This window comes from Mus caroli, unplaced genomic scaffold, assembly GCF_978045245.1.
Source record: "Mus caroli unplaced genomic scaffold, Mus_caroli_1 scaffold_10, whole genome shotgun sequence".
Lineage (NCBI taxonomy): Eukaryota > Metazoa > Chordata > Mammalia > Rodentia > Muridae > Mus > Mus caroli.
Genome location: NW_028227265.1, coordinates 124,991,810 through 125,135,988, shown reverse-complemented (window position 1 = coordinate 125,135,988; position 144,179 = coordinate 124,991,810). Strand labels below are relative to the sequence as shown.

General features: G+C 42.1%; 2 protein-coding genes and 1 pseudogene across 6 annotated transcripts; 2 read left to right on the top strand and 1 right to left on the bottom strand.

Annotated features, from left to right (window-relative positions):
* The first annotated feature begins 24,824 nt into the window (after nucleotides 1-24,824).
* Cers4 (ceramide synthase 4) lies at nucleotides 24,825-60,829 on the top strand. Its single transcript, XM_021169920.2, has 11 exons — nucleotides 24,825-25,020; nucleotides 49,646-49,819; nucleotides 50,931-51,048; nucleotides 52,287-52,405; nucleotides 52,684-52,741; nucleotides 53,564-53,614; nucleotides 54,323-54,415; nucleotides 54,661-54,789; nucleotides 55,283-55,389; nucleotides 57,489-57,645; nucleotides 57,739-60,829. The coding sequence occupies exons 2-11, from the start codon at nucleotides 49,647-49,649 to the stop codon at nucleotides 57,913-57,915; spliced, it is 1,182 nt and encodes a 393-aa protein (XP_021025579.1). The 5' UTR covers nucleotides 24,825-25,020; nucleotide 49,646; the 3' UTR covers nucleotides 57,916-60,829.
* On the bottom strand, nucleotides 58,285-137,107 carry LOC110300074 (vomeronasal type-2 receptor 116-like). 5 transcript variants are annotated; one of them, XM_085844228.1, is made up of 6 exons: nucleotides 136,822-137,107; nucleotides 104,413-104,704; nucleotides 103,003-103,809; nucleotides 91,205-91,432; nucleotides 70,305-70,428; nucleotides 58,285-58,409 (listed from the first exon to the last, which is right to left on the bottom strand). In XM_085844228.1, the coding sequence occupies exons 1-6, from the start codon at nucleotides 137,019-137,021 to the stop codon at nucleotides 58,336-58,338; spliced, it is 1,725 nt and encodes a 574-aa protein (XP_085700354.1). In that variant the 5' UTR covers nucleotides 137,022-137,107; the 3' UTR covers nucleotides 58,285-58,335. The 5 variants fall into 5 exon arrangements, with proteins under 5 accessions (XP_085700354.1, XP_085700353.1, XP_085700352.1 ...); XM_085844226.1 differs by lacking the exon at nucleotides 58,285-58,409 and adding an exon at nucleotides 63,489-64,732 and having other exon boundaries at nucleotides 103,003-103,521; XM_085844225.1 differs by lacking the exon at nucleotides 58,285-58,409 and adding an exon at nucleotides 63,492-64,732 and having other exon boundaries at nucleotides 91,298-91,432.
* Nucleotides 137,108-142,932: 5,825 nt separating this feature from the next.
* On the top strand, nucleotides 142,933-143,869 carry LOC110288902 (ribose-phosphate pyrophosphokinase 2 pseudogene; annotated as a pseudogene).
* Nucleotides 143,870-144,179: the final 310 nt, after the last annotated feature.

Below are 144,179 nucleotides of genomic sequence, written 5' to 3'. Positions count from 1 at the left end.
TGTGTGTGTGTGTGTGTGTGCTTGCATGTGGAGATCTACCATGAATGCCAGGAATCACTCTTCTACTGTCAAGGCTAGGTCTGTCAATAAAACCCAGAACTCTACAAGATGAATAGGCCAGACTCCCTTGCCAGATTGCTCTGGGGTTCACGTGGGTTTTAGGGATTTGAACTGAGATCTTTATGCTTGTTTGGAAAGTACTTTTAATCCTTGAGATATCCTGGGACTCAGAGTCCTGCCTTTAAAGAAAAACTTGACAAGAAAGGGGCTGAGATAGAGAACAGGTACAGAAGTGCAGGATGATGGATGGTCAGACATACAAGGGAGAAGAGGTCTGTATATCATGCTGTGTGTTTGTGTGCGCGTGCATGCTTACCACTTTTGGTGTCTTCCTCAATTATTCTCTACCTTATTTTTTGAGATAAGTTCTCTCCTGAGCCTTGAGCTCACTAATTCAGCTAAGACTGACTGGTTGGTGATCCCAAGGATCTCTCTGTTCACACCTTTCTGGAATGGGGATTCCAGGCCAGATACCAAGGAGCCCAGATTTTTATTTACGTAGGTTTGGGGAGATTGAACTCACTCCTCATTCTTGCACAGTAAACATTTTATTGTCTTCTCAACTTCAGCTGTTTGTTTGTTTGAGACAGGTCTCACTATGTAGCCCAGGCCAGGCTTGAACTCAGTATTCGGTCAAAGATGACCTTGAACTTTTGAACCTGCTTCTGCTTCCTGAGTGCTAGAAAGATAGGTGTGCACTACTCACCAAGCTTATGTGGTGCTGGGGATCAAACCCAGAGTCTCACGGAGGACAGGTCACACTGCACCATCAGCCCCGTTGATTCTTCTGATGCTTTTCCTCTGCAGCCCTGGGCATTTCACCTCAACTGTACTTGAGCTCTGCCCACAGTTGCCTAACCTTGCCATCTGGAGCATCAGTCAGGATTACCCAATCTTAAGAGCCCATAACTAACAGGTTTACCCAGTAGTAAGTCTTTCAACCAGTCTGGAGCTCACACTCTATAGCTAGCTCCTTGATAATGACTTTATATCTTCTTATATCTTCTGCCCTGCCAGGGTCAGATGCCAGGCAATTAAGGACAAGTCTGAAGACCTGGAAGCCACCGAAAAGATCTGTTGGTTTTGCCTTTTCTCTGAAAATTGCTATTAAAATCTCTTGGACTTCTTTTTGCCATTGTTCTCTCTGTCTCTAGATTTTCCCCAGTTCCCTCTGTGGCCTCATAATAAGTTACATGCCTCCTGTTTTGGTAAATTGTTGTTATAGAGAAAATTGCAGCAGCATCTTGGTGGCTATCCCATAAAGGGCAGAATGATCTTTTATGACTTAAACACCGCTCAAACTGCTGTTAAATTGCTTCTACTACATCAGAAACTTTTGAAGGCACCAGGATATTTTCCCATACATGTGCACTAACAAAGGGTTGCTATTCTTCAAAGCCATAAAATTACTTTCATTAGGGTTTTGGCCATCCTTCCCTTTTGTGGACTTTTCAAGAGGATTGTAGGTCGAATACCACAGGAAGGAGTTGTAGTCCACTATGATTTGGGCAGTCTTTATGACTCAGAAAAGCCTGATCTCTCAAATATTGTTTGTGATGACTAGCTTTAATTGTCAACCCAACCCACTTTGAATCACCTAGTAAAATATCTTGTTGGAGGGATTGTCTACATTGGGCTGGCTTGTGGGCAGACTGTTTTGATTGCTAATTGATTTGGGGAGGCACTGCTCACTGTAGGTGGCATTATTCCCTAGGCAGAGATCCTGAACTGTGTAATAATGGAGAAACTGAAACTGAGCTGAGCATAAGGAGCAAGTAAGTGAGCATACACACTCATTTTTTCTTGGGGGGCACTGTTAGTTGTGGGTGTAATGTGACTAGCTGAAGTTCCTATCTTGATGTCCCCACACCAAAATGTAACCTGGAATTAATAAGCTGAAATAAACCCTCCTTTCATCTATGTTGCTTTTAGTGAAAGTATTTCATCACAGTAATAGAAATGAAACAGGAAACCATTGATGTGTAATTTTAATGATTAAGTTTCCAACACATGATATCTGGAGATACTTATTCAAACAATAACCTATTAGCTAATTCAGACAAAATCCTTGCACATTTTAAAATAAGCTTTCTAACAGCATGGGTGGTTACCAGACATAATGATTATACTCTTAGCACTTGAGAGGCAGGGAGATTGCTAGTTTGAGGTAAGCTTGTGATAAATACCTAGACTTTGTTTATAAAAAAAGGTAGCTTAGTCAGTAAAGGGTTTGCCTTGTCTTACAGGGTTCCATTTCCACAAACCATGTATGGGGTGGGGCATATGACTGACATTCCAGCACTGGGAAGATGGAGGCAGGAGAATCATTAGTTCAAGGCCATTTTCAGTTACATAGTGAGTTCAAGACTAGCATGTTACACATGAGACTCTATCTTAAAACAAAACAAAATAAAACAACAGCAACAACAAGAATAACTCAACACTGGACACCTAGTCAAATACCCAGGCCTAATAGTTTGTGAATCTTGGAGGAGAAAGTACAACCACCAATATACTAAGCCTGTATCATTCTTAACTATAGTCTAAAAATTTATCCTTATACACACAGATAAATGTAGGCTTCACAACCTCATCAAGTAAACTTCTCTTTGCAGCATACGGAGATCACTAAAGAAAACCACAACTAATCAAAAATGCAGAGTTGTGGAGCCCAGTCCCAATCTGTGAGACAACTCCCACACTTCTGGCTCAGGGATACATTGTGGAAGAGGTGGTAGGAAGATAGTAAGAACAAGAAGATGTTATATTTGGATGTGTGTGTGTGTACATATATGTTTACATATGTGCATATAATAACAATTAATGAAAAAGGAGGCCATGAATTTGAAGGAGTGGGAAGATGAAGATTTGGAGGGAAGAAAGGGAAAGGAGAAATCTAATTATAATCTCAAAAATAAAAGAAAGAAAAAAGGAATGGTGATACAGAGGAATGGCAGAGAAACTTTGCTAAGTGGTGGCTGTCATGACGATGATGGTAGCACCATTTACTGTTTTAGGTTTGTTCCTTCAATATTTTCTTGTAATTTTTTTTAAAGCACTCTACACTATCTTGTTGGAAAAAAAGACAACAAAAGTAAAAAAGTTAAAAATTAGGTGTAGATGATTAGCAGAGCCACATGATTCAAGAAGTCAAGGTGACTGGAATTGGTTGCTAACTGCAGAGACTCCCCCTCCACCCCCACTTTGGGTTGTGTCTAAGAGTGAGAATAGGCTCAGGAGGCTCTCTACTCCAGGCACACAGCCATGGTGACAAATTCAGTAAGCAAGGAATGTTCTCTTCCAATGTTTCTTCTGTATACATCACACACCACCCCTTGGTGACCCTGATATCTCCCTCTCTTCAGGACCTCTGTGGTAGGGTTCTATGTGTCGTGCCGTTCCTTTCATGTTGGCCTCTGAGGTTGGTTTTAAGTCTGCATTCTATTGAGATTTGTGGCTCCCTTTTATGGTTAGGTTTTACGTTGTGTTTTGTACTTGCATTCTGTGGCTTTGTTCTATGGATTTGCTTTGTGTTAGATGCTCTTACTGGGGTTTATGTCTGTGTTCGGTTTGTAGCTTTGCTCTGAGGCTGGGGTTCACAGTGGAGTTTTGTATCTTGATTCTGCAGCTGGTTTTTGTGTTGGATTCTGTCTAGGGCTCGTTTCTGAGTTTGTGGTTTGACTCTGTGACACTGGTTATACTTCTTTGTGATCAAACGTTGCTGCTAGAAACTGCAGCTTACTGTACCTGCCCAGCACAGGAAGATCATATCTCACACTGGTAGCCCATAAAAAGATAAAAGTTCAGAGTACACTTTCTCCTTGGGTGCATATTGTTCTCACACCATCATAAAGTTGAAACGCACTCTGAAACCATTGTAAGGCTGTAGTTAATCATTTAAGAGAAAAAAATGGATCCTTGCTTTACAAAATAGCAGAAAAACTTTGGGATTACATTTGATTGGGTATGGCCAAAATTGTAAAAAGGAAAAGCAAAGAAACAACCAGTAAAACACAACTAACAAAATGGGAAGGAAGCAGGGCTAGAAGGGCACATTTTGTTCTCCTCACCTAACAGATGAGTACACCTGTGATCCATGAAGCCAGCTGTGACCCCCTTCCATCCCATTGCACCAGCCTCCTAAGTATCTCGGGTTTGTCCTTAAGGTCTCAGGACAGCTGCTGCACTTCCAGACATCACAACCATGTTCCACCCAGCAAGAAAGTAGAATGGGCAGTTTGGATGGATCAGTGGCTGAGTGTGTGCACTCTATTGGGGGAGGACCTAGGTTCAATAGTTGCCTCTTGATCAAATACTTACTCTTGTGAGCACACACCTATACAGAAAGACATATAATTTTTAGAATCTTAAAGGAAAGATCAGAGATTACTAAATAAATGTAAGTATAGTGCCAGTTTCTCATTGTTGTGATTAAATATTGAGAAAATGGCTCTGGGATGGAGACTTTTTTTTTTTTTTTTGAGACAGGGTTTCCCTGTGTAGTCCTGGCTGTCCTAGAACTCACTCTGTAGATGAGCCTGGCCTCGAACTCAGAAATCTGCCTGCCTCTGCCTCCCAAGTGCTGGGATTAAAGGTGTGCACCATCATTGCCCAGCAGAATGGAGACTTTTATGGCTCATGGTTGTTTGTTTGTTTGTTTGTTTGTTTGTTTATTTATTATTATATCTAAGTACACTGTAGCTGTCTTCAGATGCACCAGAAGAGGATGTCAGATCTCATTATGGATGGTTGTGAGCCACCATGTGGTTTCTGGGATTCGAATTCAGGACCTTTGGAAGTGCAGTCGATGCCCCCAACCCCTGAGCCATCTCTCCAGCCCGGCTCATGGTTTTAAATGGTTCAGTCTTTGATTGAGTGGCTCCATTACTCTCAATTTGGGATGAGGCTACACATCATGGTGGTGGCTGTGTGTAAAGGTGGACATTGATCACCTGACACGGAATAGGAAGCAGAGCAGGGAAGGAACCAGCAACCATGTGTAACTGTCTATTTATGTTTTCAGGGATGTACTTTCTCTAACTTCACCTCAAGGGCTCTAGTCAGACCTGGTCTTCTGGACTGTTTGATATGTAAAACATGTCTACCATGTAAGTATGCTCCAGCAGTCCTGTAGCAAGGCCTCCTACTGTTATTAACTGGGCAAGCCAGGAAACGGGCAATCTTCAAAGTGAATTCTCCAGTCTTGGTCAAGGATTCTGAGATAGCATCCCTGGGTGGTATCCAACTCTACTGATGTTAAGTGGGCTAAAGCCTCCCCACCAAACTGGCTGTGAAAATTTTTAAATATTTTTTTTTACTTTTGATTATGTATATGCTGGTGGGACTATAGCACAGTGGTGGTGGGTTTTCCTACCATATGTAAGGGCCATCATCAAAAAATTAAGTGTCTCTGTAGGTACCCATAGAACCTAGAGTTGTGAGATTCTCTTACACTTGAAGTGGTTGTGAGCTGTCTGGTATGGGTGCTGATACCTGAGCTGAGGTCCTCTACAAAAGCAGTATAAACTAACTTGGAGTGAATCTATATTGACCTAGGATGTAGCTTATTGGAATAGTTTGTTTGTTTTTGTTTGTTGAAAGCTCTGGTTTAATTCTTGACTCAAGTGGCAGGCAGATCTCTATGAGTTCAAGGCCAGTCTGATCTACTTAGTGTTCCAGATAGTGAGACACTGTCTCAGAAAATAAACAAACAGCTAAACATAGGACAACCAGATAAAATGATCAACTCAACTGACTCAATATAATGGAGAAAGGAATTCAACCTTACACTCACTCAAAAATGTTAATAATAATAATAATAATAATAATAATAATACAGCATTTACATGTTTTAACCGCATCTGCTTATTGTAGAATCCTATTTCCGCTTGTTTTTCCCAGTGTACATTGCTGTCTTTGGGAGAGTACTTGGTTCAGTGTGGCAGGAATATTAGCAGGCTTGCTTTTTCAAGCCAGTCTTTCCACTTCTTAGAATCCATACAAGCCCTATTTAAAAGTAGAATACAAGAAGAATTCATTTTTTCTCAAGACAGGGGTTTCTTATGTATCAGGCTGGCCTCCAATTCATAAGGCTGACTTTGAACTCTTGATCCCCATATGTCCACTTCCTGAGTGCTGGGAATGACAGGCGTGGGTCACCATCCCTAGTTTATGCAGTGTTAGGGATGGAACTTAAGGCTTCATGCGTGCTAGGCAAGTACTCTACCAACAGCTACACACTCGGCATCCCTTTTCTCTTTTGAGACAGGGTTTCACTAGAGGTTATGTTGCTCTTGAGCCTATTTTCTGTCTCCAGATGCTGCGATTACAAACACTTGTCAAACAATTCCCAGCAGGATTACAGTTTTCTTTCTAGGCCTTTCTGTGATTGAAAATCCTGCTAGGGCGCTTGATCAGTAAAGTGCTTGCCATGAGAACAGGAAGACCTGAGTTCTGATCCCTAGAATCCTTGTAAAAGTCAGATGTTGCTGTGTGTGTATGTGTGTGTGTGTGTGTGTGTGTGTGATCCCAGCACTTTTAGAAAGGCAGAGACAGAAGATTCTGAGGACCAAGTGTTTCTTATGCTTTGTTGTTTTTGTGTGTATGTGTGATGTATATATTTATGTATGTTTGAATATGTGTGTATGTATGTGTGTGTGTGTATGTATGTTTATGTATGTGTGTCTGTATGTGTGTGTATATGCATGTATGTATGTTTGTGTATGTGAGTATGTATGTATGTGTGTGTATGGATATATGTATGTATGCATGTTTATATGTGTGAATGGGGGGGGGTCCCACTTGAGTGAACCATTGGCAAGGCAAGAAAAACCTCACATAGGTGTTTCCTGATTGCTTCTCAACAAATCTTGTGCCCACAGGATTTTCCTTCCTAGGAGTTGCCTTTGTTACCTCACCTGATAAGTTATTTGTCCTTATAACAAAGTACCTTACAAAAGCAACTTAAGGACAGAGGGTTTATTTTGGCCCACAGATTTGCTTCTGTTGGAATACAGCTCTTCTCACAGTCAGAAGCCATGTCTCTTGGCCTTCCCTATCGACTCTCTACACAGTCTGCATTCTGAACACCTCACCCTGTATCTTGCCCTTGTTCACAACACTCAACAAACACCTGCCTGTTTCCTCTCATGAATCTCTCTGTCTCTCTGTGTCTGTCTCTCTGTCTCTCTCTTTCTCTCCCTTAACTTCTTTCTTTCTCTTTTCTATTCTTCCCCTCTTCTTCCACCCCCATCTCCACCATTTCTCATTTTCTCTCTCTCTCCCCGCCCTTGTTTCTATTCAAGTGCAAATGTGTGCACATTGGTGTGACGAAGGCCAGAGGACAACCTCAGATGTTACTAAGGTGATATCTACCATATTATCTTTTAAAGATTGATTTATTTTTATTTTATATGTATGGGGGTTTTGCCTGCATGTAAGTCTGTGCATCATGTATGTGCAGTGCTTTCAGGGGCCAGAAGAGGAGGTCAGATCCCCTTAGAACTGAGCATGTAGAAGGTACATAGCCATCAGTGAGAGTTCTGGGAATCAAACCCGGGTTCTCTGGAAAAGAGACAATGCTCTTCTTCACTGCTGAGCTACCTCTTCTACCTTGCTTTTTGAGACAAGGTCTCTTGCTGCTCTGGAGCTTACTCATTAGGTAGGCTGGCTAGCCAGAAAGGTGATTTCCCTCTCTACTTTCCTAGTGCTAGTATTATAAGCATATGCCACCAAGACTGGTTTTGTGTGTGTGTGTGTGTGTGGTTAGCCCATGAAGTTAATTTTTAAGACAAGATCACTTCAAGTAGATTAGGCTGGCCTGTTCACAGAGAATCTCCTGAATCTCCCTCCCCAGTGGGCCACCATGCCTAGTTTATACGATGTTACTTGTATGTATATGTTTGCAGTGCTGACCATTTGATATTGGATAACCAGTTGGTGTGCTCTTCCCTAAGGAAGATGGTTTTTCCTGCTCTCAGCCTTCCTTAGTTGTCTGTGGTTATTTGTGCAGGGTTGAGGACTCATGGGCTTGTCTTTGTTCATTTTGCAATGGTTGGTGTTCAGCTTACTCAGCTCATGTTTAGGCAGTCATGTCAGTGATATTTTACGATTCTTACAATCTTTCTGACTCCTCTTCTGCAATGTTCCCTGAGACGTAGATGTGGGAGCTGTATTGTAGATGTATCCATTGGAACAGGGCTCCACACTCTGCATTTTGATTGGTTGTGGTTTTCTGTAATGCTCTCTATCTGTTGCAAAGAAATGTTTCCTTGATGAGGGATGAAGGCTACACTTACCTTTGCATATAAGGAGACATTTTAGAATGTAGTTAAGGGTTATGCTGATTTAGTAAAGGTATGGCTGTATGTACTCCTCCAGGATACATGACGTCATTAGAGCTATATTATTTATTTTGGCTTCCAGTACCATGAATTCCCTTTTTTTTTTGTTTTGTTTTTCGAGACAGGGTTTCTCTGTATAGCCATGGCTGTCCTGGAACTTACTTTGTAGACCAGGCTGTCCTCGAATTCAGAAATCCGCCTGCCTCTGCCTCCTGAGTGATGGGATTAAAGGCGTGTGCCACCACACCCCTCTTTTGAGTGGGTCTTAAGTTCAATTAGAGAGCTATTTGTTGCTGCCAAGGCAATTTTGCTACTATGGCCTCCTTAGGTTTTTAAAATTAAATTTGTTCTCTGGCAATTTTATAGCTAGGTACAATGTATTCTTAGCACACTCACTCTTACCCTCTTATCCGTTGTGGGGTACAACCCGTTGTTCCCACTCTTCAGGAAGCTTGAGGTAAGAGGATCCAGAGTGCTCCTGAGCAGCTCAGCCTGAGCAGACCCCATCCAAAAGGGAAAAAGAAAAGAAAGCCAAAAATGGAGATGGGTGTAGAAGAAGAGGGGAGGAAAGCGAAAGCAAAGGAAGAGATGAGAAGTGAAGGCAAGAGAAGAAAAAAAAAATTCTCTGCTCTGCCCATTATCTTCTCTGGAGGACTCTGGGGTGCTGCTAGGAGCTAGCATATCTCTCTATCATAAAAGCATTTTGTTGCTGTTGCTGTTTTTTGTTATGTTTTTGTTTTTAAATTAAATATTAAGTACAAATTCAGCAGATCTCTGAAGAGTTGGAGGACCATCTATCTATTAAGTATAACTTTGTTTCTAGCTACTTGTTTTAGTCTTAACTTTGAAAATGTATACAGGAAGCTAAATAAAGCTTATCCCTGTAATAGATTACATTTGTATTTAGCATGACTACAAGTGTAGTTCTGAACACATTAAAGAATTTGATCATTTGTGAGGTGACTATTAACTTGAATGTCTTACTTATCTTTGACTGTTTACAATAAGTTGGTAGCTTTTATAAGATTAGAATTTTATAGCTCTATTTCTATTACGTTTGAGCCCTTAAAAATAACAATTTTTGAGTTGAAGTTCTTTTAGTATCAAAACAAAAGTTTGAGTTATAAATACAGTCCATAAGGAGACTGGCAATTTTACTGATCTTTTTATAATGCACCATTATAGAATATTGCAGATTTTTGGTATGGCTTAGTATATCCAAATACCTAAAGCTTAAAGTGAGTGAAGGTAAAAAATAAAAAACTAAACAAATATTACTGTGAAACTGAGAGAATCTTAGAGATTTATAAATCTTGATTATCAAATATACCTTATTTATCCAATATATGTTGTTACTTATCTAAATTTTCTAGCAGCTTAGTGTTGAATAGTTAGCAAAGACATACAATTTAAATTAGTTTTTGTTAATCTGAATAAACCTTAATAACCTTAAAGTTTTATCATTACATACAGTATATCCTAAAGCAGAGTTGAGTTACATATATAGTATGTTGTAGAAAATATAAACTTAAATTTTCATTATCATACAAAAATCAATACCAATCCAAAATATTTTGGAGACTTGTTTCCTTAGTCTACAAAGAGATATAATGAGAAACAGAGAGCTCATTAGGACTAAGAAGTTTTACGATTGTTGTTCTATGTTACGTGGTCATCTGAAGACTGTGTTTAAGTCACCTGGCATATACTATTTAACCTTAGTAAAGATGGCTGCCAGCCATGTGGCTACTTGTATCTTGATGAGGTCAGCAGCCAAGACAGGGGAGAGCCACGTGATTGCTATTTTAAAACATCAGTTTTCCTAGTAGACCTATTTTTTAATCAAGAATTGAATCCAAGTTACATACATATGTACACATACAAAGTTGAATCTGTTACTCGTACAGTATATTCTAGACAAGAGTTGGGTCACATATACACCCACATAAAGGTGTTTAATTGTAAGTCTTTAGTGCGTGGTGGCGCACGCCTTTAATCCCAGCACTCGGGAGGCAGAGGCAGGCGGATTTCTGAGTTCGAGGCCAGCCTGGTCTACAAAGTGAGTTCCAGGACAGCCAGGGCTACACAGAGAAACCCTGTCTTGAAAAACCACAAAAAAAAAATAAATAAATAGTTATAAGTTTAAAGCCAATTTTTGTTACAGATTTTATAGATGTTAAACCATAACTAGAGAACTTACAAATCTTGAGATAGAGTTTACTGCATAGTCTTAAGAGACGTTTTGAGGGGAGAGTGCAGAGAAATCATAGAGGTAAAAACATTTTTAAGAATGGGAAATAGAACCTTAGGGATAAGTGACTCTGGAGTCATTTGTGTGGTATCAAAAGTCCTTACAATGTAAGAGAATTTAGAAATCAAGTGCACCAATATTTTGGCCGTTGATCTGCATTGAGGCCAAGCTGTAGTAAGAAAATCTACATCTGTGGGGGGAAAGAGAGAGGGTTGCAAAGAGGAACACAATACTGGGGGTGGGGGTGGGAGTAGGGTGTTCTTATAAGGGAGCTAAGAGCTGATGTTGTAGGACTACATGATGGGATAAGAGATAGCCAGGAGAGTGCAGGGGAATAGGGAGCCAATGTTTTTAGTAGAGAATTCCAGACAGGGATAGAAAATTGTCCACACAGTGGGCAGTTCAAAAGGGCAAAGTAGCAGGCTCCAGGAGTCAGAAAGATTCTGATGGAGAGAAAGCAAGGAAAGAGTGCCAGGCTGTTGCAGGCAGGACTGCAGATCCTTGGGAAGGTTAGAGCACTGGGGAGAGAGAAGGAGAAAAGAGAGATGTCCATGTGGACACATTAGCACAATCTGATAGGTTATTTCTCACCTGTGAAATAAGTCAATTCAAGCCAGACTAGATTACATTAAAGGCAGGTTTGTTGGGAAGCTGCCCTGGGGTGAATTTCCTTTAGGGGAGCTGCCATGGGCAGTCGGAGGAAGAGAAAGAGAGAAAGGGCACAAAGAGAGAAGAGAAGGAGGAGGAGGAGAAGAAGAAAGAAGAGGAGGAAGAAGAGGGAGACCTAAAAGTCTGGATTATGTAGAGAAGAGCCTCTGCGGGGAGGGCAGCTCAGACCCGTGGCTGGAAAGTTCAGGGTTGGGGATAGGGACTGAGGGATGCTGGGAGAATCTGAAGGTCAGGTCTGCTTTGGTATGTAAAATAAGTATTGTCCTTGTCTTGTCCGGGGAAATCAAACACCTAGGACTCAGGAAGATTGAGGACTCAGGAAAGCATTTACACTAACTGATAGGGGGCCCTCAGCATGGTTGTAGGTGATGTGTTAAGCCCTAAAGTACTGCACAGAGACCACCACTCACATATGCAATTGGCAAGAGTGCTTTTATTTAGAGAAAGCACCAATGTTAGGGTTTTACACAGACAAAGAATGCCACAGAGATTACACTATGCAACACATCTCATTCAAAAGATTAATCTGGGGGAGTGCAAAAAGCCACCTCTGAGTTGGGATGAGAGATAGACAGACAGACAGACAGACAGACAGACAGACAGAGGGCTGCTGGTGCTGAGTCATAGAAGCTGGGCTGAGCACTTGGTTCTGGAATATGAACAGTTTCTAAAACAGAGGATCTCCATTCACAATCTCCTGTAACTCCCTTTCCAGGGCGTCTGATGGCCTCCGATAACTTCTAAGGGCACCAGGTACACACATGGTACAAAGACATCCATGTAGGCAAAAAGAAACAAAAACAAACAAAAAGCATTTGGCCACATAAAGTAAAAAATTTAAAGTAAAAATTATTAAATTTCTAATTTTAATTTAAAAATTAAAAAGAATCCCAATCCTTAATATTAAAAAGTACTTTTGAACACATCCCTTAAATCCCAGCATGTGGGAGGCAGAGGCAGGCAGATTTCTGAGTTCGAGGCCAGCCTGGTCTACAAAGTGAGTTCGAGGCCAGCCAGGGCTAATGACAAATGACAGGGTAGCTCTGCTTGTAACTCCAGAGTAGGGAGAAGCAGAAAGAGACAGATTTCAGGTTTGTGGGGTCATTCAGTTTAACTCAGTTGTTGAGTCCCAGGTCAGTGAGAAATTCAGTCTCAAAAGAGCAAGGCCAGGGCTAGGGGACAGTGAGATGGCTCAGCAGTTACAGGCATTTGTTACTAAGCCTGACAACCTGTGCTTGATCCCCAGAATCCATATGGTGGGAGGAGAGTACTGATGCCATAGAGATGCCTCTTACCTCTACACATGCCCCATGGCATGGGAACACACAGACGAATCAAATAAATAAATAGTAAGTAAATAAATAATAAAATAACAGTTTAAAACAAACAAACAAACAAACAAACAAACAAACCCACCAAGACTGGTAGGTCCTAAGGAATGACACTCTCTGGCCTTTACCCAACATGTGTACACATGAACAACACACACACACACACACACACACACACACACACACACACACCTTATGCTGAGGATGTATTTCTGAGGTGAGGCAACTGACTTGCATAGTAAAGGCCCTGGGCTCTGAGCCCAGCATGGCACTGGAAAGGTCCACTATGTGTATATGTATTTTGGGGCTTGGGGAAGGTGCTCCTTGCATAAATATAGAAAGGGTCGACAACCAAAAACTGCAAAAAGCCTTCCAGGAGAACACAGATTGGCTTTTTAAGTGGAAGTGATAAGATATAAAAGAGAACAAGTTAATAAAGCTACTGATGCTAAGAGTTTGAGAACAATGGCAACATTTGTGTGACACCTTTGGCAATACTTGTCAGAGTCACACCTCCTCAAGCCTTCCTGAGTAACAACTTCACTTACGACCATTTTATTCAGGAGATATATTCATTGGTTTTTTTTTTTTTTTAACAACTTCTATCATAAATAATCCATCTGCTGCCACTTTAGTTAGAAGCTTACGTAAAACTCATTAAACGAAGTTCCTCTTGGGTGTGATATTATGCAGTCATAAAAACAAGGAAGGAGGTTAGGGAGATGGCTTAGTAAAATGCTTGCTTTGCAAAAGTGAAGATCTGTGTTTTAAAAGCCAACCATGGGATGCATGTTTGCAATCCTAGCATTGTAATCCTGGGGCTGTGGAGACAGGTAGAGCCCTGGGGCTTGTTGGCCAGTCAGTTGATATCTTAAAACAACTAACCAAACCAAAACCATACCAAACAAAATCCAAGGTAATAGCGCATGAGGAATGACAACTGGAGTTGACTTCTACTCTCCACAAGCATGCATACACCCACACACTTCTGATCCACCCTATACACATACAAACACACAGACACACAGACACAGACACACACACAGTGGCCAGCTACAGCAGTATCTGCCTTCAATCCCAATGCTAGGGAGTCTGAAGAAGGGAGCTAGTCCAAGGCCATCCTGGGTTACACAGCAAGACAGTCTTGGACAAACCAAAGGAAGGTGTAAGAAGTGCTAGCCTGTGACTAGTGTAAAAACTCTGGGACTTGGACATTTTAAGTAGGTTCATTATTGGTTTATTATTAGCTGAGAGAAAGAAAGAAAGAAGGAAAGAAATGAAGAAAGGAAGAAAGAAAGAAAGAAAGAAGGAAGGAAGGAAAGAAGGAAGGGAAAGAAAGGAAGAAAGAAAAAATAAAACAATAAGAAATATTTATTTCCAAGACTCCAAGTGTCACTGGAAATTTGTGGAGTCCTGGTAGAGTCACCACACATAACTGGGGAAACTGACATTCCTTCTTGGGATTCTAGTCTTGTTAATAAAAGTTTTTTTTTTTTTTTAAAAAAGACTCAGAAGAAAACTCAATGACAATTTTATTAGAGCTTAAAAGAAAATGCAGATCTTGTTAGGCCTCATTTGGTTGATGTCCCTGGGAGGCCTGCTCTTTTCTGAAGGGAAACAGAAAAGCAATGGATTGAGGGAAAAGCCCAAGCTCCCTAGCTTGGGCTGTGATTTCTCCTGACTGTTGAAACAGGCATGGGTTCTGGGCTGGCAGGAAGCCTTGCCATTATGAACAGGGACTGGGAGGAGTGGAGGGAGGGGGAGGCTGCAGTCTGGGTGTATTGTATGAAAGAAGAATAAATAAAAATAAAAAGAAGAGAAAATGCAGACAACCTGTAAATTGTGGCAGCCGCCTGAGGAAGAAGACAGAAAGGGAGAGAGAAAACCAGTGCTGGCATGGAGGCCATCCATACTGCAGACAAGTACCATGTGTCATGGAGCAGGTACTAGAGAAAGAGCAAAGCCAAGATGTTAGGGAAAGCCTGCTTAGAAAAGAGACAGGAAGGAAAAGATTAAGATTTTCTTAGTAATTCAGGAAAGCAGGCCGATTTAGAAGACTGTAGGATCAGAGATATGTAAGAGACAGCTTAAGGTAGAACTACCTTTCTGAGTGGTGTTCCTTAGCTGGAAGATTGACTCACTCACCTGCGATGCTGGGTCTCCACCCAGTCAGAGATTCCATTCTCTGGACCAGAAGGGAGTGGTTTAGCTCTAATGGGCCTTTAATACTACTTTAACACTGAGAAGGACTATGTAGATAGTTCATTCATTAAAGTACTCGTGAAAGCATGAATACTTGAGTTTGAATCCCACAGTAGTGCTTATCTCTAGTTCCAGCACTGGAAGGGGGTCAATCAGCCTAGCTGAAACATTGGGCTCCAGGTTTAATGAGAGACTGTAAAAATTAAAGTTGAAAGCAATAGAGGAAGACACCAAGTGCTAACCTCTAGCATGCATATGCACACATACACACATATACATACACATACACACACATACATTCATACAAACATATACATATGCACATACAAACACACATGTACATACATGTACACACATATATGTACACATACAAACTTAAACATATACAGCCACACATATGTATATACAATGCAAACACACACACACACACACACACACACACACACACACACACACACACGGCTCAGTGGTTAAAAGCACTGACTGCTCTTCCAGAGGTCCTGAATTCAATTCCCAGCAATAACATGGTGGCTCACGACCATCTGTAATGGGATTCTAAGTCTTCTTTTGTGTGTCTGAAGACAGCTACAGAATACTCATATACACAGATAAATAAATAAATAAACAAACAAACAAATAAATAAATATTTTAAAAATTTACTTTTATTTTTTACTTATTCACTTTACAGCCTGCACACTGATCCCCTCCTGCCCACTCCCTCCCACAGTCCTCCCATCCCCTCTCCCCTTTTCCTTTGAGTGGGTGGGGACTCCCCAGGGTATCTCCCCACCCTGGCAGTTTAAATCTCTGTGAGGCTAGGCGCTTTCTCTCCCACTGAAGCCAAACAAAGTAGCCCAGCCAGAAGAACAAATCCCATGTGCACATGAAAGCTTTTGGGATAGCTCCCCTTCCCTCCCCCTGCTCCAGTTGTTCAGGACCCACATGAAATCCAAGCTGCACATCTGTTATATATGTGCGGGGAGGCCTAGGTCCAGCCCGTGTATATTCTTTGGTTGGTGGTTCAGACTCTGAAAGTCCCAAGGATCCAGGTTAGTTGACTCTGTTGGTCTTCCTGTGGAGTCCCTATCTCCTTCTGGGATATTTACTCATATACATAAAAAGTTAAAAGTGGAATTATCATGTGTTAATAATTTTGATCTTAAATGTTCCTCAAACGCTCACATTTCATGCGGTAAAGGCAAGTGAAGCAGATGATGAGGGCTCTGACCTCACCAATGGCTTTGTCTGTCCTTCAATGGGTTAATCACTTAATGCATTTCTGACTAGGTAAAAACCTTCAATGCATCAGAGCCTCCTCCCTTCCTCCTTCCTTCCCTTGCTATAAAATGGGGATTTTTACGGACTCCTGTTGTACTACATGACTTGGCCATGGTCCTCCCTAGCTTGGGCTGTGATTTCTCCTGACTGTTGAAACAGGCATGGGTTCTGGGCTGGCAGGAAGCCTTGCCATTATGAACAGGTTACTCCGCCTTGTGGTGCCATGTGCCAGCTGCTTCAGGGAAAACTGGATAGGATCCAAACAGGAGGCCAAGGTAAATCTTGACACCCAATGTCTGCTCCAGGGGATGCAGCACCTGGTCTGAGGTGCAGTAGGAAAAGGTGGGGAGGAGGCAAGAAGCAAGAAGACTGACAGAGCTCTAAGGTGAGTGGGAGGGCAGAATCCCATACCACTTGCCACAGATGGGGAGGCCCAAGCCAAATTTGTCTCTTGTTAGAGGTCCTTAGATGGACAGATCAGGCACACAGACAGGCAGACAGACAAATCAAAATACATACACATACAGATACAGAGATACAACCTATGGAAACACACATACACATATACACAGGTACATGCCAACACATACACACACAAACACACAGGTATACAGAAACAGAGACAGAAAGACATGTAAACAGATGCAGAAAAATATACAGAAACACAGCTGACAGAGAAACAAGAGATACAGAGAAATACACATACCAACTCAAACACACTCGCAGAAGTACACAGACAGACATACACATAAAGACAGACACATATATGGCAATAGCCACATATACAGATATACATTTTGAATAAAAAAGGAAATTTAAAAAAGAAGGACATGATTGCTTCTAAGTATGGTGGAGGAGAAGGTATCGTAGATAAAAGAGAATGTAGCCAGAAGAAGTGACATCTAGGAGGGACCAGAATGAGCATGGCCAAGTTGGGCTATGTGAGGAGATGAGGGAAGGGAGATGAGAGAGAGGAGCCACTGACCAGGAGGGGCAGTCTGGGCTAAGAGAGGACCTGTGGGGAAGGGAAGACCAGCCCAATGCCTGGGCTGGAGCATTCAGGGTAGAAGGTGGGATATGCCAGCCAGGAGGGCCCTGTAACAGGTAAAGACTGAAGGATGCTGAGAGAACCTGCATGGCAGCCCTCATTTTGATATTTTAAGGAGTACCTCAGCTAGCCATTTGTTCTGGGATTGAGATCTAACACACATATACATGTGGTCAGAGGTACAGAGAAACACAAGCACCAATGCAATATATTGAAAGAAACACATGACATACACATACACAAACACAAATAGACATACATATACCCACTGACAGACAAATGTACACAGACACACATAGAGACACAAAAAATAGACAAACATATAAACACACAGACAGACATACATACAGAGGAAAGATACACACAAGTAAGACACACAGATGTATACACACCGAAGCACTCCAATAGAAGAATCACACAGGCACACACAGGAATGCACAGATGTACACACTCCGAGCAGAGAAACACACAGAGTAAACCAACATATAGTCACCTACCCAGGCTTGCAGACAGATGTCTCCAGGGATAGACACACCCTCCAGAAGCACCAGACAGTCACACAAGGAAGCGCATAGGTTCAGGTGAGTGGGCACACACTCAGGAGTGCCCGCACCTCCAGTGGTTTCCCACTGCTGTTTCACCCTGCATCAGCTTTCTGTGCATAAGCCCTTGCTCCAGGCTGTTTGGGCACTGGGATGGAGTGGGACCTCTCCAGGGAGGCCAAGGATGTAGGAAAAGAGAGCCTGGAAAGAGAGGACTGCTGGGAGATGGGCCAGGCCAGCTGAGTCTTTGGTGAGAAGCTGGAGAAAGGGAGGCAGAGGAACCTTCTAGGCATAGTAAATAGTCTGTGCAAACAGTATCGCTTTCCATCCCCACTCCTCAGGCTGTCCTCATGCTTACCAAGACCAAATGTGGATAGTGGCCACTCCCCTCTAGGTATCTGCTGCCCCTCCTTCAAGATCAGCTTGGTTGTTTTCCTTTCCAAAATGGAAATATTGGGTCTAGAGAGGTTGTGTCAGCACTCAAAGGCTCATAGATTAAGAATCAGTTTATTTTCAACAGAAATCCCTTTTGGGACAGGGAATCCCCTGATTCCAGTGGAGAGCAGGAATCTTGCTTGGTAGAGGTCATACCAGGGAAGGCAGGATGGGAAAATCTGAGAGATCAGCCTGCAAGCCTACTGGCAGCTACTCTGGACTTTTAGCCACACCTTTGTGTGCCTATCCTTCCAGAGCAGGGCTATAGAGACAGGCAGAAAGTGTGGGTAATGAACATGGCGGGGGCCTATGGATCTGGCCTTGGAAGGGCCCCATGGGAAGGGTTCATCTTGCAGAGAGAACTTTTGCTGGGAGTTTCTAGTCTATAGGATTTTCATAGTTGTAATCAGAATAGATACTCACAAATCTGCCAGTGTGGTGGTTCGTGTTTGTAATTTCAGCCGTTCTAGACGTGTGTGCATGTGGAAGCCCCAAATCAATGTCAGAGAATCGTCTTTGCAGGTGGATGGGGTAGTAGAACCACAAGTTGAAAATCAATTTACTCTTTTATTGTATTTATTTACTTATTACGTGTACCATACCATGTGTACGGGGATCAGAGAATACTTGTGCACATAATTTTCTCTTTCTACCATGTGGGACCCAGGCCTGAACTCAGGTTGATATCTTGGCAGTAATCACCTTTATCCAGTGAGACATTTCACTGGCCCCACTTTTTTTTTTTTTCTGTTCTTTTAAGATAGGGTCTCATGTAGTTTAGGATGGTCTTGAACTCACTATGCAGCCTGGAAGATGATTTTTGAACTGATCATCCTGCTTCCACCTCCTGCTTCCTGCACATCCAGTGTCAGGATGACTAATGTATGCCACTACAACTGGCCTGAAAAGGAAATGTGATAAAGGTCCAGGAATAATGCATGGATAGTGCCTGCCATTCCAGCACTTGGGAGGTGGAGGCAGGAGAATCATAAGTTTGAGACCAGTCTGGGCCATACAGAGAGACCCTGCTTGGAAAGCAAGCAAGCAAGGAAGGAAGGAAGGAAGGAAGGAAGGAAGGAAGGAAGGAAGGAAGGAAAAAAATAAAACTCAGATCCTTATAGAGCAAGTGCTTTAACCACTGAACCATCTCCCAAACCTGTATGTTGCTTTACTTATTAAATTTGTGCTCACTTTTTTCCTTCTTTTGTGATGGAGGGGAGCTATGTAGTCTAGGCTGTCCTGACATTACAGGTATGCACCACTATGCCTGGTTGTGTGTGTGTGTGTGTGTGTGTGTGTGTGTGTTGCTGGGACTAGAAGCAAGATGTAGAGTCTCTTACCTGCTAGCCAGGTTCTCTACCATTCAGCTCCGTCCTAGTCATTTTCTTTTCTTTTTCTTTCCTTTTTCTTCAAGACAGGGTCTTTCTACATAGCCCAGGCTAGGCTCAACTCATGATTCTCCTGCCTCCACCTTCTAAGTGCTAGAACGGCAGACACTACCATTATGCCTGATCCCTGGATCTTTTTCTTTTTTAGTATTTATTTATTTATTTATTTATTTACATCCCAAATACTTCTCCCCGCATGATCCTCCCTTCACAGAGTCCCTCACTCCATCACCCTCTCCTCACTTAAGATGATGGGGCCCCCTGGATACCCACCCACTCTGGTGTATCAGTCTCTGAAGGATTAGGCACATCTTCTCCCACTGAAGCCAGATAAGGCAATCCTGCTGGGAATGGAGTCCACATTCAGACTACAGTTTTAGGGACAGCTCCGGCTCTAGTTGTTGGGGAACCCATATGAAGACTGAGTTGCCCATCTGCTACATAGGTGCTGGGGACCTAGGTCCAACTTGTGTGTATCCTTTGGTTGGCTCAGTTTCTGAGAGCCCCCAGGGGTTTCTGGACCTTTTTTACATTTCCTTTTCAGGCCAGTTGTAGTGGCATACATACTTGTCATCCTGGCACTGGATGTGGAGGAAGCAGCGGATAATGTCTGCCTGTAATGCCAGCTTTGGAAAGTGGAGACAGAGAATCCCCAGGACAAGCTAGCTAGCAAGACTAGCCACACTGGCCAACTCTGGATTTGGTTAAGAGACCCCATATCAGTGAATAAGGTGAAAGAATGATCAACGATAATAGTTGATATCAACTTAGGGCGTGCTCATGTGCCCCCCCCCCCAGGTATTCCCATACAGTGAATTCCCACCCATAACAACAACAACAAAACCAAACCATGTGTATACACATATACAGACAAAATAGAAAAAGAAAAGCAACACAGATTCTTAACCTTGTTGGAGGGCAGCAATCTCAAACTGAGCTAACTCACTGCATTGAAGTCCAAAGATATACAAGAAGACAACATAAATGTGAGCTCTAGGGAGAACTTAGGATCACAGGGTAGAGTTGATGTGACTTCCTATAGGTTTCAGATGTACAGGAAGAGTTTATACTATTGTCTTCCACAGTATGAACTTGTGGTCAAGCTGTTTTAATTTCCTGGACATTGAGAGTGAGGAGAGGAACTATCTATTTGATGTATATCTGTCATTTGGGTTGTGTCACAGATATGTTCTGATAGTGTGAAGTTTATTAGCCTGAGGCTTGGATACAGAATCAGCTATGAGGGAGGAGAGAGACTAGTTGCTATTGGGCATGACCATAGCAGTCTGGTTTGGCCTGGGTTCCAATATTGAGCAGGTGTCATTGGGACTCAGGCTCATAACTGCAAGCAAAGCAGTGAGGACCCTGTGGTAACACCAGGCCCAGATGGTCCTCAGTCATCTTCCTTCTTAACGTCTTTCATGTTATCCCATGTGTAATCTTGTTAACCATGAGAAGTAACAGGGGCCAATGAGATGGATCAGGTAGTAAAAGCATTTACTGTTAAGCCTGATGACCTGAGTTCAATCCCCAGAACCCACATGGTAGAAAGAAGGTGAGAACTGACTTTTGCAAACTGCCTTCTGACCCCCAACATATAGGCTGGGGCACATAAGTGTCTTCCTCAAGTAAATACAAAATCAAATTGAAGTAACAAAGTCACAGACTTCAGAGGTCAGGAAAAATCTCAGATTGTCTTGACTGGTTTTATGTCAACTTAACACAAGCAAGAGTCTTCAGAGAAGGGAGCATCAATTGAGAAAATGCCTCCATGGGATCTGACTGAAGGCAAGCCTGTGGGGCATTTCCTTAGTTAGTGATTGACAGGGGAAAGCCGGACCCAATGTGGGTGGTGCCCTTCCTGGGCTAAAGGTCCTGGATTCTATAAGAAGGCAGGCTGAGCAAGCCATGATAAGCAAGCCAGTAAGCAGTACTTGCCTATAGGTTCCTGCCCTGATTGAATTCTTGTCCCGATTTCCTTCAGTGGAGAACTACAACCCCGACTTACTTTAGTCATGGTGTTTCATGCAGCAATAGAAACACTAAGATAAGTTGCCACCAGAATTGTGTGGTATTGCTGAGACAGACCTGTGCATGTTATTAGCAGGATTGTGGGTGTACTTTGGAGTTTTGAGTAAGAAAAGTCATTGAGTGTTTTGCTCTGTAGGAACTTGGAAAATGTTGAGGGCAATGTAGAAGATGGAGAGCTGGCTAATGAAGTTTTAGAGGGAAACAAAGACTCTAATTGGGCTATTTTTGTGAAGAATCTGCAGTGTCTGATCAGCTGGAGGTGAAGAATCAGCTGTGATTAACAAGAAACCAGAACAACTAAAGTATAGTCTTTGTTTTACTGGGACAATTGATGTTGGTTAGCTAGAGCTGAGAAATTAGAGGTGATTAAAAAGAGACTAGCATCATTAAAGAGAACTCTTCTGGGAGGTGTTTCCTGAGAGCACACAGAACCTGTGTTCCAGAGGTGACCAAGGTTGGACCTCATGCCGGTAGCAGAACTTGGTAGCATAAGAGCCACCCAAGTGGTACTGGTTTCATTGCAGCAATATAAACCCTAAGACAGTGATCACTTTTGAATAACTCTTATTGTGCTTAGCCTAGGTGTTGTGGGTCCCAGGGTCCAGTCTTCAGGCCTGGTCACAATCAGCCCAGGTTCTAGAGAAGATCAATATAAGTATCTACTTCAGATTCCCTAGTTGGAGACTGTGATGGTCAATCTCAATTATCAACTTGATGAAATCTAGAATCACCTGGGAGAGGAACCTGTGGATATACCTAACAGTGGTTGTGTTCATCAGATTGAAATGGGAAGACTTGTCCACTGTGGTGATACTGCTGTCTGGATCCTAGAGTATAGAAAGGGGAAGATGAGCTAAGCAAATAGCATGCATCACTCTGTGTTTCTTGGCTGCAGATGGAATGCCACCATATGCCCCAGGCCCCTGACACCCTGACTTCCCGTTAGTGATGTATATCTGGAACCCTGAGCTAAAATAAATGCTTTCTTCCTAAATTGGTTTTGTCAGAATGTTTTATTGTAGCAACAAAAAAGTAATTAAGACAGAGGGGAGCAGCACAGAGTTCCTTCCTGGGTCCTAGCACTTAGTAGCTTCCTTAATCATTTGAGCCTCACATGGATGGGAAGATTATACAGGGGGTCAAAGTCTGTGTGTGGGTGGGGGCTAGTGATAGGGTATAGCTCAGTGAGAGAGTGCTTTTCAAGCATGTAAGAAGACCTGGGAAACACACACACACACACACACACACACACACACACTGACAACACCTCAAATGGTGGCTCACATTTATAATCTAAGATTAGAAATTAGTGGAGACAGTTGGATTAGAAGGTCAAAACCATCCTCAGGTACATAGGGATTTTGAGACCAGCTTGAAATATAAGAGATTCTGTCTCAAAAAATAAAAATAACAATGAAAAATAACTGAAAAGCAACAAAAGAAAATCTGCAAGAGAATGGGAGCCTCAATTTCTCAGGCTTGAGATCCAGCCTTAGTTAGGGTTCCCCTTCCCAGACAATACATACTGTATCCACCAGCTTAGAAACCTATTATCTCATGCCAGCCAGGCAGAGCTTCCTCTGTCTCTCTAAATCCTGTCTTTAAATCTTTTGTCTGCTTTTTAAATCTGTTGGGTATACCATCTTCCTTCTCTTGACCACCCCTGGGTCATGCTTTCCAGAACGACAAACTCCTCTATCTTCCATAATGCTCCTCTCATGCCACCCAAGTCCAAAATGAGTCATACCTCTACCTAGAAGTCAAAAGGCTTTTGAAGTGGGAGTTGCTTCTCTTCTACTACCATGTCCTGGATATTGAACTCAGGTTGTCAGGCTTGGTGGCAGACAGTTTTACTTGCTGACTTTTCTTGTCCGCTGAGGTGTCTTGTAATCTGTTAATCTACTCGGCTTCAGAGAGCCAGAAGTAGCTTCTTGCAAGAACACCTAACTACTTCCAGACTGGGGGTCAGGCCTAGGCATGCAAATAAAAAGCTGACACCCCATTCTTCTTCAGCCACTGAACATTTCTCCATGACCCTTGTACACTCAAATCCTCCACTTCTCTGTGGACCTCTGGCTTGGATTTCCATGTCACTATCAAGATAAGTGGCTCCCATGGTCTAAGTGCTTGGGAATACCCTGTGTGACTTTCCTCTTTCACATTGGCATCTGGTCTATTTTTCACCCTTGGTTTATCAAACTCAGGGACATCTGTACACTAGACAAGCAGTCTACCTTCTGAGCTAGACTTGATGTCCTTATATTACATTCTCTTTTACAAAGATGACAAGTTATTAGAAGCCTCTTCCCTTCTATTGGTAACTGCTTGCCCTAGAATTGTCTTTCCTCTGGTTGTACTAGGCAAGGAGAGGCCAACATCCTCCTGCATTATCCTGGGTCAAACAGTGGAAACAGCTATCACCCACTCTGACTTGTATCTCAGCTTAATCTCTCAGATCTTGCCTGACCTTTGCACCTCACAAAACCATAGCTGACATATTAATGTAATCTCCCTTCTCCTCTTCAATCCTGCGGACAGCTTCTTGGTGGGCCCAGGCCCAGCAATCCTCCAGGTTGGTCTGATCAACTCCAAGTACTCATGCCCTGGGGTGCTAAGGCCTGCAGAATGATCCAAGCTTTCTTTGCAGAGCCTAGCAGTGCATCTGAGAAACGGAGTGCAGGCAGAAAGACAAGCCAGAGCATCACAAAGAAGAGACCTAGAACTGGAAAACAAGATCCAGAGAGAGTGCTTAGTAGACGCTGCTGGGTTCAAACGTCAGAGATATGCTCTGCAGAAACCTACAGCATGGCTGGAGAAAGGCCAGGTGCCCACAACAGCCTCGGGTCGGGGCGGGGCCTGATAAAGCTGGACTGGGCTGGGGACCAGGCCTTGCCAGTTAGAGGAAGAGGCTGAAAGCAGGGATTGGGGTAAGGAGTAGCAGACCAAGGGTAGAGTGGAGTTGGGGGCGGGTCCTGGCGGCGGGTAGGGGCTGTGGGCGGGGCCCGGAAACTGAAGGAGCTGGTAATAGTCTAGGGCGAGGCTGGAGGGAGGGTCCCAAGGTTCAGGATTAGGGGCTCAGGGGGCGGTCTGGAGGCGACAAACGACTATAAGGTGGGGTCTTGGGAGGGGCCTGGTGGCGTGGGGGCGAGGCCAGGCAGCCGGTTGGGCAGTTTAGGGCTCAGGGTTTTGGACCAAGCGGTTCTTTGCGCGCACTGGGCCCGACTGCACTGAAGCCACGCCCTTTTCCCCTGCTCAGACCACGCCCAAGGCCCCATCAAACTCCTCCCAGAGGCCCCCTCCGGTCCTATTTCCTCCCTCGCGGGTGGAGACTCTGTAGAGAGGAGTTTCTCGGCCCAGAGCGGTCTGCGGCGTGTCTAAGGCATCTTCGGGTTAGCTGATCTCCGCACCGCCTCGGCCTGCATCTTGCTTTCTGCACCTCCAGGTAAGCAATCACCCCTCTCTGGGGGCGCCGCCCCAGTAGATACCCTCGAAACATTCCTCTCCTCCAGGGCTAAGAGCAGTCCGGCTCGGAGCCAAAACAGTCATTTAGTTTCCCCTCATTCCTCCGACAAGGTATTTCTCAAGGTTTCCCATCTGGTCCGGGATCAGGTTGCGTTCTCCGGAGAGCTGTGGTGCCCTCATGGCGCAGGTGCAGGTGGTGGACATGAATAGAAAACGCGCGGGAGAGAATGGGGGTTGTCGTGACGTGGGGAATCCGGACTTGTGAACAGGCACTGCGCCACAGGAGTGTCTGTCACTGGAGAATTGGTACGGAGCACCTGCTGGGTGCTACCGACCCGACCGGAGAAGGCGAAGGCCGCAGACACAGCGATTCGGGAACCACGTAGACCCAGCCTCTGGGAAACAAGGGAGTGTGTAGAGCACTATACAAATACTGGAGGAAGGGGGTTGAAGTGTTGTGAGGAAGCCTATGATGTCTGAGGGAAAGGGGCAGCCTGTCATGAGGGCACCTGCTATGGAGAGCTTTCTGGGCCCAGGCCACAAAATCCTAGGGAAATGGCCAGGCTGGTGCGTTTGCAGACCAGAAAAGAGGCTGGAGTGTATACAGGGAAGAAAGAAGGTAGGGAGTGGTTGACCAGGGCTTGGAAGACAATGAGGAGCCCACAGCTCCATCCTCCGGGCTGTGTGTACAAGGGATGTTTAAGGCAGCAAGCAACAGCCATCTGATTGTGTCTTGAGAGGAAGACCCTGCCCTATGCTAGGAAAGCTGAAAAGACACCAGGGCAGCCTGGGCGTCTGGCTGGGCCCCTGATAGAAGGTGCGTGAAGTGATAAGAGGTAAGTTAGAAATTCTGTGTTTTCCCCCAAGAAGAATTGTGTTTCATGCGAGTTTGGAAGTGAGATGTGAGGAAGGTCTGTGTGGAGCTTTCCGAGGTGGTCTTCTAAGAATTTGGAAGGGGCCTTATTTTATTTGGGGGGAGGGCTAGGTTGAATCTAGGGCCTCATGCTAGACAAGCACTCGGCCGCTGCAGCACTTTGCTTGCTTCCTTCCTTTGTGTGTGTGTACTCACTTGTGGTGTCAATGTGTGTATGAATGTGTGTGTGCATCTATGTGTGTGTGAGCTCAAGTGTGTGGAGGCCAGAGATTGACTTCTTATGCCTTCCTCTCTCACTCTCCATATTAGTTCCTGAGACAGGTCTCTTAACTGAACCTGGAGGTTGTCATACTTGCATAGCAAGCGCTGTACTCACTGAGCTAGCACCAGCTTAGTCCTTAGGTTTTATTTTGAGACCACCTCACTAACTTTGGTTTTTTCGAGACAGGGTTTCTCTGTGTAGCCCTGGCTGTCCTGGAACTCACTTTGTAGACCAGGCTGTCCTCGAACTCAGAAATCCACCTGTCTCTGCCTCCAGAGTGCTGGGATTAAAGGCATTGCGCCATCATGCCCGGCTCACTAACTTGTTTAAGCCGTCTTTGAATTCATTCTGTAAGCCAGTTATGCCTTGAGCTTGCAAAATCTATGAGCTGATATGGGGATGTGGGAGACAGGGCTTCCTAAGAGAGCAGTTTGGGCTCAGCCAAGGTCCTAGGCACCAGTGCAGTCTCCAGTGGGGTGACCTGGACCTGTTGGTTGGACGGAGATCCGCAAGAAAGGAATCTCAGACTATGAACTTGCCTTGGAAGCCCCACATCCTTTAGAGCGTGCCTTTTCCCAGCCGTAGAGTCAGTTTGAGTGGAGTTCCAATAGCATCACTCGGCCTGCCTTGAGCCTTCTCTGAAGGCCAGCCAGGTTGCGGGAGTATTGGGGAATCTTCTTTACCTTCTCACTTTACTCACTCCTAAAGGGGGTTGTTTCCAGGAGTCAAGGAGAGAAGAGGCAATAGATAGAAGCTGGGAACTCCTGGCTGCAGGAAAGGGTTCTGAGCTTTTGTTTGCCCATCTGGAAAATGGGTCTGAAGTATCTTTCTCCTTACTGGGTCCACAGCTGTTGATAGTACTTGAAAATCTGTGCCCTTTACATTCCTGAGAACCTGTGGTTGGCTTCCATGCCTACTCTGAGGAGAACACTATCCTCTTCCAAATCCAAGGCTGTTGGCCAGTAGAGGGGTGGGGGTGGGGGCATTTAGTTGGTATAGTGCCTGGGAGGGAGTGAACATTTAGCAAAAGGAGCCTCTGGGCTTACTAAAGAGGACAAAGAGAGTGGGTAAAGGCCCCTACTCCACCCTGAGATGACACAAGAAAGCATTGCAGTGGGGAGTGCTCCCCTCTGATCTGGGGAGTGCAGTGGGGAGTGCTCCCCTCTGATCTGGGGAGTGCAGTGGGGAGTGCTCCCCTCTGATCTGGGTGCCGCAGGTTGCTTTCCTCTCCAGTCTGGGCTTGCAGAATGGTGCAGCCCTCCGGCTAGTGGGTTTACCTCATTTTCCCCAGTTGTAAAATGGGACCAATAGCATTTAAACTCCCCGTATAGTTAAAAGAACTGAGGACAATGCCTGGCTAGTAATCAGTGCCTGATGAAACTAGTCTGTTAACACAGGGCTATTGCAGAGTTCATGCCTCAGGGTAGAACTGAGTGCAGTAACACGGCTTGGCCCAGAGAGTGTCAGGGAAGGCTGCATCCTGGCTGGGTGACAGCTGTCTGTGTTCTGGGTTACATGGGATGACTGGACGGAAGAAAGAGAAACACTGTGGGATGAATTCATGCTTTCTCAAGCAGCAGGGGGATCAGCCTCTCGAGGACTGAATGCTGGCAGCTTCCTAGAAGCGCTTTAAAAAAATTACTTACTTTACATCTAGACTGCAGTTTCCCCTCCCTCCTTTCCTGTCAGTCCTCCCCCCTATCCATCCATCCTCCCTTTCTTTTTAGAAATGGGGAGACCTCCCATGGATATCAGCTAGTCTTGGCTTAGCAAGTTGCAGTAAGACTAGGTGCATCTTCTCTTGAGGCTAGATGAGGCAGCCCAGTTAGGGGAAAAGGATCTAAAGGCAGGCAACAGACTCTGAGACAGCCCTACCCCTGTTGTTGGGAGTCCCACATGAAGACCCAGGCGCACAACTGTTACTTATGTGCAGACGGCTTAGGCCATCCCTATGCATGTTTTTCTAGAAGTGCTTTTTATTGTGACACAAAAGGCGCTTTTAGCAGGTTAATTTTAGCAAGTTAATTTTTTGTTTATCAAAACCTTGTATCTGATCTAGGGTTCATCTTGAAAGAACCATCGCCTAAGCAATTCTAAGCCCTAGTATGTCTTGGGACTAAGTTATGCAAACGCTCTGAGAACAACCTCAGAAGATCTTAGCTAACAACTGCTGAGAAAAGCTTAGGTGCCAGCCCTCTGGAATTCATGCCAGATAGAATGGCTCTGTTAAAATTCTGCTATGGTGATTCAACTAAGGGTGGATTGGGCAGAGGAACAGTATTCCAAACCAAAAAGGATAAGCAGATACAAGGCTCCACGCACATTGCTGGGCACTTGGAGGAGTAATTAGTAGAGATTTGAAAGAACATTGAGATCTATGGGGGCTGGAGAGATTGCTCATTGGTAAGAGCATTGCTCATTGGTTCTTGCTTGCAGAGGACCTGAGTTGAGATCCCAGCACCCCCTATTAGGTGGCTTACAGCAACTTGGTGAAACTCTAGCTCCAGGGAATTTAATGCCCTCTTTTGGCCTCTTTACGCAACATAGTCATGTTCTTGTGTTTTCTGCCAGCCTCAATCCAACACCTATCAACCAACTAACCACCCCTCACCCCACAAAAAAACAAAACAAAACAAAACAAAAAAACCTTGAAGTCTAGAGGAGAGCAGGATGGCTAGGCCTCAACAGGGAATTTATATGTTATTTTAATCCTAGAAAACAAAACAGTGGGTGTGCATGGTGCTTGTGGTGGCAGGAGCCAGGAGACCAGAATAGAGGTGACTGTTCTAGAGAGGTTTGGATGGGTGAGAATTCAATGAATCTTGGATAGACTGGGTGGGATGGAGCTGTGGTTGGAGAAGACACTAATGTTTGTGGCTGACATGAGATGAACATTGTTACATTGAAGTCAGCAATCTGTTTCTGGTATCTGCCCTTTGTCATGTCTTTGGACCCCAAGCTGGTAGAGGAGTGACACAGGGCAGGCTTTGGAGGAACAAAATGGGAGCTAACTGGGAGACAGGGCAGGACATAGGTGGGAGGCAAGGACCAAAGGTGCTATGGGTTTAGTAAAGAGGAAGTCTGGTCAGCAATATGGCTCACTGGATAAAGACCCTTGCTGCCAAGTCTAATAACCCGAGGTTGATCTTCAGAATCCATATGGTGGAAGGAGAGACCTAACTCCTTTAAGTTGTTCTCTGAGTGTCACATACACTGTGGCACTCATGTACCCACATCCACATGCATGAGTAAGTAAAATGTTGAAAGAAATAAAAGAAAGGTCATGTCTAGAGACCTAGATCAAGGTAGAAATCTTGCTTAGCATGTGCAAAACCCTGATTAACATCCCAGGAGTACAAAATAAATACTTAAATTAAAATATAAATAAGAAACTGTCTCTGAATGCCCTTACTGGCAAGAATCTTCCTCCCATCTCTACCTATTCTTCCACTCCTCAGCCCTTTATGCAGCACTTTTAAATTATTCAGAGTGGTGTGTACGGTGTGTGTGCGTGTGCGAGTATGTGTGTGTGTGTGTTTGTGTGTGTGTGTAACTTGTAGGACTAAGTTCTTCTACCATGTGGGTCTCAGAGATGGAATTGGGTCAAATTTGGTGGCAAGTGCCTTTACCTGTGGGGCAATCCTGCCTCCTCCTTCAGACCTTCTCTAGGACTTCTTTAGTCTCTTTCTAATGGGACCTCTCAAACGCAGCATGACCTTTCTCCTGTTCTGGACTGAGATGCAAAGGCCCTAGGACCCTCACAAACTTGGTGTGTGTTGGGTATGGCAAGGAGGCTGGCGTGGCTGGAATAGAGTGAATGCGAGGAAGAGTTCTAAGAGGAGCAGAGGCAACGACCTGCAGACCAACCACAGCTGACCCTTGGAAGGCCCTTACTCAAGAGCAGAGGAGGAGTTGGAACTTTTTGCTTTCTAATTTTGTTCCATATGTGTGTCGATGAACCCTAAAAAGAGGAAGACAAGGCCATATTCTTTTTTCCACCAAGGCAAGACATCTTCTCTTTACACATGGTAGGGTGGCCCAGGGAAACTTCCTAGAGGGGTCCAGATTTCCTTCTTGCCCAGGGGCAGGGAAAAGGAATTAGTCAGGGAGAGAATTCTGATTGCCAGTGTGGAGGTAGGAGCTGATAAAGGTCACACAATACATAGAGCAGGGCAGCAGGTAACAGGGGCCTGAAGGATGCAGAGATGGTGAGCCTGGAGGAGAAACCACAGAAGCCAAGCAGGTGTGTTCTGAGGATGGGGCAGCTACTGACCAGTGGCTACTCTCTCCTCAGATGATGGAGATTAAACTTGTTCCTTTTTCTTGTATCTCACATGGGCAAGAGCTGGTCATTTGGTTCTCGTCACCTAACCCACTCCTACTACTGACTGAGTCATTCATCTGCTCTGGCTTCATGAGCAGATTTTGACCCCAGTTTGCTGGAATTGAGATCCAAAATTAATTAATTTTAAGGTAGAATCTCACTATGTAGTCCTGGCCAGCCTGGAACTACCTCTGTAGACCAGGCTGGTCTTTAATTCACAGAGATCTGGCTGCCTTTGCCTCCCTAGTAGTGGCTTTCAGGGTGTGCTACCATGGCTAACCTTTCTTGCTACTGGATACTGTGCTGGGTGGCTGCCCTCTGTCCCTGTCCAAATTTGTGGTAGGTACTCTTTGAACCTTCTTCTGCTTATAGTTGGGGCATGTGTAATGGGGTCACTTTTGGGGCTGAGGCAGAGGGATTGTGTGGATCTCCCTGCCTTGTAGATCATTGGCCAATCCAGTCCCTTCAAAGGGAGCAGACATCAAGGGCGGTGGTAGTGGTGGTTTGAAAGCCCTGTGAGTACATACGGTGAATGACCACATCGGGACCAGCCATCAGGAGGCAGGTCAACTTTACTTGGGATGAGTCAAGGCTTATAAAGATTTGTGGGACAGAGAGTAGGAAGGAACATCCAGGATGGGCAAAGGTCATTGGCTGGGGACTTAGGGTACCTGAAATGCCTCATTAGCATGGTGCAACATTTCAGGAATCTCAGGTTCTAGCTGAACAGGTTTTATCAAGAGAAAGGAAATTGATCCTATAATCTAATTGGAGCTATGTGACATTCCTCAGGTCGACGCATATGTGGGGGCTTAAAATTCCTCAGACAAGGTCAGAGAAGAAGGCACCCCACTCATGTATGGAGTGTCCCATACTGTGCCAAGCCCAGAGGGTATCCGGTCATGGTGACTTTGACCTTAATTATCAGAGTTTTCCCAGAGGCCTGAACTTCTGGGAGATGACAGGGAATACAGAGAGTGATGGAGGGAAGAGAAACAGGCCTCTGGCTGAGAGGTTGGTGAGGATTGTTCTATATAAATGGCTGAGCCTTTCCTATTGTCACTTCTAACCAGTATTCCTTCTGCTGTGGCCATGTCACTTTCTGTGTGTCTTCAGTTCAGTGTATAGCCCTGCCTCAGGCCTTTGGACTGGCTGTTAAGACTGGCAAGAATGACCTGTTTCTCTGCTTTGGCTCCTGCACTTAAAATGTTATCATAGCAAGGAGGCTTTTCTGACCAAGGTCTGGTTATCTTTTCTTTTTTCTTTCTGTCTTTCCCCTTTTCTTTTACTCTTTTCTTTCTTTCACTCCCTTCTTTGTGTGTGTATGTCACTGTAAGCACTTGTGGAGGGCAGAGGACAAGTTTAAGTGTCCCTTCATAGGAGCCATTCACCTTTGTTGAGATAGGCCTCTCACTGGGACCTGACACTTTCCAGTTAGGCTAGGCTGGCTGGCCAGCAAGACCCAGGGATGGGGCCTTTGTCTTTGCCTCCTAAGTTCTGGGATTACAAGTGTGTACCCCCAGACCTGACTTCCTTTTTAAAATGTGGGTTCTGGAGATCAAACTCAGGCCCCCATACTTGTGGAATATACTTTACTGACTGAACCATCTCCTCTGACCTCTGTCTTTCAAATGTAGTCTCTGGGTTCCTCTGTATCCCTCTTCACATTCTCCTCCCTGCCTCATTCTTTTTTCTCTCCACAAGACTGGTTGCTGCCTGATATAATGAAACAAATAATTAACAAAATATACTATGTATCTCTCCTCCACTCTTTTAAAAACATGAATTCCTGAGTTAGCAATAGAATTTGCTCAGCCCCCTGTGTAGACTCTAGTGTGTAGGCCAGTACTTGATGCGTGGTAGGTACCAAGTAAGTGTTGTTGATCAAATGATGCTAGGCATCCAGGTACTCTGGATACAGCCTAAGTAAAGATCAGGCAGGATGTTAAGATGAGGCTCAGTTTGGGTACAGGTTCATAAAATAGGTAAGTTCACCTTCTGGTTCTCAGCTTTCTACTTCATTATGATCTTTGGTGATTCTGTATCCTAGCAAGCTACAAGATGATAGAAGCAACCAGTCTTCAACAGAAATCTCAGCTATGGCTTCTTGGAGACATAGGTAGAGGCCAAAAGGACTTGGGGATGAGTCTCGTTTCTTGGACCTCAAACACTGAAGCAGAGCATTTAGATTTTCCTGTGTTTTCTTTTTCCCAGAATCTATCTGAGCATGAAGGGGCTTCCTCTATTTTGTTTGGTGTGGGCCTCTCTTGAAAGGTGCTATTTAGGCTGAGGCTGGATTTGGAGCCAGCAATAGATACTGTGTTAGGAATCAATAGAACAGTGGTTCTCAACCTTCCTAATGCTGTGACCCTTCAATACAGTTCCTCATGTTGTGGTGACTCTCAACCATAAAATTATTTTGTTACTACTTCTTAACTGTAATTTTGCTACCATTACTAATTATAATATGAATATCTGATATACAGGATATCTGATATGTGATCCCTGTTGGGGTCATTACCCACGTGTTGCAAATTGCTACTCTAGAGGAACAGAACTGGTAGGCTCAATATATATTACAAAGGGAATTTGTTAGCTAGGCTCACATGACATACACTGGGCAGTCCAAGAGTGGCTACCTGCATGTTGGAGAGGGTAAGAATCCAGTAGCTGATCAGTCCTAAAGGTTAGGTAGCTCAGCTGTCCAGTTTGGTACTAAAGTCCTGAACAATTCTTGGAGAGTCTTCAGTCTCCAATGGAAAGTCAAAGTAGCTGAGTTCTACTGTTAGCATAGGATGGTCGGTGCAGTGGCAGCAGCAAAATAGATGCATTTACCAGTAGTCAATGAAAACCAACAGTCAAAAGTAGCCCTGTACCCTTTACCTTGAAGACTTCTTCATATCTAGGCTGCCACCAGAAGATGCTGCTCACACCTGGGTTGGGGGGAGTCCTCTCTCTTCAGTTAATTCTCTCAGGGGATACCTTCAACTGAGTCTAAGAGGCATGTATCTTAGCTGACCCCATAATCTGGTCAAGTTGACAACCAAAGTTAACCATTGTGATAGGAATTGGATGCATTTACTACCTTCTTAGCCTGGTCCTATGGGGAAGAAGTTGTAAGCCAAAGTAATCTAGTCCCAGCAGAGGCATGTCCCTGGAGACATGATGAATTCCCTGAGCTAGCCTGGAAATCCTGGAGGCTTCTTGGAAGCAGTTGCTGAAAAAGTCTCACTTGCAAGGTCAGCAGGGCCTGGGATCAGATAATGGAAATGGTGACTGAAGGACTCATGGCGGGAACAGCTAAGGCAAAGGTCTGGCATCATAGAGCTGCCCAAGGTGCTGTTTCTGAAGTTTGACTGGATCTTGGGAATCTGAGGACACAGACTGAGAACTATAGAGTCAAGGTGATGATCAGTGGGGTTGGGTGGAGTGGTAGGAGGAGCCAGGTAACCATGGAGAACTCAAACTGGCAGGCCAGGAGCCATGAGAAGCCCTCAGACTCGTCATCAGAAGGGATGGATAGGTTCAAGCTATGAGCTGCTATTGGATTGTTATAGGAGGGAAGGATAGGTCCAGAGTGGTCTTCCTTTACCTTCCTGCTACTACCAGTGAGTATTACATCTCTGGTCCATTAAGAGGATTAAAAGCCCCCCAATTAATATTAATTTTAGCTACAGCACTATCTACGGTATTCTCACATTCTCTCCCTCGTTTTTCCCCACCCCTAAGGTGTGTGTGTGTGTTCTATAGCTTTTTTAGTCCTGTGTCCATTACTACTCCTGTCTCCATAGGATGTTCTCACAAAGTCTATAATATCTGGAGGGCAACCCATATGCTGTATGGGTATTTCTCACTGCAGCGCTCCTTTCTGCTTCCCCTTGATAGAGGGTCACAAGCAACATAGATGCTGGTGTCTCTTTAAGACATGACAAGCCTAGGGCTGGAGAGATGGCTCACCTGTTAAAAGCTGATACTCCTCTCACAGAGGATTGGCTTCCCAGCAACACTTCGGTGGCTCACAACCTCCCAGATCTCCAGCTCCAGAGAACCTAATGCCTCTTCTGACTTTTTCAGGCATGTGCATGTATGTGCACATACATGTCTATGAATGTGTATGTATATATAATTAAAAACAAAATAAATATGTACTAAAAGCAAAATGAAAAGAAAAGACAGCTACAGGCATGGTAGCACAGGCCTGCTATCCTAGGTACTTTGGAGCCAGAGGCATGAGGATCATAAGCCTAAGGCTAGCCTAGGAAATTTAGTAAGACATGTCTCAAAATAAGCAATAAAAGAGACTGGGGATATAGCTCAGTGGTAGAGCACCTGCCTAGCATCTTCCAGTGAGGGTTAGGGATGTGGCTCACTGGTAGGATGCTTGTTTAGAACATATGAGATTATGGGTTCTAGTACCACAAACAAAACAAAAACGAAAATGGAAAACCCAAACAATATCAACAACAACAAAACTAAAACTAAATCAAACCTAAATGATTATAGCTGTGGCCACTTGCCACCACCTCATGTACCAGCAGCATCAGGATAGAAGCTGATGTATTTTGTGTTTGTTTTTATGAGCACGTTGCTTTCCTGCAGATGCTGGTTTGCTGAGGGAGCAAAGGGAAGTCTCTTTTGAAAATAAACATGCAGTGATAAGTCACTTAATGACCTAGAGGCACCCTAGGACATTGGTGGTAGGTGAGTCTGTTTGTAATATGAATAGTTAGTTATTCCATGCAGCTTCTTGTTTTAATAAAGAGACTTAAAACAAGAGCTGTTGGGCTGAGGGTGAATTCAGTTGGTAGAATGCTTGCTTAACATATAAAAAACCCGGGTTCAACTCTGGGCAGGGTGTTGTATGCCTCTATCTCAGCACTTAGAATATGAGGGAAGGATGACAAGTCCAAGAGGCTAGTCTGGGATACACAAAACAAAACAAAGTATGTTGGTGCATGCCTTGGGAGCATGAGGCAAGAAGATGGCAAGTTTGAAAACACACACACATACACATACATACACACACACACACACACACACACTCAGGGGTTGGGGGGGAAAGAGGGAGGGAATGTGCGAATGCAGTATGTAGTGTTGAGGTTAAAATTAATATTAATTGTTTTTTTTAACCCTGCCTTTGACCATTCATTTCCCAGATAAAAGACAAAACCTTTACAATTATTATAAGCACATTAACACATTAGAGCTGGGTAGATATAACCCTCTATTGTTATTTTGCCTACTTCCCTGTCAATAACCCTGAGTTACAATTTGTCATGGTCCACTTGGGCCACTCTTATTCCAATTGGCCAGTCCTCATGGCCATGCTTTTGTGATTCACCTGCCCCATGAGATGGCATTGAGATGGTTCAGTGGGTAACAGTGATTGCTGCCCATCCTGAAGATCTGAGTTTGATCCCTGGGGCTCACATTGTAGAAAGAGAGAACTGACTCCTGGAGGTCGTCCTCTGATCTCTACATAACAACAATCCATGCATAAGTGTGCAATAAACAAGCAAACAATAAAAAACTGAGAATACATAATTTCTTATCCAGATATGTCACCCCAAGTCATCCCACCACTACACTTGCTTTCTTTTTTATTCAGGACTGGTGGTCCAAGAATCTACCATCTACTCAGCCTACCATCTACCCAAGAATGGCTGTAGCTCAGCTGATAGGGCATGTACCTAGCATGCATAAAGCCCTGAGTGCCACCCTCAACCTGTACAAGCCAGACATGGTCATGCCTAGCATCCTAGCAGTAAGAGGAAGAAGGAGAATTAGGAGTTCAAGGTCATCCTCAACTACAATACATGAAGAGTTTAACATTAGCTTGGGTTGTAGGATATCCTGTCTCAAAACAGAAGTGGGGTGGGGGGAAGAAACAGGTATCTGCAACACTCCAGATAAGACGCTATACCTGCCCTGTCCACACATGGCCCTAGGACTGATAACTAGTCCTTTCCACCCTAAGTCCTGTCTCTGTGCTTTCTTAACTGATTCATTTTGTGCCTACTGACTTTCTCCCTCACTAGTGCCCTAAAAGAAATATAACCACCCACTCATAAACTGGAACATCCAAAAGTATCAAGGCAAAGAAAAACTAGCAGAAAGCAGACGAACACAACAATAATGGGAACTTGTGTTGCCAGTTTATGTGCCTTCCATGATAGAGGCAGGCTGTCCATGTCGTTTGACGAGTATGTCAAGCTGAGTGACCCGTGAGCTTCCAGGGACCTTCCCATCTTAATGCAGGAGTCCTGGGATTATAGACATCTACTCACAATTCTGGCTTTATATTGGTGTTGGGGATCCAAACCCAAATCCTATCATATTGCATTACCCATTAAGCCACCTCCCAGCCTGTCTTCTTTCTTTCTTTCTTTCTTTCTTTCTTTCTTTCTTTCTTTCTTTCGTTCGTTCGTTCGTTCGTTCGTTCGTTCGTTCTTTCTTTCTTTCTTTCTTTTTAATTTTTAATATTTTTATTACATATTTTCCTCAATTACATTTCCAATGCTATCCCAAAAGTCCCCCATAGCGCCCCCCAATTCCCTACCCACCCATTCCCATTCTTTTGGCCCTGGCATTCCCCTATATTGGGGCATATAAAGTTTGCAAGTCCAATGGGCCTCTCTTTCCAGTGATGGCCGACTAGGCCATCTTTCGATACATATGCAGCTAGAGACAAGAGCTCCGGGGTACTGGTTAGTTCATCATGTTGTTCCAACTATAGGGTTGCAGATCCCTTTAGCTCCTTGGGTACTTTCTCTAGCTTCTCCATTGGGAGCCCTGTGATACATCCAATAGCTGACTGTGAGGATCCACTCCTGTGTTTGCTAGGCCCCGGCATCGTCTCACAAGAGACAGCTATATTTGGGTCCTTTCAGCAAAATCTTGCTAGTGTATGCAATGGTGTCAGCGTTTAGAAGCTGCTTATGGGATGGATCCCTGGATACGGCAGTCTCTAGATGGTCCATCCTTTCATCACAGCTCCAAACTTTGTCTCTGTAACTCCTTCCATGGGTGTTTTGTTCCCAATTCTAAGAAGGGGCACAGTGTCCACACTTTGGTCTTCATTCTTCTTGAGTTTCATGTGTTTAGCAAATTGTATCTTATATCTTGGGTATCCTAAGTTTTGGGCTAATATCCACTTATCAGTGAATACATATTGTGTGAGTTCCTTTGTGATTGTGTTACCTCACTCAAGATGATGCCCTCCAGGTCCATCCATTTGGCTAGGAATTTCATAAATTCATTCTTTTTAATAGCTGAGTAGTACTCCATTGTGTAAATGTACCATAATTTCTGTATCCATTCCTCTGTTGAGGGACATCTGGGTTCTTTCCAGCTTCTGGCTATTATAAATAGGGCTGCTATGAACATAGTGGAGCATGTATCCTTCTTACCGGTTGGGACATCTTCTGGATATATGCCCAGGAGAGGTATTGCTGGATCCTCCGGTAGTACTATGTCCAATTTTCTGAGGAACCGCCAGACTGATTTCCAGAGTGGTTGTACAAGCTTGCAATCCCACCAACAATGGAGGAGTGTTCCTCTTTCTCCACATCTTCGCCAGCATCTGCTGTCACCTGAATTTTTGATCTTAGCCATTCTGACTGGTGTGAGGTGGAATCTCAGGGTTGTTTTGATTTGCATTTCCCTGATGATTAAGGATGTTGAACATTTTTTCAGGTGCTTCTCTGCCATTCGGTATTCCTCAGGTGAGAATTCTTTGTTCAGTTCTGAGCCCCATTTTTTCATGGGGTTATTTGATTTTCTGGAGTCCACCTTTTTGAGTTCTTTATATATATTGGATATTAGTCCCTTATCTGATTTAGGATAGGTAAAGATCCTTTCCCAATCTGTTGGTGTTTTTTTGTCTTATTGATGGTGTCTTTTGCCTTGCAGAAGCTTTGCAGTTTCATGAGGTCCCACTTGTCAATTCTCGATCTTACAGCACAAGCCATTGCTGTTCTATTCGAGAATTTTTCCCCTGTGCCCATATCTTCAAGGCTTTTCCCCACTTTCTCCTCTATAAGTTTCAGTGTCTCTGGTTTTATGTGAAGTTCCTTGATCCACTTAGACTTGACCTTAGTACAAGGAGATAGGAATGGATCGATTCGCATTCTTCTACATGTTAACAACCAGTTGTGCCAGCACCATTTGTTGAAAATGCTGTCTTTCTTCCACTGGATGTTTTTAGCTCCCTTGTCGAAGATCAAGTGACCGTAGGTGTGTGGGTTCATTTCTGGGTCTTCAATTCTATTCCATTGGTCTATTTGTCTGTCACTATACCAGTACCACGCAGTTTTTATCACAATTGCTCTGTAGTAAAGCTTTAGATCAGCATGGTGATTCCACCAGAGGTTCTTTTATCCTTGAGAAGAGTTTTTGCTATCCTAGGTTTTTTGTTATTCCAGATGAATTTGCAGATTGCACTTTCTAATTCGTTGAAGAATTGAGTTGGAATTTTGATGGGGATTGCATTGAATCTGTAGATTGCTTTTGGCAAGATAGCCATTTTTACAATGTTGATCCTGCCAATCCATGAGCATGGGAGATCTTTCCATCTTCTGAGATCTTCTATAATTTCTTTCTTCAGAGACTTGAAGTTTTTTTTTTTTTTTTTTTTTTTTTTTTTTGGTTTTTCGAGACAGGGTTTCTCTGTGTAGCCCTGGCTGTCCTGGCACTCACTTTGTAGACCAGGTTGGCCTCGAACTCAGAAATCCGCCTGCCTCTGAAGTTTTTATTATACAGATCTTTCACTTCCTTAGTTAGAGTCACGCCAAGATATTTTATATTATTTGTGACTATTGAGAAGGGTGTTGTTTCCCTAATTTCTTTCTCAGCCTGTTTATTCTTTGTGTAGAGAAAGGCCATTGATTTGTTTGAGTTAATTTTATATCCAGCTACTTCACCGAAGCTGTTTATCAGGCTTAGGAGTTCTCTGGTGGAATTTTTAGGGTCACTTATATATACTATCATATCATCTGCAAAAAGTGATATTTTTGACTTCATCTTTTCCAATTTGTATCCCTTTGATCTCCTTTTGTTGTCGAATTGCTCTGGCTAGGATTTCAAGTACAATGTTGAATAGGTATGGAGAAAGTGGACAGCCTTGTCTAGTCCCTGATTTTAGAGGGATTGCTTCAAGCTTCTGACCATTTACTTTGATGTTGGCTACTGGTTTGCTGTAGATTGCTTTTATCATGTTTAGGTATGGGCCTTGAATTCCTGATCTTTCCAAGACTTTTATCATGAATGGGTGTTGGATCTTGTCAAATGCTTTTTCCGAATCTAACGAGATGACCATGTGGTTTTTGTCTTTGAGTTTGTTTATATACTGGATTACGTTGATGGATTTCCGTATATTGAACCATCCCTGCATCCCTGGGATGAAACCTACTTGATCAGGATGGATGATTTTTTTGATGTGTTCTTGGATTCAGTTAGCGAGAACTTTATTGAAGATTTTTGCATCAATATTCATAAGGGATATTGGTCTGAAGTTTCTTTCTTTCTTTCTTTCTCTCTCTCTTTCTCTCTTCTTTCTCTCTTCTTTCTGTCTCTCTCTCTCTCTCTATCTTCTTCCTTCCTTCCTTCCTTCCTGACACATTTCTGATTCTCCTGCCTCTACCTCCCACATTCTGGATAACAAGGTTTTCAGTTCTTCAGCTGGCTGTATTTAGCACTGGGGATGGAACCTAGCATTTTATGTGTGCTGGGCCAGTGTTGTACCAACTAAGCCACATCCCCTTGATTTTTTTCCTTCATCCTCTAGTATTCTAAACCTATGTGCATGTGTGAGAGACCTTTTTGACATTATCCTAAGTTATTCAGACTCTGTACATGTTTGGCTCTTTGAAAATTTTTGTTGTGTTATGTATGGGTGCAAGAAGTATGTTACAGTCCTTTCTCTCGTAGAACTTTTCAGAGTCAGCCTTTCTCTTTCCATCATGTGAGTTCTAGGGGTTGAACTCAGGGCATCAGGCTTGGCAGCAATCACCGTTACCTGAAGAGCTATCTCGATGGCCCCCTATATATCCTTACATACTGGTAAAAGAATGTAAAACGTAACATGGATCTTCCTTTCCTGTCCCCTGCCCCTTCCCCTCTTTCTCTTCCTCTTTTTCTTCCTATTTTTCCCTTTTTAGAAGACAGGGTTTTGTTGTGTATCCTGTAACTCATCATGAGTTTCCTGCTTCTGCCTCCTGAGTGCTGGAGTACAGGCATTTGCAACTTCATTTAGCTCATTTCTGGATCTAGTCACTGTCTAGAACAGTTCTGTTTAGTACCATGTTGTGTGATGATGGAAACCTTTTATATCAGCATTGGCAAGCATAGTGAATGCTACCTATATGCGGCAGTGGAGTATGTATATATACATATATAACTGGTAAGACTGAGGGACTATGCATGTAGGGTCTGTGAGTGTGTGTTCATGCACATACATGCATGTGGAGGTCAGGGGTCAGCTTCAAGTGGATTCCTTTATTGCTCTGCACCTTACTGTTAAGGTCAGATAAGGTCTTTCACTGACCCTGAAGCTTACCAATTTGACTAGACTGGCCAGCTGGCTAGTCCTGAGAGTCGCTTGTTTCTGTTCCCCAGTGCTAGAATTACAGATGGATGTTGTCATGCCCAGATTTTTTGTGAATTCTGGGAAGTGCGTGTGTGTGTGTGTGTGTGTGTTTACATGTTTTATTGGGGATGAAAGTTACAGCTTGGTGTATGCCTCCAGGATAAACTGGTTTAACTTTAAATAGCCACTTGCTTTTGGGAGGCTGAGATAGAAAGATTGAGAACTTGAGGCCATTGGTAGCCTCCATAATAAGTTTCAGACTAAGCAGGGCACATTGCAAGACTCTATCTTAAATTAAGATTTAGTAAATTTTTATAATTAAAAAATAAAACTTAAATAGCTTTATGAGGTCTAGAATTTCTAGGTACTGTTTTTTCCCAAAACATATGATAATAATAATAATAATAATAATAGTTATTATTATTTAGTGATGCTGGGGATATCTCCCAGGCTTTTCTGTATATTGTAAATGCTCACATTTAGCCATGCATGTAGATTACGCAAGTGTTCATAGTCCCTTACTAGTGCATTCCAGATAGGTGCTCTACTAGTGAACTCATTCTGTAATCCAGGCTGTCATGGAACTTGCTATTTTCTGTGTCAGCTTCCCTTGTGGCTCTATTTCTTGGCTCCTGCAGCCTCACCTGACTCAGTAGTCCTTTTATATTTTGCCTACAATTTACCATTACCATCTGAAAGTCTGATGCGGCTTCCTCTACCATTATCCCAGCTGAACTGTGTTGGTGGTTTTCCATTACATAGATTAGAAAGGTGGCTATTAGTGACTTCCTCCGTTTTGCTTTTGTTTTTTTAAACTTTTTGATCTGCCCACACCAGACAGCATAACCCATTTATCTCCCCTATCATCTCTACCTAGCTTTGGGTTATTTTTGTTAATTAAAACAAATAATTGTGATGACTACATGCAGAAGTTAGTCACCTTAACTATTTTAAGTGTGCAATTTGGCATTCCTAATTTATTCACATAGCTGTGCCCCCAGTTTACAGAATGTTTTTATCTTGCACAATTCAAACTATAATCATTAAACATTAACTTCCCAGTTCTCCCTCTTCCCTGTCAAGCTCTGGGAAGCTCTATTTTACGCGCGCGCGCGCGCGCGCGCGCGCACACACACACACACACACACACACACATATACATACACACACACACACACACACAGACAAACATTCATGTCTGCTCTTCACACATGCACACACATGCACATGTGCGTGTGCATGCTGAGTTCAGAAGTTGATGTCAGGCATCAGGTGTCTTTCTCAGTTGCTCTTCATCTAGTTTTTAAAGACTCATACTGAACCCAGAGCTCCCTGATAAAGCTTGACTGGCTGGCCAGCCAGCTCTAGGAATCCTGTCTGTCTCTCTGCTTCTCCATGCCTGATTTTCTTATTTGGGTTCTGGGATTCTTCCACAGTAAACACTTTACCCATTGAGCATGTCCCCAGCCCTTCTGTTCTTGAACTTGTCTGCCTAGAGACCTCTTATCATTGGAATCGTGGCAGGATTTGTCTTGTCTTCTTTCACTGTTATGTCTTCCAGGTTTATCCAAACTATATCTTTCTCCTCCTTTTACATTTTCTGTGATATCCTATAGTATGGAATCGTAGAGATTTCTTACCCCAAGTGTTGCACATCAAGACTGCTTCTGGTAAGGAGGGAGGAGGGACTCCAAAGGACATAAGAACATTTTGGGGAAGGGATAGATATGTTCATTATCATGATTGAGGCAATGACTTCATGGGCTTTGATATATGTCAAAATGAATTAGATTGTGCTAGAAGCGGTGTTGCGTGCCTGTGCTATTCCAACACTTGGAAGATAGAGGCAGAAGAATCAGGAGTCTAAGGGTAGTCTGAGTTATATAGTGAATTTGAGGTCACCTGGGCTCATTGAAGTCACAGTGAGACTTTGTCTCATTCCCTCCTCAAACAAAACAAAACAAAAAGTGTAAAGGTGTGCATGTGTATACAACCACAAACTTTAAGCACATAGTTTTCTTGTTTGTCTTTTTTTATTTTAAATTTCTTTCCCTTCCCATCCTCCCTTCCTTTTCCTTTTCCCCCTCCCTTATTCTTCCCTCTTTTGTTCTTCCTCTCTGTGACCTCTCCAGGCTCTCACTATGTAGCCTAGACTATCCTGGAACTTACCATCCTCTTGCCTTATAGCTCGAAAGTACTGGGATGACAGATTCCCCCCCGCCCCCCGCCCCCACCATATCCAGCTGTTCCCATGTGATTTGCCGGTATCCCTGCAGAAATGCTATTTGTGTGGGGACCCAGACCCAGCCATGTCCATTCCAAGCCCCATGGAAGTGTTGGTGGTGAGAGTGAAGTGGTGGGTGGTGGTTTCAGAGGTCACCATCCCTAGCTTGTGATGAGGCAGAACATCCAGACCTGTGGGGCAGAGCAGACTGCTCCCCTCATGGGGTCCAGGGCACAGGGGCAAGGTGGAGGAAGGGGAGAGCAGAGGGCAGAGAGGGGGAGAGAGAACTATGGAGGAGAGAGGAAGAAAGAGTGATGAGGAGAGCCAGAGGGAGAAAAGAGGAGAGTGGTGGAGGAGAGAGACAGTGAGAAGGGAGAGAGAGGAGAGAGGAAGGAGGAGGGATAGAAAAAGACAGGAGGAAGAGGAAGGAGAGATGAAGGAGGGAGAGTGAGGAGGAAAGGGGGAGATAGATAAGGAAATACAGAGAAAGAAATAGAAAGATAGAGATAAGGGAGATCATCTCTTCACCAGTGACCTGCTTTTTTGTTGCCACATCTGCTAAGTTTCCAGTGCTCTTAGTAGCCCATTAAGCTAAGAGTCCGTCAGTGTGTCAGGTTTTTGTGAGTCCAGAGCCATTATGATCCAGTTATATTCAGCAGCCTCCCTTACGCAATACTGATGTACCAGGGATCAAGCCCTCAACATATATGCTTTTGGGGGACATTTCTAATCCAAGTCGCCATGGGAGAAAGTTTCAAGTGATCCAGCAGTCAAAAGTCACACCACACTCATCACTTAAGGGGTGAAGGAAAGGAGCAGAGCCAACACCTGGCTGCACAGTGGCTATGTTGGATTTGGTCTGAGACTTGTGGGGGTGGTGAGAAGTGAGTTGAGTAGAGAAGGTGAAAACAAAGTCGACTTGCAGGTGCTCGAGGAATGTGTTTTGCTAAAACACTTAAAAGTTTTTGTATTTGTTTTTGTTTTTTTAATCTTCACATCTATATGTATGGGTGCTCTGCTTGCATTTATGTCTGTGCACCATGTATGTGCAGTGCCCCAGTGGCCAGGGGAGGGCACCAGATCCACTAAAACTAGACTGACAGAACAGGAGGTGCCATGTGAGTGCTGGGAATTGAACTTGGGTCCTCTGCAACAGCAGTCACTGATCTTAATGAGTGAACCTTCTAAAGCACGTCACTAAAAAACTTGAAACTCAATATATTGTGGTACTAAACAACCTTTTCCATTTCATTTTATGTTTTACATTCTGTTACTTTGTGTGTACTTGTGTGTCTGTGTGGGCAAACATGTGTCACAGAGCACATGCTGAGGTCACAGTACAACTTGAGGGGGCTAGTGCTCCTTTTCCATCATACGAGTCTCAGCAATTGCACTCAAGGCATCACATCTAGCAGCACACCCTTTACTTGTTGAGCCATCTTGCCCTCCTGTTTTAATTTTTGTTTTGAAGCAAAGTTTGATATAGCATGGACTGTCGTCAAACTCCAAAGCAATGGCGCTCTTGAACTTCTGACCCATCTGCCTCCACCTCCCAAATGTAGGGATTGCAGTTATGCACTACAACTCCTATGAAGTGCTGGGTCTGGGAACCAGAGCCTCATGCATGCTGGGTAATCACTCTACCAATTGAGCCATAGCCTGGTCCTTTATAGGCCAAGCTGCTGAGCTAGAACTTGCATTTTTCTTGCCTATGCTTTCCAAGGGCTATGACCCAGCTCCTAGCATTGACATTTAAAACAATTTTTAAAAACGTATGTGTGCATGTGTACACACATGCGGCACTCAGATGACAACTTCAGTAAGTAGTTGGCTCTCTCCTCCACCTTGAGGAAGGATGGGGACAAGTGTTCCTCCCACTCACCGAGGTCCTGGGTAAAGTACTCAGCAAGCTGCCTTACTGAGAATTGAATTGGGAGGCGGGTGATCAGGGTTCAAGTGTGGAGGGCAGAAACATGGCAACCTCTGAGGGGCTAGAGCAAGGCAGAGTCTTAGACTTAGGGCCTTCCTTGAGATCTTTGTGGGATGTATTCTGGACCTTCAGTATGTCTGGTCATCAGCACTCGCTGGTTGCCCTGGGGGAGCCAGGGCTACTTGGAAAGGACAGCTAGGAGTCCAGTGCAGGACTGGCTTTAGCAATCTGAAAACACTCCCCTCATCTTGTAGAGCCCCTGATGTGTTTAGTTCTGGGCCTCTGCCTGCAGGAATCAGGTGAGCCCAGGCAGGAATGGGCCTCCCGAGGAAATGTGTCAGTGAGGTCTTGATTGATTTACTTTCCCATAATCTTGTTTTCAGGAAGACAGAAAACAAAACAAAGCAGTCCCTGCTCCCTGCTCTGGTGGTTGATGAGGGGTACTGGTGTGATAGGATTTGGGGTGACAGCCTGTGCTCCAACAAGCCAGATTTGGCCACTTATTCCTCATATGTCAATTAGAACAGCTAAATTAACAGTGAAAAGCAGATTTACTCAGTGTGGCTACATTGTGAAGTGGGACAAAGAAATGTAGAGATTCTCCCAAATCTGTGTTTGGGGTCCTAAAGGGAGGTGAAGAGTTAAGTAGAGGCCAGAGTTACGGATGTCTAAGCCATCTCAGTCAGGGTGTGGTCCCGTCCAGTGCTGTCTGGGTTTCCTATCTTCAGTGAGGTGGTCTGACAAGTTGTTGGCACAGTGTAAACCTCATTCCTGGAGAAAGTTCCCCTCTGTTGGCCCAGGCTTTAGACTTTCTTCTCTCCCAGCTGGAGATTCCTGGGGGTTGGGGTTGAGGGTGGGGAAAATTCCAGTTTCTTGGGGCTCATTGTTTCAATACTCTGATAGCCAAAATGAGGAGCCCAAAGTGTTTGTTTAGAGTGGGTTTATCCCTGTTAGGCTGGTTACAATGGGACTTTCCGAATACCTAGGATCAAACTTAAACACACAGCAGTCCCCAACCCCCACCATAGGCAGGGCAGGGTAGGATATTTAGCTCTTTCTCCACTCCCCTCGCCTTTCTTCTCTCCCTTCCTCCCTGCCTCTCTCTTCTCTTCAGCTTAGCTGGTCCCTGTGCTGGGCCCCTCAGCACAAAGCCCTGGTCTCTCTCTCCTCGAATATGGGGATATTTTTAGTCAGTAAGAGGGATTATCAGCCGAGTTCCAGGTGGAGGGGCCTGGCTGGGAGAGGAGCCAGCTGGGCTTCAAAGAGTTGGCAAGCTGAGGGAGAAGGGAGAAACACAGGGTAGGAGGGCCTTGAGGATAATAAAGGTCGAGACCGGACATGTTGGCACAGCAACCTACACTGACTCTTTGCTTGACCTCGCTCACATTCATTGCCCTGTAGGCTGCTCTGGCCTGACCCAGCTTGAGCACAAGGCATAGAATTTAAGGGAAGGACAATGGAGGTCAGGAGGGTTTCCAGGCAGCATGAACCTGCTGAGAACTGCCTAGGAATCACCTAGAAAACTGGTGGTGATGCACCAGAAAACTGGGGAGGCAGAGGCAGGAGGATTTTGAATGCCAGGATATTCTGGGAGACCCTGACTTTGAAAACCAGGTGCTGGGGGATGTGGTGGGGGTGGCTCCCTGGTGAGTGCTTTACTAGCATCTGAGGGACCATAGGACCTATCCTGTCACTGCAGATACAATATATTCCTAGCATCTTCCAGTAAGGAGCTGGGATTGTATGGCACATCTGTAGAGTCCTTACCTAGAATCCACCAGGAGGGCTGGACCTCCCTAGGCTCCTCTTAATAAGAGGCTGGAAGGGGGGATGGTTCGGCAGTAGAGCACAGGCTTAGAATCTACCATTGTAGATCTGGGAGTGTGACTCAGTGGTAAAGACCCTTTCTAGAATCCGCCAGTGAGGGGCAAGGGTCATGTCTTAGTGGTAGAGTGCCATCATAGGACTGGGGTTGTGGCTCAAAGTAGATTGTCTGCCTAGAATCTACCAGTGAGGGGCTGGGTGTATGTCTTATTGGAGAGCATTTGCCTAGCCTGGTTCTGGGTTCCACTCTTAGAACTGGGAGTGTGGGGAGCTGAGGAGTGGAGCATGAAGAAGAAAAGCACCCACTGCCTCGTAGCACCTTTGCTATGCAAGCAAGAAGAAATGCTTCTGATTCCAGTACTGGGGATTAGAGACAGGAGGATCCTGGGTACTCACTGGGCAGTCCAGCCAGCTTGTAAACTATAGGTACAGCGAGAGACCCTGGCTCAAAAAAATAAAGTGGAAAACAATTTAGGAAGATACCTAGTGTCTACCTCTGGGCTCCACATGTACATGCAGAGCTCATGGACTTGCCCATATATGCATAAACCACTCACAACACAAAGAATCATCCAGAAGCTGCCACATACCAGTGACCCCTCAGTCTTTCTCAAACCACTTCCCTCCCCCAAATCATTACTGACACTGTTACTCACACCGCTGTAGGCATCATTTTCAACCACTTATAAGGAATGAACTATTGTGGATCTCAGTTACAGATGGGAAAACTGAGTCACAGAGAGAGCAAGGCAACTACTCCCAAGGTTACATAATTGGTAAATGACTGAGCCAGGAATTAAACCAACCAGGATGGAACCTCCTGTTCTCACCTCCACTTCATTCCCCAGTAAAGTAGGTATCTGTTGTACTCGTTTTTTCAGACTGGATATATGAGATGTGAGGAGATGGAGCTGAGTTTCAAAGGAAAAAATGGAAACTGAGGAACCCTGAAGCCCTTCATCTTACTTCCTCAAGAGTGACTGCTTAGAATCCCTGAGTCAGGAGCTGGGGGCATAGCCCAGATGTAGAATTTTGAGTTTTGTTGCTGGAAAAGGCAATATTCATATTCTCCCAGGAGCCTCAGAGGAGGCCAGCTTAGCAACGTGATTTGAGCCCAGTGAGATCCATTTAGAAGTATTGACCTATATATAGAACTGCCAGACAACTAGTTTGCAAGAGTAGCCACGGGAAGCCAACCAACCTCAGCAGCATACATTTATTTGGCCTAATTTTGAATTTTATGTTGATAGCATTTTGCGTAGACAACAGTATGTGCTAGTGTGCATGTGAAATGCTTTTGTGTTTTGAAGATGGAGGAGGGGAGAGGGTGCTGAGGATTAATTAAACTTGACCCTCCTGTGTTCTAGGCAAGTGACTACTGAGTGACACTTACAGTTCTCATTATTGAATTGTTATTTCTTTCCTGCCATGTGAATTTGATTTGTCTTTTTGATTTAGGGTCTTGTATAGCTCAGGATGGCCTCAAACTCACTATGTAGCCAAGGGTGGTGACCTTGATCCCCACAAAAAACCAAAACCAAGATCATACAAGCGTATTTCAAACCTTGGTTAAGCAATCTCATCACTGTGACAAAGCATGTATCATAAACAATTTAAGGGGGAAAAAAAGATTTATTCTGGGTTACTACTTGAGTGTCATTATATCATGGTGGGGTGGGTGTAGTGGGGTAGAACAGTTTGAGACATGGTGTCCAGGAAGCAGAAGAAAGCAATAGAAGAAGGCCTCAGGCAAGACACAGCCACAAGGACATGCCTTACCAGCTCCAAGGCTTGTCCTACTTTTTTGCTATATCCTAATACTGTGAACCCTTCAAGGATTAACCATGAAATAGGTCAGAACCTGCAGGATCTAACTGTGGAAATGGTTTCTTAGATAAACCAGAAATACCACTTACCTGGCTTTAAAAACATTATCCATTTTTATCTGTGCCTTAGTTACTGTTCTATTGCTGGGATGAAACACTATGGCCAAAACAACCTATAAAAGAGGGTATTGAATTGGAGCTCGATTACAGTTTCAGAGAGGTTAGTTCATTATCACTAAGGTGGGGAGCATGGCAGCAAGCAGGCAGAAATGGCACTGGAGCAGTAGCTGAGAGCTTACATCCTCACCTGCTGGTAATAGACAGAGAGACACTGGGCCTGGAGTGGGCTTTGCCAACTCTCAGTGACATACCTCCTCCAACAAGGTCACAGCTCCTAATTCTTAAACAGTCCACCAACTAGGGACCAGACATTCAAATATTTGAGCCTATGGAGGCATTCTCATTCAAACCACCATATTGTATATGGGTGCTCTGCCTGCTTATATGTCTGTGCACCACATTGGGTGCATTGCCTATGGGAGTCAGAGGAGGGCATTGGCTTTCTCAGGTTGGAGTTGCAGATGGTTATTAGCTGCGGTGTGGGTCCGCAAGTGCTCTAAACCACTGAACCATCTCTCCAGTATTCCCCTTGTTCTGACATTTCTTCAAGTAGTATGCTCTGAAGGTTCAGCCCTTCCTACTGTATACACCCTTTGAGTTGAGTTGAGTTATGCTTACCTGATTGTGTATCCACAGCATGTCGTTCAGCTTGAGTGAGTGGCTGTGGCAGGATACATACTGGTTACCACCCAATGTCACATGGGCAGAGCTGGAGGACCGTGATGGCCTGGTGTTCGCCCACCCTCACCACGTGCTTGCTGCCTTGCCAGTGGCTCTGGTCCTGGTGGCTGTGCGAATCGTCTTTGAGAGGTGAGTGCCATGATGTGGCCCTGCAGGGTGAATGCATGTGTGTGTATACGTGTGTGTGTGTTTGTGGTTTAGAGGTCAGAGGACATCAAGATGTCCTTTATCATTCTCTTAGTACCTCCAGATAGGTTCCCTGAGTGACCCAGAGCTAGGTTGGTGGGTTGCAAGCCCTAAATGATCCTTCCTCTCCCAACCTGCCAGAGAGATGAAGTTACCAGCAGACATGTGGCCACACCCAGGTTTTTGCATGTGTGCTGGGAATTTGAACTCACTTATTCAGTGCTTGTGTGGTAAAGACTCTTCCTGAACCGTCTGCCCAGAGCCCTCATATACTTCTTTTTTGAAGGCTTCTTCTCTGTCATCTACGATGTATGTGTGTCTTAACTCAATGCTTGATGACAATATATGGCACTGTATTATTATTACTCCCATTTTACAGAAGGAAAAATGGAGACACACAAAAATTTAGTAACATGACTAAGAATATACAGTGTGAAAGATCAGTTGGGCCTGTAGGAATTCTGGGAAGCTCAGTTCAGATAGGCCTTAAGGAAGGGGTTGACTTCCTTAAAAAGCTGATGTTCAGTCTCCATCTGTGGTCTTGGGGCACCCTCCTGTGGGCAATGTGGGTAACTGATTAACCAGGTATCTGCTGCAGGAAGGCGGGGAATCAGATTTAACAGGTAGCATGCCTAGGCCCGCCCTTGAGTAACCTGATGCAGAGCGGCGAAGACCCAGGTCACCAGGACACAGGTAGTGAGAAGACTTGATTTTGGTTGAGGATGGGTGAAGGATCCTGTGTTCCTAATGAATTGGTCTGAACATCTCTCTTCTGAAGACAAAGCTATTGTGTCTTTTCCTAGGTTTGGTCTGATGCACTATACAGGTAATCCCTTTGCCCTTGAGGGATTAAGGTTGGGAGTAGTGGCAGAAAATTCTGTCCTGCCCATGTGGGCATTTTGGCTCTGGGCTTCCAAAGCCTCTTTTCAGATAGATTTGAACTATACATACTGATGATAAGGCTTCCCCAAGCCTCAGGTCCTCTCACTTTCCTCCTGTTATAGTCACATCTGTTCATTTGCATTCTTCTGAGTTCTGTCTCTCTTACACTCAGATTTGTGGCCTTGCCCCTGAGCCGGTGGATGGGTGTGCAGGATCCAATCAGAAGAAAGATAAAGCCCAACCCGGTGCTGGAGAAACACTTCCTCAGGATGAAGCAGTATCCAGAGGAGGTGAGCCCCATATTCTCTAGACAGTTGCATGGTGATTGCCCTGGGACCCAGGCATAGAAGTGGTGTGTGTCCCTTATTAGAGGTTGGACAGGGACCTCTGACACACCCTACATTCAACTTGAACCCACAGATTCCCTGATATGTGAAGCTCTGCTCCTTTGTTCCCTGGTTTGTGAGACCCCACCTCTTCCTGCTGTGCAGAGACTAGTGGACCAGTCACATCCTTCCCGGGTTCTGTGGGGCTTGAAACCACTTCTCTCTCAGTACGAGGCTACTCTTCCTAGCCTCAAGGCTTTAAAGCCCCATCCCTCATCTATCTCTTGAAAACAAACCATGCCCCTCATCTCCCTGAGCCAAGAGTATCTGCCCGTTTAGGCTTCCTGGGTATGAAGCCCTGCCCTGCCTGTTCTCCTTGGGACTTGGGGAAACCTTACTTTCAAGGTCTCGAGGCATAAAATTGTCCTTGCGTAGCCTTTCTAGGACACAAGGCCATGTCTCTCTCTCCTGGTCTCCCTGAGACTTGAAGGTCCCATCCTTCTCAGGATTCCCAGAGTTTGAAACTGGCATTCCAGCCTTCCTGGGTCCTGAGTCCCTGTACCTCTAGGCTTCTTGGGGTTTAAGGCCCTGCTCCTTCCTCCCAGGTTTCTTGGGACATGAGGTCCTACCCCTGTGAGGCTTCCTGGCATATGAAGCCCTTAGTCTGGAACATCAACCTTATGATCACTCAACAAACAGATTACATTATGAAGAGTAGGTTTATTCCCAGTTCTGGGAAGGGACAAGATGCTTTTGATCCAGTGGAGTGTCTGGAGTGTCATAAGCAGCCCTGTGGTTTGCCTTCATTCCCATTCTTGGTGTGGCAGCCCAGTTGGCCTGGTCTGGGTCAGGTGGACGTGATGGCAGTGTGCCCTGTCTGGGTATAGAATAGCTTCTATAGAGCTGAGAGCTGAGTGCCTGCCTAGGGTAGTGTCCTACTCTGCTGCTTGTTGCAGTGCAAACACAACTGCAAGCTGGAGAAGAAAGGGTTCATTTCAACTTAAACTTTCAGGTAACAGTCCATTGCTGAGAAAGTGAAGGCAGGAAGTCAAGGCAAGAACTGAAGTAGATGTCACCTTACCCTCCTCTCTTTTCTCTGTGGGATAGATCTTAAGCTTCAGTGGGGAATCAAAGTAGGGACAAAGGGTAGGAAACCAGCATTGGGCCTGTATAATCCTTCCCCCTCATTACTCCCTTCTCAGACACAGATGGTCCTCCTGGCTTCCCAGTGTGGCCTCACGCTTCGGCAGACTCAACGCTGGTTCAGGAGACGTCGGAACCAGGATCGGCCTTCCTTATCCAAGAAATTCTGTGAAGCCTGGTAATTGTGGGGCTCAGGGGGAGGTAAGGTCTGTCTTAATGATGAGGCCCCATTCCTCCTAGCCTGTCTGGATGGTTAAACCCTGCCTCTCTTAGCCTGTCTGGGTGAGGGGGCTCCTCCATCCTAGCTTCCTCGGTACTTGAGGTCCTTCCCTTCCCAGATTCCCTGAGATGTGAGCCACACTCCCTTTCAGTCTCCCTGTCAGATGAGGCTCCACCCCTGGGTCCTGGACACTGCTCTTTTGATAGCTGCCTTACTAGCTTCCTCCCCTTCTGCAGCTGGAGGTTTGTCTTCTATCTGTGTTCCTTCGTGGGTGGCACCTCCATCCTCTACCATGTGAGTAAACCTGACAGTAGAAGTGAAGGCCTCTACCCCACAAGCATCCATAGGTGCTTAATGAAGACCTACTGTGAACCAGGAGCTGGCCATCTGCAGTGAATGAATCTGCGGGGGAGGAGTGGGAGGGCAGAGATGGAACAAGGGAGGAGAGAGGAGGGCTGAGCTGTGGTGGAGGAGAGAGCATGCTCTCCTAGTTTTTGTTTTTGTTTTCTGTTGCTGTAATAACATATTCTGACAAGAGCATCTCAAGGGAGAAAGGATTTTATATTTTATATTTTAGCTCATGGTTCCAGGTCCGGTCTGTCATAGCAGGGGAGGTAGCTTGAGGGAGTTGGTTACATCCACAATCAGAATAGACAGCAAGGAATGCATGCATGTCAGCGTCCATCTCACTCTCTTTATCATCTAGTCTAAGGCCCATCTCGTGAAATAGTGCTACCCGCATTCAGGATGGTCCTTTCCATCTCAACCCCATTAAGGAAGTCTCTCATACAGGCACACCCATAGACCAACATAATACAGACAAACCTTCACTGAGAGTATCTTTCCAAGTGATTCTTAATTGTGTCAAGTTGACAATTAAAACCAACCATCAGACTTAGCACTCAGGAGTTGAAGGCAGAGGATCATGAACTTGAGGGCAATGTGAGCTACATAGTGAAAAATGTAAAGTATAAATATAAAAATAAAGTATAAAAGCAGGGAAGAGTGGAAGTGGTACCTAGAAGGCTGTGGAAGCTTTGGTGATGGGGATTCATATCCAGAGTAGGAGGCTGACTTTTGCCTTTGTAGAGCTTGAGATTCATTGTTCCTTCATAGGAATCATGGTTGTGGACGCCATCATTGTGCTGGGAGAATTACCCACGTCAGGTGAGTGGCAGGGACTGTGGAGAAGCTCAGTTCCTGTGGTCAAGGCAAAAGAGCCAGGCTGTCTAGCTGATGAGGCCCAGCCCCAATAATTGCCTGTATGATGAGGCCCTGCCCTTCTTGCCTGCTTGGATTATGAATCTCCTCCCCTCCTACCAGCCTGTGTGATGAAGCTTGGCCTTTCATAGCCTGCCTCGGTGCTGAGGGCCCAGTGTTTCTAGTATTCTTGGTACCTGAGAATCTGACTCTCACAGCCTTTCTGAGATGTAAGGCCTCATTCCTCTTTAGTGTCCCAGGCAGGTAAGTCGAGTCCTTGTAACTTCCCATAACTTTTGGCTAGGATGCCTAGTCTCTCCTGGTCTCCTTGCACTTGAAGGTTTACCTCAACTCCCTGGTCCATGAAGCCCCCCACCTTTTGGGGCCTCCCTGGGCCATGAGATCCCATTCTTCTCTGACTCTTGGATGTGAGGACACTGAACTCCCAACTCTATTTTTGATTCTTCTTTGGAAGAAAGAGGGGTCAAAAGGGAGGAAAATAAGACCAGGAGCTGCCCTAGACCTCTGTTCTTGATTACCTCCAGGATTGGGGAGTTCATGCTTTGCTCACTTATTCAAGTGTCCAGGTTTTGGGCAACCTGGAGTCTCCATTCAAGTCCCTTTCAGGTAGAACCCTCCACATTTCACAGCTAATCTTCCCTTACCCTGCTGTAGACCCTGAATTTGTCCCTGTACTGGTGGTACCTCCTGGAGCTGGGCTTCTACCTTTCACTGCTGATCACTTTGCCCTTTGACGTCAAACGCAAGGTAAGTTATGAGCCAAGAGTCCAGCTGGAGATGTGGATACCATGATGGGGATACTTTCCAATTTCTGGGCCGGGCCTGAAGTGGGAAGAATTGGCCTCAGCACTGTACCCTGGGGTGCCCTTGATTCCCCCACAGAAGGTCTGGGATCCAGAGGCCTTATGGATCTTCTGAAAAGGCTTGCTTCCAGGCATGTGGCCATCCAGCCACAGAGGCTTGTCCTGGTGGTGACCCTCTATCTTCTGCAGGACTTCAAGGAGCAGGTGGTGCACCACTTTGTGACCGTGGGACTGATAGGCTTCTCCTACAGCGTCAACTTGCTCCGCATTGGCACTGTGGTACTGTTGTTGCATGACTGCTCCGACTACCTGCTGGAGGTGGGTTCACCTCTATACTTGCCCTGCCAGCCATGCTATTTTCTTGGGCATGGAGAGGAGGCCCTGCCACAACTGGGGTATTTGATGAGAGCTTGCCCCTCTTAATCTGCTAGGGTGATAAGGTGCTACCCACCCAACCTCTATGGAAGGTCAACCCTCCCTATTTAGTTTCCTTGTGACATAAGGCCTATTCCCTCCTGGTCTCTCTGGGACAGAAGTCCCCATCTCTATCTGACTCCTTTATATGAGGCCCTGCCCCTCCAAGCCTTTTGGGGACTAGAGGTACCACTCCCCATCTCCCTGGAGATAAAATTGTATGTCTGTCTTGTCTCTGCCACTCTTTCATTCTTTATCCTTTCTAGGTAGTTCTAGACATATGGCCTTACCTCAGTTCACTTGGCTTCACCCCATAGTTTATTGTCTCCCTCATCTGATCCACCACTTTCCATGGATTGTTCGTCCTGAGCCTGTTTCTCTTTGTTTTCCTCCCCAGGGTTGTAAGATTCTCAACTATGCCCACTTTAGGCGAGGGTGCGATGCTCTCTTCATCATGTTCGCCTTAGTCTTCTTCTACACGCGCCTCATATTCTTCCCCACCCAGTAAGTCCTGAGGGTTTAGGGAGAGGGTAGGGCTGTGTCCAGGATTCGGGCAGTCCTAACCCTTGGTGCCCTACCTCAGTGAACTGGAGGTGTTGGCTGGGATTTTTGCAGAGCACAACATATGCAAAGGCACAGAGGTAAGAGAAACAGAAAACTGAGTGCAGCACTAATGTAATGCAGTGCACTCCCAGAACAGGAAGAGAGAGGAGGAAGCTTTCTGAGTGCCTGGTTGCTAAGATTGTCCAGTAAATACATTTTTATATTTGTTGAGCCTGGAATGTGTCCGAGTGTGAAGAAATATTAAAGAGAGCAATGCAGATGACTGCCCTCCTGGAGCTAACTGATATGGGTGAGAAAAGGGGGAGCGAGACAAACAAGCAGAAACAAGTCACAAAGCAGTGATCGCACTGAAGAGGAAGTAAAACTGGAAGTGTGCAGGAAGCAGGTGTGTAGGCAGTTGGCCTCAGATGAATAACTCTTAAGGGACATTTCACTGATAGCCATAGTACATAGAGAATGAGTGGAGCTCACGAATCATACTGATCATAGAGGAAGATGGTTCAGGTGGCAGGAACAGCATATGCTAAGGCTCTGAGGTGAGACTGTGTTCCAGTATTGGAAGAACAGAAATGAGTTCACGTGGTTGCAACAGAGAAAAGGATAAGATGAATGCAGGTAGGTGACCAGGGCAAGTCATGAAGGATCTTCTGGGATGTCATCTGAAGGGAGGTAGGAGTCATGGGGAATTGAAGGCAGATGCTGGGAAGCTGGGGCAGATGAACCAGAGCAGGTTAGAGGAGACCTGATTAAGGAAACACCATCAGGGCTAGGAGAAACTTCAGGGGGCATCACGTGTCCAGCTGCTTTGTGCTGGTTTTGAGCAGCCTATGCTCCTTTGTAGACACAGGAGAAGCAAATGGTATGTCAGGCTAAGCTTTCTAGAAGGGTGGTGCATAAATGCAGGAGTTGCCAGTGTGTAGGCATTTGCAGCAGGAGGTGGACAGGGTCACCTGGAGGTAAGGTATGGATACAAGCCAAATCCTGGAGCTCCCTGATGTGTGTTGGAGACTGATGGAAGAGTTATGAAATGTGTAGCAGAACTAAGTAGTAAAGTTTTTGCCCAGTGCCTGTTAGGTACAGGATTGGTGAGGGGAGAGAGAAGAGAACAGGGAGTGAGAAGGAAGAGAGAGAGAAGGAAGGGGAAAAGAATGTAGAGGGAGAAGACAGAGGAAAAGATGGAAGAAGGTAAGAAGGAAAGAGGAAAGGAAGAAGAAAAATAGAGAAGATAGAAGGAAAGAAAAAAAAGAAGGATGTGGAAGATGGAGAAGGAGGAGGAGTGTGGAGGAAAAAGAAAGGGAGATGAGTGGGAGAAGGAAGAAAGGAGGAGCAGGAGGAGGGAGAAGGGAGATGAGTGTGGAAGAGGGATGAAGGAGAGGAGGAGGAGGAGGAAAAGGAGGGAGATTAATGTAGAGGAGGGAGGAGGGAGAGGTGTGGGCTCCTCCTAGAAGGCACAAGGGATTCAAGGGGAAAAGAAAGAAATTAGCAGGGTGCAAAGATTGATGAAGGGTGTGTGGCTGGATTTTTTTCCTTTTGCATATGAAATAGCAGGATTGGTTTTGATGGTAATAGGTATGTGTAGGAAACAAGAGCTGTGACCTTACAAAAGAGATGGTATAATCAGAGCTGGGGTCAAAGACTGTGCTGGGGACAGCTGGCAAGAGGGTGGTTCCTGTACCTCCGTACAGGAGCAGCAGGTTCAGGAACATTGTTTCTGAATGGCTTCTGGTGGCTCTGTGAGATGAGTAGGTAGGTCTCAGGTTGATGCAAAGAGTCAATGTGTATCTAAGGAGAGATGAGTAACCATAAAGGGTCACTGAGAAGGGCCAGTGGGACACTAGGTACTGCATTGGAGTTTGTAGTTCAGAAAGGCCAGTTGGCAAACTTGTATGTTCCACTGTCCTAGTATAAGCAGAGGAAGAGAGGTACCATGTAAGGATGAGGGAACCAGGGAGGTTTGGGAGCACAGAGTCCATTTATGCTACTTAATGGAATGAGGAGCTGTACCAATTGGTGAAATTCCTTTCTGCTTCCTGCCTTAGGGTCATCTACACGTCTGTGTATGACTCCATCAAGAACTCGGGCCCCTTCTTTGGCTACTACTTCTTTATTGTGCTCTTGGTGATGCTACAGATTCTTCATGTGTACTGGTTCTTCCTCATCCTGCGCATGCTCTACAGTTTCCTGCATAAGGGTCAGGTATGGAGGACTGACGGGGTCAGCTCCCAGGACCCCTCCTTGGCCCAGAGCTCCTTCCTCTGTTCTGAGCTCTGGCCCCATCTGTTTTCATAGATGAGAGAGGACATTCGTAGTGATGTGGAAGAACCAGACTCCAGTGATGACGAGCCAGTTTCTGAAGGTCCACAGCTGAAGAATGGGATGGCTCGAGGGTCTAGATCTGCTGTTACCAATGGGCCGCGGAGCCGGGCAGCAGCATGCCTGACCAATGGGCACACCCGGGCCACATAGACAACCTTGGACTGATGTTGAGGGGTTGCTGCCAGCATTGTGAATATTCGGATGCTGGGCTGGTGATTCTGGGAGACAGGGAGGCCCTACCTCAAGGTAGGAAGAAGACTGATGATCTGTTTCCCTTCTGTTCCTCTCCCTTTATCCTTTTGAGCAGCTTGACAGAACCTGGGCGAGCAGTGGAATCTGCATCTGGCCCAAGCCAACCCCAGGCTGTACCTTGGGGCCTGGTGGGGAGCTTTGGCTCCAAGGACCAATAAAACGTCAACAGCGATGAATTCTCTGCTCCAGAGCTTAAGTTCCCTTCACAGCAGTTCCTCTCCATAACTTACTCTGTTGACAGGATTCCTCACTGCCACATCAAGATTTATGTCAACTCTTGCCCGTATAGCACCACAGCATGAAGATACTCCCTGCTCCTCAGTCAGTGCCTTCACTTTGTTCTACTTTATAGTAGCTCTCCAGGACGTTGGTGGTAGCAGATACAGGCTGACCTGTATGAAAGAAATTATTAAGCTTAGATGAAGCCTCTCTGCTGCTGTCCAAGCCAGAGGGTAGAGCAGAAACCTGCGGATGTCCTTGTAGTCCCTTGCTTAAAGCAACCTGCAGCCCACCCTGGGGTCTTTATATTCCCTTGAGATAGTGGAGACCTAAGATTTCGTGTGCGGTCACTTCCTTTAGGAGCGGTATAGGAAAACATCCTCCTCCAAGATGGAGGCTGAGTGACCAGATTACTTAACGCAGAAACCAAAGCCAGAGGATCCATGTATGGTTAGACTTTGCCATCTTTGGGAGTATGCAAGAGGAACCGAGTGTCGTGGAAGAATGAGAATCAGAGAGTGGGGAGAAGAGGTCATCTCAGGCAACATCCAAAAATAAAGACTCTTGGTACAAAGAGCAGAGCCTGGCATGGTGACTCATGACTGTCATTTAACACTAGGGAGGAAGAAGCCAATAGACTGGAAGAACATATAAGCCTGGGATACAAAGCAGGGCCCAGTTTCAAAACAAACAATGGGGGCGTGTGCGTGTGTATCAAGGAACAGGTACTGCAGAAGAGAAAACTAGACAAAAATCTGAGATAGAAACAGCTGAGAAAAGGATGGAAAAATGCTGGGGCAAGAATGAGGGCCAACTCTGCGTGCAGAACAAGGTAGTGAGATGAGATAGATTTTTGTCTTCTGGAGAAATAGGGAAAAAGGAAGAGAACTGTGGCTTCTGGTGAGAGAACAACAGTTTAGGAGAAACAGAAGGTACACTGGTAGAGAATGCATAGAGACTTGTGAAAGAGACAAGAAGACAAAGCAACCGATAGGAAAGGTGGGGGTTGGGAGGGATGAAGAAAAAAGAAGAAAAAAAAAAAGAGAAAAAATCGCTGTAGATAGTGCATGGATGAGAAAACTGGGAAAGAATAGGAAAGGGTATTCGAGACGGAAGGCAGAGGGTCACTGAGAAGAGAAACAGCTTCTAGAGAACTTGAGAGATGGAAACAAGGTGTGATCACAAGTCTGCAATCACAGTACTCTGCATGCTGAGGCAGGAAGATTGTAGGTTTGAGGCCAGCCTGGGAAGGAGCACCAACCTAGAAAAGCAACAACTACAACAAAAAATGCACAGAGGTGTGTGGTCACAATGGATTGATTTCTTTTTTTTTTTTTTAGTTGTAAAGAATAAATCATGATAGCTGCAGAAAAAATGGATGCAACTGGAAGTCGTGTTTGGTAGAATAATACGCAGACAAGTACTGAATGTTTTCTTTTACGCAAAACTTAGACTCAAATGATAAATATTTGTGTATGTGTGTGTATGTGTGTGTGTGCATTTATGTATTTATAAGTTATGAAAATATAGGGGTCATGGGCCAGGTATGGTGGTGCACACCTTTAATCCCAGCACTTGGGAGGCAAAGGCAGGCAGATCTGAGTTCAAGGCCAGCCTGGTCTTCCAAGCAAGTCCAGGACAGGGCTGTTACACAGAGAAATCCTGTCTTGAAACAAAAATAAAAGAAAGAAAGATAATCGAGTTGAAGAATGTAATCCGTGTGACACAGAAATGGAAGAGTAAAGAACCAACCAGAAAGGGACAGTGTGGGAGGAGCACAGGAAGAGTAATGAGTGAATGAGCGAGTCATTCGTGTTTATGCGGATGTCAGGACGAAACACATTACCTTTTATGTAATCATAAAATTTAGGACCAATAAACTTAAAATGCACACTGACCTTACTAATAACCTCAGTACAGAGTAATACTGGGTTCTTAACATGGTAGTTGTGATGGTTAACCTCTGTTATCAGCTTGATGAAATCTAGAGTCATCTGGGAGATGGGCCTCTAGGGAGTATTTGGATTAAGTTAATTGACATGAGGAGACTTGCTCACTTGATTGGCACCTTTTCCTGCTAGCAGACTGTGTATAGCTAAATATGGTTGTTAATATTAATTGAACGGAATATTCTGTATATGCTAAATCCATTTCCTCTACGGTATATCTTTGTTAACTTTTAGTTTGGATGACCTCTCTAAATGAAAGTTTAGTATTGAATTCACCTACTACTATCATATAAGGATCAATTTTCCATTTGGTGTTTGTTTTATGAAGTTGGAGTCACAACATTTGGTGTGTTTGGTTTAATGCTCTTGACAGAATGTTAACACAGAAGTGGATGCTCACAGTCAGCTATTGGATGGAACACAGGGCCCCCAATGGAGGAGCTAGAGAAAGTAGCCAAGGAGCTAAAGGGATCTGCAACCCTATAGGTGGAACAACAATATGAACTAACCAGTACCCCCCCGGAGCTCGTGTCTCTAGCTGCATATGTATCAGAAGATGGCCTAGTCGGCCATCAGTGGAACGAGAGGCCCATTGGTCTTGCAAACTTTATATGCCTCAGTACAGGGGAACACCAGGGCCAAGAAGTGGGAGTGGGGGGGAGGAGGAGAGTGGTGGTGGTGGTGGGGGAGAGAGTGGGGGTGGGGTGGGGGAGACTTTTGGCGTAGCATTGAAAATGTAAATGAAGAAAATACCTAATTAAAAAAAATAAAAAATAAAAATAAAAAAAGAAATTAAGCATCTTTGAAGCAGAAAAAACAAAGAATGTTTTCCATCTTTTGATTTTTATCAGTGAGGGTGTGTTTCTTGGAGAGAGCATAGAGTTGGATCTAGGTTTCCCCCCCTTAAATATATGAATAGATTGTATTTTCATTTTATAAGAATTATTTAGTTGCTGGGTGGGTGACATGTCTTTACTCCCAGCACTTGGGAGGCAGATACAGATGGATCTCTGTGAGTTTGAGGCCAGTGTGGTCTATAGAGCTAGGTCCAGGGCAGGCAGCGATACACAAAGAAACCCTGATTCAAAACTATTTAGAGCTTGAAATTTATAAGAATGTTGAGAGGTTTCATTGCTCCCTTTGCCCATCACATGTAAGCCTCTCCCACCATCAACATTTTTCCATTACAGTGCTGTGTGTGGTACAGTCCACAGTGACACATTCTCACCCAAAGTCTACACTTCACATTAGTGTTCATTATTTCTTCCTTGTTCTTCTTTATTAAATCAGGCTACCTTTCAACTTGCCCTCCCAACAGTCTTCCAAATGCTGCAGGTGTATGTGTGCCCACTTTACCAAACTTCCAAATGCTGCAGGTGTATGTGTGCCCACTGTGTACCAAACTGGGCTTCATATTTTGTGCCTTACATTAGGTAAGAATTGACAAATATGTAATGACCTCACTGAAATACCATACAGAGTAATTTCACAGCCCCTAGTCCTCCACACTCTTCCTAGTCACCTCTGTCAAGTGGTGGCCTTCCACCATTCTCCATGGAAGTTTCTTTTCAGGTTTTAATCCAGTCAATCAGTTTGCATCTCTCTCTCTCTCTCTCTCTCTCTCTTTTTTTTTTTTGTCAAGTTGAGGCCATTACTTGTAGATTATCATTGAGAAATATCGACAATTTTTTGTCATTTTTGTTGGTTAGATTATTGTTTGTTCTTTATATTGTCCCACATTAGTATCTGGTTTACTTTGTTAGATATAACGGGCTCCTTCCAGCTAGCCTGTTCATTAAATCCATTCTTTCCTGTGTGGCAATGTGATTGAAATTTCTTCTTTTGCTTACAGTATTCCTTTAGTGTCTTCTGCAGTGCTGGCTTGGTGGTCAGGGACTCCTTCAGTTGTGGTTATGTTGAAATGTCCTTATTTCTTTTCAAATTCAGAAGACCACTTGGCTTGCATAGTAGTCTTGACTAGCACTTACCTGCTTTTGAGACTTGAATTACATCATTTCATGATTTCTTGGTTCACGGTTGCTGATAGTACTCTGGTGCTTTGCTTTTGTAGGTGAGTTGGTGTTTTCCTTATATAGCATCTAACTCTGGTGCTTTGCTTTTGTAGGTGAGTTGGTGTTTTCCTTATAGCATCTAATACTGTTTCTTTGCTTTGTATCTTTGACATCTTGACTATAAGATGCCATTAAGAGGTTCTTCCCTGATTGCGTTAGTTTGGGGTTCTGAATGTCACTTATGTTTGAATGTTTGTTTCTTCTGGGCTTGGGAAAGCTTCTGCCTTAATGTTGTTGAATGGAAATGCTGTACCTTTGGTGTTTACTTCACTAGTCCTATGGGTTCTTGGGTTTGGTCTTCCTTGGACATTGCGGTTATGATAATTTACTTTTTGATTATTAGTGTCTATATGTATTATTTCTCCTCTCTTCTCTATCCTGATATTCTTTCTTCTGTTTTTTTGAGTCCATTGTCCATGCTTCTCATTATGCTTTTTTGGTTTTGTTGTTTTCATTTTTAACCCCTTTGGCCCTCCTCTTCTCAGCTTCATTGCTTAAGTTTTCTTTCATCTTGCTGAGTTTTTTCATCTATTTTGCTGCCTTTTTCTTTTGTATTGATGACTTTCTCTGTAGGTCCTGTATTGGATTAATTTTCCCATTGAATATTCACTTTCAGGTCATTGATCATTTTTTTAATAAGAAAACTTTGAAACACTCATCTGATATTTTACCTATCTCAGAACGTTGCCTTCCTTTTTAATGTTTTTTGTGTTTTGTGTTGTAAGCTACACATCTTCTGGTTTATGTGTCTCTTCTGGATTTTGGAGATGTAGTGGTGGTAGATGGTGGTGAATTTCATCAATAGCTTAGACCATAGGGAAAATAAGTGCCACAAATTCATTGATCTCTTTGCCAGTCTCCATAAATTCTGAAACCTCAGAAAGCTGACTGGACACATAATCTTCTTTCCTTTGTGATTTCTATTACATGTAGTAGGCTTTTTTTTTCTACTATGGTATAAGACAGTATAGAAGTTACTTAAAAAATTAAAAATAGAACATTATTGAATCTAACTATACCACTCTTGGGCACAGAGACCCAGAAGACATCTGTAAAGATATTTGCACATCCACGGTTGTTGTTGTACTTGCACAGTAGGTTCAAAAGGAAGAATGCTAGATATCTATCAACAGGTGGATTGATAAAGTAAGTATGGAACATATTTACAGTAGCATTTATTCAACCTTAAAAATGAATAAAGTCATGACATTTAAAAGGAAAATTATGGATTTGGAAATTGTTAAATTGTGTGACTAAAGCCATGGTCATAAGTATAAATATCGTATGTAGCTGGCATTCATTCTTTCTTCTCCCCAATCACATGAAAGTAGAAAGTAGCCAAGAGAGGGAAGAAAGTGAGGGAGCTGGGAAAGAGGGGGGTAATGAAACATACATATGAATATAGAAATAAAGATTGTTTTAAGATAAGGAACAAGAGGAGACAGATAGAGGGGATGGGGGTATTATCAGCTTGTTAGGGGGATGAATAGGAACAAAATATATGTATGAAAATGTAATAATGTTCTAACTTGAACAATAAATAAAAAGTTTATTAAGTCTTATAACTATAACTATAATGTATTTTGTCCCTGTGACCCTGAATAGAGTTCCTTTGTGGTCTTAACAAAATGATGTAGCACTTGGGGGCAAAGATACAGCCTAGAAGTCCTGCACTGGAGACCAAGATGGAGAAGACCTCCACAGCCACCATGACCTTTCCCTTGGTACTGTGGTAGACAGGGAGAAAGGTGACCCAGACGCTGCAGAACACCAGCATGCTGAATGTCAGGAACTTGGCTTCATTGAAAGTGTCGGGTAGATTCCTGGCCAGGAAAGCCATGGTGAAGCTTCCCAGGGCCAGCGCCCCCAGATATCCCAGCATACAGTAGAAGGCAGTGACTGAGCCCTTGTTACACATGATGACAATATGTTCACGTTCAGAATGTGTATCTGTGTCAATGAAGGGAGGAGAGTTTGCCAGCCAGATTCCACACAGGATAATCTGGATCAAGGTGCAGATGGGAACTATGAAGTTAGGTGCCCGTGTTACTAACAACCACCTGATTCTTCTTCCTGGAGCAGTGACCTTGAAGGCCAGAACCACAGTAATAGTTTTGGCCAAGACAGTGGAAACAGCCACTGTGAACACCATTCCAAATGTGGTCTGCTGTAGGATGCAAGTGGCTGTGTTGGGATGGCCAATGAAGAGAAAAGAACAGAGAAAACAGAGGTTAAGGGCGACCAGCAGGATGTAGCTGAGAGTGCGGTTATTTGCCTTCACAATAGGACTGTTTTTCTGCTTCAGGAAGATGCCAAGAACTAGAGCTGACGATGCAGAGAAGCACAAGGCTGTGCAGGACAGACCTATCCCCATGGGATCTTCATAACCCAGGAAGGTCATAGATTTTTGGAGGCAGTGGTCCCGTGCTGTGTTGGCATATTGATGGTCTAAGCACTGCATACATTGATCCACATCTGGTGAAATGTACATTTTTTGTTATTTCATGTTCTTTATTCTTTTGTTCACAGTCCCTCTTCTTCTCCCACTTATTTGAGTAGGTTAGCCTGATAGCCTTCCTTTGTTCCTTCAGGCATCAAATGAAAGAACATTATGCAGGGAATAATGCAACTACTGCATCATGACACGGACAAGTTATGATCTCTCCTCCTCGTTCAATTATATGTTGGTTTGAAGATTCTGATACCATCATTTTTCCCATTTCCAGAAACTTAGGAACATACACTGCATAGCTTCAGTTTTGTTCCAGTATTGACTCCCTATGAAGCATTTCCTGGACTGGGGACAGATGGCTCACCAGGTAAATGCACTTGCTACACAAGCCTGATGATGTGAGTTTGGATTCCCAGGACCCAGATAAAGGCTGGATGTAGCAGCACAAATGTCTGTAATCCCAGTTCACCCCTACAGTAAGATGGGAGACAGAGACAGAATTTGTCTCAGTAGCTCGTGGGACATCTAGCCTAGCTAATGCATCTGTGAAGAGACATGGTCTCAAGCAAAATAGAAGGGTGATGACTGACTCCCCAATTTTGTATGTGCACTATGGTATATGTACTCCCTCTCACATTGACTCTCTCTCTCTCAAAGTAAATGTAATGAGGTTTGAGCAGTAGTATTTTCTTTCAATCCTGGAGTCTTTATACTGTGTGTGTTTAAGTGAATATTTGTAGTTGTGCTAGTGCATATGTGTGCATGAATATGTATGCATGCTTGTATTTGTACACATGGCACCCAGAGGTCAACTTAAGGTACATTCCTCATGAGCCATCTAATTTGTTTTATAATATGTGGTCTCTCTGGGGATTGCTGATTAGGCTAGTCTGACGGGTCAGGGAGTGTCATGGATTTGCATTTGTGCCCCCCTCCCCCCATGCTGAAATTACAGGCACAGGCCACCACCACACCTGGTTTTTATGTGATTGTTTGTTGGAAGATCCTGTTATTAAGGTTGCAGTCCATGTCTGGAAAGCTCTCCTATTAGTCCTTACTGTCTGTACTTCCCACATAGTCTATGGCCAGATTATAGGTTCAACTTCCTCTTTCCTTACAAGAACCTGCCTAGCAAATAAAGTTCACCCTAAATAAAGTTGAGCTGTCTCACTGAAGCTTATCCTAGAAGTCAGTCTGACCATCTGTACTCACATCCTCTGGATCCAGCTTCCCCCACCCCCACTCTCTTTGTCCTTGACTGTCAATGGCCAGCAGCCCTGGGTGAGAAGGGAGGTTCACAATTGTTAAAAATTTACCAAAGCTCCCATGTTTATGGGTAAGAGCTTTACTTACTGAGCCATCTCCCCATTGCAATTCTCTCTTCTTTAGCCTATGCCTTGTTAAAAGATAGTAAATGTTAGATTTACAAATGATTCAGCTGACCTCAACAAAGACCACCAAACAAAATGTTAAGGAAGTGGGATATCACTTCCTCTCCACTCTAGGGTAAAAAGCCAAAGAGAAAGGAGACTCTCCAGAAACAACCCCAGTAAACCAAAGTTTTGGATGGGACATGTATATCTCATTCCTCTTCCCAAAGCCTAGGGGCCATCACTGAAGAGGAGGTAGAAAGGGTATAAGAGCAAAAACACTGAGGAGGAATGCTGCAGGACTATTTTCTGGACATGATATGGCAGCTACACCCATTAACTCATAGCAGATGTGTTTGCCTGAACAAGACTTGCGTAAGATTAAGACAGCTAACATTTTCATATGGATCAGGGAGGGGCTTATGAGCTCCCACTCTAGCCGAGGCTTGTGAGGAGTTTATGACTGGAGGAAGGAAAGTCAGTTTCCTTCTGGGATATTCCTGGTAAGTCAACCATTTTCTGGTACGTGTGTGTTTTAGCAGCACTAATTGGATTTAGTGGGTTATAAAATCAAAAGCGATCAAACAAGCAAAAAAATAAAGATGACATGAAATTGAGAAGGGGATATGGGAGGATCCATGTATAAAACTACTAGAGAACACATTTTAAAAATATTTTTGAGTGGCAGGTCCTAGAAGCAAACTGAGAAGGGATTCTGATGTTCTGTATGAAATAGATGCTGAGAAGGAACATGGTGACAGCTGTGTCAAGTTACTTATTAAAGTGGAAAAAGGGAGTAGATCATAGACAAAATCCACGGAGGGGGCTGGGAAATGTCTTAGTAAAATATATGCCATGTAAGTATGAGGACTTGCGTTCAATTCCCAGCACCCATATAAAAGCACAAGTACAGCTCCAGGCACCTATCATCTCAGAACTGGTTTGGCAGAGACAGGAAGGTCTCTCAAGCTCGCTAGCTAGCTAGTGTAAGCCAAATTAGGCTGCAGTTTCAGTGAAAGATCCTGTCTCAAAAAAAGAAGGTGGAGAGTGATACATCCATGCGTGTGCACGCGAGCAACACCTCACCCCTCCTCACCACTCTACTACTATCATCAGTATCACCACTGTGCTTGAGAAAGTAGAAAACTTGGTTTTCCTGTTTCTAAAGTCTATCCCATATACTAAGAATGCAAGGGTTCACAGAACACTCTAAACATCCACAGAAGCTGCCCTGAACTCTAATTCAGTGTATATCAACATACTCTGGTAGAAGCTAAAGGGTGCCTGTGGCGAGGGAGTTGTATTTTTAACCAAAATTATCCAGTTGGAGCCACAGGCAAGATTGTTTAGTTGGGGAAAGCACTTGCTTTGCAAGCCTAACAACTTGAGTTTTATTCCTGGACCTGCAAAAAGGTGAAAGGAGAGAACTGATCTCCCACAGTTGTCTTCTCATTTCCACTTGCATACCATGTGTGTTGTGGTGGTTTGAATAATAATGGTACCCATGGCTCATATATTTGGATACATAGTACCATCAGTGAATGGCAGTACTTGAGGATTGGAAGGTGTGATCTTGTCAGAGGGGCCACTGGGGGTAGGCTTTGAGGCTTTCAAAAGCCAAAGTCTGGCCCAGTGGCTCTCTTCCTGTTGCCTGCAGATCCAGATGTAGAACTCTGAGCTATTTCTTCAGCACCATATCTGTCAGTGTGCCATCAGGCTTCCTACATTGATGATAATGGACTAAACCTCTGAAACTAAGCAAGCCACAACAAATGCCTTATTTTATAGGTGTTATCATGGTCATTGTGGATCTTCACAGCAGTAGAACAGTATCCAAATCAGCAGTTGATAACAGGACTGAGATGTTGCTGTGACTGGCCTGACCATGTTTCTTGTAGGAATGTGAGGCCAAAACAGTGGTTGGATGATTTAAGCGGGGCTTAATGTGCCATCTTAGTTGGAGCATGGAAGATAGTGGTGCAGAGAGCAATGTAGCTTATGATGGCCTGACCCAAGAGGCTTCCCAGGAGAAGAACATTACTAACTAGCCTAGAGATTGCTCTTGTGATATTTTGGAGAAGAATGTGGCAGCTTTCTGGGTTTGTGTAAAACATAATCAGTCGGTGGATAAATTGAAGAAATTTAGATTAATGGTACTGGTAGAGGAGATTTCAAGACAGTCTAGTGTTTACTAGTATGAAGCCATATTGTATTTCAAAATGCAGTTAGTCCAATTTCCAAAGTTCCCATAGTCTATAACAGTCTAAATACTGTTTAAATGAAGTGAATACTGTCTAGTATTCACTGCTACATGGTTGTTAGTGGTCACCCTTATGCAGATCTATAATGAAAAGAAGTAATCTGAGCAAGGAAAAAACCAGAATGTATGGTTTGAGGAGATTATGAGCACCAGAAAATATAATGGTGCAAAGACCAGTGTTCAGGAGATAAAACATGTAAAGAAATGCCTGATGCTAAATAAATTAAGTGAGTGGTGACCTCAGGGAAAGATCTCACCCAGCTAAGCTTCCAAACTGTGGAAAGAAATTAAGGAAAAGCTAAAGCAGTAAAAGAAACCATTGACAAAAGAAAGCAAATAAAGATGTAGTTGAATGAGGGGGCCATGTTCCAGCCCCAGCAAATAACAGAGTGGTGGCAGTTTCACCCACATGGTTTTGGATTTAGAGTCAAGAATCCTTTCAAGGAGCTGTGGAATCTTCTCCCATAACTAAGAAAGTTACCAGGCTTGTTATAGGGGTGTCCCTTAATTGGGGCCCAAAGAGGCCACTGAGTGAAGCTGTGAAGATGAAGTCTAGATTATGTTGGAGACCCTCAGATAGTGGAAATGCCACAGTTGTGGGATATCTGCTGAGGGACACTGCTGACCAGATGTGGAATGAATCCAAGAGAGAAGTGTGTTGCAGACAACAAAGCTGAAAGGAGTTGGAGTACTGAAAAATACTTAGGTATCAGAAATGGGGATGCAGAATTTGGTTTGCTCTGCTGGTTTTTGGTCTTGCACTGAACCAGTATTTCTTCACTTTGGTCCTTTTCTTCCCTTTTGAAATGGTTATGTCATGTTATGTTGGAAGTATATGATCAGTATTTTGACATATTTTACTGGGGGTGACAGCTAAGAGATTGCCTTGAGTTTCAGAAGAGACTTTAACTTTGGACTTTTAAACAATATTGAGACTGTTATAGACTATGGGAACTTTGGAAATTAGACTAACTGCATTTTGAAATACAATATGGCCTCATCCTTGTGAGTGGTGAGTGGGGAGAGAATGGAATCTTTGTTCTGGGAGGAATTTCTTACCTAAACTTGTGGAGTTCAGTACTGTGGGGGAATTAAGACTCACAGAATGAGGTAAAAAGTGGTTCCCTTGAAGATGGATGAAAAATATTTTTAGATACCTCCTTGATTCTGAAGGAATAGAGAGCTGCCTATGTTTTAAGCCTGAAGGCAAATGTGAGAATTTTAAGAATGAGGGTGGCATATCATGTTTGTCCATCTTTCCTCTTTGGTCACAGATATTTGAAGGATTTGATCACACTTGACCATATTCAGAGATATATGGAGAAACACCCACTAAGGAAACATTTGCTCTGACTTCAGGGTAGTGAAAAATCTTAAAATAATCTTTTGTCTGTCTCATTCCAACCCCCCTCCCCCAGGAGCTCCTCCCAGTATGTAAAGGAGAGAGGAGTTTTAACTATTCTCACATTCAAATCACTCCTGTCAGTCACCTTTTGTGTACTGGAACCCGAATGAGGTAGCATGTGAATGTGAGTGTGAATGCACTGAGTCATTCTTTGTGTGTTGTCCATAACCTCAGTAGACAAGGAGAGGAGCACTGATGAAAGTCCTTTAAGCCCTGGGATAGCAATCAAAGACATCTGTGGCAAGGCAAGTTATTTGCTATAAAATTATTTTAAAAACAAGTTCTTATTATATAGCCCTGGCTGTCCTGGAACTTGTTATGTAAACCATGCTGGTTGGAAACTCAGAGATCTGCTTATCTCTGCCTCCTGAATGCAGAAGGTGTGCACCACTGCACTTAATATTCATTTTATTACTAATAAAACAACTTGGACTAGGGAGATAGATCATTGTAAAATGTTTTCAGTAAGTGTGAGAATCTGAGTTCAGAGGCCCTCAATCCTCATAAGAATGGGGCTCTACATTAGAAGTAGAGAATTTTTCCATACAGCACACACTTACCTGTCTCATTGGAAATTTCATTCTCTGGGCATGGAATGCAGTCAAAACAACAGATCACATTTCCTTCTTGGAGGGATTTTCTGAATCCAGGACCACAACTTTCACTGCATACGGACTGGGGAGTCTGAAGAAAATCAGACATGTGTAAGTTATAATTCTGATTTTTGCCTACCACTCTAGCAAGCATAGAACTGGATCATTAATGAACAGTTTTTCTATCCATAAATAACTGGATGTTGCTATTGCTTGTACATGACACATTCAATTAATGGTGATGACCTTTAACCTGTGGTGTGACTTGGACATGGTGAAGCCTTTAATTGGAGAGAGCTTAGGAAAATAGCTCAGCATGTAACACTCTTGCAAAGGTGCTGAATTTGGTTCCCAGAACCCATTTTACATGACTCAAAACGTCCTGTAACTCCAGATTCAGGAGATCAAATAGAATCTTTTGGCCTCCATGGGCACCTGCACTCAATTGGTAGATATTTGTGTATTCATACAAATAATGAAAATAAAACATTTTTTTAAAAGGAAAGGAAGTTATTGATTGGAGGTTTGTTATTGGGAGTAATATTGCAACAATGGCTTAATCCTACCTCTATTTTTGCTACCTGGATGCCATGAGGTAAGTGGCTTCTACTTCTACTAACCACACCATTGTACATCATTACAAATTCAAAAGTAACAGCTAATGGGTCTCTGATAGACACCTCCAAACTCATCCTAAAGATATGTTGTCAATAATGAAAACCCACAGCATTTACATACACATTGATAGTGAACATGCTTTAGTTACATACAGTAGATAAAATTCTCTTCCTTAAATTGGAAATATAAAATTTAAAAACTATATTCATGGTTCAGGGGATTCCTGGGTGTGATGATGGATTAAAAGACTCAGTGAAAGACTAGAGTCCCAGTAAGGAATAGTAGACTCTACTATTATTTAGCATAGAAAGGAAAAAAGAAATAAGCTTATTGGAATTTTTCTTTCCAAAAGAATAGCCAAGCTAGCACCAAGTTTCACCATCTTGTCTGCATCAGGTCAAGGACAAAGGTAGCAGCCAATGAGGTTCTTTCCCTTCTAGACATGGACACTAGAAAAACAGCAGGTGGAAATATTTTAACCCAGTGTACAGAGAGGCAAGCAGTGGGTGGCTTGATGACTGGAGCATAACCAGGTGAGTTTATGGAAGCTGAAAAGAGGCACAGGAGCTTGGAGTGGAGAATTTCCCTGGGCATCCTGGAGACAATTGCCTGCACAGAATATACCCCTGTCAATGCCTTGGTGAACTGCTGTAAGATATTTTATCTACTATTATTCATGCCCATAAAACATGTACTAATCTTCTCATTCATACTTTACTCTCTCTATTCTCATTTTCCCAATTCCCTCCTCATTTTACTACTTAATTATGGATGCTATTAGCTCTAAAAATCTGTGATGCATATTTTCTCTAATCAGTATTCTAATGATGCTATCTCTGAGCCATTGTAGGGAAACAAGAAAAATGTACAAGTGTCATCTAATGCAAGTTTACCTCAATATTTCTGTGAAATCACTGAATTTGTTATTGTCATTAACTCTTCTCCACCATAAACAGTAATTGATGGAAAGACATTACATGTTCAAAGATGGGCAGATTTAATACCATGAAAATAACTATTCCATCAATCTACGTATAGATTCAATGAAATCTCAATTAAAATCCCCATCGTATTCTTCACAGAAATAGGACTATCCTAAGTGTTATATGAAGTCACAAAAGGTCCTGGGTAGAAAAAATAACCTGAACAGGAAGAAAAAGTGCTGAAGGGAAAACAATTCCAAATCTTAAGATACATTACAGAGCCAAAGTCACAAGTCAATACAGTATTGACACAAAAACAGACACATCCACCACTGAAAGTTGAAGAGCCAAAAATGAGTACATGTAACTTCAGCTACTTAATATTTGACAAAAATTGAAAAACTAAAGCTGGAGAAAAGAAAGCACTTTAAAAAAATGGTGCCGGGGAAACTAGCTGTCCATGTTTAAAAGAAGAAAATTAGATCTGTGTCTATCATGCTGTACATTCTAATTCCAAATGGATCAAAATCTTGAACACTAAACCTGAAATATTCTAGAAGAAACCTGAAACTGCTAGAAGAAAATCTAGACAGCATCATATATGACATGAGTGTAGGAAAGGACTTTTGGAATATGACTTTATTTACCCCAAAATTAAGGTCAACAATTGACAACTCAAACCTCATAAAACTCAAACAGGTATGGGATGTGGAACAGTTGGAGGGTAGATTGGGGAAGGAAGAATAAAATATGGAGTGAAAATACAAGTTAATTAATTATAACAAAAAACTCAGACACTTGCAAACAGCTAAATGAAGAGGAAACTCTCAGAATGCTAAAAGTATTGGAGAGAATAGGAATTCAGGGCCCATACCCAAATATAATGCAAGCAATATGCAGCAAGTCAATAGCCAACATCAAACTAAATGGAAAGAAACTTGAAGCAATCCCACTAAAGTCAGGAACTAGACAAGGCTGCCCATTCTCTCCCTATCTATTCAATACAGTACTTTAAGCTCTAGTCAGAGCAATTAGGCAACAAAACAAATCAATGGGATATGCTGGGCGGTGGTGGTGCGCGACTTTAATCCCAGCACTGGGGAGGCAGAGGCAAGTGGATTTCTGAGTTCGAGGCCAGTGTGGTCTACAGAGTGAGTTCCGGGACAGCCAGGGCTACACAGAGAAACCCTGTCTCCAAAAAAACCAAAAAAACCAAAAAACCAAAAAAATCAAAAACAAAACAAAACCAAAATACAAAAAACAAAACAGAACAAAACAAAAAGATCAATGGGATACAAATTGGAAAGGAGGAAGTCAAGATATGACTATTTTCAGATGATATAGTATACAGCAAAGTGGCTGAATACAAAATTAACTCAAACAAATCAGTAGCTTTCCTCTACTCGAAGGATAAAGGGGCTGAGAAAGAAATTAGGGAAATGGCACCCTTTTCAATAGTCACAAATAATATGAAATATCTTGGTGTGATGCTAACCAAGCAGTGGGAGATCTGTATGACAAGAACTTCAAGTCTCTGAAGAAAGAAACTGAAGAAGACCTTAGAAGATGGAAAGATCTCCCATGCTCATGGATTGGCAGGATTAATATAGTAAAAAATGGCCATCATACCTAAAGTAATCTACAGATTCAATGCAATCCCTGTCAAAATTCCAAATCAATTCTTCACAGAGATAGAGCATTTCTCAAAATTTATCTGGAATAACAAAAAAAAAAAAAATCCAAAAACCATTCTCAACAATGAAAGAACTGGGGGAATCACCATCCCTGGCCTTAAGCTATACTACAGAGCAATAGTGATAAAAACCAACATGGTATTGGTACAGAGACAGATGGGTAGATAAATGGAATAGAATTGAAGACCCAGAAACGTGCCACACACCTATGGTCACTTGATCTTTGACAAAGGAGCCAAAACCATTCAGTGAAAAAAAGACAGCTTTTTTTTTCTTTCTTTGAGACAGGGTTTTTCTGTGTAGCCCTGGCTGTCCTGGAACTCACTTTGTGACCAGCCTGGCTTCAAACTCAGAAATCCACCTACCTCTGCCTCCCAGGTACTGAGATTAAAGGCATGTGCCACCACTGCCCCGCAAGACAGCATTTTCAACAAGTGGTGCTGGTTCAACTGGTGGTTAGCTAGTAGAAGAATGCAAATTGACCCATTCTTATCTCCTTGTACAAAGATCAAGTCTAAGTGGATCAAGGATACATAAAACCAGGTACGATGAATCTAATAGAAGAGAAATTGGGAATGAACCTCAAATACATTGGCACAGGGAAAAATTTCCTGAATAGAACACCAATGGCTTATGCTTTAGGATCAAGAATTGACAAATGGGACCTCATAAAATTGAAAAGCTTCTGTAAGATAAAGGACACTGTCAATAGGACAAAATGGTAATTCACAGATTGGGAAAAGATCTTTACCAACCCTACATCAGATAGAGGGGCTAATATCCAATATATACAAAGAATTTAAGAAGTTAGACTCCAGAGAACCAAATAACCCTATTTAAAAATTGGGTACAGAGCTAAACAGAGAATTCTCAACTGAGGAATCTCAAATGGCAGAGAAGCACTTAAAGAAATGCTCAACATCCTTAATCATCAGGGAAATGCAAATCAAAACAACCCTGAGATTCCACCTCACACCAGTCAGAATGGCTAAGATCAAAAAGTCAGGTGACAGCAGATGGTGGTGAGGATGTGGAGAAAGAGGGACATTCCTCCATTACTGTTGGGATTGCAGGTTGGTACAGCTACTCTGGAAATCAGTCTGGCAGTTCCTCAGAAAATTGGACATAGTACTACCTGAGGACCCAGCTATACCACTCCGGGGCATATACCCAGAAGATGTTCCAATTTGTAATAAGAACACATGCTCCACTATGTTCATAGCAGCCTTACTTATAATAGCCAAAAGCTGGAAAGACCCAGATGTCCCTCAACAGAGGAATGGATACAGAAAATATGGTATATTCTATCCTCAGCTGACAGCATATGCTGGCGAAGATGTGGCAAAAGAGGAACACTCCTCCATTGCTGGTGGGATTGCAAACTGGTACAACCACTCTGGAAATCAGTCTGACACTATTGCTGATGCCAAATGCTTGGTGACTGGAGCCTGACACAGCTGTCTTCTGACAGGCTCTGCCAGAGCTGAGCCAATACAGATGTAGATGTACACAGCCAAACACTGGACTGAGCTCAGGGACCCCAATGGGGAAGTTTGGGCAAAGACTGTAGGAGCTGAAGGAGTTTGCATCCTCACAGGAGGAACAACAATATCAACCAACTAGACCACTCAAAGCTCCCAGGTACTAAACTACCAACCAAAAAGTATACAGGGGATACCCATGGCTCCCCCTGGATAAGTAGCAGAGAATTGCCTTATCTGGCACCACTGGAAGGCTTGATGACCCAAGATAGGGGAATGCTAGGCTGCTGAGGCAGGAGTGAGTGGGTGGGAGGGGCAGCACCCTCATAGAGGCAGATGGGAGGGAGGAGGTGATAGGGGGCTTATGGAGGAAAAACTGGGAAGGGTGATAACATTTGAAATGTAAATAAATAAAATAACTAATAAAAAGTGAAAAAAAATTAGCCAGTTTGAAAAATAGTAGACTTTCAACCAAAATTAATCAAAACTGATGAGAAGAACAGTTCACACTCACCAAAGGAAAAATTCACCTAGCTGAGACATCAGTTATGAATACTTACTCTCCCAAGTGCAATGACACCCGCATTCATAAAAGAAACATTATTAAAGTTTATTCACACATTGAATTCCATGCATTAATAGTGGGAGACTTCAACACCCACCCTTACCAATGAGCGGGGCATCTAGACAGAAACCAACATTATGCCTGAAATGAACCAAATAACCTTGTCAGCAGTTCATGGAATATAATTGGTCACAAAGCAAGCCTCAACAGATACAAGAAAATTGAGATAAATCCTTTTACCTTATTAGACCTTCATGGATTTAAGCTGAACTTCAACAATGACAGAAACAACAGAAAGCCTGCCAACTGGTCTGCAGGTGCTGAGTCCCATTTTGGTGTTGCTATGGGACTGAACTGCTGAGAAAGAAGATGAAGCTCACCCCTAAAGAACTTTTGCTAAACATGTCTACTTCTCCCATATCCTAATGACTTTTCTCTTCCACTACTTCTGCTGGGTGGTGGGCTGGAGGAGAGGTTGAACCCTTATTAAAAGTAGTTTGCAAAAAAGTATGCTTATAAACTCCCCTTCATGTTAAAAGTCTTGGAGAGCTTAGAGATACAAAGTGTTTACCAAAACATATTAAAGGCAATATATAGTAAGCTAATAGCCAATATAAAATTAAGTGGAAAGAAACTTTAAGTGATTAACTAAAATCAGGGACATGACAAGGCTGTACACTCTTTCTGTATATATTTAATGTAGCACTTGAAGTTTTAGCTAGAGAATAACACAACTAAAGGATATCAAAAGGATAAAAATTGGAAAGGAAGTGGTCAAAATATTGCTATTCGCATATAATATGATAGTATACATAAATGACTCAAAAAATTTACCGGGAAACTCCTACAGTTAATAAACACCTTTAGCCAAGTGGCTAAAAACAAACAAACAAAAAATGTAAAAAAATCAATACCCTCATTTATACAAACAATAAATGAGCTGAGAAAGAAATTAGGGAAACAATACCCTTCACAATAGTCACAAATAATACAAAATACCTTCGTGTAATTATAACCAAGCAAGTAAAAGATCTGTATCACAAGAACTTCAAGTCTTAAAGAAAATGAGGAAGATATCAAAAGATGTAAAGATCTTCCATGCTCATGCATTGGTAGGATTAACATAGTAAAAATGGCCATATAACCAAAAGTAATCTACAAATTAATGAAATTTGCATCAAAATTACAAAACAATTCTTTAAAGACAGTAAAATACCAATACTCAACTTCATATGGAAAAACAAAAACCCAAGATAGCTAAAACAATCCTGTTGTTGGACTAATTGAATATCTGCATGTAGAAGAATTCAGCTAGATCTGTATTGATCACCTTGCACAGAATTTAAGCCCAAATGAGTTAAGGACCACAACATAAATCCAGTTATACCAAATCTAGTACAAGAGAAGTGGCACAAGATACAACTTCCTGAACAGAACACCAATAGCTCAGGCACTAAGATCAAGAATTCTTCTGTAAGGCAAAGGATGCTGTCAGTAGGACAAAATGTCAGCCTATGGAATGGGAAAAGACCTTAATCAATCCTACATCTGACAGAGAGCTGATATCCAAAAATATATGAAGAACTCAAGAAATTTGACAACAAACCAAATCACCCAATTTAAAATGGGGTACAGAGCTAAGCAGAATATTCTCAATAGAGTAATCTCTAATGTCCAAGAAGCACTCTGTGAAGTGGTCAGCATCCTTAGTCATCAGGGAAATGCAAATCAAAGCAACTCATATTCAATCATACCTATGTCAGAATGGCTGATTTTAAAAACTCAAGTGATAGCTCCTGATGGTGAGGACACGGAGCAAAGGGAATACTAGTACATTGCTGGTGGAAATGTAAACTTGTAAAGCCACTTGGGAAATCAACTTGTCAGTTTCTCAGACAATTGGAAATATTTCTACCTTAAGACCCAGCTATACTATTACAGGGAATATATGCAAAATATCCCCCATCATACCACAAGGATACTTTCTCAACTATGTTCATAGCAGCTTCATTTGTAATAGCCAGAAACTGGAAACAATCTAGATGTCCCTCAACTGAAGAATGAATAAAGAAAATGTAATACCTTTACACAATGGAATGCAATTCTGCTATTAAAAACATGGACCCCATAAAATTTGCAGACAAATAGATGGAACTAGAAAAGATCATCCTTACTGAGGTAACTTAGAACTAGAAAGCCGCACATGGTAAGCAGTCACTTATAAGTGGATAATAGCCATCAAACACAAGATAACCACACTATAATCCATAGACACAAAGAAGCTAAGTAACAAGGAAACCTAAGGGAGGTGTGTGTGTTGAATCTCACTGAGAATGGGAAATACCATAGATATTGGGGGTGAATGGATGGAGGGAACTTGGTAGGAGCCAGGGTGTGGAGGGTAACAGGAGGGATCAGTTGCAGGGAGGAGAGAGGTAGAGAAGACTAGAAGAGGGAGCTGGGATTTGCAGTGGGTGTGGGGCATCTCTGGTAGGAGCAAAAATCTTAGGAGAAAGGAAACCCCAGCAGTCTATGAGCATGACCCTAGCTAAGGCTCCTAGCAATAGTGGATATGGAACATGAAATAGCTACTGTCTGTAACCAGCAAAGACTTCCAATGGAGGACTGGGGACACAGCCACAAAACCTTCGATCTACAATTTGTCCTGCCTTCATGGTGTGCAGAGATAAACATGGAGCAAAATATGAAGGAATGGCAAACCAATGATTGCCCCATCTTGGGTCCCATGCCTTGAGAGAGCCCACCTATGACAATATTAAGGGTATTCTGGTATACTTGCATACAGGGGCCTAGCATAACTGTCATCTAAGAGGATTCACCCAGCAGCTGATGGAAACAGAAGCAGAGGCCATTAGCCTAGCATTAGCTAGAGCTCAGGGAATCTTGTGGAAGAGAGGGAGGAAGGACTAAAGGAGCCAGAGAGGTCAAGGAAACCACAAGGAAACCAACAGAATTAACTAACCTTGTAGGACCATTGAAAGGCAGCCTGGTTCTTGGTTGAACACAGGCTAGAAACCATGGTGATCCTCAACTGTCGGAAGGCATTTTGCCTTGCTCCTGGGCACATGGCTCCTGTCATGAAGCTACAGTCTTCCACCCCCATACCCCTCCATAGATTTGTGGCCATCAGTCACAGGCAATACCCCAAGCCCCTCCACAGGTACAGGATGTGACCTGTAGTCACATAGCCTCAAGACAGATCTCCATTTTAATGAGGTTCCTAAAGGCCTAGAGGATTTCGCCAACCAAATCTCCTTTCCAGACACACCTCTCTGCAAAATATATTTAACCTCAGGCCTACCCCGAGAAGTGGGGTATGGTTTTACTCATCCACTTTTTGCCATGACAATAAATGCCTTAAAACCATGGGCTGTCTCTTTTCATTGGGATTCGCCATGGGGAACTATGGAGAAAGTCTTCACTTAAAGAGTTTAACCTCCCATAGAAGGCCTCTCTACACTCCCAAGCCAAGCCTGACACCAGTGACAAGCAAAGGACTCATCCCCGTGGGTTCCAACTGGAGCTCCCCTTTTTTCCCTCTCAGCCCCAGGCTAAATACAGCCCTCAGGGCCTGACTGCATTTTCTGCTCTTCCATGCCTTCCAGAGGCACCTGAGTGCCCAAGAGCCTGAGAACCAGATGGCCGCAGCCTTCTTGCAGGCCTGGGGACGCCCAAGCCAGCTCTGGCTGTCCCCAGCACCTTAGACTATGCTCTCTGGAGCTGTGTCCTGTGGCTTCATCCTAGCCCGACACCCTCCTGGTGAGTTCATGGGGTAAGCAAGGTCAAAACTCCCACATCCTGTTTTCATGATCAGCCAAGCCCTGTGTCCATCTTGTTTTTAGATGTAGAGTCAAGGCTTTTATACAAATCTTTGGCTGCCCTGAAACTCACTATATAGACTAGGATGGCCTCAAATTCACAGAAATCCACAGGCCTCTGCTTCCTGAGTGCTGGGATGCCTACTTCTCTCACTCTTTTGAAAATAAGCAGGCATATGAATTCCAAGAGACTGTAACATGTACAGGTCTGACATGGGTTTGTATCACACAGAATACTTGAGCGGAGAGAAGAAGACATGCACCACCATCCATAACTCAAAAACTATCTCCAGTTAAGAGCCACTTGCAAGTCTAAACAGTTTTCTCCAAGTGAGTCTCATGGTGGGAAACAAAGTACTCTTAAGTGTAGGTAGGCTCTATTGCGTCCAAAGTTAGTACCACCATCCCCACAAAGTGCAAGGCCCAATGACTTGGTCAAAGATGACACTCTGGCTTCAGCTAGGCATGGCAGAATAAACAAAAGGATTTCTGGAGGATATATCAAAGCTTGCTCTCAGTACTCTTCAGACCTGTGAAATTGTTTTCTGTATTCCAAAGGGAGTCACTCCTCTTATCTTTCTTTGGCTCTGTCAAAAAGGACATGTGTAAGCTTAGATTTTTCCAAGCCTATATTATTCAGAGTTCTAGAACAATTCAACCTTTTCTCTAGCCCACAGAACAGAGATAGGGGAAAAAGAATGTTTATAGGAAAAGGGGGTTGTGGGTCTGTTTATAAGTAGTTCTTTGGGGGTGATTCCATTCTTTGATGTTAAGATATCAGCAGTCCAATAGCAACACCAAACATGAATCAGTAGGAGGGATTCAATTCAGCAGAAACTGCAAGGCTCCACCAAATCAGCAGATAAGGCAAGAATCAGCTGGGATAACACATGAAGTTCTTGGGTGCATTTCTCTCTATGAAATGAACACCAGTGAAGACCAGCAAAGACCAGTGATGACCAGTGAAGACCAGCAAAGAACACTGAAGACAAGTGAAGCATTGACTCATATATACTACTTTGGAACATATACTCCAAAGAGTCTAAAATGAAAGGGGATCCAAATTCCTTTTCTTGGGCTGGTAAGATGGCTCAATGGGTAAGAAGCAGATCCAGAGTTCAAATCCCAGCAACCACATGGTGGCTCACAACCATCCATAATGAGATCTGACTTCCTCTTCTGGAGTGTCTGAAGACAGCTACAGTCTTATATTATACTTACATATAATAAATAAATCTTAAAAAAAACCATCATCCTCCAAATTCCTTTTCTTTATCGATGCTAAAGAATTGAAATAGGAAATCAGGGGATTCTAGGCAAGAGGTCTCAAAAGTGTAAACTGTACCACCAAGCTCATTTTTATTGTTACATTTCCCTTCATAGTAAATTACAAGTTTACATTTAATAAAGGAAGTCTGATTATTCATAGGCTAGCATATTTAAGGTTACATGAAGCACAACAATGTTATTTTTCTTCTGAAAAATGTCTGAGGTACAGGAACACCATTTAACCTAACAATTCTTCAGAAATTGGTGAAGGTGAAAGGTATTTCTTTCTGTGTTTCTTTTCACATTTGTTGGCATTCCACATTTCCTTCTTGAGAAACAGCAGCATTAGCTGTTCCCATGCCTGTGCCCACAAATTCATTAAGTCTTCACATAAGCTTAATTCAACCCCCAACAGTCTAAGTCAATATACCATTGAGATCCATGTTTACTGCTGCACTATTCATAATAGTTAACTGATGGAATCAGGCTAAATACCAATCTAGAGCTAAAGAAAGCATGGTTCTTATACACAATAGGATTTCATGTATCTATAACAAAAAGTAGAATAATGGCTATTGTAGGAATAAATAGGATTGGGAGTTAATGTTTTAAGTAACTTAAGTGAGACTTTGAATGACATGTATTGCATGTTTTCTCTTATATGTGAACCCAGGATTTAACTTTAATTGTTTATGATTACTTTTCTGTTTGTTGTATGTATGTGGTGCATGTATGTGTTGCATATGTTCACAGGTACATGTATGTGCATGAAGGCTAGAGGAATATATTCAGTGTCTGGCCTATCAATCTTTTTCCTCTGAGACTTTCCCTGAAACTGGGGTTTACCATTAAACTAGACTGGTTGACCAACAAGCCTCAGTGACCCTTCTTTCTTTGGGAAGTTCTACACTACAAGGTTTTAGATGTGCATGGCCATCTCCAGCTTCTTTACCTGTGCTTTTTTTTTTTTTTTAAATAGTCCTTATGATAGCATGGCCATCACACATACACTGATCCATCTCCCTAGGCATACATGTTAATTTTTGTGTACGTGTATATGTGTATGTTTATGGGGAGGTATGGATCATGGAACTAGAAAACGCACCATTGGAAAGGAAGAAGACAGCCTAATCAAAAGTGTCTGATAGGTTAAAGAATATGTATCGCCTGCAAGCAGAAGCAGATGTTTGTAGAGAAGAAGAGTGCTATCAGGAGGTGGACAGGGGATGAGGGAGAGGAGTGGGGGAAGAGGACAAGTAGAACACAGTATGGATGAAGATGCCTCAAGGAACTCTTTATTTTGAGTGATAATTACAAAAACAGTGGAAAGACTCTGCCTCTTCATGTGGCCCCAGCTTAACTTTTCCCAATAATCCATCAGGCTTCCAATCGAACCTATCTCTACTGCTTCTGCTGATACCAGGAAAGCATTTTCTAACAGGAAGGCCCAGTGGTCTGAAAAAAATGCTGGAATTAAGCAACATCACAAGTGAACCAAGCAGATATCTTAAAAACATTTCACTCAGACACAAAAGAATATACAATTTTTCATAGCAGTTGATGGAATGTGCACCAAAATTATCCATATATTTGGACAGAAGGCAAGTCTCAATAGATATAAGAAAATTGACATAACAATCTCTATTCTATCTGACCACCAAGGTCTAAAGCTTGATATCAAGAACATAAAGTATACAAATTTAGGGAAACTGAACAACTCTCCACTGATTGAAAAATGGAATCAGGAAGGAATTTAAAAAGATTTTATAATTGAATGAAAATAAAATGACAACATAACCAAACATATCCAACACAAAGAATGCAGTCTTGAGAGCTCTAAGTGGCTACATCAAAAAATTGAAGAGCTCTCACATTAGAAATTTAATAGCAAACCTGAAAGCATAGAATTAAAAGAAGAAATAACATCTAAAAGAAATATATGCCAGGTGCCAGTACTGGGCCACCTTGGGCCCGACCACGGGCAGTCCCACAGTCTCAAGAGGACTCTCCACCCCACAGGCGTCTTAGCACGCCCAGGATCTTAGGATTACTGGTGAGTGATACACAACATCTGTTCCAACAGAACCAGGGGTGCCTGGGGCCAGCTGGAGCATGGACACAGGACCCTGTCCGACCAGTGGCTCAGGTTCCTTCTGGTCAGCGCTGGTCTACCTTGGTTTAGAACTCAGTGGTCAGCCCCATGATCCCCACAGGAGATACCACTTCCAAGCGCTCTAACACATCCAGGATCTTAGGATCCCAGGAACCCAAGATTGCAGGAACTTGGTCACACCAGGATCTCAGGGTCTCAGAGGAAGTTTGACTCCCAAGAACTCTGACACACCCAGAATCTCAGCATCACAGGATCACAAAATCACAGGATCACAAAGAAACCTGGACTCTGAGAAGTCCTGACTCAACTGGGATTGCAGGAAGGACAGGCTCCAATCAGATATATTGAGGGCAGGGATAACCACTTGAGATAATCAGATGGCAGGAGGCAAGCATAAGAACAGAAGCAACAGAAATTGAGGTTACTTGGCATCATCAGAATCCAACTCTCCCACCATAGCAAGTCTTGTATACTCCATTACAACAGAAAAGGAAGATATGGATCTAAAATCACTTCTCAGGATGATGATGGAGGACTATAAGAAGGACATAAATAACTTAAAGAAATACAGGAGAACACATACTATCAGGTGAAAGAATTGAACAAAACCATCCAGGATCTAAAAATGGAAGTAGAAACAATAAAGAAATCACAAAGGGAGACAACTCTGGAAATAGAAAACCCAGGAAAGAAGTCCAGAGCCATAGATGCAAGCATCACCAACAGAATACAAGAGATAGAAGAGAGAATCTCAAGTGCAGAAGATACCATAGAAAACATTGACACAACAATCAAAGAACATGTGAAATGGAAAAAGATACTAACCCAAAACATCCAGGAAATCCAGGACACAATGAGAAGACCAAATCTAACGATAATAGGTATAGACAAGAAGGACGATTTCCAACTTGAAAGGTCAGTAAATATCTTTAACAAAATTATAGAAGAAAACTTCCTCAACCTAAAGAAAGAGATGCCCATGAACATACAAGAACCCAGCAGAACTCCAAGTAGTTTGGACCAGAAAAGAAATTCCTCCTGTCACATAATAATCACAGCACCAAATCCACAAAACAAAGAAAGAATATCAAAAGCAGTAAGGGAAGAAGGTCAAGTAACACATAAAGCCAGACTTATCAGAATTACACCTGACTTCTGCCCAGAGAGTATGAAAGCCAGAAGATCCTGGGCAGATCTCATACAGACCCTAAGAGAGCACAAATGCCAGCCCAGGCTACTATACCCAGCAAAATTCTTAATCACCATAAATGGAGAAACCAAGGTATCCCATGACAAAACCAAATTCATACAATATCTTTCCACAAATCCAGCCCTTCAAAGGGTAATAAAGGGAAAACTCCAACACAAGAAGGGAATCTATGATCTAGAGAAAGCAAGAAAGTAATCTTTCAACAAACCTAAAACAAGAACCTAAAACATGAACAAAATTCCAATTCTAACAACAAAAATAACAGGAAGCAACAATTATTTTTCCTTAGAATCTCTTAATATCAATGGACTCAATTACCCAATAAAAAGACATAGACTAACAGACTGGTTACATAGACAGAACCCAACATTTTGCTGCATACGGGAAACCCGCCTCAGTGACAAAGGCAGACACTACCTCAGAGATAAAGGCTGGAAAACAATTTCCCAAGCAAATGGTCCCAAGTTAAAAGCTGGAGTAGCTATTCTAATATTGAATAAAATCGACTTTTAACCTAAAGTTACCAAAAAAGATAAGGAGGGACACTTCATACTTGTCAAAGGTAAAATTTACCAAGATGAACCCTCAATTCTGAACATCTATGCTCCAAATGCAAGGGCATCCACATTCATTAAAGAAACTTTAGTAATGCTCAAAACACACATTGTATTGCACACAATAATAGTGGGAAACTTCAACATCCCACTCTCATCATTAGACGGATCCTGGAAACAGAAACTAAACAGACACACAGTGAAACTAACAGAAATTATGTAACAAATGGATTTAACTGATATGTATAGAACATTTTTATCCTAAAACAAAAGGATATACCTTTTTCTCAGCACCACATGGTACTTTCTCTAAAACTGACCATATAATTGGTTACAAAACAGGCCTCAACAGATACAAAAATATTGAAATTATCCCATGCATCCTATCAGATCACCACGGACTAAGGCTTATCTTCAATAACAACATAAATAATAGAAAGCCAACATACACATGGAAGCTGAACAACACTCTACGCAATAATAACTTGGTCAAGGAAGGAAGAAAAAAAGAAAGAAATTAAAGATGTTTAGGAGTTTTGTGAAAATGAAGCCACAACATATCCAAACTTATGGAACACAATGGAAGAAGTCATAAGAGGAAAATTCATATCTCTAAGTGCCTCCAAAAAGAATCTGGAGAGAGCACACACTAGCAGCTTGACAGCACACCTAAAAGCTCTAGAACAAAGGGAAGCAAATTCACCCAAGAGGAGTAGACAACAGGAAATAATCAAACCCAGGGCTGAAATCAGCCAAGTGGAAACAAAAAGAACTCTATACAAAGAATCAACCAAACCAGGAGCTGGTTGAGAAAATCAACAAGATAGACCAACTCTTAGCCAGACTCACTAGAGGGCACAGGAATAGTATCCTAATTAACAAAATCAGAAATGAAAAGGGAAACATAACAATAGCATCTGAGGAAATCCAAAAAATTTATCAGATCCTTCTACAAAAGCCTATACTCAAAAGAACTGGAAAACCTGGATGAAATGGACAATTTTCTAGACAGATACCAGGTACCAAAGTTAAATCACCATCAGATTAACAATCTAAACAGTCCCATATCCTCCAAAGAAATAGAAACAGTCATTAATAGTCTCCCAAACAAAAAAAGCCCAGGACCAGATGGGTTTAGTGCAGAGTTCTATCAGACCTTCGAAGAGCACATAATTCCTATACTTCTCAAGCCATTGCACAAAATACAAACAGAAGGTACTCTGCCAAAATTCGTCCTATGAAGCCACAATTACTCTGATACCTAAACCATACAGACCCAACAAAGGAAGAGAACTTCAGACCAATTTCCCTTATGAATATCGATGCAAAAAATACTCAATAAAATTCTCGAAAACTGAATCCAAGAACACATCAAAACAATCTTCCAGCATGATCAAGTAGGCTTCATCCCAGGGATGCAGGGATGGTTCAATATAGGGAGATCCATCAACATAGTCCACTATATAAACAAACTCAAAGACAAAAACCACATGATCATCTCATTAGATGCTGAGAAAGCATTTGACAAAATCCAACACCCATTCATGATAAAAGTACTTGAAGTTCTAGCTAGAGCAATAAGACAACAGACAAAGATCAAGAGGATACAAATTGACATAGAAGAAGTAAAGGTATCACTATTTGCAGATGATAAGATAGTATATATAAGCAACCCCAAAACTTCTACCAGAGAACTTCTTCAGCTGATAAATAACTTCAGCAAAGTGGCTGGATATAAAATTAACTTAAATAAATCAGTAGCCTTCCTTTATACAGACAATAAACAGCCTGAGAGAGAAATTAGGAAAACAACTCTCTTCACAATAGCCACAAATAATATAAAATATCTTGGGGTAACTCTAACCATGCAAGTGAAAGATCTATATGACAATAACTTCAAGTCTTTCAAGAAAGAAATTGAAGAAGAGTGCAGTAAATGGAGTGATCTAAGATTGCAGAACTAACATAGTAAAAATGACTATTCTGTAATCTACAGATTCAATGTAATCCTCATCAAAATATCAACACAATTCTTCATAGAATTAGAAAGAGTAATTCGCAAATTTTCTGGAAAGGCAAGAAACCCAGAATTGTGAAAACAATTCTTAACAATAAAAGAACTACTGGGGAGATCACCATCCTGACCTCAAGCTATGCTACAGAGCAATAGTGATAAAAACGGCATGGTATTGGTACAGAGACAGACATTTTGATCAATGGAATAGAATTGAAGACCCAGAAATAAAACTACACACTTATGTACACTTGATCTTTGAGAAAGAGGCCAAAAGTATGCAATGGAAAGAAGAAAGCATCTTCAATAAATGGTGCTGGTCTAACTGGTGGTCTGGATGTAGAAAATGAAACTAGATCCATATTTGTCACCTTGTACAAATTTCAAGTCCACGTGGATCAAGGACCTCAACATAAAACTAGATACACTGAATCTAATTTTGTAGCCTCCGAATTACTGATGTTAACTCTCTGTGGTCAATTGCCCTTCTTCTTGGAAGCTTCACCAAAGAGACTCCAGTGTTGTTTACAGACGGTTTGCCTCTGCATATTTTCCTGCAGAACCTCCCCCCCCCCATCCCTCTCTGTGGCAATCGCAGTATGCAGGCAGCTGGTTTCTGCACTGAGTCTCCTTGCAGCAAGCCCAGGGTTCCCTTCCCCACTTTGGACGCTCCGAGAAAACACAGTCCGGTGTTAGAATGGCACTGCCCATAACCCCCCCTTAATTAAAACACCCAAAGGAGCCAGATCCTAGCTTGAGATGGCCTCCCCACCTATGTGACGCCAGAATCTAGCCTTCCCTCTGATAAATGGCCGAGCTCTCCAGATGCCTGTACTTGGGAACTTAGAGAAATAACAAACTCAAAGAATATTAAGGTCCCACATTTAAATCATAGAGAAAAGGTAATCAGAGGTCACAGACAGTTATGGCCGGTCATAAAAATTAGTTCAGCTAAAAATCAGCTTCAGTCCTGTCCCACCAAACGGTATTGTATTTGAGTTACAACCTGCTGGCTATCCTCTGCTTCCACTCCCCTTCACCCTAGGTATTCAAGGAATTCTTAACTGCACTGTATATAAACTCAGTGTTTTCTGGACTCGTTATCAAATGCTATCAAATGCCAGTGGAGGGGCTTTCGATTTGAGTCCAGACTTGAAATAAAGGCTCTCTTGCAAATTGCAGCAGACTTTGCAATTCTTGGGCTTGTCTGGGTTTCCCAATGACTGAGGGTATAACACTAATAGAAGGAATAGTGGGAACACATTGGCATAGGGGGAAATTTCCTAAACAGGACTCCAACGGTTCATGCTTTAAGATGAATAATTGATAAACTCGTGAAATTAGAAAGCTTCTATAAGGCAAAGGAGACTGTCAATAGGACAAATCAGCAGACTGGGGGGAGAAAGTTACTAACTTCACATCAGATAGAGGGCTAATATACAAAATATATAGAGAACTTAAGAAGCTAGACACCAAAAAAACCAAACAACCCAATAAAAAAATGGGGCATAGAACTAAACAGAGAATTTACAACAGAGGAATCTTGAATGGCTGAGAAGCACATAAAGAAATGTTCCAAGTTCTTATTATCAGGGAAATGCAAATCAAAATGACCCTGAGATTCCATCTTACACCAAACACACTGGCTAAGATCTAAATCTCAGGTGACAGCAAATGTTGTCCAGGATGTGGAGAAAGAGGAGCACACCTCCACTGCAAACTGGTAAAACCACTCTGGAAATCAATCTGGAGTTCCTCAGGAAACTGGACACAGTACTACCTGAGGACCCAGCTATGCCACTCCTGGGCATACACCAGAAGATACACCACCATGCCACAGGGGCACGTGTTCTACTATGTTCATGGTGACCTTGTTTGTGATAACGAGAATCTAGAAACAACCCAGATGTTCCACAACAGAAGAATGGATACAGAAAATGTGGTTCATTTACACAATGGAATACTACTCAGCTATTAAGAATGAGACCATCCTGAATTATGCAGGCAGATGGATGGAACTAGAAAATACCATCCTTAGTAAGGTAACTGAGACCCAAAAGGACATGCATGGTATGTACTCAATAAGAAGTGAATATTAGCCAAGAAAGTACAGAATGCCCAAGATACAGTCCACAAAATTCAAAAAAGTCAACAAGCTGAAGTGCTCAAATGAGAGTGCCTCAGTCCCACATGGGATGGAGAAGAAAGCAATCACAAGTGCAAAGGGAGGGAAGAACATGGGAGGGAAAATGATGGGGTGTGGGAGAAGAGAGAGAGGGGAACTTTATCTGGTATTGGGTGAGGGAAAAAGGACTGAAGCCCTGAGGTCCAGCAGGAAGAATGGAAACAGGCAACCTTAAGAGATAGGAGGTTGGGGGAACCCTCCAGAATGTACCAGAGACCTGGGAGGTGAGAGACTTTCAGGACTCAGAGGGAGGGGCCTTAGATGAAATGCTGGACAGTAGGGAGAGAGAACTTATAGAGCCCACCTCCAGCAGGAAGACAGGGCATCAAATGGGGGGGGGCATCTCACAGTTATAACTCTGACCCATAATTGTTCCTGTCTGAAAGAATTACAGAGACAGACATGTAGAGAAGCCTAAAAAAGAGAAGGTCCAGTGACAGTCCCGAAGAGGGATCCAGCTCAAGGAGAGGTCCCGAGGCCTGACACTTTTAATGAGGATATGGAGCGCTCAAAAAAGGGACCTAGCATGACTGCACTCTGGAAGACCCAACAAAGCAGCTGAAAGAGTCAGATGCAGATATTTACACCCAACCAAAGGACAGAAGCAGCTGACCCCTGTTGTTGAATTAGGGAAAAGCTGGAAGAAGCTGAGGAGAAGGACTATCCTGTAGAAGGACCAGCAGTCTCCATTAATCTGGAACCCCGAGATCTCTCAAACTCTGGACCACCAAACAGGCAGTATACACCAGCGGATATGAGGTCTCCAACACACATACAGTAGAGGACTGTTGGGTATGTGTTCATTCAGAGATGATGCACCTAACCCTCAAGAGGCTTGAGGCCCCAGGGAGTTTAGAGGTCAGGTTGGGTGGGGGGTGGGGACATCCACTTGGAGACAGGCAGGTAGGAAGGAGGTATGGGATGTGGAACAGTTGGAGGGTAGACAGAGTGTGTGTGTGTGTGTAAAATATGGAGTGTAAATAAATGAATAAATAAATTTAAATAAAAAAGTAAAAAAAGAAAAAGAAACAACAACAACAACAACAAAATATGTCAGAAAAAGAAATGCCAGAAAATGTTTTATGTTGATCAAAGTAATTCTAAATATGCTGTAGGATCCTTGCCACAGCTTTGTTCTTCAGTAATATTCTTAGTATGCAAATGATAAACTTTTTATTATGACTGTACACATATGAAATGGTGAACTAACTTTGCTATTAAAATAAATGCTAGTATATAATATGTTTTGGTTTTAAATAAATCTGTTGTGTGTATTATAAAATTATCAAGATTTTATGTTTTTATTAAGATAATTGATATATTTTCTGCTGATTTTATCAAGCTTTTATCTACTTAAAAATGGTTTTAAAGTCAAAAATCATTTGAGTAACTGTTTACGGGGCTGGAAAGTTGGTTCAGTGGTTAAGAGAACTGAGTGTTCTTTATGAGGACCAAGTTCAGCTCCCAGCACCCACATGGCAGCTCACACAGCCTTCCATGATTCCAATGTCAGAGGATACAACACCTGCTTCTGGCTTCTGCTAGCACCAGGCATGCATGTGTTGCCCAGACATAAATGTAATCAAAACACACATATACAAAACAAAACAAAGTAAAATTTAAAATTTTAAAGTTTCTGGACACTCCCTCCCAATAACCCAAAATTTGCATTTTGGTATGTGAGTAAGTGGTTAGGAAGCAAAAACCCAGAATACATTTTTTCAGTTTTACAGGTGATTTTATTTTTAATATTTGTGAGATTGTATAGCTTATATAATATAAAATACATCATTTAATATTTTATATATTTATATTATTTTTAGCATCTCAATAATACTTTTAAAATTTATATAGAAAACTTAAAATATTGGTATATAAAATTGCAAAAAATGTCTTGCAAAAGAAAACATCAAGAAAAATAGGTAATTAATATAAAAACTATTTTAAATCTTTTCATGCAAAATGTTTTGATGATGAAACTTTCATTCTCTTAACACCACTCAGATCTCCACCAACTCATAACTCACTCAACTCCACCCCTTTTCTTTCTCTGTTTAAAAAACAAGCAAACCTGAAAACAAAACCATAGGAACACACACACACACACACACACACACACACACACACACACACACTCTAGCTAAAGACCAACATGACAAAAAGTGTCCAAACAAAGAAATATGATATAAAAAGACAGATTTTTAAAAATCTATCCAAGTACCACTGGTGCCACTGAGTTTCCTGGGTATAGAGCCTGCCCTGAAGTGAGCTTCCATTGGAAGAAACTATTTTTTCCTTTATGAGGGGGTGTCTATTGCAGATAGCTTCTGGGGTAGGTGTAGCTCAAGTAAGATGTGTTTTATTACATGAAGTTCAAAGTGTTAAAATTATACCCAACTCACCTCTGTAAATCCGATAGCCCATTCTATCATATCATCAGATAAAGATAATTGTTGACCAAGAGAACTATATGGGGAAAATTGTCCAACTTTCACCTTAAGTTTGAGACCTTCTGGAAAGTTCCAGTAATTGAGAATGTCATACTCTGCGTTCAATTTCATTTTTCCATCCAAATTCACTTGTTCTCCAGCAGGATTAGTAAACTGCATGTTCTTCAGGAAAGGGTGCAGCTAAAACAGATAGATTATGCATTACCTTATAATGAAGTTAGTACCAGAGTGAAGACAAATGACCCAACTCTTAGGGAAAGTCTCTTATTGTTTAAATCTTTGGTGCATGAGGCATATTTAACACAGGTGTAAAAAAATGTAGGACAAATGACAGTCTATGAATTGCTAGTGGTGTAACATTTCTGAAAATGTCAGTCCAACAGACAATTCTTAATCATACACCAAAATAATTAGTAAATGAATGGAAATCAGGCAACTGTCAGTTTGTCTAAGAAAAGTTAGCCCCATCTATTTTCAGAATCAACCTGTCCTGCTTTGCTTTCTGTTGCTTTGATAAAAAGCTTAGAGGTTACAGTCCTGAAAAATGTAGAAAGCCAAGGCAAGAACTCAAGGCAGGAGCCTGGGGGTAGGAAATGAAGAAGGGATCATGGAGGAATGTGCTTCTTGACTTGCTTCCATGACTTACTCAGCTTTCATTTTTATGCAACTCTGGACAACTTGACTAGGGATGGCACTGTCCACAGTGGGCTGATCAATCATTAATCAAGTAAATGCTCCACAGACTTGCCCACAGGCCAAGCTGACAGATGTAATTACTTAGTTGAGGTTACCCCTTCCCAGGTACTCTCATTTGTGCCAAATTGAAAAAACTAGCCAGTACATTGCTAAGAGTGAAATGAGGCTTTGAACACCTTAAGTGGTGTTAGATGAGATTCTTTAAGTGTCAAGGTTAGTCTTAACACCACTTAGACACATCAGTAGTTTATGTTACAGGGACATAGCTCAGTTGGTAGAGTTGCCTAACATGAATGAAATCCTGGGTTTGATTCCAGCTCTGCATAAAACTGCGCATAATTTTACATGTCTGCTGTCTCAGCACTTCAGGAGGATCAGAAGTTTGTTGTTGTTCTTGGCAGTATAGGAAATTTGAGGCCAGCAAATCTAAGCATATTAGTGTCTTCATAAATTGCAGCAATGACAGCAACAGAAAAATAGTTTTCCTTCTCATTTAAGCAAATGCTTAGGCATATGCTTAAAGGACCTCATATCTTACTACAGAGATATTTGCTCTATTCAAAACATTTAGGAAATTAAATCAGCCTAGATATCCATAAACAGATAAATGAATAATGAAAACGTGGTACATTTACACAATGGACTATTATTCATCTGTAATGAAAAATTAAATTATTATAATTTTAGGAACATGGATGGAACTCAAAAACAACATATTGAATGAAGCAATTCAGTACCAGGAAGACCAAGGTAACATGTTCTTTTTCATTTGTTGATAACTTTCAATGGTTAGATTTGTAAGCTTAACCTGGCATGTCTATAGGGACCAGGAAGTTATAAATAGCTTATGAGAGAGGGAAGGAGAAGAGACAATATGTGTTGGGGAGGAGGTATTAGAACACCGAAGGTATGGGAGAGCATGGTAGATAGAAAGTTGAAGCTGGAATGAGAGTGGATGATACTGATGAGGACAGGGAGAAAATGTAACTAAGCTTGTATGAAAAAGGCCTATGGAAATCTACTGATTTTGTTGGTCTACTGAAAAATATTAAAAAAATTCAATTGAAATTGAGGCACTTTCTAGACTCCAAATGTTTTTGGTCATCTTATAATAAAAAATTCCGCATAGTCTTTTATACTCTCAACACTATTTAAGGGTCCAAAGTAACTTCTTAAGACTCAAGATAATCTCTAAGAATAAATCACTGTTAAAGAAAAAGGCAAGTTATATATTAACAATACAAATGTCACAAAGCACACATTACCTTTACATACAAGACCTTTTCCTGCTCCTAAACATAAAGTGAGCAAAAGCACTGTTGCTAATGTTAATGAAGATAGGGGGAAGATGCATTCTAAACTGACAGTTTACCTTATGGGAAAGAATGAAAGAAGTTCTAAGAGAAAAACTCATAGCTCTGAGTGCTGCCAAAAAAGAAACTAGAGAAAGCATACCCTAACAGCCTGACAGCACACCTAAAAGCTCTAGAACAAAAGGAAGCAAATTCACCCAAGAGGTGTAGATGGCAGGAAATAATCAAACTCAGGGCTAAAAATCAACCAAGTGGAAACAAAGAGAACTATACAAAGAATCAACCAATCCAGGAGCTGGTTCTTTGAAAACATCAACAAGATAGATAAACCCTTAGCCAGACTAACTAGAGGGCACAGAGACAGTATCCTAACTAACAAAATCAAAAATGAAAAAGGAGACATAACAAGGAAAAACAGGAGACAGAACCTGTTGAGATTCAAAACATCATCAGATCCTACTACAAAAAGCTATACTCAACAAAACTGGAAAACCTGGATAAAATGGACAATTTCCTAGACAGATACCAGGTACCAAAGTTAAATCAGGATCAGAGTAACGATCTAAATAGTCCCATTTTCCCTAAAGAAATAGAAGTAGTCATTAATAGTCTCCCAACCAAAAAAAGCCCAGGATCAGATGGGTTTAGTGCAGAGTTCTATCAGACCTTCAAAGAAGACCTAATTCCAGTTGTCCTCAAACTATTCCAAAAAATAGAAACAGAAGGTACTCTACCCAATTCATTCTATGAAGCCACAATTACTCTGATATCTAAACCACATAAAGACCCAACAAAGAAAGAGACCTTCAGACCAGTTTCCCTTATGAATATCGATGGAAAAATACTCAAGAAAATCCTTGCAGACTGAATCCAAGAACACATCAAAATGATCATCCATCATGATCAAGTAGGCTTCATCCCAGGAATGCAGGGATGGTTTAATTATACGGAAATCCATCAACGTAATCCACTATACAAACAAACTCAAAGACAAAAACCACATGATCATCTTGTTAGATGCTGAGAAAGCATTTGACAAAATCCAACACCCATTCATGATAAAAGTCTTGGAAAGATCAGGAATTCAAGGCCCATACCTACACATAATAAAATCAATATACTGCAAACCAGTAGCCAACATCAAAGTAAATGGAGAGAAGCTGGAAGCAATCACACTAAAATCAGGAACTAGACAAGGCTGTCCACTCTCTCCCTACCTATTCAACATTGTACTTGAAGTCCTAGCCAGAGCATTTCGAGAACAAAAGGAGATCAAGGGGATACTAATTGGAAAGGAAGAAGTCAAAATATCACTATTTGCAGATGATATGATTATATATATATATATATATATATATATATATATATATATATAAAACCCTAAAAATTCACCAAAGAACTCTTAAACCTGATAAACAGCTTCAGTGCAGTAGCTCGATATAAAATTAATGCAAACAAATCAGTGGCCTTTCTCTACACAAAAGATAAATAGGCTGAGAAAGAAATTAGGGAAACAACACCCTTCACAATAGTCACAAAAAATATAAAATACCTTGATGTGACTCTAACTTTAAAAGGATATGCTTTCTCATTAAATGACATATACTATGTTTTCAAATGGTTTTGTTATACATTCTTTGTTATGATTAGCCATCTTTGCTGTTCTCTCTCTCTCTCTCTCAAAAGTTGTTTTATTTATTTGCATTCCAAATGTTGTCCCCCTTCTCAGTCCCCCATCCAAGAGTTCTTCACCTGATCCTACCTCCCCTTTGCCTCTGAGAGGTTGCTAACCCCCACCCCTTTCCCTGGAGCATGACATCTTTACAGGATTAGGTCCATACTCTTCCACTAAGGCCAGACAAGGTAACCCTCTGCTACACATATGCTGGTGGCCATGGGCCAGCCCATGTATGCTCTTTGGTTGGTGGCTAAGTTTCTAGGAGCTCTGGTGGGTCTATGTTAGTTGATACTGTTAGTCTTCCTATGAAGTTGCCATTCCCTTGATCTCCTTCAGTCCTTCCCCTAACTCTTCCAAATGGGTCCCTGACCTCAGTCCAATGGATGACTGTAAGTATCTGCATCTTTCTCAGCTGCTGGAAGAGTCTCTCAGAGGACAGCCATTCTAGGCTCCTGTCTGCAAGCAAAATATGGCATCAGTTATGGTGTCAGGGTTTGGTGCCCACCCATGGGATGGCTCCCAAGTTGGGGCAGTAATTGGATGGCCTTTATTTCAATCTCTGCTCCATTTTTGTTCTAGCATTTCTTTTAGACAGGAATAATTCTGGGTCAAAAAATTTGAAGGTAGGTTGGTGATCCCATGCTCCACCAGGTGCCCTATGTATCTACTGGAGGTGGTCTTTTCAGGTTCCATTCCCCATTGTTGGACATTTTTGTTAAGATCATCCTCATTGAGTCATGTGAGCCTCTCACAGCCCAGATCTTTGGGACTTCCTAGATGTTCCCTCAACACCCCGACTCCCCCACACCTGCCTATTTCCATTCATTCTCTTGAACACCAATGGCTTAGGCTCTAAGCACAACAACTGACAAATGGAACCTTATGAAACTGAAAAGATTCTGTAAGGCAAAGGACACTGTCAATAGGACAAAATAGCAACCTACAGATTGGGAAAGGATCTTTAGTCAAAGATCCACTAACCCTACATCTGATAGGCTAATATCCAAAATATATAAAGAACCCAAGAAGTTAATCTCCAAAACATCAGATAACCCAATTAAAAATAGGGTTCAGAGTTAATCAGAGAATTCTCAACAGAGGAATCTTGAATGGCCTAAAAGCACTTAAAGAAATGTTCAACATCTGCAGTCACCAAGGAAGTGCAAATCAAAATGACCCTGAGATTTCATCTTACACAAATTAGAGTGGCTGAGATAAAGAACTCATGAAACAGCAGATGATGGGAAGCATATGGAAAAAGGGGAACACTCCTGCATTGCTGGTGGAATTGCAAACTTTTACCAATCTGGATATCAATCTGCTGGTTTCTCAGAAAATTTGAGATAGTTCTACCTGAAGACTCAGCTATACTGTTCCTCGCTATATACTCAAAAGTTACTCTACCATACCACAAGGACATGTGTTCCAGTATGTTTATTGCAGCCTTATTCATAATAGCCAGAAGCTGGAAACAACACAGATGTCCCTCAAATGAAGAATGGATTCAGAAAATGTAGTTCATTTACACAAAGAAATACTATTCAGGTAGTGAAAATGAGGACATTATGTATTTTGCAGGCAAATGGATGGAACTAGAAAGCATCATTCTGAGTGTGCTAAATTAGACCCAAAAGGACATGAGTGGTATGTACTTAATGATGAGTGGCTATTCACCAAGGAGTACAGAATACCCATTATACAACTCACAGACAGTAAGAAATTCAACAGAAGCAATACCCAAGTGAGGACCCTTCAATTCCTCTTAGAAGGGGAAACAACATAATCATGGGAGGCACATGGAGGGAGGATCTTGGGTGGGAGAAGGAAGGGGGAGGGCAAAGGGGGAGGGCAAAGGGGGAGGCAGCATCAGGCATTGAGGGAGACAGGAGGCCAGGAGTGTGAACAGGAATGTTCTGTTCTCTTTACTCCCTTACTTCTTTCAGCTTTTCTACTTCCAGAATTCCCTCTTCTATTTCCCTTTTCCCATGTGTTACTATCCTCTTTTGTAATTTTGTTACTTTGTAAATACCCACCAACTGCTCCTTTTTACTTTTTACTTTTTACTTTTTATTTCTACAGGCATTGAAAACTAAGCACACATAACCAAAGAATTGAAGCCACCTGAATTTTGTCTGTCTGGGTTACCTATCTCAGAATAATTTTTTGTCCAGTTTCTTCCATTTACCTCAAAATCTGATGATTTCATTTTTGTTTACAGATGAATAACAGACTCTTGTTTGTAGGTACCTTATTTTCATTATGCATTCACTAGCTGATGGACATTTAAACTAATTTCATTTCCTGGCTAATGTGAGTAGGGCAACAGTGAATATGGATGCACAAGCATTTCTGTGGTTAGTTATAGAGAGTTCTTTGGGTGTATGACCAGAAATGGTATAGAGGGGGTCATATGTTCCAGTTCAGCTTTTAGAGAAACCTCTAGACTGATTCCAGAGTTGCTGCACTAGTTTCCATTTCTACCAAAAATCTATGAGTTTGTCATTTTTCATATCTGTAACATTTGTCATTGGTGGTTTGATGATGACCATTCTATCTGAGGTTAGATAGACTCTTAATGTAGTTTTAGTCTGTGGTTCCTTGATGGCTAAGGATGTTGAAAACTTTTAAAAGTGTTTATTAGCCACATTTATTTTGTATTTTGAGAACTTTCTGTTCAGCTCCATAGGCAAATTTAAAACTGCATTATTTGTTTTCTTTTTGTTTGGATTTTTCTGAGTTCTGTGTATACTTTCACACCAATTCTTAATTAGATATAAGCCTGTAAAATATTTTTTCCTTTTCTCTAAACTGATTTTCTATTGACTAACAGTGTCTTTTGTTGTACAGTATATTTTACTTTCTTTTTTAAAAATTAATTTTTTTACACTCCATATTCTATTCCCCCTGCAACCCCCATCCACCCTCTGACTGTTCCACATCCCATACCTCCTTCACAAACCCTGTCTCTACATGGATGTCTCCAGCCCCCCACCCCACCTGACCTCTAAATTCCCTGGAGGCTCCAGTCTCTTGAGGGTTAGGTGCATCATCTCTGAATGAACACAGACCCCTGCAGTCCTCTACTATATGTGTGTTTTAGGCCTCATATCAGCTGGTGTATGCTGTCTGTTTGGTGGTACAATGTTTGAGAGATCTCGGGGGTCCAGATTAATTGGGACTTCTGGTCTTTCTACAGAATAGGCCTTCTCCTCAGCTTCTTTCAGCCTTCCCTAATTCAACAACAGTGGTCAGCTGCTTCTGTCCATTGGTTGGGTGCAAATACCTGCAGCTGACTCTTTCAGCTGTTCGTTGGATCTTTCAGGGGGCAGTCATGCTAGGTCCCTTTTTGTGAGTGCTCTATAGCCTCAGTAATAGTGTCAGACCTTGGGACCTCCCCTTGAGCTGGATCCCACTTTGGGCCTGTTGCTGGACCTTCTTTTCCTCAGGCTGAGTTTTGTAGGCAAATGGATGGAACTAGGAAATATCGTCCTGAGTAAGGTAACTCAGACCCAAAAAGGTCAACAAGCTGAAGTGCCCAAATGAGGATGCCTCAGTCCCATTTGGGAGGGAGAAGAAAGCAATCACAAGTGGAGAGGGAGGTAGGGACCTGGGAGGGAAAGTGGGGTAGTGGGGGGGGGGACCTGATCTGATATTGGTTGAGAGGAAAGGACTGAAGCCCTAAGGTCCAGCAGAAAGAATGGAAACAGGCAACCTTGGGAAATTAGAGGTTGGGGGGACCCCCCAAAATGCACCAGAGATCTGGGTGGTGAGAGACTCTCAGGACTCAAAGGGAGGGACCTTAGATGAAATGCCAGACAGTAGGGAGAGAGAACTTATAGAGCCCACCTCCAGCAGGAAGACAGGACGTCAAGTGAGGGATAGGGTTGCCATTCTACAGTCATAACTCTGACCCATAATTGTTCCTGTCTGAAAGAATTACAGGGATGGAAATGGAGATGTTTCACTTTCAAGAGATCTCATTTTCTTTGTTATATTGCTTCCTGTACTTCCAGAATCACTTCAGAAAGCTCTTATATGTGTCGATAAGTTGAAGCATATTGATGGCCTTTGTCCTCTAGCAGTTACAGGGTATCACATGTTATGTTGAGTCCTTTGATCAATTTGAGGTTTAGTTTTATTCATACTGAGAAATGAGGATCTATTTTCATTCCCTACATACAGTTTGCACAGCACCATTTGTTAAAAATACTGTTGTTTCTTCAATGTATGCATTTGGCATATTTATTTAAAATCTGAGTTAGCTATAATTGTATGGATTTGTGTCTGGGTCCTCTATTATCCTATTCTATCCTACCCTATCCTATCTCTCCTATCCATCTATTGTATTCTTTATATTCCATTCTGTTTTATTGTAGTGATCATATATGTGTCTGCTTTTGTGCTATTTGTATTATTCTGACTCCGTTGTATGAATTTAAAGCAGCTGTGATGATAGCTCCAGTTGTACTCATTTTCAGGATTGCTTTGGCTATCCTTGCTCTTTTGTGCTTTCACATTAATTTTAAGATTTTTATATGCTTTTGAAGAACAGTGTTGTTTTAAAAATTATTTTTAAGAGAAATTCATACACGAGTGAACTAAACAACTAAACCAAACTAAACTAAACTATACCAAACCAAACCAAACCAAACCAAACCAAACCAAACCAAACCAAACCAAACCAAGCCAAACTAAACTAAACTGTACTCACATCATTTCTGCTTTTCTCCCCTCTTCCCATGGCCCCCACTTTCCTTTCAAATTCATGACTCACTCCCCCCCCCCCCGCCAACCACAACATGCTATGCTGAGTTTGTTCACTGTAGTTTGTATGTATGCACATGTGTTTATTGCTGACAACTTAGGACCACATCTCTGGAGAAAACTTACTCTGACCATCTCACCAGGCATCAACTGTCTGGTGCTCTTCACCTTGGGTTAGGAACCTCTACATATTGGCTTGTCAACTGGTCTGCCATTATGCATGTTGAGATTTCATGATGGTGTAATTTTGATTGAAATTACATTTAAGTGTCAATTGCTCTGTGTACTATGACCAATATACAATATCCATTTATGTAACCCATGATCATGGGAGGTCTTTCTATTTTCTAGTGTCTTCTTCAACTCAATTACTTTCTTCAGTGTTGTAAAGTTTTCATGGTAGAGTTCTTTCTTGGTGAGGTTGCTTTGACTAGGTTTATTCTGATATTTAATTTCTTTATAGCTATTGTCAATGGAACTATTTCTTAATTTTTTTTTTGTTAATGTGTTCATCACTGGTATAGAGGAAGACTTTTGTGTTTATTTTACATTCCCTAATCTCAGTTTGGTTTTCCCTCGATTTAGCACCATTCTGGATATAGGTTTTTCAAATATCCCTAACATCTCCATGACTTTTATTATGAAGTAATATTGGATTTTTTCCAAAGGTCTTTTCTTAATCTATTGATATGATCATGTGATTTCTGTGTTTGGGACCACTTATGTGATCAATTTCATTTATTGATTTACATTTGCTGATTCATCCCTGAATATCTGGAATGAAGACAACTTGATTATGGTGACTGATTTTTTTGATGTATTACTGAATTAAGTTTACAGATGTTTTGAGAATTTATTTTCATTCATATTTTTAATTTTAAATTATTTGTTTTTGAAATTATAATATCATTACAGAATTTCTCCCTTCCATTTTATTAATTTGTACACCTAGGTTTGTTAGGAAGACTAGTTTGTGATTTCTGTTTTTATGTGGTTTGAGTTTCAGGTTAATACACCAGTATTAATCAATCTGGTTTCATAGAAAGAGTTTTGAAGTAGTCACTCCTTTTCTATTTTATAGAATAATTTTAGAACTACTGATAATAGTTCTTTAACCTTCTGGTAAAATTCTGTAAATCTGTTCCTGGAATTTCTTAGTTTTGAAATTGTTTTATTACTGCTTTATTCTCATTGCTGATTATGGGTTTGCTTAAATCATCTCTCATTGATGCTAAAGTGTACTTTTTGGAATACCTGAATGGATCCTATATTCTAACTCAGTCTCCTCATCTTTATCTTTTTATTGCAGAATTAATGTTAAGAATAATTGTTGAAGTTACTCGAAAATTGGTCATTTTGAGGAGACATTTATCTTTTTTTTTCTTTCATGTTTTTGTTTCTGTACTGAAATTTACATCAGGACTTAATTTGTTGATTTAGAAAAAGATATTTCTTTCTTGAAAATTTAAATCACACTTCTCTTCAACTAAAGGTATTTACAATTTAGGAGAGGGTAAGTCCTAGTAGGACTGAAGAGTAACTTTCCTCTGTCTGACTAGTATTCAGGATGTTTTATTCCTATTTTTTCTCCTGAGTCAGATTCTGTTTGCAATAATAGTCAATGTCCAAGGTTCAGCACACTTCTGGAAAGTCCTTGTTTCTGTTGAAATCAAGATAACTGACTGTCTGGGGCACCTCCACCTCCACCCCCGACCCTCCCACTGTGGGGCAATGTGCTATGTACAGACATTCTGGTCTCTAGTCGAGCTGAGGTGTGGAACCCCGGTACCCAGTGTTGATAATTCACCTACATGAGATGGTAGGTGTTCCCTCATGTCTCCTGGACTCCTGGATCCTCTCAAAATTACAGCCCCCACAGCCCCCAAAGAAGAAGTGTGTGGTCAACAGTCCTGTAGACAATGTCCCAAGCTTCTGACCTTCAGGTTAAACTCTTCCCAGTTACCTAGCAACAAGATAACAGTCCACCATAAGGGGGGCTGTTTGACCCCACCACACTCTTTCCTCTCACTCTCTTAGTCTCTCTCCCTCTTACTCCCTTAAGCTTTTACTTTCCTTACTCTCCCCCTTACTCTCTCTTTTTTACTCTAGCCTTTCTTCTCTCTCCTTTTCCCCTTCTCTCCTCTTGGCCATGCCGGTCTCTCTCTCTTTCTACCTTTTCTCTTTCCCCCTGCCTTTCTACAATAAAGCTCTAAAACCCTATACTGTCTCTGTTCACCAAGGACAGCTGTGCTTGGACAGTGGGATAGGCTTTCTTCTAATGAACTGTGCCTAATCTCCCATCAGAAGGCCTTCCTATGCTCCAGCCATGGACTGGACTAAGGACTCTCACCTGCGTGGGAATCTCTCTCTGTCTGCCCTCTCTCCTGTATCTCTGGGGCCAAGGGTATCAGCCCGGAGCCCCTATTATCAGGGGCTGCCCCTTGTCCACCCCCTGTCGAGTGGGGTCCAGTGGCTTCACACAGCCAGATGCCCACCTGGGACTGAGTAGAATGTGCCCGGCAATCCTCCCACATCCACCTGCCCAGAGCACAGGAGCTCTGGCCGGACATAGGCTCTTTCCCTCCCTCTCCTTCCCCTACACCCCTTAGGACCCACACCTCCCGACTTAGTCTGTAGTCTTTACTGCAAGTTGTGGAATTATACATATATGTGGTGTCATCAGTCACCTCCATTGCCCAGTTGACCTCCACAGGCTTTGCTGCACGTTGTGATAGTCTTGTGCCTAAGTGTTTTAATCTTCAGTCAGCTCAGTCACTTCTCTTACTTCTGAATCTTCTTCTTCATAGCTGGGACTCCACACATTCCTATTACATTGTACTTATAATACTATATTATACCTATAACATACCTATATTACTCTCAGTTTGCTCCTTTCTCCAGCTTGTCTCTGTAACTCCTTTCTCCATGTTGTTTGATTCTATGTGTGGGCACTCTACTTTCCTCAATCATCTCTGGCCTAACAGTTTACTCCCATAGTCTCACACTGCCTGCCATAGGGCTCACAAGACAAGATAGATTCTGTATCTTTCATATAGAAGTCATTGATCTGGTAAAACAAAACACTGATGTGGGTTTAGAACACACTGTCTTCCCTCCATGGACACTGTGTTCTCTTTAAATATTTCTGCATAGGTTTTGACTTACTTATCCCTTTGTCAGTTGCAAGTAGTTTATTTTGTACCCTTAGAGATCCAAAGTAAGTAGTGTGACCTCAATAAGCATACAGGTAGAAAATCACATTGTTGATGTTCTGAGCAATCTAATGAGAGACACATTACCTGCCAGGCTGAAAACATCAGCTCTTCTGCCTTTCTTATTGGCCTTACTTCTATGTAATGAAGAAGCATCTCATGAAGGCTGTGGGCCACAGCATACACAGCATTGTATACATTATAAGCAAACTCAGTCATGACCATGTCAAAATGGCTCCCTGGTGACTCATGCAAGGAAGCATTAGGCAGACAGTTCTCCAGCGTACTGCAGTCATCATCAGCAAATGAGCAGTTAAAAAAGTAGAACCACAGCTTTGTAAGGTAAAAATCTTCTGGGTATTTCGAAGGATGAACTGTTTGGATAAAATTTCTGAAACCAGAGGTTTCTTTGTGGTGATGAGCAAAGATGAGGCTCCCATGGAATGAATTTAAAATGAAATGCTTTGACTGGATGATACCATCCCATTCTGAGTTCATGATCCAGACTTTCCTTGTAACTAGAGTTTGTCTTAAATAAAACAGGAAGCCTCTCAGAAAATCACTGTCACCATAGGTGATGATCACATTTGCTGATGATTCCAGAACCTGTGTAGGATTCAATTGCCTGTTTGGTAAATGAGATACTTTACTAACTGGGATTATTTCCACAAAATCTACACATATTCTATTTCTGTCCATCTCTGTCCTCAAGTCTGAGATTATCTGAACACCTTTTTGTCCTTCAGACATAATCAATCCCACCCAGTTCCAGTGGAAATAATTCAACAATGAGACAATGCCATGGGACAGAGACATGTCCTTGGGGGCTATTTGATAGAGATCAGGAAACTGTTCATGATTATCAAGGTTAGGATCAAAAGGCCCAATGGTCAGCTAAAAGAAAAAGAAGATAAAGAGAATAAAAGAATTAAGAGAAGGAAGCATAAAGCACATGTACAATCGTGACAGGCTTTGAGAATCACACCATATGATGATAATTCACTCAAGCTGTTTATGTGCATGCACATGGCCAAAGGTTGATATTGGAGTTCTTTGCCATTATTCACTATATTTAATTTTTCCTTTTTTATTTTTAATTATTTATTTTTAATTTTTGCATAGGATTCTAAGTGAAACTGTAGCTCAGTTTTGGTTACCCTGGCTACTCTGTGAGCTCAAGCAACTCACCTGTCTCTGCTTTACCAGAACTTAGGTTACACACACACACACACACACACACACACACACACACACACACACACATATATAAAGCTGCTTCTCTAGACCATCATACTCTTACATTTAGGTTTCCCTGTAGTCACTGTCCGCTTCAGCCTGTTCCTTTTCTTTGTCCTGAATACATCACTGAATACCTACTCTTTGGGATTATAACCTTTTTCAGATGCATAAGCACATTTATTTCATCCTCTTTTTAGCATCTCGGAATGGCAATGAATTATAAGTGCTTTTATCTTTTTTCACTTCACTCATTCTCACCTGTGGATATTTGTAGAGTTCTAGTAGTGTCCCTATATTGGCAGATATTATCCATGATATGCCTGTGAGTACTGCAATAGACTTCATTTCTCTCCTACACGTATAATTGGGCACATACTTCTTTGGCCCGGATAGCCATGTGATGCATCTATCCAATATCCACCATTCATTGAACATGACATTATATATATCATATCCCAGAGACACATTGGGTAAAATATGAGGGTTCCTGTTGATCTCCTCAATAGCATAAACCATTGCCAGAACAATCTGGTAGTTTTTAAAATTTAACCTGCACAGAAGATACAAGAATATTTAGGGCTGCTGTGGTTTGAATGTCAAATAACTTCATATCTGCATACTCTGTCTTCAGTTGATCACATTATTGAGGAAGTATGTAGAATTTTCAATAAGTTGAGTCTTACTGGAGGAATTGGGTCATTCAGGACAGGCCTTTGGGCTTTATATTGTTACTTTACTACCTGTCTAATCTCTTTGTATCCAGAGTGTAAATACAATTTAACCAGGCAACTTCTAGCTCCTACCGTTCTTATTTCCCTCTCTGCTGACAAATCTTACCTACCATGATCACCAGAATCTCTCTGGAAGTGTAAGCCAAAATAAACTCCTTTCCTGTAACTGCTTTTGTTATGATATTTTGTCACAATGGTGGGGCTTGTGTCTCTAGCTGCATATGTAGCATACGATGGCCTAGTCGGTCATCAATGGGAGGCGAGTCCCTTGGTGCTGTGAAGTTTCTATGCCCCAGTATAGGGGAATGCCAGGGCCAGGAAACAGGAGTGGGTGGGTTGAGGAGCAGGAGGAGGGGGTAGGTGATAGGGGATTTTTGGAGGGATAAATAGAAAAGAGGACAACATTTGAAAATTAAAATATATAAATATATTTTAATTTTATATATTAAATTAAAATATATAAATATATTTTAATATTCTATATTAAAATATATAATAAAAAGAAATAATAGCAAGAGGAAATATTCAAACCATGACTATTATTTTGTATGCAACATAATTACTTTTATGGATTAAATCTTTATATCTTTATACTATACTATTAACATTTTCAAATTTATAATGTTTTGCGTTAAAATGATAATGTGTTTTTAAACAGGTAGTGTTATCTGGTCATGAAAGTGGAGCTTCATGAATGAGATTAGCATCCTTATAAAATATCAGAGGCAGCACACACATAGTTAATTGATTGTATAATCTCTTGCCTTCTCAACTCTTAACCTTAACCCTCCTTACTACTCTGGCTTTGATCTCCTACTTCTCTAGGCTATATGTTTTCTTCTGGTACTTCCACTCCTCTCTAAATTTTCACAACAAAGGACACAGTCACATCAGTGACACCCACCCCCTTTTCTTATAAAAACAGAAGGTGGAGATGTGGGGCATTGGGCTATGCACAGACAGGCTGGTCTCCAGTCGAGCTGAGATGCTGAACCCCAGAACCCAGTGGTTCATGTCTCCTGGAACTCTGGCTCCTGTCTAAGTTACCACCCTCCACAACCCCCACAAGAGAAGCATGGCTAGAAGTCAAGTAGTCAATGTCCCAAGATTCTGACCTTCAGGCTAAACTCCTCCCCAGTTACCGAGCAACAGAAAAGATAGCAGCTCACTTTAAAAGAGGCTGTTTGGCCCCTCCTTGTTCTCTCATTCCTTTTTTCTCTTACCTCTCACCCTCTCACTTCTTTGTTCTCTTGCTCTTACTCCACTCTTCTCTCCATCTCTCCCTCTAACTCTCTCTTTCTCTCTTGCCTTCCTCCCTCTCCTTTTCTCCTTTGTCTCCTCTTGACCATGGTGCCTCTCTCTCTCTCTCTCTCTCTCTCTCTCTCTCTCTCTCTCTCTCTCTCTCTCTCTCTCTCTCCCTTCTCTCTTTCCCCCTCCCTTTCTACAATAAAGCTCTAAAACCATAGACTGTCTCTGTTCAGCTGTGCAGACTCTCACCTGTGTGGGAACCTCTCTTCCCTCTCTCCCATAACCCCAGGGCTACATGGTATGGCCCCAGGGCCCCCAGGTTGGGCTGACCCCTGTTCACCCCCAGTTGAGTGGGTCAGAGGTTTGGATGCCCACCTGGGGCTGAGTGGAAAGTGTCTGGCAGCCCTCCTACATCTGCCTGTCCAGAGCATAGGTGGACCTCTGGTGGGACATGGGTCCTCCCTTCCCACTCTTTCCCCTAGGCCTCTTTTTAGTTCCCACACTCAATCATTAGCTATCTCAGAGAAGCTGATTGGAAGCACAGCCTTGGGAGAAAATTGAGAATAAATTTCAGATTTCAGTGCATAGGAACTAGGCTTCTGCAAATTACAGTACCTGCAGTTAGGATCTGTAAAGCACACTCTTATGGTGCCACATAGATGAGTGCTTTGACATTGAAAGGAAATGTGATTATAGGCAAAATTAAAATAATGAACTAGAGTTATGGAGTGTGTGTGAAAAGGCTTAAATAGAGAACACAGTGGGAGTGTGGTGAGAAGAAGAGGGTGAAGGGAAGGGATAACCCAAAGGAAGAGGGCATGAAAGCATGGGAAGCCTTCCTTATAACCCAACTTAAAAAGTAATGGAAGCCCAAAGGACAGGTGTAATCTTCCTTCCTTCCTTCCTTCCTTCCTTCCTTCCTTCCTTCCTTCCTTCCTTCCTTCCTTCCTTCCTTCCTTCCTTCTCTCTCTCTCTCTCTCTCTCTCTCTCTCTCTCTTCTTTTTTCTTTTTCCCTTCCTTTTTCTTTCTTTCAGATTACATTAATCTACACTGAAAGACTGGGACCAAAAATGAACATTTACACATAGAAGCTTTTTTTTTCAATACTTTGATGTGGGATAAAGTGTGAAGTATGGTAGCAAATTTCACCATTTGTGTTTTGTCTCATCTTATATAGATATTCTGACTTTTCCATTTCCATTAATCCAGATTCTCATCTGACATATTATGATTATGACAGATGAACCCCTACTGAAATTTGTCACATTTACTCTACTCAAATAAACTTTCTTGAGTATATATTTATATTGAATGACTATTTGGCACTGCTGAGTATCTTTATGTGCCAAAATATTCATTGAGTTCATTGGCTTTATGAATGGCATAAATCAGACATGGAAAAAACAAAATAGTTTCTTTGATTGAAAGCTTTTCCATGTTCAGTAGTGGGATTTTACCCCAGTACAAAATTACTCAATAGTGTGTATGCTATGAAAAATCAAAAAGATGGATTATATTTAAAATATTCTGATATGGATGTGCTAGGGCCAAATAAGAAATTGACACTACAAAAACTTCCCAATATTTATCACATTCAGAGGGGTTGTCTCTGGTATGAATTATCTCACCCTGAGCTATGACTGAAGACTTTATAACAGTCATCATATATGTGACTTCCTTTGCTGTGAATTCAAACATACTGAATGAGGCCTGATTTTGACTAAATACTTCCCCATTGTCTTAGTTAGGGTTTTCTGGATGTGAATAGATGCCATGATTGTGTCAACTGTTTTAAAGGAAAACATTTAATTGGAAATTCCTTATATGTCAAAAGTTTAGTTTATTATTGGCAGGGTGGGAAGCATGGTGACATGCATGCAGGAAAACATGGTGATGGAGAAGCAGCTGATAGTTCTACATCTGGATCAACAGGCAGCAGGAAAAAAGTGGCACTGGTCCTATCTTGAGCTTCGGAAACCTCAAAGCCCATTGCCAGTGGCACATTTTCTCTAACAAGACCATATCTCCTCCAATAAGACCACACCTTCTATGGGCCTATGGGGACCACCCACCACAGCAAGATGTGGACAAGGAGTTTTCTTTCAATGGTACCATTGATGGAAAATTGATTTCTGTGCCACCTCTTAGAGACTTTTTCTCCAAGAAATCTAAGTGTCTTTTTTTTTTTTTTTTGGAGGAAGCACTGTCCTGGATATGATTCAGGGACTGAGCAGGCATTCAATTAATTTGGGTTGTGAGAAGGCAGAGACTGATGCCCAGTGAATGATTGTTTCCATCATTTTGTAACAATACTTCCTTGTAAAGAGCCCTTAGCAGAGTCCATTCCTGTTTTGTAAAGTGTGTAGCCATGTCCATGAATGTCACAAACTCTTCAAATGATATATTCTGGTTCCAGCAAATCCCCTTCTATCTCAATTTCCACAAATGCTGAAGATCTGTGGGAAAACATCCACATTGGGAAAAACTACTACAGCTGAAACTGGACTCCTGGTGACATTACTGCTTCCTGGGATAATCTTTCTTTCTTTCTAGTTCACAGACTGACCCATAACAGGTATTCTCATCTACAACATCATCCTCAGTCTTTACAGCGGCATTCCTAGATGGCCTGGAGGCTAGAGATAATGAATTGCTTTCAGTGGTGGCAGTCTCACTTGTTTTCTTTACATATATTTATAATTAACATGCAAATTTTTTTCTACCTATAGAGCTTTCCCACTCTTTATGTGCTCTCTGGCAAATATCTCCAGCTCAATCACAGGTCACACTTTCCAGTAGACCAGCTATGTGACCTGCCCACACACCTAATCCTACTGCCTTATGTTCCACAGGCAGATACATACAGCATAACTACAGGGTACGTCTTCCATAAGACAAGGTAGGTCACCAGCTATTTGACCTTCCCTACTATCTCACTTCCCTCTATCAAACACCCCTGACCCCAAACAGGCCACACCAGACAGATGACAAGGTAGAGGAGCTGCCTATAGCCACTCATTCCATTCCCTGAGACAGACACCCACTACCCAACCACCAGCCATACACGAAAGAAGGCCAAGTAGGCCAGTCACCAATGGACTCCCCGTACTTTCTACTCTCCCTTAGGCAAACACTCACCTTGCCCAACCATTGGCTGCACCTACCAGAAGACCAGGTATGCCAGATGCTCACAGGAACCCCCACTATTTCTGCTCCCTTTGGCAGACACCCACTGCCATACCTTCAGCCATACCTGCTAGATGACAAGTAGGCTGCCTGCCTATGGGCCTAAACCCATAGTCTTGGATCCCTCAGAAAAACACCCTTATCATGTTAGGAATTGTTTTTAATGCTATCTCAATTCAATTCAGTTCCAAAGCTGAAGGTTTCCACCCCAATCTGGATTTGACTGGCAAATTGCTGTACAGCCAATTGCTGGGTGGATAGACTGAGGTGGGGCCTGGGGTTTTGCTTGGGCTAGGATCTGGGGGAGAGAAGAAAGAAGGCAGAGATATCCTTGACCGAAAAAAAAAAAAAAAAAAAAGAAAGAAAGAAAGAAAAAAAGAAAAGGCCAGACTTAAAGGCCAGCAGACATGTAAGAATCAAGGAAAGTGTCCCCATTGGCAACTTTCCCAGTTGTGTTTGGGTAGCAGAGATGAAATATAGATTTTAAAAGATATTAAATGAGAAGTACCAGGACTTGGGGGTGAGTTTTTGCTAGCAGCTGGAAGGATTAGAACTGCCCAGCCTCTGAGCTAGTCAAGATATTTAAAATTAACTGGTGTGTGTGTGTGTGTGTGTGTGTGTGTGTGTGTGTGTGTGTGTCTTTCATTTGTGAATCCAGAGGGCCTCTAGTAGGTGGCTGGGAGTGGGACCTATTCGGAGCACAAAGCAGTTTAGCTAAACTTGCAGTTACATTATCCAACCACAGGTCATACCTGCCAGAAGACCATATCAGCCCCCCACCTACAAACTTCTTACATTCTCTAGGTTCCATTGGGCAGACATCACCTGCTCACCCACAGGCTATGCTAACCAGAAGACCATATAGGCCACCTACCATATCCCTAGGTCCCCTTCCCCTCCTTGTAATCATGTCCCACCCTGAGGCCACACCAGCCACCAGAATTCCAGATAGGCCTCCCACTCTCAAACATTCCTCAGTACCACCAAATTTTATCCCAAATCTTTCTTCCCTTCTTATTGTTTTCTAATAGCCTCCAATGCTAGCAGAGAATCTCTGTGGGATCAGAGGCCATAGAGCTGCCAGAACTCCTGCCATAAATTGGAAGGAGATCCACTGTTTATCAAGAGACCATGATAGCCATCAGAAGACCATCCTCCAACTCAGGTGGCGATCCCCTGCTTAATCATAGACTTCACAGGCCAGAAGACCAAAGAGAAAATAAAAATAGAGCAAACATCCATTCAACAAAGACAGACTTAGAAATTGGCACCTAGAGCCACCTTGGTTCCCGGATCCCTCCGAGACTAGTCTGCGCAGGTGAGAGTGTGGACTACAGAAGCTAACAGCTTCTGAGACAGGCAGACACAGCTTCTGAGGCAGATCCCATTTTGGGCTCTAGACATCTCGGCACATTCCCTGCCAGAGGTGAGTTGTCCACCCTACCCGGGAGGGCTTTGCCAGAGCACCTGGGGGAGCCATCTTGGTTCCCGGATCACTCTGAGACTAGTCTGCACAGGTGAGAGTGTGGACTACAGAAGCTAAAAGCTTCTGGGACAGGCGGAAGCCACACAGATTCTGAGGCAGACCCCGTTTTGGGCCTTCATCTTCTGCCAGGAGGCAGGTCCAAACGCCAGATATCTATGCACCTTCCCTGCAAAAGGAGAGCTTGCCTGCAGAGAGTACTATGACCACTGAAACTCAGGAGAGAGCTAGCCTCCCAGGTCTGCTGATAGAGGCTAACATAATCACCTGAGGAACAAACTCTAACCATCTTGGGAACAACCTCAGTGGAGGGTCCCAAGGTCTCCAGAGGACTCTCCATGCTGCAGGCGCCCTAGCATACCCAGAATCTTGAGATCACTGGTGAGTGGAACACAACATATATTCCAAAAAACCTGGAGGGTCTTGTGCCAGCAGGAACAAGGACAAAGGAAACCTGCCTGACCAGTGGCTGGGGTTTGTTCTGGTGGCTCCAGCCCTGTGCCATCTGAATACTCCAAAACAACCGAAAAGCAAGATTCAGATTTAAAAATCATATCTCATGATGCTGGTAGAAGATTTTAAGAAGGGCATTAATAACTCACTTAAAGAAATACAAGAGAACACTGCTAAACAGGTAGAAGTACTTAAAGAGGAAGCACAAAAATCCCTCAAAGAATTACAGGAAAACACTGCTAAACAGGTAGAAGTCCCTAAAGTGGAAACACAAAAATCCCTTAAAGAATTACAGGAAAACACAACCAAACAGGTGATGGAATTGAACAAAACCATCCAAGATCTAAAAATGGAAGTAGAAACAATGAAGAAAACCCAAAGGGAGACAACTCTGGAGATAGAAACCCTAGGAAAGAAATCAGGAACCATAGATGTAAGCAACAGCAACAGAATACAAGAGACGGAGGAGAGAATCTCAGGTGAAGAATATTCCATAGAGAACATGGACAAAACAATCAAAGAAAATGCAAAATGCAAAAAGATCCTAACCCAAAACATCCAGGAAATCCAGGACACAATGAGAAGACCAAACCTAAGGATAAGAGGTATAGACGAGAATGAAGACTTTTGACTTAAAGGGCCAGTAAATATCTTCAACAACATTATAGAAGAAAACTTCTCTAACTTAAAGAAAGAGATGAACATACAAGAAGCCAACAGAACTCCAAATAGACTGGACCAGAAAAGAAATTCCTCCTGACACATAATAATCAGAACAACAAATGCACTAAACAAAGATAAAATATTAAAAGCACTCAGGGAAAAAGGTTAAGTAACATATAAAGGCAGACCTATTAGAATTACACCATACTTCTCACCAGAGACTATGCAAGCCAGAAGATCCTGGACAGATGTTATACAGACCCTAAGAGAACACCAATGCCAGCCTAGGCTACTATACCCAACAAAACTCTCACTTACCATAGATGGAGAAACCAAAGTATTCCATGATAAAAGCAAATTCACACAATATCTTTCCATGAATCCAGCCCTTCAAAGGATAATGAAGGGAAAATACCAACACAAGTGTGGGGTATTGGGCTATGCCCAGACAGGCTAGTCTCCAGTTGAGCTGAGATGTGTAATCCCGGGACCCAGTGGTCATAATTTACCTACATGAGATGGAAGGAGTTCTCTCATGTCTCCTGGAACTCTGGCTCCTGCCAAGTAACCACCCCCTCACCCCCCACAAGAGAAGCATGGCTAGAAGTCAAGTAGACAATGTCCCAAGCTTCTGACCTTCAGGCTAAACTCCTCCACAGTTACCTAGCAACAGAAAGATAGCAGTGTACTTTAAAAGGGGCTGTTTTTCCCCTCCTTGCTTTCTCTCACCCCTCTCACTCTCACTCCTCTCTCTTTGTCTTCTCCTCTGCTCTCTCTTCCCTCTTCCTCTCTCTCCCTCTTATTCTCTAGCCTTTCTGCACTCTCTCTCTCTCTCTCTCTCTCTCTCTCTCTCTCTCTCTCTTTCCTTTCCCCCCTTCTCTCCTCTTAGCCATGGGTGGCCTCTCTCTCTCTCTCTCTCTCTCTCTCTCTCTCTCTCTCTCTCTCTCTCTCTCTCTCCTTCTCTCTTTCCTCCTGCCTTTCTACAATAAAGCTCTAAAATCATAGACAGTTCTGCTCATCAAGGCCCACTTGCATTGGAGGATGGCTTTGTCCTAATGAGACGTTTCTAATCTCCCAATGGAAGGCCTTTTTGTGCTCCAGCCAAAGTCCGCTGTGCTTACTCTCACCTGTGCAGGAACCTCTCTTCCCTTAGCCCTCTGTCCCATAATCCTGGGTTACAAGGTTTAACCCTGTGGCCTCTTTTGGTTTCAGGAGCTGCCCCTGTCCACCCCCTGTCGAGTGGGTCAGAGGCTTGGATGCCCAACTTGGGGCTGAGTGGAAAGTGTCTGCAGACCTCCTGAATCTGCCTGTCCAGAACATAGGTGGAACTCTGGCTGGACATGGGCTATCATCCCTCCCCCCTCTTTCCCAGGCCCCTTTATAGTTCCCACACACAAGGACAGAAATTATGCCCTAGAAAAAGCAAGAAAGTAATCCTTCAACAAATCTAAAAGAAGACAGCCTCAAGAATAGAATCCCAAATCTAACAACAAAGATAACAGGAAGCAACAATTAATTTTCATTAATATCTCTTAGTATCAATGGACTCAATTCCCCAATAAAAAAGACATGAACTAAAAGACTGGCTACATAAACAAAACCCAACATTTTGCTTCATAAAGGAAACTCACCTCAGGGGCAAGGACAGATACTACCTCACAGTAAAGGGCTGGAAAAAAATTTTCCAAGCAAATGGTCCAAAGAAACAAGCTGCAGTAGCCATCCTAATATTGAATAAAATTGACTTCCAACCCAAAGTTATCAAAAAGGGCATACCCATCAAAGGTAAAAATCTTCTAAGATGAACTCTCAATTCTGAATATCTATGCTTCAAATGCAAGGGCATCCATATTCATTAAAGAAACTTTAGTAAAGCTTAAAGCACATATTGCTCCTCACACAATAATAGTGGGACACATCAACACTCTACTGTCATCAATGGACAGACCCTGGGAACAGAAATTAAACAGAGACACATTGAAACTAACAGAAGTTATGAAACAAATGGATTTAACAGATACCTATAGAACATTTTATCCTAAAACAAAAGGATATACCTTCTTCTCATCACCTCATTGCACCTTCTCCAAAATTGACCATATAATTGGTCACAAAACAGGCCTGAAAAGATATAAAAATATTGAAATTATCCCATGCATCCTATCAGATCACCATGGACTAAGACTGATCTTCAATAACAACATAAATAATAGAAAGCCAAAATCCACGTGGAAGCTGAACAACACTTTCCTCAATGATAACTTGGACAAGGAAGAAATAAAGAAATTAAAGACTTTTTAGAGTTTAATGAAAATGAAGGCACAACATACCCAAAAATATGGGACACAAAGAGAGCATTCCTAAGAGGAAAACTCATAGCTATGAGTGCCTCCAAAAAGACTCTGGAGAGAGCATACACTAGTAGCTTGACAGCACACCTAAAAGCTCTAGAACAAAAGGAAGCAAATTCACCCAAGAGGAGTAGATGGCAGGAAATAATCCAACTCAGGGGTGAAATCAACCAAGCTGAAACAAAAAGAACTATTCAAAGAATCAACCAAACCAGGAGCTGGTTCTTTGAGAAAGTCAACTGGATAGATAAACCCTTAGCCAGACTAACTAGAGGGCACAGGAACAGTATCCTAATTAACAAAATCAGAAATGAAAAAGGAGACATAACAACAGAACATGAGGAAATCCAAAACATCATCAGATCCTACTACAGAAGGCTATACTCAACAAAACTGGAAAACCTGGATGAAATGGACAATTTCCTAGAAAGATACCAGGTACCAAAGTTAAATCAGGATCAGATTAATAACCTAAACAATCCGAAAACTCCTAAAGAAATAGAAGCAGTAATTAATAGTGTCCCAAGTAAAAGAAGCCCAGGACCAGATGGGTTTAGTGCAGAGTTCTATGAAACCTTCATAGAAGACCTAATTCCAAATCTCCTCAAACTATTCCATAAAATATAAACAGAAGGTACTCTGCCCAATTCATTCTATGAAGCCACAATTACTCTGATACTTAAACCACATAAAGACACAACAAAGAAAGAGAATTTCAGACCAATTTCCCTTATGACTATTGATGCAAAAATACTCATTACAATTCTCACTAACTGAATCCAAGAACACATCAAAACGATCATCCATCATGATCAAGTAGGCTTCATTTCAGGGGATGAAGGGATGGGTTAATATACAGAAATCCACTATATAAACAAACTCAAAGACAAAAACCACATGATCATCTCGTTAGATGCTGAGAAAGCATTTGACAAAATCTAACACCCATTCATGATAAAAGTCTTGGAAAGATCAGAAATTCAAGGCCCATACCTAAACATAATAAAAGCAATCTACAGCAAACCAGTAGCCAACATCAAACCAAATGGAGAGAAACTGGAAGCAATCCCACTAAAATCAGGGACTAGATAAGGCTGCCCACTTTCTCCCTACCTATTCAATATAGTACTTGAAGTCCTAGCCAGAGCAATTCAACAACAAAAGGTGATCAAGAGGATACAAATTGGAAAGGAAGAAGTCAAAATATCTCTATTTGCAGATAATATGATAGTATATATAAGTGATCCTTAAGATTCCACCAGAGAACTCGTAAACCTGATAAACAGCTTCAGTGAAGTAGCTGGATATAATATTAAATCAAACAATTCAGTGGCCTTTTTCTATACAAAAGATAAACAGGCTGAGAAAGAAATTAGGGAAACAACACCTTTCACAATAGTCACAAATTATATAAAATACCTTTGTGTGACTCTAACTGAGCAAGTGAAAGATCTGTATGATGAGTACTTCAAGTCTCTGAAGAAAGAAGTCAAAGAAGATCTCAGAAGATGGAAAGATCGCCCATGCTCATGGATTGGCAGGATCAATATTGTAAGAAGGCTATTTTGCTGAACAACGCAATCTACAGATTCAATGCAATCCCTATCAAAATTCCAACTCAATTCTTCACATAGTTAGAAAGGGCAATTTGCAAACTCATCTGGAATAACAAAAAACCTAGGATATCAAAAACTATACTCAATAATAAAGGAACCTCTGGTGGAATCTCCATGCCTGATTTCAAGCTGTACTCTAGAGCAATTGTGAAAAAAACCTGCATGGTACTGGTACAGTGATAGACAGATAAATCAATGGAATAGAATTGGAGATCCAGAAATGAACCCACATACCTATGGTCACTTGATCTTTGACAAGGGAGCTAAAACCATCCAGTGGAAAAAAGACAGCATTTTCAACAAATGTGCTGGTTCAACTGGCAGTTATCATATAGAAGAATGTGAATTGATCCAATCTTATCTCCTTGTACAAAGCTCAAGTCTAAGTGGATCAAGGAACTCCACATACAAACAGAGACACTGAAACTTATAGAGGAGAAAGTGGGGGAAAAGCCTCAGAGATATGGGCACAGAGGAAAAATTCCTGAACAAAACAACAATGACTTGTTCTGTAAGATCAAGAATTGACAAATGGGACCTCATAAAATTGCAAAGCTTATGTAAGGCAAATACACTGTCAATAAGACAAAAAGGCCACCAGCAGATTGGGAAAGGATCTTTACCTATCCTAAATCAGATAGGGGACTAATAACCAATATATATAAGAAACTCAAAAAATTGGATTTCAGAAAACCAAATAACCCTATTAAAAATGGGGTACAGAGCTAAACAAAGAATTCTGAACTGAGGAATGCTGAATGGCTGAGAAACACCTGACAAAATGTTCAACATCCTTAATCATCAGGGAAATGCAAATCAAAACATCCCTGAGATTTCACCTCACACCAGTCAGAATGGCTAAGATAAAAAATTCAGGTCACAGCAGATGCTGGCAAGGATGTGGAGAAAGAGGAACACTCCTACATTGTTGGTGGGATTGCAAGCTTGTACAACCACTCTGGAAATCAGTCTGGCGGTTCCTCAGAAAATTGGACATAGTACTACCGGAGGATCCAGCAATACCTCTCCTGGGCATATATCCAGAAGATGTCCCAACCGGTAAAAAGGACACATGCTCCACTATGTTCATAGCAGCCCTATTTATAATAGCCAGAAGCTGGAAAGAACCCAGATGTCCCTCAACAGAGGAATGGATACAGAAATTATGGTACATTTACACAATGGAGTACTACTCAGCTATTAAAAAGAATGAATTTATGAAATTCCTAGCCAAATGGATGGACCTGGAGGGCATCATCTTGAGTGAAGTAACACAATCACAAAAGAACTCACACAATATGTATTCACTGATAAGTGGATATTAGCCCAAAACTTAGGATACCCAAGATATAAGATACAATTTGATAAACGCATGAAACTCAAGAAGAATGAAGACCAAAGTGTGGACACTGTGCACCTTCTTAGAATTGGGAACAAAACACCCAGGGAAGGAGTTACAGAGACAAAGTTCGTAGCTGTGATGAAAGGATGGACCATTTAGAGACTGCCGTATCCAGGGATCCATCCCATAATCAGCTTCTAAACGCTGACACCATTGCATACACTAGCAAGATTTTGCTGAAAGGACCCAAATATAGCTGTCTCTTGTGAGACGATGCCGGGGCCTAGCAAACACAGGAGTGGATGTTCACAGTCAGCTATTGGATGTATCACAGGGCTCCCAATGGAGAAGCTAGAGAAAGTACCCAAGGAGCTAAAGGGATCTGCAACCCTATTGTTGGAACAACATGATGTACTAACCAGAACCCCGGAGCTCTTGTCTCTAGCTGCATATGTATCGAAAGATGGCCTAGACGGCCATCAATGGAAAGAGAGGCCCATTGGACTTGCAAACTTTATATGCCCCAATATAGGGGAATGCCAGGGCCAAAAGAATGGGAATGGGTGGGTAGGGAAGTGGGGGGCGCTATGGGGGACTTTTGGGATAGCATTGGAAATGTAATTGAGGAAAATATGTAATAAAAATATTAAAAAAAAAAAAAAAAAAAAAAAAAAAAAAAAAAACAGAAAACAAAACAAAACAAAACAACAAAAAAAAAACTGGACATAGTCCTACCGGAAGATCCAGCAATACTTCTCCTGGGCATATACCCAGAAGATGTTCCAACTTGTAATAAGGACACATGCTCCACTATCTTCACAGCAGCCTTATTTATAATAGCTAGAATCTGGAAAGAACCGAGATGCTCCTCAACAGAGGAATGGATACAGAAAATGTGGTACATTTACACAATGGAATACTACTCAGCAATTAAAAACAATGAATTCATGAAGTTCTTAGGCAAATGGATGCATCTGGAGGATATCATCCTGAGTGATGTAACCCAATCACAAAAGATCACATATGATATGAACTCACTGATAAGCGGATATTAGCCAAGAAACTTAGAATACCCAAGATACAATTTGCAAAACACATGAAACTCAAGAAGAAGGAAGACCAAAGTGTGGATACTTCGTTCCATTTTAGAATGGGGAATAATGTACCCATGGAAGGAGCTATAGATACAACGTTTTGAGCTGAGATGGAAGGAAGGACCATTCAGAGACTGCCCCACCAGGGCATCCATCCCATATACAACCACCAAACCCAGACACTATTGCATGTGTCAGAATGATTTTGTTGACAGGACCCTGATATAGCTATCTCTTATGAGGCTATGCCAGTGCCTGGCAAATACAGAAGTGGATGTTCAGTCATCTATTGGATGGAATACAGGGCCCCTAATGAAGGAGCTAGAGAAAGTACCCAAGGAACTGAAGGGGTCTGCAATCCTATATGGGGAACAACAATATGAACTAACCAGTACTCCCAGATCTGTGTCTCTAGTTGCATATGTAGCAGAGGATGACCTAGTTGGCCATCAATGGGAGAAGAGGCCCTTGGTCTTGCGAAGATCTTATGCCCCATTACAGGGGAATGCCAGGGTCAGGAAGTGGAAATGTGTGGGTTGGGGAGCAGGGTTGGGGAGGTTATAGGGGACTTTGGGGATAGCATTTGAAATGTAAATGAAGAAAGTATCTAATAAAAAAAAGAGAAAAACTCACCTAAAAGGTGGCCGTTTTAGGCAAAGATGAGACAAGACCTAATTACCCCCTTTTCAGAAAATCAGGAATATAAGATCATTTGAAAGATTAGATTAGATGCCAATAAGTCTGCCTTAGGGGAAGGATTCCAGAACAGATTCCTAGCAGACCAACGAATAAATGACATTGACAACTCCAAAATTAAAAACTCAGTCCCTTCATACAGATCCCAGCAAAGTCAGGGGAATTGTCCAACAGATAAAGTAGCTGATAAATACAGAAAATCAGGTGACAATTTACAACATCTCCCTACCTCATCCAAGCCCCCCAAATTATGTATTTATTGAAGGAGTGGCTGAGAAGTCATAAAAAGGAAGAATAATAAATAAATAATTATTATTCTATAATCTCTAAATATTACCCCCAATATTGACACCATCACCTAATTGTGTGCTGGGGATGGATATTATACCCAAATTATTTCCCTAATGGCATTACCTTAAAAAACTTAAACTCTTGTGTTTGTAACATTACTCAAGTACACATTCCTTTTATAGAAGCAAGCAATATCCTATGAAGGGAAGTGATAAAGCCATCAGTGATACTGTAAATAAATTATTGAAGGAACATATTATCAAACACTGACAATCCTTTAGCTTCACCAGTCATCTTTGGCTAGTAAAAAAAGCAAAACAGTCAATAGAGATGAACAGTATTTTATAGGAACATTAATCAGCTTTCTCCACAAATTTTAGGAACTTTACCTGATGCAGAAGATATGTTCTTAAGGATTGGGAAATATAACCAAAATTTTGTTGGCCCCAGAGACTTATCAGACATGTTATTTAGCCTACCACTCTATGTGTATTCCAGAGACATTACTACTTTTACCTGGAACAATAAACAATGAAGATTCAAAGGAGTGCCTCAAGGCTATAAGAATAGCCCAATTACTATTCATGTGACACTAAGATGATTGCTGGAAAGCTACTTAAATCAGATTGCATACTTTTAAGCTATGTGTGTGATATTTTGATTGTAGAATACAATTAAGGACACTGTTCAAAATTATATGGAGACACTAACTGATATTCTGGTACATGATGGCTGGACAATTAATAAAGACAAGGTGAAAAGGCCAGATACCTCAGCTAAATTTTTAGATGTGTTATGGACATCTGAAGGACCTATGGTCCCAGAACACTCACAAGGGTCTATATGTCTACATTCTTCTAGATGTAAGTGTTGGGCTTGGTTTAGCTAAAGAATGTCTTATATTCGATCTGTTGTCAGCAATATACACATGCTGTTGTTGGATAGTCAGATATGGCTACTCAGTAATTGTTGAGTCAGATCAGGGAACACATTTTGCAAGATCTAAAGACCAAAGATGGTCCCAGTTTATGGTCATACAAGGGACTTTCCTCTAGCATGTAAGCCAGTTGCAGCAGGTAATATAGAAAGATGGAATGGATTATAATATTATCATAACTGAGTTATTATAATTCAACGATATCCCTTTGAAAAGGCTGCTGAAATTGTATTCTATGTGTTAATTATGAGACCAAGATTTAAAAGAACCTATCCTTTAAGCTATTAAATCAGACTTAGGGTTAGAACAACCATCAGGTTCCAGAGCACAGACAATAATTCCCCATAAAAGAAATACTCAGACTTTAAATAGACAAAATTTGTGGTACCTGGAACAGGCAATGCAATCTGAAACATAGATGAGAAGGGATTTCTGAACCTTAGAAATTTATATGATCTATAAGAATAATGTGTATAGCACCTACTCCAATATATTTGATCTGTACCTTTTCAGGATAGTAGTCATTTTAGGATTAATTTATTCAGCACTGTTGCTAACTGGGCATTATACATTCTGCCCACACACAGAGAAATAGCACATGGCAAGGCAGAGCCACAACAAATTATACACTCTGTCTCATGGAAACTTTGACAAGTAAAAAAAGGACACAAGATGGAACAATTTCATCATATTGATCAGGGCTAAAGCACCCAGAATATTGTTCCCTGAATTATTTTTATTGAATTCTATATATTTAATATTACCCAGTTAGTCAATCACAGGCTCTTCAACAATACCATTTTTACCTCACCATCACCAATACCTTTGAACGTATCAGAATTAGAGACACCATCACTTCCATCAACAACCATATCTACAGCTAAAGGAGCAACGAATAATATAACTATCATACCAACAGCTACAATAATAAACCAGGAGTTAAGTATGATATTGGTGACTTACCTTAATGCACCTTGAATGGATTTGTACCAGAATACTGGGACCATGAACACTTCATCCTAAACCTCACATATACCAGGCATGCATTCAATGCTTAATATGCTCATTGTGAAACTATTGGGAATACAGTTTGGTACAGATTTTGTGTTGAATGGAGAAAGGCCAATGCCCATATTGCACCAATTCTGAGAACCACAGTCATCAATAACCAAGAAGAAGATAAAAACATTTATAATGAAAGAAACCCACTGACATACCATTTAACACAGATTTGGAGAAACATCACAGCAGCATCACTCATCTATACCTTCTACTGGAGAGAAATATCCCTTAAATCATCTTTACACCTTATAAAAAAGAATATGCAGAAAGTAATATGTGAGATGTCAGACAGGGAAGACTCCATGTTTGACTCTGAAATAGCAGCAAACACAAAATTCCTTTCAGCATTCTTTGACCAATACATATAGCAGATGAATCCTGTGTTTGGTTACCAGACAATAAACTACCAGAATTTCAAGTGAAAATGTATATGATTATCCAAATTGGAAGAAGAATGAGGATCTGGTCAACAAAAAGAGGAGACATCAACATCAACCACAGTAAACCTATGTAATCTCATGATTTGTCAGAATTGTGCCTTTGACCCAGACATTGATAAGAGAACATCATGGAAGCATTCTCTCTTGGAATACAATACCATCACCCTATAGATTTAAGTTCTCAATTTCAATATTTTGGGGTATACCCACAACTGAATAGGCCAAACATGACTGGGTTGTATGTGACCAAATTTCTGAGCCTACCCTACTGTGGTAAGATGGACATATGGAATAACCACCTGATATGGAAGCCAGAAAATGATTCATTTCCTTCTAGGAATGACTAGCTGGAAATTGCAGCACTAGGGACACAACATTACAGATTTCCATTGATCTTGATTGACTTACTGTCACAACCCTTTGCATCTTATGATATTGAAGCCTCACCCCACGAGGAGAACCTATGCAGACAAATGGACATTCTGTGATTTCATGGTATTCTACAGAACTCAGAATATAACATAACATAGCCCACCAAATTTTGTTCAAATCAAACCTATATATCACCACAGCTTTTTGATACAAAAGACTTTATTCTCCATAATGAAATTTCAGGGATGGGTACCAACTAATACAAAACGGACTAATGTATTGACCTATGTCACTTCTAGGATGGCTTCTCAATGCAATTTCGCCATTCACACTGGACTTGTGAGGGTAAGTCTATTCAAATTGACTTAATGTTCATCAATGGCTCCAATGTCAACTGTACCACCACTGTACAAGTTTTAATATACTAACAACAAAACAATTCTAAATTATGGAAGAAGCAATGGAATGACATAACTGACCTCCCAGTTTTTTCTTTTTTTTTTTTTTTTTTTAAATATTTTTATTACATATTTTCCTCAATTACATTTCCAATACTATCCCAAAAGTCCCCCATAGCGCCCCCCACTTCCCTACCCACCCATTCCCATTCTTTTGGCCCTGGCATTCCCCTATATTGGGGCATATAAAGTTTGCAAGTCCAATGGGCCTCTCTTTCCAGTGATGGCCGACTAGGCCATCTTTCGATACATATGCAGCTAGAGACAAGAGCTCCAGGGTTCTGGTTAGTACATCATGTTGTTCCAACAATAGGGTTGCAGATCCCTTTAGCTCCTTGGGTACTTTCTCTAGCTTCTCCATTGGGAGCCCTGTGATCCATCCAATAGCTGACTGTGAACATCCACTCCTGTGTTTGCTAGGCCCCGGCATCGTCTCACAAGAGACAGCTATATTTGGGTCCTTTCAGCAAGATCTTACTAGTGTATGCAATGGTGCCAGCGTTTAGAAGCTGATTATGGGACGGATCCCTGGATACAGCAGTCTCTAAATGGTCCATCCTTTCATCACAGCTACGAACTTTGTCTCTGTAACTCCTTCCCTGGGTGTTTTGTTCCCAATTCTAAGAAGGTGCACAATGTCCACACTTTGGTCTTCATTCTTCTTGAGTTTCATGCGTTTATCAAATTGTATCTTATATCTTGGGTATCCTAAGTTTTGGGCTAATATCCACTTATCAATGAATACATATTGTGTGAGATCTTTTGTGATTGTGTTACTTCACTCAAGATGATGCCCTCCAGGTCCATCCATTTGGCTAGGAATTTCATAAATTCATTCTTTTTAATAGCTGAGTAGTACTCCATTGTGTAAATGTACCATAATTTCTGTATCCATTCCTCTGTTGAGGGACATCTGGGTTCTTTCCAGCTTCTGGCTATTATAAATAGGGCTGCTATGAACATAGTGGAGCATGTGTCCTTTTTACCGGTTGGGACATCTTCTGGATATATGCCCAGGAGAGGTATTGCTGGATCCTCCGGTAGTACTATGTCCAATTTTCTGAGGAACCGCCAGACTGATTTCCAGAGTGGTTGTACAAGCTTGCAATCCCACCAACAATGGAGGAGTGTTCCACTTTCTCCACATCCTCGCCAGCATCTGCTGTCACCTGAATTTTTGATCTTAGCCATTCTGACTGGTGTGAGGTGGAATCTCAGGGTTGTTTTGATTTGCATTTCCCTGATGATTAAGGATGTTGAACATTTTTTCAGGTGCTTCTCTGCCATTCGGTATTCCTCAGGTGAGAATTCTTTGTTCAGTTCTGAGCCCCATTTTTTAATGGGGTTATTTGACTTTCTGGAGTCCACCTTCTTGAGTTCTTTATATATATTGGATGTTAGTCCCTTATCTGATTTAGGATAGGTGAAGATCCTTTCCCAATCTGTTGGTGGTTTTTTTGTCTTATTGATGGTGTCTTTAGCCTTGCAGAAGCTTTGTAGTTTCATGAGGTCCCACTTGTCAATTCTCGATCTTACAGCACAAGCCATTACTGTTCTATTCAGGAATTTTTCCCCTGTGCCCATATCTTCAAGGCTTTTCCCCACTTTCTCCTCTATAAGTTTCAGTGTCTCTGGTTTTATGTGAAGTTCCTTGATCCACTTAGACTTGACCTTAGTACAAGGAGATAGGAATGGATCGATTCGCATTCTTCTACATGTTAACAACCAGTTGTGCCAGCACCATTTGTTGAAAATGCTGTCTTTCTTCCACTGGATGTTTTTAGCTCCCTTGTCGAAGATCAAGTGACCATAGGTGTGTGGATTCATTTCTGGGTCTTCAATTCTATTCCATTGGTCTATTTGTCTGTCACTATACCAGTACCATGCAGTTTTTATCACAATTGCTCTGTAGTAGAGCTTTAGGTCCGGCATGGTGATTCCACCAGAGGTTCTTTTATCCTTGAGGAGAGTTTTTGCTATCCTAGGTTTTTTGTTATTCCAGATGAATTTGCAGATTGCACTTTCTAATTCGTTGAAGAATTGATTTGGAATTTTGATGGGGATTGCATTGAATCTGTAGATTGCTTTTGGCAAGATAGCCATTTTTACAATGTTGATCCTGCCAATCCATGAGCATGGGAGATCTTTCCATCTTCTGAGATCTTCTATAATTTCTTTCTTCAGAGACTTGAAGTTTTTATTATACAGATCTTTCACTTCCTTAGTTAGAGTCACGCCAAGATATTTTATATTATTTGTGACTATTGAGAAGGGTGTTGTTTCCCTAATTTCTTTCTCAGCCTGTTTATTCTTTGTGTAGAGAAAGGCCATTGATTTGTTTGAGTTAATTTTATATCCAGCTACTTCACCGAAGCTGTTTATCAGGCTTAGGAGTTCTCTGGTGGAATTTTTAGGGTCACTTATATATACTATCATATCATCTGCAAAAAGTGATATTTTGACTTCATCTTTTCCAATTTGTATCCCTTTGATCTCCTTTTGTTGTCGAATTGCTCTGGCTAGGACTTCAAGTACAATGTTGAATAGGTATGGAGAAAGTGGACAGCCTTGTCTAGTCCCTGATTTTAGAGGGATTGCTTCAAGCTTCTGACCATTTACTTTGATGTTGGCTACTGGTTTGCTGTAGATTGCTTTTATCATGTTTAGGTATGGGCCTTGAATTCCTGATCTTTCCAAGACTTTTATCATGAATGGGTGTTGGATCTTGTCAAATGCTTTTTCTGCATCTAACGAGATGACCATGTGGTTTTTGTCTTTGAGTTTGTTTATATACTGGATTACGTTGATGGATTTCCGTATATTGAACCATCCCTGCATCCCTGGGATGAAACCTACTTGGTCAGGATGGATGATTGTTTTGATGTGTTCTTGGATTCGGTTAGCAAGAACTTTATTGAGGATTTTTGCATCAATATTCATAAGGGATATTGGTCTGAAGTTTTCTATCTTTGTTGGGTCTTTTTGTGGTTTAGGTATCAGAGTAATTGTGGCTTCATAGAATGAGTTGGGTAGAGTACCTTCTGTTTCTATTTTGTGGAATAGTTTGTGAAGAACTGGGATTAGATCTTCTTTGAAGGTCTGATAGAACTCTGCACTAAACCCATCTGGTCCTGGGCTTTTTTTAGTTGGGAGACTATTAATGACTGCTTCTATTTCTTTGGGGGATATAGGGCTGTTTAGATCATTAACCTGATCTTGATTCAGCTTTGGTACCTGGTATCTGTCTAGGAACTTGGCCATTTCATCCAGGTTCTCCAGTTTTGTTGAGTATAGCCTTTGGTAGAAGGATCTGATGGTGTTTTGGATGTCTTCAGGATCTGTTGTTATGTCTCCTTTTTCATTTCTGATTTTGTTAATTAGGATGCTTTCCCTGTGCCCTCTAGTGAGTCTGGCTAAGGGTTTATCTATCTTGTTGATTTTCTCAAAGAACCAGCTCCTTGATTGGTTGATTCTTTGAATAGTTTTTCTTGTTTCCACTTGGTTGATTTCACCCCTGAGTTTGATTATTTCCTGCCGTCTACTCCTCTTGGGTGAATTTGCTTCCTTTTGTTCTAGTGCTTTTAGGTGTGTTGTCAAGCTGCTAATGTGTGCTCTCTCTAGTTTCCTTTTGGAGGCACTCAGAGCTATGAGTTTTCCTCTTAAAAATGCTTTCATTGCGTCCCATAAGTTTGGGTATGTTGTGGCTTCATTTTCATTGAACTCTAAAAAGTCCTTAATTTCTTTCTTTATTCCTTCCTTGACCAAGGTATCATTGAGAAGAGTGTTGTTCAGTTTCCACGTGAAGGTTGGCTTTCTATTATTTATTTTGTTATTGAAGATCAGCCTTAGTCCATGGTGATCTGATAGGATGCATGGGACAATTTCAATATTTTTATATCTGTTGAGGCCTGTTTTGTGACCAATTATGTGGTCAATTTTGGAGAAGGTACCATGAGGTGCTGAGAAGAAGGTATATCCTTTTGTTTTAGGATAGAATGTTCTGTAGATATCTGCCAGATCCATTTGATCCATAACTTCTGTTAGTTTCACTGTGTCCCTGTTTAGTTTCTGTTTCCATGATCTGTCCATTGGTGAAAGTGGTGTGTTGAAGTCTCCCACTATTATTGTATGAGGTGCAATGTGTGCTTTGAGCTTTACTAAAGTTTCTTTAATGAATGTGGCTGCCTTTGTATTTGGAGCATAGATATTCAGGATTGATAGTTCCTCTTGGAGGATTTTACCTTTGATGAGTATGAAGTGTCCCTCCCTGTCTTTTTTAATGACTTTGGGTTGGAAGTCAATCTTATCAGATATTAGAATGGCTACTCCAGCTTGTTTCTTCATGCCATTTGCTTGGAAAATTGTTTTCCAGCCTTTCATTCTGAGGTAGTGTCTATCCTTTTCTCTGAGATGAGTTTCCTGTAAGCAGCAAAATGTTGGGTCTTGTTTGTGTAGCCAGTTTGTTAGTCTATGTCTTTTTATCGGGGAGTTGAGTCCATTGATATTAAGAGATATTAAGGAAAAGTAATTGTTGTTTCCTGTTATTTTTGATGTTAAAGTTGGCATTTTGTTCTTGTGGCTGTCTTCTTTTAGGTTTGTTGAGGGATTACCTTCTTGTTGTTTCTAGGGCGTGGTTCCTGTCCTTGTATTGTTTTTTTTCTGTTATTATCCTTTGAAGGGCTGGATTCGTGGAGAGATAATGTGTGAATTTGGTTTTGTCGTGGAATACTTTGGTTTCTCCATCTATGTTAATTGAGAGTTTGGCTGGGTATAGTAGCCTGGGCTGGAATTTGTGTTCTTTTAGTGTCTGTATAACATCCGTCCAGGATCTTCTGGCTTTCATAGTCTCTGGTGAAAAGTCTGGTGTAATTCTGATAGGCTTGCCTTTATATGTTACTTGGCCTTTTTCTCTTACTGCTTTTAGTATTCTATCTTTATTTAGAGCATTTGTTGCTCTGATTATTATGTGTCGGGAGGTATTTCTTTTCTGGTCCAGTCTATTTGGAGTTCTGTAGGCTTCTTGTATGTTCATGGGCATCTCTTTCTTTAGATTTGGGAAGTTTTCTTCTATAATTTTGTTGAAGATGTTTGCTGGTCCTTTGAGTTGAAAATCTTCATTCTCATCCACTCCTATTATCCGTAGGTTTGGTCTTCTCATTATGTCCTGTATTTCTTGGATGTTTTGAGTTAGGATCTTTTTGCATTTTACATTTTCCTTGATTGTTGTGCCGATGTTCTCTATGGAATCTTCTGCACCTGAGATTCTCTCTTCCATCTCTTGTATTCTGTTGCTGATGCTCGTATCTATGGTTCCAGATTTCTTTCCTAGGGTTTCTATCTCCAGTGTTGCCTCATTTTGGGTTTTCTTTATTGTGTCTACTTCCCTTTTTAGGTCTAGTATGGTTTTGTTCATTTCCATCATCTGTTTGGATGTGTTTTCCTGTTTTTCTGTAAGGACTTCTACCTGTTTGATTATGTTATCATGTTTTTCTTTAAGGATTTGTAACTCTTTAGCAGTGTTCTCCTGCAATTCTTTAAGGGATTTTTGTGCTTCCTCTTTATTGTCTTCTGCCTTTTTATCAGTGTTCTCCTGCATTTCTTTAAGTGTGTTATTAAAGTCCTTCTTGAAGTCCTCTATCATCATCAGGAGATATGCTTTTAAATCCGTGTCTAGCTTTTCCGGTGTGTTGGGGTGCCCTGGACTGGGCGAAGTGGGGGTGCTGGGTTCTGATGATGGTGAGTGGTCTTGGTTCCTGTTAGTAAGATTATTACGTTTACCTTTCGCCATCTGGTAATCTCTGGGTTTAGTTGTTATCGTTGTCACTATTTAAAGATTGGAGCAGAAGCTGTGTTCCACTCACCAGCAGTCTCTAAATCCTGCGGCGGGGGTCGTGGGTAGCTGACGGTACCCCGGTGCTGGTCCAGCCAGAAGAGGCCTGTGGTCCTACTCAGGCCGTTTTTCTGCTTCCCTAACTAATGCAGTCTCTGGTCCCGCGTGCAATTGGATTGGAGCAGAAGCTGTGTTCCACTCTCCAGAAGTCTTAAGATCCTGTGGTGGGTGTTGTGGGTAGCTGGTGAGTGTCAGCTGACCCTGCGCCCCAGCTGCCCAGGTGCTTTTCTGACCGGAAGAGGGTTGTGGCCCTATGTAGGCCGGATTTCTCTCTCCCCAACCAGAGCAGTCTCAGGTCCCGCGTGATTGGACTGGAGCAGAAGCTGTGTTCCACTCACCAGCAGTCCCAAAATCCTGCGGCGGGGGTCGTGGGTAGCTGGCGGGTGTCAGGCAACCCTGCGCTCCCGCTACCCTGGCGCTGATCCGGCCGGGTGAGGCCTGTGGCCCTACTCAGGCCGGTTTCTGCTTCCCTAACTAATGCAGTCTCAGGTCCCGCGCAATTGGATTGGAGCAGAAGCTGTGTTCCACTCACCAGCAGTCCCAAAATCCTGCGGCGGGGGTCGTGGGTAGCTGGCGGGTGTCAGGCAACCCTGCGCTCCCGCTACCCAGGCGCTGATCCAGCCGGATGAGGCCTGTGGTCCTACTCAGGCCGGTTTCTGCTTCCCTAACTAATGCAGTCTCAGGTCCCGCGCAATTGGATTGGAGCAGAAGCTGTGCTCCACTCACCAGAAGTCTTAAGATCCTGTGGCGGGTGTTGTGGGTAGCTGGCGAGTGTCAGCAGACCCTGCGCCCCAGCTGCCCAGGTGCTTTTCTGACCGGAAGAGGGTTGTGGCCCTATGTAGGCCGGATTTCTCTCTCCCCAACCAGAGCAGTCTCAGGTCCCGCGTGATTGGACTGGAGCAGAAGCTGTGTTCCACTCACCAGCAGTCCCAAAATCCTGCGGCGGGGGTCGTGGGTAGCTGGCGGGTGTCAGGCAACCCTGCGCTCCCGCTACCCTGGCGCTGATCCGGCCGGGTGAGGCCTGTGGCCCTACTCAGGCCGGTTTCTGCTTCCCTAACTAATGCAGTCTCAGGTCCCGCGCAATTGGATTGGAGCAGAAGCTGTGTTCCACTCACCAGCAGTCCCAAAATCCTGCGGCGGGGGTCGTGGGTAGCTGGCGGGTGTCAGGCAACCCTGCTCTCCCGCTACCCTGGCGCTGATCAGGCCGGGTGAGGCCTGTGGCCCTACTCAGGCCGGTTTCTGCTTCCCTAACTAATGCAGTCTCAGGTCCCGCGCAATTGGATTGGAGCTGAAGCTGTGTTCCACTCACCAGCAGTCCCAAAATCCTGCGGCGGGGGTCGTGGGTAGCTGGCGGGTGTCAGGCAACCCTGCGCTCCCGCTACCCAGGCGCTGATCCAGCCGGATCCCCAGTTTTTTCATACACCACTCTTAGAAGGTTTATAACTTGAGTGGAACAATGGATTTCACTAATTATCAACAATACGCTGAAAATCATTTTTAAAACCAGAAAATCTGCTTGTTAAATGATGAAAAAATTTTGGAGCAGTTATGCCATACATACATTTCATGACAATGAAAGATAGAGTACCGGGGTAGCTAGGGCACCGAGTCGGCTGACACCCGAAGGCTACCCACAAGACCTGCCACAGGATCTTAAGACCTCTGTTGAGTGGAACACAGCTGCTGCTTCAATCCAATCGCCCGGGACCTGAGACTGCATTAATTAGGGAAGCAGAAAACCCGGCCCTTCCAGTCCATGCCAGCACAGGGGTACTTTGGGCGTGGAGTCTGTGGAGTCTGTGGACACCCGTAAGGTATACACAGGACCCTCCATGGGATCTTAAGACCTCTAAGAGTGGATCAAAACTTCTGCCAGGAGGCAGGTTCAAACACCAGATATCTGGGCACCTTCCCTGCAAGAGGAGAGCCTACCTGCAGAGAGTACTCTGAGCACTGAAACTCAGGAGAGAGCTAGTTTCCCAGGTCTGCTGATAGAGGCTAACAAAAACACCTGAGGAACAAGATCTAACCAGAGACAACTACAACAATTAACTCCAGAGATTACCAGATGGTGAAAGGCAAACGTAAGAATCTTACTAACAGAAACCAAGACCACTCACCATCATCAGAATGCAACACTCCCACCCCACCCAGTCCTGGGCACCACAACACACCCGAAAAGCTAGAACCGGATTTAAAAAGCATATCTCATGATGATGGTAGAGGACATCAAGAAGGACTTTAATAACTCACTTAAGGAAATACAGAAGAACACTGCTAAACAGGTAGATCTTAAAGAGGAAGCACAAAAATGCCTTAAAGTATTGCAAGAAAACATGACCAAACAGGTGATGGAATTGAATAAAACCATCCAAGACCTAAAAAGGGAAGTAGACACTATAAAGAAAACCCAAAGTGAGGCAACACTAGAGATAGAAAACCTAGGAAAGAAATCTGTAACCATAGATGCAAGCATCAGCAACAGAATACAAGAGATGGAAGAGAGAATCTCAGGTGCAGAAGATTCCATAGAGAACATCAGCACAACAATCAAAGAAAATACAAAATGCAAAAAGATCTAACTCAAAACATCCAGGAAATCCAGGACACAATGAGAAGACCAAACCTACGGATAATAGGAGTGGATGAGAATGAAGATTTTCAACTTAAAGGGCCAGCAAATATCTTCAACAAAGTTATAGAGGAAAACTTCCCAAACCTAAAGAAAGAGATGCCCATGAACATACAAGAACCCTACAGAACTCCAAATAGACTGAACCAGAAAAGAAATTCCTCCCAACACATAATAATCAGAACAACAAATGCACTAAATAAAGATAGAATATTAAAAGCAGTAAGGGAGAAAGGTCAAGTAACATATAAAGGCAGGCCTATCAGAATTACACCAGACTTTTCACCAGAGACTATGAAAGCCAGAAGAGCCTGGACAGACATTATACATACCCTAAGAGAACACAAATGCCAGCCAAACTCTCAATTACCATAGATGGAGAAACCAAAGTTTTCCACAACAAAACCAAATTCACACATTACCTTTCCACGAATCCAGCCCTTCAAAGGATAATAACAGAAAAAAACCAATACAAGGACGGAAACCACACCCTAGAAAAAGCAAGAAAGTAATCCCTCAACAAACCAAAATGAAGACAGCCACAAAAAAACAGAATGCCAACGCTAAAAACAAAAATAATAGGAAGTAACAATTACTTTTCCTTAACATTTCTTAATATCAATGGACTCAATTCCCCAATAAAAAGACATAGACTAACAGACTGGTTACACAAACAGGACCCAACATTCTGCTGCTTACAGGAAACCCATCTTAGGGGAAAAGACAGACACTACTTCAGAGTGAAAGGCTGGAAAACAATTTTCCAAGCAAATGGTCTGAAGAAACAAGCTGGAGCAGCCATTCTAATATCTGATAAAATCGACTTCCAACCCAAAGTCATCAAAAAAGACAAACAGGGACATTTCATACTCATCAAAGGTAAAATCCTCCAAGAGGAACTCTCAATTCTGAATATCTATGCTCCAAATGCAAGGACAGCCACATTCATTAAAGAAACTTTAGTAAAGCTCAAAGCACATATTGCACCTCACACAATAATAGTGGGAGACTTCAACACACCACTTTCACCAATGGACAGATCGTGGAAACAGAAACTAAACAGGGACACAGTGAAACTAACAGAAGTGATGAAACAAATGGACTTAACAGATATCTACAGAACATTTTATCCTAAAACAAAAGGATATACCTTCTTCTCAGCACCTCATTGCACCTTCCCCAAAATTGACCATATAATTGGTCACAAAACAGGCCTTAAAAGATACAAAAATATTGAAATCGTCCCATGCATCCTATCAGACCACCATGGACTAAGGCTGATCTTCAATAACAACATAAATAATGGAAATCCAACATTCACGTGGAAAATGAACAACACTCTTCTCAATGATACCTTGATCAAGGAAGGAATAAAGAAAGAAATTAAAGACTTTTTAGAGTTTAATGAAAATGAAGCCACAACATACCCAAACTTATGGGATACTATGAAAGCATTTCTAAGAGGGAAACTCATAGCTCTGAGTGCCTCCAAAAAGAAACTAGAGAGAGCACACACTAGCATCTTGACAACACACCTAAAAGCCCTAGAACAAAAGGAAGCAAATTCACCCAAGAGGATTAGAGACTGCCATATCCAGGGATCCATCCCATAATCAGCCTCCAAACATTGACACCCTTGCATACACTAGGAAGATTGTGCTGATAGGACCCTGATATAGCTGTCTCTAGTGAGACTACCCTGGGGCCTAGCAAACACATACATGGATGCTCACAGTCAGCTATTGGATGGATCACAGCGCCCCTAATCGATGAGCTAGAGAAAATACCCAAGGAGCTAAAGGGATCTGTAACCCTATAGGTGGAACAGCATTATGAACTAACCAGTACCCTGGAGCTCTTGACTCTAGCTGCATATGTATCAAAAGATGGCCTAGTTGGCCATCACTGGAAAGAGAGGCCTATTGGACTTGCAAACTTTATATGCCCCAGTACAGGGGAATGCCAGGGCCAAAAAGTGGGAGTGGGTGGTTAGAGGGGTGGGGGGAGGGTATGGTGGACTTTTGGGATACCATTGGAAATGTAAATGAGGAAAATACCTAATTAAAAAAATAAAATAAAAAAAAGAAAGATAGACTACCAGAATTCTCTGGATATACATGCCAGGGACATATTACACTTGTATCTTCTCAGAATATAGACTATTTGCTTCTAGTTTATTGGAAATCCAGTCTAAATTTACACTGCCTACCAAATTGATTATACCAATACAAGAGTAGGCATGGTAACATTTACAATGGGAGGATGCTATAGATTCTATGACTCCTTGTGCCAAGGTATTAAATTACAAAAGGCCGATCACAGAAATTTGATGGAAATCTGGATCTTTCCAAAGTGGAATATTAGTCTTCCACATCCAGATCTTCCCCATTATTTCTACACGATTCTTCACTATCACAGATTTAGGAATGAGTCATTGAAGACTTTGTGGCCCAAAAGCCCATAGTCAATATGGAGGAACTTCCCAATGGACTCTAATGTGATGAGGTATATGTCTTTCCTCTAATGTGGAAATTCTATGGAATCAAAGTAGGCAGCCTAATACCATGTATCACTGATAGAGGACTGGATGAGAACAACAGATTCTTCACAGCATGCGGGGGATCTGAAGATAAACCTGGTGGAGTTAGAAGTGGAACAGTACATAGTGGATGATCTGACATGGCATCCAGCATGCAGTGAGAAAGTACCCAAGGCCAGGGCAGTGGCTGCTTTCCTAGCCTTCAGAAAAATCTCGCCAGGGGATTGGAGCCTCACCTATTGGTCCATGGACAGGCTCCTGGACAGGTGAGTTAGATTCTACTAAGCTACATAGGTTGCACTCAGATTTGCCACTGAATACAACAACATACCCTAGTGGCTAAAAAGCTATAATTAAGCTTGCATAATAAACAATATAGTTAGATCTATATTCTTATGTTGGTCTCTGTAGCCTGATTTTCAGGCATCATCTTGGACTCTTTCCAATTACCCCCTACTTCCCTTACCTGTTCGCACTGCAGCCTACTACAAGCCAGCATTCAAGTTCCCTACTTACTGACCAATGGTTACCAGAGTACCTGCGATGACCTAAGCCTACCTGGAAGACTTATTATTACACATAGTATCCACAAGACCTCACTTATTTTCAACCTCAAATCATGGCAGCCTAAGTACACTCATTGTGTGAGCCTGAATTGAGGAGAATACTAGTCTTATAGTTCTCCTCAGGAAATAAGTTTGCTGCAAGAAAACCTTTACAGTTGATGGTTGCTGGAGTTATGTGGCTTGGCTCCTTTCTTGGAGCTGGCATAGCATCTTCTGTTCTTTCAGACATCAATGTGTATATAGCATAGCAGACATCAGAAATCTTACTGAACAACAAACACTGACTATTAATGCCTTATCCCATGGACTAGCTACTACACACAAACTCATTACAAGACTGAGTTTTGGAACTAAATTTATTAAAGAATCATTGACAGATACTAACAAATATATAGCTGAAAATTTGAAAGAACTAGCTGTGTGGCCAAGCATATTTCTTAAAAGTCCCTGCCACAGTTTATTCAGATAATGAGGAGAACATATCCATGCAAAACTCATGCCTCAAAGAATAGAGACTGACCTGTCTCAATTCTTTTCTACCAGATTGGGAATTGAAAAAAAAGGTCTACAATACCCTACACTATGCAAGGCAAACCTCTGGGTGACGATATGGTTTCTGCAAAATAAGTTTACTCTCATTCTATAGAGTATAAGCAGTACCAAATTATCACATACACCTGTTGCCTCAAAAACAGGGGGATGGATTTGTTATACCTACCGATTCTTTCCTATGGAGAATATATGTACTACTTTCTAATTGTGTTTAAAGGACTGGCTAGAACAATGAGGAAATTAACATGACACAAATAAGCAAGGGAAAATTCAAGCTATCATTATTTGTAGATGACATAATGCTAAATATTAGAGATTCAAATAATTCTACCAGAAATGATAATCAAATTCAGCAATGTGGCAGAATGCAAAATCAACTTGCACAATCTATACCTTTTTGATACACCAAAACCAAATACACAGAATAGGAGAACATGGACACATACATGAAGAATTTATTTATTTAATGAAAGCTTTAAACTTATGGAGAGAGAGAGAGAGAGAGAGAGAGAGAGAGAGAGAGAGAGAGAGAGAGAGAGAGAGAGAGAGAGAGAGAGAGAAATGATATCTGATATCTCATGTTCATGGACTGGTAGAAGTAGTATGGTGAAAATGGCCATTCTACCCAAAGCTATTTACAGTTTCAATGCAATCCCAGACAAAATGACATCAACTTTTTCACAGGAAAAAATACGTACAATTTTGAATGAAACTACAAGTGATACTGTGGCGGGAAATGATGCTGGAAGGTCTACAATTGCAGATCTTAATATATATTAGAGAGACATAGTAACAAAGCACCATCATCTTGACACAAAACAGACATGTAGACCAATGGAACAAAAGCAAATCTAAACATGAATACATGTAACTTTAACCAGTTAACATTTGACTGGGGTGCCAGAAAGGAAGGAAGGAAGGAAGGAAGGAAGGAAGGAAGGGAGGAAGGAAGGAAGGAAGGAAGGAAGAAAGAAAGAAAGAAAGAAAGAAAGAAAGAAAGAAAGAAAGAAAGAAAGAAAGAAAAAGAAAGAAGGGAGGGAGGGAGGGAAGAAAGAAAGGAAGGAAGGAGGGAAGAAAGGAAGGAAGGAAGGAGGGAAGGAGGGAGGGAAGGAAGGAGGGAGGGAGGGAAGGACGGAAGGATGGAAGGAAGGATGGAAGGAGGGAAGGAAGAAAACTGGATGCTGAAGAAAAGAAAACTTCTTCAAGAAATTCACATAGACCTGGGCTAGGAAGCAGGAATGGGTGGGTTGGGGAGCAGAGGAAGGGGGGAGGATAGGGGATTTTCAGAGGGGAAACTAGGAAAGGGGATAACATTTGAAATGTAAATAAAGAAAATATCTATTAAAAATCATATAGGACAATTAAATTAAACCTATGTCTGTTAACTTGCATAAAACCTAATTCCAAGTGGATCAAAGACATAAATGTGAAGCCTGAAACCCTGAGACTATTAGAAGAAAACAGGCAGTATCCTTCATGATACAGTTGTAGGAAAAGATGCTATTTGCCCAAGAATTAAAGTTAACAATTGAGAATTGGAACTTCATAAAAATAAACATCTTCCTCATAGCTGTCAGTGTGAAGAAGTTGTCCAGAGAGTAAGAAAATATTTGCCAACTGTAAACCTGTTTGAGGTTTAATACCCATAGCATACAAAGATAATGACCCTTTACTATCCAGGAAGAGAATTTTTCAGATGCTCATTGTAGAGAATTCACACCAATGACTTGCATTGTGATTTTAGGTAATATTACTGGATATAATTCATGACAACACTAATTCATGACAACAGACTGGAAGAGGGCAGGGATAGTGGAGTAATAAGGGGAGAATTGAGTCTCAAAAAAAAAAAACAAGCTAGAATGAAAGAAACTAGAATACTTTTGTTCTTTTTGAAGCAAAGAAACTAGTAAATGGAAATAACAAAAATAAATTATCGACAGTTCTTGGGATATAAGAGCAGTATGGAGGACGAAGATGGGCAGTGTTGTATGCACACATATTTCTAGGCATTGTATATCTTTAAAATAAGGCAGAAAATAAAGATGTAAAATAATTAACTTACTGAGTATAGTAAGTCTCACTGCTTGGATCATCAATCTTGGAATCTAAGACAATAGTAAATAGAGGTAAAAATGCAGCAACCACCACATCTCCATCCTTGTATACACTGGTGTTTGTCTTTGCAGCACAGTCAGAGCGGTCAAAGGAATAGACATAACTGGAATACTGCAGGAGCAGGAACATAAAAATCAGAAGGAGCATCACAGAAGTATCTGCAAAGTTTAGGTCTGTGTAGAGGTTGAATTTTCAAAGCCAGGAGGTATATACATATCCTATGAATTTGTATCAATTCATGCCAATTCCAATTTTGTTGTTGATTATGATGGTTACTCTTATTCCCATGGCTTCCTCAACTCAGTTTTTGAATACCCCCTGGAGGATTCTGGAAAACTTTCTTTCCTGGAACTCCACCTTTGAGGTCCCACTTGCAGGCAAAAAACACAATACGAAAAATATATTTGAGGCTCATCATCTCTAGTCCCAGATGTCATGATTTCATCCAGTTGCATTGACAACAGGGCTCCTGAGCTAAAGTCCTCTTGGGAAGACTTGAATAAGCTGATGTCAAAAAAACTTACCTTCTGCTGTGGATGCAAATATTGTCATAAGGGATGGGGATGTATCTCAATTGACAGTATGCTTTTCTGTCATGCAAAAAGTTCTGGGAGTAATCACCAGAAACGCATAAACTCTGCATTATTTTAAACATCTGTAATCCCAGCACTGGGGATCAAGATTCAGGAGAATCCTTAGGTTAAGATCATCTTTGTAGACACAGAATGCTTGAGGTCTACCTGTACTAGAGAGCGTCTCAAAAAGCATTGTTATAATTCATTTGTACGTTCACAGAATTTATTTTGCTTATTTAATGTGATTATCTTAGAGTATGTGGGGTATCTGTCTGCCATCCCCACTTAAACAAATGAAAATGAACTAAAAATGACACACACACATACATACACACACACACAATATATTATATATATATATATATTAGTGATATACATATGCATTAGTGAATCAAAGGTAAAATCAAATTTACCAAATATTATGTATTGAATTTAGTTTATCAGCTGTACCAAGTTCTACTTCATGTAAGTCAATAACAATATGAGGAATTATATGGCTTGGATAGAGTAAGGAGTATATGGGACTTAGCTAACCTTTGTTTTTAATTTTTCCAAACCTAATAATGCTATGAAAAAAATACTACTAGTGTTTTTTTGTTTATTTCTATATAGGTATCTGTGTTTGTGTGTGCACATCATGTGGAGGTCAGAGGTTGAAATCAAATGTCTTTCTTTACTACTCTCTATCTTACCTTGTTGAATCAAGTTTCTAAGTGAAAACAGAACTTTTTGATTTACCTAAAGTAAATGAGCAACCAGTTTTTGCCTCCTGAAGGAAGTACTGGGACTTCAGGTGTTTATCACCATGCGCACATATTCATGTGGGCACTGGGGATCTGAATCAGGTTCTCATTATTTTACAGTCAACTGAACCATTACCCTCACCCCTAAAGTCTAAGTTTTAAGACAAAAACACCTTCTTCCTCCTTTAAAAAAATGGATGTTTTCTTTATTTACATTTCAAATGTTATCCACTTTCCCAGTTTTCCCCATGGAACACCCCATCCTATCCCTCCTGCTTCCATGGGGGTATTTCCCTACCCACCCTCCCACTCCTGGCTCCACCCTGCAATTCCTCTACACTGGGGCCTGGAGTCCACAGGACTAAGATGCCTGACAAGGCCATCCTCTGCTACATATGTGGGTAGAGCTATGGGTCCCTCTGGTTGGTGGTTTAATCCCTAGAAGTTCGGGTCTGCTGGGTTGATACTGTTGCTCTTCCTATGGGGCTGCAAATCCCTTCAGTTCCTTCAGTCCCTTCTCTAACTCCTCCATTACGGACCCCAAGCTCAGTCCAATGGTTGACTGCAAGCATCTTCCTCTGCATTTTTCAGGCTCTGGTAGTGCCTTTCAGGAGACAGCTATATCAGACTCTTGTTATCAAGCACTTCTTGGTATCCACAATGATGACTGAGTTTGGTAACTGTAAATGGGATGGATCCCCAGGTGGGGCAGTTTCTGGATGGGCTTTCCTTCAGTCTCTGCTCCACACTGTGTCTCCTTATTTTCTTCCATGATTATTTTGTTTCCCCTTCTAAGAAGGACCGAAGCATTCACATTTCTTCCTTCTTGAGCTTCATGTGGTCTGTGATTTGTATCTTGGGTATTCTGAGCATCTGGGCTAATATACACTAATCAGTGAGTGCATACCATGTGTATTCTTTTGTGACTGGGTCATCTCACTCACGATGACATATTTTAGTTCTATCCATTTGCCAAAGAATTTCATGAAGTCATTGTTTTTAATAGCTAAACAGTACTCCATTGTGTAACTGTATCACATTTTCTGTATCAACTTCTCTGTTGAAAGACATCTGGGCTCTTTCCAGGTTCTGGCTATTATAAATATGGCTGCTATGAACATAGTGGAGCATGTGTCCTTGTCATATGTTGGAGCATCTTTTGGGTATATGACTAGGAGTAGTACAGCTAGGTCCTATGGACAATTTTCTGAGGAACTACCAAACTGATTTCCAGAGTGGTTGTACAAGCTTACAATCTCACTAGCAATGGAGGAGTGTTCCTCTTCCTCCACATCCTCATCAGCATCTGCTGTCCCTGAGTTTTTGATCTTAGCTATTCTGACTGGTGTGAGGTAGAATCTCAGGGTTGTTATAATTTGCATTTCCCTGATGACCAAGGAGGTTGAACATTTCTCTAGGTGCTCCTTGGCCATTTGATATTCCTCAGTTGAGAATTCTTTGTTTAGCTCTTTACCCCATTTTTATATAACCAGATAACCATTTGGTTCTCTGGAGTCTATCTTCTTGAGTTCTTTGTATATATTGGATATTAGCTCTCTATCAGATGTAGGATTGGTAAAGATCTTTTCCCAATCTGTTGGTTGCCATTTTGTTCTATTGACAGTGTCCTTTACATTACAGAAGCTTTGCAATTTCATGAAGTCCCATTTGTCTATTGTTGAGGTTAGGGCATAAGCCATTTGTATTCTGTTCAGAAGTTTTCCCCTGTGCCCATGGGTTCGGGGCCCTTCCTCCCTTTCCCTTTTACTAGATTCAGTGTATCTGGTTTTATATTGAGGTCCTTAATCCACTTGGAATTGACCTTTTACAAGGAGATAAGAATGGATAGATGTGCATTCTTCTACATGCTGACCGCCAGTTGAACCAGTACCATTTGTTAAAAATGCTGTCTTTTTTCCACTGGATGATTTTTACCTTTTTTGTCAAAGATCAAATGATAATAGGTATGGGGCATTGGGCTATGCACAGACAGTCTGGTCTCCAGTCGAGTTGAGAGGTGAACCCCGGGACCCGGTGGTGATAATTCACTTACATGGGATGGTAGGCATTCCCTCATGTCTCCTGCACTCAAGGCTCCTATCGAAGTTATCGCTCCCCACAACCCCTACAGGAGAAACTGTGGCTGGTAGTCCTGTAGACAATGTCCCAAGCTTCTGACCTTCAGGCTAGACTCCTCCCAGTTACCTAGCAACAACAAGATAACAGCCCACCATAAGAGGGGCTGCTTGGTCTCCCCTCACTCTCTCCTCTTGTTCTCCTCTTACTTTCTCCTCTCATTCTCTTACTCTCTTTCTCCTGCTCTCTCTCTCTCTAACCTCTTACTCTCTAGCCTTTCCTCTTTCTTTTTCTTTCCCCCTTCTCTCCTCTTGGCCATGGCTGTCTCTCTCTCTTTTTTCTACCTTCTCTCTTTCCCCCTGCCTTTCTAAAATAAAGCTCTAAAACCATAGACTTTCTCTGTTCAAGGCCTGCTGTGCTTGGACAATGGGATAGGCTTTCCTCTAATGAGCTGTTTCTAATCTCTCGTTGGAAGAACTTCCTGTGCTCCTGTCATGGAGCACACATTTTACCTTTTTTGTCAAAGATCTTAGACTCTCATCTGTGTGGGAACCTCTCTCTCTCTGCCCTCTCTCCTGTAACTGCAGAGCTGAGGGTGTTGCCCCGGGGGCCCCTGGTATCAGGAGCTGCCCTTGTCCACTCCCTGTTGAGTGGGGTCAGTGGCTTAGATGCCCACCTGGGGCTGAGTGGAAAGCGTCTGACAGACCTCCCGCATGTGCCTGCCCAGAGTGTAGAAGAAACTCTGGACGGATGTGGACTCTTTCTCTCCCCCTCTTTCCCCCACCCCCCTAGTTCCCAACAAATAGGTGTGTGGGTTCATTTTTGGGTCTTCAATCCTATTCCATTGATCTACCTGTCTTGTCTCTGTACCAATTTCATGCTGTTTTTATCACTACTGATCTGTAGTATAGGTTGAGGCCGAGGATGGTGATTCCCCCAAGAAGTTCTCTTATTGTTAAGAATGGGTGGGTAGGGAAGTGGGGGGGGGTATGGGGTACTTTTGGGATAGCATTGGAAATGTAATTGAGGAAAATACGTAAAAAAAAAAGAATGGTTTTTGATATCCTGGATTTTTTTATTTCAGATAAATTTGAGAATTGCTCTTTCTAACTCTATTACTTCAAGTTTCTCTCCATTTAGTTTGGTATGCTGTATATTGCTTTTACTACTTTTAGGTATGGGCTTGGATTCCTGATTTTTTTTCAAGACTTTTACCATGATGGGGTGTTGGTTTTGCCAAATGCTTTCTCACCATCTAATGAGATGATCATGTGGTTTTTTTTTCCTTTGAGTTTGTTTATGTTGATTACATTGATGGATTTCCACATATTGAACCATTCCTGTATCTCTGTGATGAATCTTACTTGATCATGATGGATGATTGTTTTTATATGTTCTTGGATTCAGTTTGTGGGAATTTTATTGAGTATTTTTGCCTTGATATTCATAAGGGAAATTGGTCTGAAGTTCTCTTTCTTTGTTGGGTCTTTGTGTGGTTTGTTTACAAGCATAATTATTGTTTCATAGAAGGAATTGGGTAGTGTGCCTTCTGGTTCTAGTTTGTGGAAGATTTTGAAGAGTATTAGTATTAGGTCTTCTTTGAAGGTCTGATAGAATTCTGCACTAAAACCATCTGGTCCTGGGCTTTTTTTATTTGTTGGGAGACTTTTAATGACTGCTTCTATTTCTTTAGGGGTTATGGGACTGTTTATATGGTATATCTGACTCCGATTTAACTTTGGTATCTGGAATCTGTCTAGAGAATTGTCAATTTCATCCAGATTTTCCAGTTTTGTTGAGTATAGTGTTTTGTAGTAGGATCTGATGTTTTTTTTTAATTTCCTCAGTTTCTGTCATTATGTCTCCCTTTTCATTTCTGATTTTATTTATTTGGATACTGTCTCTGTGCCCTCTGATTAGTCTGGCTAAGATTTTATCTATCTTGCTGATTTTCTCAAAGAACCAGCTCCTGTTTTAGTTGATTCTTTGTATAGTTCGTTTTGTTTCTACTTGGTTGATTTCAGCCCTTAGTTTGATTATTTCTTGCCATGTACTCCTTTTTGGTGTATTTTCCTCTTTTTGTTCTAGAGCTTTCAGATGTGTTGTCAAGCTGCTAGTGTAAGCTCTCTCCAGTTTCTTTTTGGAGGCACTTAGAGCTATGATTTTTTTTTTCTCTTAGCACTGCTTTCATTGTGTCCTATAAGTTTGGGTATGTTGTGTTATCATTTTCATTAAATTCCAAAAAAGCCTTTAATTTCTTTCTTTCTTTCTTTCTTTCTTTCTTTCTTTCTTTCTTTCTTTCTTTCTTTCTTTCTTTCTTTCTTTCTTTCTTCCTTCCTTCCTTCCTTCCTTCCTTCCTTCCTTTCTTTCTTCCTTCTCTCTCTCTCTCTCTCTCTCTCTCTCTCTCTTCCTTTAATCAGCTCTTATGTGGAGACATGTTATTATTATTTTTGTAATGTATCTAGCATAAATACAGAATAATTTTAAGTACAGAATAATGACTTTCAAAGTTTTTTTGTGCAAATGTTTAAAAAAACACTTTATAATTTGACTAGCATTCACGGCCACCTCACCAGCAGCACCACCAGCAGCAAAGGCAGCAGCAGTCTGCGTTGCGGTCCCTTTCTCCTTCTCCAGCGTGCTCCTCAGTCCCCGTGTGTCACCATGCCTAACATCTTGCTCTTCAGTGGCAGTTCTCACCAGGATCTGTCAAAGTGTGTGGCCGATCTCCTGGTCCTGGAGCTGGGCAAGGTGGTCACCAAGAAGTTTAGCAACCAAGAGACCAGCGTCGAAGTTGGTGAAAGTGTGAGAGGGGAAATGTCTATAACATCAAGAGTGGCTGCAGGGAGATTAATGACAACCTGATGGAGCTACTCATCATGATCAATGCATGCAAGATTTCATCCTCATCCAGGGTAACAGCTGGTGATACCCTGCTTCCTGTACACCCAGCAAGATAAATAGGATAAGAGTCATGCTCTGATTTCTGCTAAACTTGTGGCCAATATTCTGTCAGTTGCTGGGGCTGATCACATCATTACCATGGACCTGCATGCCTCTCAGATCCAGGGATTCTTTGATATTCCTGTGGATAATTTATATGTAGAACCTAAAGTTCTTCAGTGGATTCAGGAGAACATCACTGAATGGAGAAACTGTATTATTGTTTCTCCAGATGCTGGAGGAGCCAACAGGATTATCAATTGCAGACAGACTGAATGTGGAATTTGCTTTGATTCACAAAGAGAGGAAGAAAGCAAATGAAGTGGACCGATGGTTCTCATGGGTTATGTGAAGGACCGTGTGGCCATTCTGGTGGGAGACATGGCTGATGCATGCTGCAGATAAGTTATTCTCAGTTGTTGCCACCAAAGTTTATGCTACCCTTACCCATGGAATCTTCTCTGAGCCAGCTATTTCCAGAATAAATAACGCTGCCTTTGAAGCTGTCATTATCACCAACTCAATTCCACAAGTGGACAAAATGAAACTCTGCTCCAAAATTCAGGTGATTGACATTTCAGTGATCCTGGCTGAGGCCTTTCGAAGAACCCACATTGAGGAATCTGTGTCCTATATGTTTAGCCACATCCCTCTGTAGTGGAATATTGAAGGTAGAGCAAGTCTCCTCCAGCTTCTTACTGTCTTGTCTGCCTGCTGTTTTAGTATTAGGACTCAGCAATTCTAGGATGATCACTGGCAAAAGCATCTGATCTATGTACAGCCTGAGAGTCCACTGTCTCTCCTTCTAAAGCTCAAGACTACTGCTTTCCAGTTCTGGGGGAGGGCAGAGGAAGAGAGTGGTTATTTGGTTGTTAAATGAACTGGTGTCAATGAGAATTAATCTTTTCCCTCGTTCTTTTTTAGTACTTTGAGGCAACACCTTTTTAGCTTAAAATCCCGTTGTGGAA

Coding starts and splice junctions, on each gene's coding strand:
- LOC110300074 (XM_085844224.1), bottom strand. CDS start 137,021: ATGCTCCTTCTGATTTTTATGTTCCTGCTCCTGCAGTATTCCAGTTAT. Junction 70,429..91,204: donor GGGCTATCGGATTTACAGAG/GTGAGTTGGGTA, acceptor GATTTTCTTCAG/ACTCCCCAGTCCGTATGCAG. Junction 64,733..70,304: donor TGAAATTTCCAATGAGACAG/GTAAGTGTGTGC, acceptor ACATTTCACCAG/ATGTGGATCAATGTATGCAG.
- Cers4 (XM_021169920.2), top strand. CDS start 49,647: ATGTCGTTCAGCTTGAGTGAGTGGCTGTGGCAGGATACATACTGGTTA. Junction 51,049..52,286: donor TGAAGCAGTATCCAGAGGAG/GTGAGCCCCATA, acceptor CTCCCTTCTCAG/ACACAGATGGTCCTCCTGGC. Junction 57,646..57,738: donor GTTTCCTGCATAAGGGTCAG/GTATGGAGGACT, acceptor CTGTTTTCATAG/ATGAGAGAGGACATTCGTAG.